Source organism: Hyalella azteca, unplaced genomic scaffold (genome assembly GCF_000764305.2).
Source record: "Hyalella azteca isolate HAZT.00-mixed unplaced genomic scaffold, Hazt_2.0.2 contig9610, whole genome shotgun sequence".
NCBI classification, from domain to species: Eukaryota; Metazoa; Arthropoda; class Malacostraca; order Amphipoda; family Hyalellidae; genus Hyalella; species Hyalella azteca.
This window is the reverse complement of record NW_025939678.1, coordinates 764-144942: the sequence shown is the minus strand read 5'-3', so window position 1 is coordinate 144942 and position 144179 is coordinate 764. Positions and strand designations below refer to the sequence as shown.

The 144179-nt window shown below is 37.9% G+C and overlaps 3 protein-coding genes and 1 long non-coding RNA gene across 8 annotated transcripts; 1 reads left to right on the top strand and 3 right to left on the bottom strand.

The window, feature by feature from the left end:
• Positions 1 to 5638: 5638 nt before the first annotated feature.
• LOC125178410 lies at positions 5639 to 9089 on the bottom strand. Its single transcript, XM_047882082.1, has 3 exons — positions 9030 to 9089; positions 7532 to 8041; positions 5639 to 6693 (listed from the first exon to the last, which is right to left on the bottom strand). Exons 1-3 carry the CDS (start codon positions 9087 to 9089, stop codon positions 5848 to 5850), a joined length of 1416 nt encoding a protein of 471 aa, XP_047738038.1. The 3' UTR covers positions 5639 to 5847.
• Positions 9090 to 60477: 51388 nt separating this feature from the next.
• On the bottom strand, positions 60478 to 102861 carry LOC108681895 (doublesex- and mab-3-related transcription factor A2). 4 transcript variants are annotated; one of them, XM_047882083.1, is made up of 7 exons: positions 67573 to 67881; positions 65752 to 65885; positions 65286 to 65454; positions 63578 to 63742; positions 62619 to 62998; positions 62294 to 62534; positions 60478 to 61770 (listed from the first exon to the last, which is right to left on the bottom strand). In XM_047882083.1, the coding sequence occupies exons 1-7, from the start codon at positions 67678 to 67680 to the stop codon at positions 60925 to 60927; spliced, it is 2043 nt and encodes a 680-aa protein (XP_047738039.1). In that variant the 5' UTR covers positions 67681 to 67881; the 3' UTR covers positions 60478 to 60924. The 4 variants fall into 4 exon arrangements, with proteins under 4 accessions (XP_047738039.1, XP_018026467.1, XP_018026466.1 ...); XM_018170978.2 differs by lacking the exon at positions 67573 to 67881 and adding an exon at positions 102514 to 102861 and having other exon boundaries at positions 62294 to 62998; XM_018170977.2 differs by having other exon boundaries at positions 62294 to 62998.
• A 1698-nt stretch (positions 102862 to 104559) lies between these two features.
• LOC125178411 lies at positions 104560 to 119411 on the top strand. Its single transcript, XR_007156884.1, has 4 exons — positions 104560 to 105397; positions 117794 to 117888; positions 119060 to 119221; positions 119327 to 119411. It is a non-coding gene; the product is annotated as an uncharacterized LOC125178411 (long non-coding RNA).
• Positions 119412 to 121370: 1959 nt separating this feature from the next.
• On the bottom strand, positions 121371 to 136510 carry LOC108681894 (luciferin sulfotransferase). Of its 2 annotated transcripts, XM_018170976.2 has the most exons (9): positions 136350 to 136510; positions 135838 to 135930; positions 134083 to 134273; positions 125854 to 125950; positions 124678 to 124855; positions 123928 to 124048; positions 123267 to 123361; positions 122605 to 122790; positions 121371 to 121756 (listed from the first exon to the last, which is right to left on the bottom strand). In XM_018170976.2, exons 2-9 carry the CDS (start codon positions 135867 to 135869, stop codon positions 121652 to 121654), a joined length of 1005 nt encoding a protein of 334 aa, XP_018026465.1. In that variant the 5' UTR covers positions 135870 to 135930; positions 136350 to 136510; the 3' UTR covers positions 121371 to 121651. The 2 variants fall into 2 exon arrangements, with proteins under 2 accessions (XP_018026465.1, XP_018026464.1); XM_018170975.2 differs by lacking the exon at positions 136350 to 136510 and having other exon boundaries at positions 135838 to 135994.
• Positions 136511 to 144179: the final 7669 nt, after the last annotated feature.

Sequence of the window (144179 nt, the reverse complement as noted above, 5' to 3'; positions counted from 1 at the left end):
AAACAACAAGAAGTAAAGTTAAAGAGAAGTGTTGTAAAAAAGCCACGCAAACTGAAACTAAAATCTTTATTTACTTCAAAAATTCGCTTCAGAGTACAAATTTGCTTTGTATTTGGCCTTATAATCTGGTGTATAGTCACAAACCGAGAACACATTTTTTCGAGCCTGTCTCATTGTCAAAATTGCAGTTTGTCACACTCATCTGCACTGTCCTAAGTACAATCTTCGATCACCTCGCTCGATACGTTGCTTTGACAAAAACTAGATGTGTGATGAACGAAACTGAATTCCTCCAACAAATCTTTTTCGTAACTTTCAAGTTACAAATTGTTATTTCACTCCGCCTTTGAAATTTATCATTGAGACACATTGCAGTGCCGAACTGCGGCCAATTTCTTACAAAGTTCTCGGAATTTAAAATGTTTACGTTCCCAACTGTTCCAGCGAATGCTCTCGTGTCAAATATCGTTAATACAATGATTTTGTAATATCACTGATGCAATCGTATAGCACTTCAACTAATACAAGTGATGATTGAGAAAAAAATCTCGCTGTCACCATTCACTAAAGAGGCGACTACAAAATATGACTGATGCGTTGAAGAGATGAACAAAAGTGAGCAAATTCGGACCGGTATTCAATAAAAGAACTATAAAGAATGATTTATGAATGCGTCCTGTTGCACAACAAAATTTATAACTGAACCTTTGTAAATATACCGCCGACGACTTTTAGCCACTCCTTACAGATAAAGAGCAACAAACGGGTCGAGATTTGTCAACAATAGCTCAACACACATTGAATGTTTGAACAATGAATGCTGTTAACAGCTATTTTAAGCGACCCCATATGTTCGGATCTCAACAAAATTAATGTGCGTATAGTTAAAAAATTAGGACCATACAATACAACAATAATAATATGTCTTTGCCCCTACTCCTGAACAATACCTTACTCGGAACAAACCCCTACTCTATAAATCACAGCCTCAATCAGAGCCTTCGTTACGCTAATGTTTCAATTCAATTAAAAATAACACAATTTCACAAAAGCATCACAGCCTCACAACAATTTATTATATCAAGACTTATAGCGAAAGGCTGCCATTGAGTATAGAGGAGCTATTTTCTACGAGTAGAACTACAGCAGCACGCATCACACCAAGCTAAGCTCTTGCATAATAATGGGGCTGAGAAATCTGGTAACAATTTCAATCATGCATTTTTCTGAGGAATTTAGAGCAAACGACGTAAACAGTATTGTAAGTTCAAATGCAAAAAGCACGACAATCATGAATGAGAAGACTACGTAAGCTGCTATGCTTGAACAAGGTGCGTATATATACATTCAAGCTAGTGAACAATACATCTGCAAAATTTGCGATTTAAAATAATTAGTCACACGTCATTCTACAATGTACATTTGAAACATAGTCATCATGCGTTGAAATGTTTTCTATGAAAAGAAGGGGTTGTTCACGACACTCAAAGCTTTACTATTACTACAATACATTAGACGCCACTAACTATAGTTTATTACGTACCATTCAAACAGATAAGTTCCTTCATATATGTTGAATTGATTCCCTAGTTATGTTGACTGTTAATTCACATAGACCGCGCTGCTCATAAACAAGTATTTGGGTTTTAATAGTTAATGCAACACGAAATTTGAAGTCACACTGTTTAATTGACCATAAGAGATGTATTCTTGTGTTCAATACTAAGATCTTAATACATCAACCTACTTATACTTTTCTACTCCACTGAAATTAAGTCATGATCAAAAGCGAGCAGTCCTGTGCAATTATCATAATCACTAGCTCGATTTAAGAAGTCTCAAGAAACCGCTTTTTCCTAAATTACAAGAGAGTACAAGTTAAAGTAAAGAATTAATTTCCTCGTAGTCGGTTATGCCTCCTGCTTGGAGCTATCGGGAGACGAGTTTCCGCGAGGCTCGAACACAAACCCTGGTAACCAAAATAATTAGGCGAATGTGTTGCAAAAGTTTCAACCTATCTGGCAGTATCTGCCCACAAGTTCAGAGACTAGGATGACTTGTAAGTAGTGAGAACATAATTAGTAGTAGTTTATACTTGAAAAGTGTGGGAAACATGAGGGTTTCATCCGGGACTCGTGTGCTCCTAGTTTGGTGACCGCTGTAGTAACTCTAGAGCTCCAGTAGCAAGGTATTTGTTCTTGTTGTTTATTTGTTTATTGAGGATGTGGGGTTATCCCCCATGTCCCTCACGGCTCAATTGCAAGGTATTTCATTCGTGTATTTCAGAAGGACAAGAAATGCTCCCCACATACCCTAAAATTTGGTTACCAGGGAAAGTCAATACGTCTTTGACCACCTCAAAACAAATAACTACTCTATAAATCACAGCCTCAATCAGAGCCGTCGTTTTGCTTACGTTTTAATTGAATTTACTATAACATAATTTATTTTTTAAAAGCATCACAGCCTATAATGCATCAGTGAGGGAGAATACAAACCTGGCAAGCAGAAAAAATTAACAGACAAAATATCACAATAATTTCGATTACCTGCTACACAGAAAAAATGTGGTGTTTGAATTATGACTTGGTTAAATAATAACACAACTACAACTAGCATTACGAAACAAATGTTATCATTTAATATATTTAATTAATTGTATTGAAAAATTGGCAACTAAATAGGTGGGGTTTAGTTGAAAAACTGACATTTTTCTTCGAATCATCATCCGAATGCAATGATGTCGTCATATGCTTGAACAATGCCATTTGTAAATAAATAAAAAAACACTTTAGCCAAAAATTCATTGTCAGCTTTTTTGACGCCCGAATAAATGCAAATACTATAATACTAATCTTAGACCGAGGAAAATTACATAGGTTTACTCGGTCACGAACACCAAACCATCTCAAGTACTTGTCACTGTAGCAGCTCTATCGTCCAGAGGTAAGAAATGAGAACGAAATCACAAACCATTACGAAACATAAAAAATGAGAAAATAGAAGATAAATAACGCATGAGGAAACTCTAGGTTTATGGTGTTTTTAGGAGTAACGCTCCGCTGGCGGGCTGCCCGTACATACGGCAGCATGTCCACAGGCTGAGGTCTGTCGACCAGTCACACGGTTATAGATCCCAAAGAAAGGAAAGCCATAGCCCTCAGAAACTAAATCTTACCTCGCTAACTTCCCAACACTCCTACTCACATTCTCCAAAAAATCAATATCCCATTTGCAGAAAATCCAAAACAAGGCCATAAAATTCATCATCAGAAACACGAACTGGTCAGATTTCATACCTTTGCAAACACCAGACGACCAATGCGACATACTCGCAATAAACAAATTCCCCCACCAACAAGCGCGTAAAATATGGCCCACCAATAAAACATAAAAATAAACATTCAAAAGCTCCGAAATACTTGCAAGAGCCCCCCCCCCCCTCACAACACTGTTCACGTAGCCACTAACCCTAAAAAGCCCTTGCCAATCACACCTTAGGCCATTTACAGTTTACACTCAGTTGCCAGTTATCGAAAGATCGTGACCAAGAGTAGTGGCCCAAACTACGACTACGGACAGACAACAATTCATCGAGAGCTACTACAAGTAGAAGCTCACCACCTTCAACATCACCATTAAATCACCCTTAAAATAAAAAAGTAAAAAAAGTAAAAAAATACAATAAAAGAAAAAAAATAACGAAAAAAATATAATGCTAAGTAAAACATATGTACATAGAAAATCACTAACATCTCCATCTCATTAAAACCTCAACCGTAAATATCAAACTGCAAATTCACCCCCACTCCTCATAAAAATCAATAAAAGCCCTCACGAGTTCCCTATCATCCCGCACCCAACCCAAGCCGAACCCAATAAACAACCTAATTATGCGCAAAGCAGTGCGTCCTGGCTAGGTGGGAAATAATGGAAAGGGAAATCATGTTCAGTCTTTGCTAATCTCCTTTCTCTCTCTTATCTTCTATAATTTCGTAAAATTTCAGGACAAAATTTCGCACATCAGTACAAATTATATACAATTTTCGGGAATGCGACAAATTATTACACAGTATACACTGGTTTTTAACGAACTTCGTAGGAAAAAAATAGCGAAGTGGATCACCTAGTTTTTATCTCAAGTAAATGGGACGGTATCAACAGGATACAAAACTCATAGGAGCTTACGTGAATGCTGAGCCGGTAATGAATTCGTGAGTTATCAGGCGGAAAACTTAATCCTAATTTCCTGTCAACAAAAATAAAGAATTTATTTTACATTGGAGAACTATTGATTAAGTACGATAGAGAATGAACAAGAAATTTATACGAAAATGATCAACGATGTAAGCATCAACGATGACAGAATCAACGGTATTTAGAAGCAACAGTGATTAAATCAACAGCGACAGAGTCATCGGTGCCTGAATCAACAACGACAGAGTCAATGGTAGATCCGAAACCGAGTCACAGGTGTTGCCGTGTGACTGGAGCAGAAAACGCGCACATCAGCCAGCTCAGGCCAGAGGCTGTCGTCTTTCTCCTTATATCCCTGTGACGTAACTCGTTCTGGGATTTAGCTTAGGACTATTCTTATCGAGGCAGGGCGTTGGAATAGAGGGTGTCTAACAGTGTGTTAATGCCAGACTTATGATGCCTATTACAATAATTGGACATTGTACGTCACCCTACAGCTTAAAATACCTCCGGCTTTAGTCACAGCATCACTCCATTCACTCCAGAGAAACTCTTCGATTATGATTCGTTTCTGATTACCTAATCAGACTCTTTACTTCGCATTGCTATTAAAACTGTGATGCAACAAAAGAAAAAAAACTATTTTCCTTATTTAAAAAGTGCAACAAAATGTAAACAAACTATTTTCCTTTGGAAAATTTTGCTTTCATATTTAGCTGCAGTAAAATAACAGAATTTGTGTTTAAAAATTACTTTGTAAAAAACAACACTTCTAAAGAATCCACTGTCGCTGATGTTACACATGTACAATAAATTTCACATTTTTTTTTCAAATATTAAGAAAAATCATTTTAATTTTTTTAATATTTAAAAAAATTTATACAAATTTTTCTTTAATTTTCAAAATTATTTATTCTGTCAATAATTGATTTATGCATTGTCTCTTTAATCAAGTGTGCAAAATTTAAGATCGATTGGACCGGTAGAAGTAAGTTAAATATCGATTACAATATTTGGAGCAGATAAACAAACAACAAAAAGTGAAGTTAAATAGGGCTCACTATACAATATATACATCATAAACCGCAAACACCACATCACAAAAAATTATAATGAAAGAGATATGAAACATACCTAAGACATAAAGTCCTACACGTACATATTTATCATCATCGCGAGTTCTTGTAGGTGCTTCAACACAAAATAGGAAGCACATTTTAAACAATGACTTAAATAAATAGAAACTCGAGGCAAAAACCAAGAGAGCATCCATGGCTGTCACGTCAAAGAAATAGAACAAGTAGGGTGCGCGGCATTTTTTTATTGGCTGTTAGGGCCAATGAAATATAATTTCACATTTTCTAACAATTATTTATCATCTAAGAAAATTTCTCATGCTAGACATAGAATGAAATAAAATCAAACCAAATCGATCGTCGATCGATTCAGATTCGAAGAGCAACTCTCTCCGATAAGTACCAATTCCTACCAGCAGAAAATCTATACACGATTACGTATTTAGAAATTGAAAGTTGGATAAATAGGCAGGTATATCTGAATCGCGAGGCAGCGTGATGTCAACTAAGCTACAAAAATCGTGATGTCAGCTAAGTATTTCACTCCTCGTTGACAGAAAATTCGTATAAGCCGCTAAGGTAAATTCCGGTTAGAGCGAGGAAAGCGCATCGGATTATATGATAGGAGCGGGTCTTGATACATCAATGATATGGGATTCGGGTAACGCAAGAAGTCCAGTGGCCACCTCAGCTCCGGTGGCAACAGTCGCACAGGGCAAGGCTGGATGGGAATATGCAGCGTAGAATCCATGCCAGGCTGAGAACCAACCAGAGGAGCAGACAAAGGAGGATGATGTCTTGCTGGCGGGTGAGCAGGATAAGTTTGCTCTGCAATCCTTGCGAAATGTTCAGGAAATTGCCTTTGGAATTGCATTTTGGCGAAGTAGTCAAGCCCTTCAACAGCGTTGGAAGAAGCAGTCTCAGTTACATATATGCTGTCTCGCACAGTTATACGTTCTCCGGGGAGGCCGATAACTCCGCGGGAAAACAGTTTCTCGTACATGAACTCATCACGATCAACGACGCCACTGTCGTTCTCATAGTGGTGGTAGCCCTCACGCATGTCCCTAATGCTGCGATTTTTGTACGAGTCGAATGCTTTCGATATGGAACTGTAATCCGACTGCGGCGACTTTTTAAACATGAACGAGCGCGCACTGCTGAACATCGGAGGCATATTACCTCGAGGAGGCGAGAACATCTGTGGCGTGGCACAGGCTTCGTCTGCTTGTGACACCAACGGATAAAATGGTGGCATGCGGTTCAGGTACGTCGAGTGCGAAGGAGGAAGCAACATTGGGGCTCCTGTATGAGGCGGCAGTGCAGGCGGGAAATGAGGGTGGATGAGGCTTGGCTCTGTGGCGGGTACATTTGGCCAGCCATCTTCGTCTTTGATCTCCTGTTTCATGGGTGCGGTGGCCTGCAAGTATAGCTACAACTTTCAATACTTTACATGGGAGCTGTCGAAAATAAAAGAGCATGTACTAGGAGTGAATGATACGACTAGGGTTTAAAAAATTACTTATCTCAAAATAATCACACTATAAACAGAGAAACTACGGGTATTAACTGCATCATCTTAACAATCATATTCCGGTAACATATATATATGATCAAATTTTGCATGCGCATAATAATTTTCAAAATGATGAAATGTTCCAATCTGCGCGTAAGAATTTATTGTAAGAAGCGTTTCTCAAACGTGAGAAAACTTTGGCTTCAAATTTTGCCATTTGAAATTCACATAAATAATGGTGATGGTTGCTATGACGATGATGATCTAATTTTTTAATAGAATAGAAGTGTCGGCACTGAAGAAATAGGCCCATGGCCTGCTGCCGGTTCTTGTACTTTTGTGACTTGATTCACAAGGAATCCGGCCTTTGGAACCCGATCTTTCCATAACTGACGATTGATTGAGACTAGTGTATATATAATGATCATAAGTTACTATGATGATAAAAACAGGCATGATGAAAATTGTCAAACGTATAATAATTTCAGAGTGATTTACGACAACAATCACCGTGAAACTTCCAATCTATAGTAAGGACCATACTGCTAACGCTCACTAAATCTATGGTTTCAAATTATGAAAGTTAAGATAGACTTAATGATGATGATTGAAATGACAATGATGATCTGATTGTATGTGTGCGATTGCCTGGACCTATTTTAAAGCGAATTAAGTTGTAATGAATATGTTATGCAGTAATTTCTTCGAATCTCCTCACAGTAATAAATCAAAACTCATTCACCTCGTAGATGGCAGGTGTCGCCTGGCTAGACGTGGGCGTTTGAGGGGAATACTTGGCGATGGGATAAGAAGCCACGGAAACAGGTGGAGACAGCCTGCTGTCAGGTTTCTCCCAAGAATTAGGGACGAGGTCGGGGTATTGTTGAACGTTGTAGTTCGTCATGACGGGCGGCGGCAACGTTTGGGTGGCCCGAAACTGCACCAAAGGTGACTGGGCATCGGCTTGAAGGACCTCCCTAGGGGGAGTACACTCTCTTTTCAGAGGGGCTCGATTAACTGCAGAGCTTCTATTCGTGCGTGACACGACGCCTGTTGGAGAAATCGGTTCAAAATGTTTGGGTAAAGCTTCTATGGCAAGAGTGGCCGCTTTTATAGCCCCAGCAATAGCTTGTTCACTGCTTTCCTCATCGTTGATGTCCCCTTCTAAGGCCTCAGCACCATCGTTCTGATGAGCTCCTTCGTGGCTCTCGCTTTTACTGTCTTCGTCGTCATCTTTTTCACTTGAGATAAGCTGTGGACGTAACGATTCATGTACAGTGTAAAGAAGTGAAGACGGACAGCAAACTAAAAATGTTCAAAAACAGCCGAAGGTTATATTAAGCACATTAGGGAACATAGGAAGATCACATTAATTCGCTTGTGAACTTGGAAAATAAGAATCGACTTAAAAAATTGAACGTAGCATAGTTCCCTGTACACAAGTCCGAGACATTGGCAGCAACGCCGTGTGCTGTTCAACAATGGAGATAAGAATGGCGCAAAACGATAGGAAATCGAGTGGCTTTCATCATCATGAACAAGAACTACGCCGTATAAATCCCATCTCAACACTGTAAAGGACCACGGAGAGCATTAACTTACTTCTCTCAATGGCAGTGCATCTCTTAATGTTCGGTAATACCCTACTTATCGCGGGTGCTGTGTGTTACATACCCGGACGCGAAATGTGAAATCCGCGATGGAGAATTTATCGAATTACCTTAATTAAAAACAAGCAATCATATGTAATTTATTATCTCATGTAGGCGAGTGGCGTCACTGTCAGGCGATGAAGCTCCAAATTTCTGAGTATAAAAATGTACGTAAAGTATATTTAATTCGAATTCTTACTTTTTATTATTTATAGCTGAGCTTTATCTGTAATATTTATAATTTATTTTAAATTATTTTTTTTTTCTTACAATTGTAGGCATATTTGTTTTGTAAAACATGCCGATCGAGTTCCGGGGGCTGTTTTCATCTGCCAAGCGACTTTCTCAGAAAATCGCGAATAAGTGAAGATCCTCAAACAATTTTCCTCATTAATATTTCTTAAAAACCCGCGATCACCCGATTCTAACAAGACACGAGTAACATAGTTACTTTATCTTCGCGAGGGTTGTTTCGTACTGGTTGTGCTATCAAAACAAAATTATTAATAATTAAATCCTTGTATGCAGAAAGGTTCGATATTAAAATGAACAGACTATCACGTTCATATTAACGTGCCAAAAGCTTACCTTGGCCGTCACATTCGCCCGTCGCACTCTCTGCTGATGCTTCATGATAAGCCGACGCATGTCGGTCAGGTGACAGTATGCACATTTGCAATTCTCAAACTGGCATTTTCCTTTGTGACCACGCTTTTTGGAGAACTTTATGTGGTTGCGGCACTTGTCGCACAACTGAAAATAATATTGTTACATTAAAAACTGCAATTAACAAAAACCTTAAAGCACCGTCCACACGCCCAAACTTATCGTCAGTCTTGCATGTCATGTCAGGTTTAACGACAAGACGGAGCGTGTGGTCGCTCAAAGTTTGAAGTCTTGCATGACGGGTGGGCGGAGTTTGAGGTTTGTCAAACCCTGGAAAAGACGGACGGGCGAGACCTTTGGGTTCATGCAAGACTGACGATAAGTTTGAGCCTGTGGACGGGCAACCGACTAATTGGTCAAACTTTTACTGTATCTCAGTCTATATTGATGATGAGAGCTGTGACATTGTTCCTCGCTAGCTCTAGTTTTTCATATCCCAGGATATCTGACACTGGTTTCACGAATTCTTTTGGTGAGTTTAGCGAGTTAGATCGTACTTTCCCATGTTTATGGTAAATTAAATCAAAAAGCTACAGTCACAAGAACAAGATAGCACTGGCCTATGCGGCACTGATTGCTAAGTGCAAAGAAGTTAATCATACAGCCAACAAAGACTTTGTAAGGAAATAAACTCTTTATCGAAAAGAATGTGCCACAATGAAGTCGTCAATGCTGTCTGGTGCAGATAAGGATGATGTCTATCAACCCTCATTGTGGTATTATTTTAAACCATTTTCGGGACCACCGCGCACGTTCGCATCGCTATAACCTAATTTTGGTGGCACAAACTGCGATCACTGCAGCGAGCAGCACTGCCTCCGGCCGGCAGCCATTGTCGCGAACGCACCAAAAACTGCCGATAAGTTTGAGCGTGTGGACGGGGTTTTACAGAGATAATAACTACTCGACAGTATTTCAAATTTTCGTGCGATCAGACGTAATCAACTCAGTTCACTGTGAATCTAAGTAATATTTTTTTGATATTCTGGCTCGCTCTGACTTTTGTACCACTTGTTAAATATTGATAAGTCCGTTAGATTATTTAATATATTTTTACACTGCTTCTTTTGCTCCAGCCCACTGATATTTTGAATTTTCGAATTTAATAATTTTCATGAAAATTCCTTGCACATACCTGCCTACTGGTGAGCCCATGTTGAGGAAAGATGTTATTCTTTGCCATCTCACGCGCCTGGTGGCGCCATAACGCCTGTTGGTATCGCATCACAACCTGTGTCTTCGTCGTGAGCTGGCACAGCCAGCAGTGGCAGTCCTTATGCGTGCATACGTGCCCACTCTTCCTACTGAATACGTTAATGATTGATTAGTTTGCGTTAAATTTTTATATGATTCAAAATTAAACACTTAAACACAAACTACAAAGGCTCGACTAGAGACAATACCACCCTAATACTAGCTAAATAGCATTTGGTTTCAAATTTTGGCTACAACAGGGGAAGTTTAAATTGATGATCATTGTAAGACTTTCAACAAGCATACATTATTAGGAGAATCTGGCAGTTTGAAAGCCAGGCACAATATAATCTGACGAAAATTATTCAAGAACATTCTTCCAGAGCGTAATCTGAAACCGTCCAAATAACTGGTAATTAATTCCAAAATTATTTTCACAAGACTCAATAGAGCCGTAATGATTCTAACAAAATTGTTTGAAAAATAAAAATTATTATAATTTAATCTGAATTTTAGTACGTCAATTTAAGTTGCTATGTTTACAAAAATTAATAAGTTAAGTTGGAATAGTATAAAGAATATTGTTCATTCGCCAAAAACATAAAATGAAATTTTCGTGATAGTTATGCATCTGGAAAATAAATCAAACACCTAATTTTGAAGCCACTGTTCCATTTGTAATAAAAATGTCGAGGCAAGGTTCTCAGCTAAACAACTATCCTGGTTTTACAAGAACCAAGCAGCCACCTGATGTCGCAATCAATCACTAAATGTCGCAAGCATCTGATTACGCAAGCACGCACCTAATGACGCCGTGATTTTTGCAGAAAGTGCAATGTTGCATTCGTTTCTTGGTGCGTTGCTCTCCAGGGGTGTACATGGTGTTATTCGTGCTGGTACTCGTTTCCCTGCTTCGCTGTTCTGAACAAGAAAAATTATTCAGTATAGAATTACTCATATTAGTATCGACTGCAAGGTAGGTCTCTGGGCCTGGTCTCCGAAATATGCAGTCTTAGCAAAAGTCTTCAGGTCCCGAAAACTAAAAATTGCCAAGGGCCCGAAAGAACTACACTTCAAAGCAGGTTTGATTGAAGATCAGAGAGTTAGTTTAATTATAAATTTTCTTCACATTTTTTTCGATATCTCAAACAAAAGTTTCGTTTGCATTGGTACAGTAAATGAAAAATAAGGTTACCAAAAGGCATTTTCAATCAGCCCTGAATAGAACGCCTAGAATATTTCCATAAGGCCACCAATCAGCCGCGTATTAATCCAGCCGCCAGAAATCAGCCCATGACAACATCTTCTTTTAAATATCAAGAGCTTTACGCCTCCATATTCAGAAGCAAATAGCCCAGAGAATAACGATCGTCCACCACTGAGCGTTGCATCGAACCATCACTTCATACCCTGACTTTAGCTCGAACTAAAACTAGCGGACAACGGACAGCGATCAATCAGCCCAGCTCGCCAGAGGAACTGCATGAATCCTGCCGTGCACCACCAGACGGTTACTTTTAGCTCACGGCAAAGGATGAATACGGACGGTTTAGTGGCGGTCCACAAATTTACTGCAAGGCTCCGACGCGTGTTGTCCGAGTGGTGTTGAATTTTTTCGCGCACTGGCAGCCGATTTGGGTCAAACTTTTGCAAGCTGTTTTCCTGAAGGCTGATCGATCTACTTCAATGGATTTGATCTGTCTGGTGGCTTGCGGCTGACGGTGTTACAGTCCCGACTATCCATCTATTTCCTCTACAATGCGGCTGAACAGGGTTGCAATTATTGCCCTTTCATGGCCAAGTAAATCGTAACATAATGAAACTTCAGCATCAATTCAAGTTATCAGACCAATTTAAGTTATTCCTAATGAATATTATTGAATTGCATTGAACGGTAGAGTTGCCTGATGATGTTTTTGATGATTTTGCCTACGTCACTGGCGCTCTTAGACGCGCAGGAAAGCTCGACGTGCCGCCAGAATGTGGCGTGAGATTTGAACGACTTCTAAAAGGAGATTCTTGAGGCAAAATAATATCAATTTAATTGTCAATAACAACATATATTTTTCATTGAAGAATTTGGATAACAGCCAGAAACATTGATAGCGACTGGGGGTCGATTAAACATTAAGTTTACTTATAAAAATACTGCTAATTACATTATTTATTATATTTCTTACATATAATTTATTATATTTTTTACAAATAATTTATTATATTTCTTACACATAATATATAACAACAAAAACTTTCAACAAACCTCTCCTATCGGGACAAGTCATTATAAAGTTAGATTTACATGCAACCCTTCCATTAAAACGTACAACTCGTGTCTTTTTACAAGATATAAAGTCGCATGAGAACCTATTTCGAAGTCACCTATCTTGGACAGTCGTTCAAGTGACCTCTTCCCTTCTTGATGTTCATCGCATAAAATAAAAAGATTTACTACAGAAGCAAGTGTTAGAGCCACGATTTATTAGACTCACACATATGCATGGCCTTGATATCAAAGTTAGCTCAGTCCAGATGGAGTTAGTTCATTATATACTTCAGATGAACACACCTGACAATCGATTCGAATGAACGATCACACAACTGCTGCACCAAAAACCAATAAAATGTCACTACTTATCGAGCGTGCAAGATACGTTGCTTGTTACTGGAGAAGTAAATGGATATCATGTGATATATTCAAACGCAGTTCCAGGGACAATTGATGATTTGAATAAAATAAAAATTTTGTAAACTAGAAAAGGAAATGTCGAACGTTGTCAAAACTACTTGGAGAATTATTTTACAACATATAAATCAACTTGGTCTATTTTCTTAATCTAAGGATATACCAAAGTTTACGATACTACAAAATTGATCATTATTTATTAGTTAAATAGTTGATACCCTCAATTTACCTGTGCTGTTCATGCTGTAGCGAACATCTCTTTGTCGGATCATCATAAGAATCGTTTTTACCAAGTTGCTTGCTGTACACTAGAAATTTCTCTGGTGTTGTTTCTAATATAAGGTGGAAATTGTGTTTGTAATTATAATATCTTATTGTTAAGAACAATGAAAATTATTTTCACACACTGGACCACAGTCTAGAAAATTCTGCTCAGATGCGAATGGAGCTCGGATACAACGCACGGAGCTCTCTATCAGAAACACAGAAATTGGATCACTGCTGCAAATGTACTAGTGTCTAAAGAGTAACTAAATGAAAGATTTTTAGAATAAGGAAGGTCAATTTTACAGCACTGACAAATGATATTAAAGGTGACAAACTTTCGCTGACGATTTTTAACTTCATACTGTGAAAGCACGAGTTAAGTATTTGAACTCATTTTCGAGAAAGAAGGTTTTTTTTTTAATCAGCACATCACAACTCAATCAGTTGCATTTAATTTATCAACGATTTATAGAAAATTTAACGCAACATTCTATTTTCGACAATTTATCTTTTATTATTACAACACTTCTCTTTAACTTCACTTCTTGTTGTTTGTTTGTCTGTCTGTCCTGTCTGTCAGTCTGTCTATCTGCTACAAATATTATAATCGAAATTTAACACACTTCTACTTATCCTATCGATCTGAAATTTTGCACACTTGTGTAAAGTTGGAGACAATGCATGAATCAAATGATAAAATAAATTTTTTTAAAAATTAAAATTTTTTTCCAATATTAAAAAATTTGAATAATTAATTTTGTCAGCTACAAATCTTATAACTGATATTTGACACACTTTTACCTGTCCAATTGATCTGAAATTTTGCACATTTTTGTTAAGTCGGAGGCAATGCATGAATAAATTGACAGAATAAATAATTTTGGAGAACATTTTTTATATATTAAAAAAATGGAAAAATTACTTTTTTTAATATTCGAAAATAAAATGAGAAATTCATTGTACATCTGTAACATTGGAGACACTGGATTCTTTTGAAGTGTTGTCTTTAAAAAGTAATTTTTAAACGTATATTATTTTCAAGTTACAAGTAAGAGCCCACATAAAAATTACTATGAACATCACTCAAATAAACAGCAGCAACTCAAATGAAGGAAACGCCTAACGTTTCTAGATTTTTGAATATGTCACACACAATAAAAACCTGACATATTACAATGTTTTTTTCTCTCTATTAATGCAGTTCATTGATATTATATGATTTTATTTTTATTTTTAAAAAATTGTCTGGCTATAACCTTATAAAAATGACAAACCACTCTGACTTTCACAGAGGCAAAATTGTTGATGCTCGTATGGCAGATGCTAGTGTAACAGAAACTTCCCGACTGGTTGATGTTTCATGCGATACTTTCTCAGAAGTTATAATTGATTTTGAAGAAGAAGAAAACGTCCTCAGCAAAGCATAGATTTGGTCGAAAGTATAAGTTGTCTGAGAGGGGCTATCAGTCTCCTAATCAAATTGTTAACACTGGTCATATATTTTCTCTTGCTCTGAGTAGGGCGACCAGTGGCCTAGGGCTTTGTACGGCTGGCGGCTGACTCAGAACTGTCATTGACTCTGGGAATCCGACTGTCTAATTAAAACAAAGCGTCGCGACGGCCCCTGTTGGGTGTTGACGCGACGTGATTTCTGCCCAGTTTAAGGAAAATCGAAAGACGACGGCTCTTATAATTACAGCAGACATCAGAAACCAATTTACATAAAAACTGTTCGTCAGGAGCTGTACAAATCTGGATTCTATTACAGAGCTGCAATTATGAAACGTCTGGTCTCCGATACAAATGCTTCAAAGCGTTTAGAGTGGTGTAAAAACCTTCAGAATTGATCCCTCGAGTAGTGGAAAACGTCATTTTTTTGCCAAATCATCGTTCACCTTATTTCAGATCTGTGGTCAAGTTCAAGTTAAGAGAGGGTTAAAACTAAAAATAAGGCCGAAAGAGGGTTAAACTGGGGTTTAGCTGAAAACAGGTTTCGGGGAATTCGATTGAAGAATGATCAAAATTCTTTGAAAATAATTCAGAATTTGTATGAATCAATATCTCGGAGAATTGAAAGTTAATGCAGTTTCAATACCACCATACTAAATTATATTTTGTAGAAACAAGAAAAATTCCATAAAAATTCATACTGTCTCTATAGAAAATTTTTCGGAGTCCAGCTCCATGGTCAGTTCGAAAATTCTAACAGAGATAAATAAATAATTTACAATCAAGATTACAAAAAAAACCTTCACATAAAACCTATCTATTTACAATTTCAAGTATATAAGAGCTAAAAGCTGAACTTAAACTAGGCCTCCATTTAAAAATATAGGGCAACATGGGGCAGCGCGCCCCCCCCTTTTTTTAAACTAAATTTTTGATGAAGTTTTAATTGATACGAGGTGGTTCTTTGTTTTGTTTAAAGGTGCAACTAATGAGGAATGTATGATGTGAATTAGACGCCTATAGAGTTATTTAATTTTTAATGAAACACTATTTTGTAAAAAGTGTCAAAATGGCCCCATTGCCCCACCCCTGGGGCAAAAGGCCCATGGGCTTGGGGCAAGGCGCCCACCCTCGGTCCCTTTACCGCAATTGCATAATTTTCGTTTAAAAATGATAAAACAACACTTTACAGTTAAAAATAGGAAAAATGTATTAAAAAATATGACATTCATTCATTTATTAACAACTCAAAAAATCATATCCTTAACATGAAAAAATATACCCTTGGCTTTAAAAATCTATCACTGACGTGAAGAAAAATATTTCATTGACTTAAAAATATATATCCTTGACTTGAAAAATATATCCTTGCGATAAAAAATTCGTCCTGACATGAAAAAATGTATTCATGACTAAAAAAAATATATTTAGTTGATCAGAAAAAAACTTCGTTCCAGTTTTGCCCATAATCCAGATATTATGTGCAGAGAATTCGTACCTAATCGTGATTTCAGCTATAACACCATAAAAACTCATCAACTTTTGGCTCATTGGTGTTGACTGAAATCAACTTTTGGCAAGGCAAGAGTCTATAACTCGATAAGGGGTCATAAATACGCATAACTATAAACTAAACCTGCTGCCTTGAGGCGGCAAATCGAAAAATTATGCACTATGAAGTGTGATTGGTAATTCAAAAGCTAGTCATAGTTTTGAAAAGGTCATTGAGACAAATCTAATGATGTATAACACAAGACTTCCCATGGGCGCTTTGCCCCGTGACACGCGTGGGCCCGTTGCCCCCACTAGGTATCCTTTCAATTTATATCGTGTCAGCATTTTATTTTAAAAGCAAATAGTCTAAACTTGATCTCAAAATTATCCCTATAGATATTACTTTCAAAATATAATTCACAATAATTTCAAAAGCTTCATCTACAGTATTCGATAACAGTTTTATTTAGCAGCAAAAAAACCTTTATCTGGGCTGAAACAGTTATTCACAAATATCTTAATAACGCAAACACTTAGCAAAACGTAAATCCGTACACTTCATCCCAGTGAAACTGTCGACCGGCGGTAGAGAACACGGACCAATATCTGCCATATTTAGCGAGAAATCCGCTATGGGCCCATGACCCGCAGTGGGCTCGCTGCCCCATGTTACCCTACAATGATTCTACAATGCGCAAATCGGAAACACCGGAAGTTGAAGCTAAAACCTTGAAGTCACTATCAGAAATTGGAACATCGCACAGCCGAATGAGGGGAGCGCGATAGGAAGTGACCAGTTCTACATCGCCTCCCCCTATGTTCTGCGACCCTCTAGATCTAGAATAAAGATTGCGAGATGTCATCCCGACGTACGCAGATGCACATCGTGCATAACTTTATTTTTAAACTAGGGACGCTCGCATATGCATAGGGAAGGTATTTTTGTACCTAAAAAAGAAGCGACTGTAAAAATGTTCACCAAAAAAACGCGCTACTTCCCGAACGCGTTAAAAAAGCACGTTCGGGAAGTACTTTGAGAACAAAAGTTTTAGCTCTCTTGACATAGTTTCGGATGCAGGGCCGAAATATGGAAGAGAGCAATAAACAACAGTTTCAGGAACAACCTCATCAACAGTTTCAACAGTTCAGGAACAACCTCATTGTACTGCTTGGACATGAATTTCTTTGTAGGGGGGAAACACCCGATTAGTCGGAAATCCATTAAGCGAGATGATATTGCGTAAAAATTCGAATTCAACGTGCAGAGCATGGTGACAAGAACAAATCCGAAAGCTCCATTAAAAAGTGTTTGAGGCCACTAATTTTAAATTGAAACGAGCATAAGCTAAAAAAAACTCGTACTGGAAAAGTCGATTTTCGGAATCGGATTTGATTTCGGATTTGCGTAAAAGTCGATTTTCGAAACACAGAAGTTTGAAAACGGCCATTGGCTATAGTAATATTGCAATTGAGGAAGGGCAGACTGACTATTGTTAGATTCAAGCTCCATAGTAAATTTGATGGATTTATGTTGCGAATTTAGGTAATCGAAGAAGAGTTCGACGTGAAATGTTGTTGTGAAGTGTTGTTTGTAATGGAATCTGTTGTGAGGGATAGGATTATCAATCACTTGACTGTTCACCATCTCCTATCAGATTGTCAACATGGCTTTATTGCCGGTAGATACTGCAACACTAACTTATTGTCTACGTTGAACGATTGGACTCGCATTCTGGACGAAAGGGAGCCAGTGGATGCATTGTACCTCGATTTTGCCAAAGCATTTGACAGTGTTCCGCATGAGCGGCTGTTACGTAAAGTGAAGTCTTTGGGAATTGAGGGAAACGTACTCCAATGGATCAGAGATTTTCTAGTAGGTAGACAACAACGTGTCAGTATTAACGGAACCGTGTCAGACTGGGCATCAGTGCGCAGCGGCGTGCCACAAGGAAGCGTCCTGGGGCCTATTTTGTTCGTTGCATTTATAAATGATCTGCCAGAAGTAGTGTTCAGCGTGTGCTCCATGTATGCCGATGACACAAAAGTTTATAATACAGTGAAGGATGCGTCAAATAAAGTGCAATTGCAAGATGATCTTGACAGTTTAGTTAACTGGGCTGAGACGTAGCCGCTGCGGTTTAATGCTGACAAGTGTAACGTAATTCACCTCGGAAAGAACAATGAACAGCAAGCTTACAGTATGAGAAGACGTGGTTACAACGAGAGAGTAATGCTTGAAAAGTCTAGAGTGGAAAAAGGTCTTGGAGTTTATGTCGACAAGGAGCTGAAATTTTCTAAACATGTTGAGACGAAAGCTAATACATCCAACAAACTTCTTGGTCTAATCAGACGCTCTTACGAGTTCCTAGATGCAGAAGCGATGAAGCAGTTGTTTGTAGCTGTCGTGCGCCCGAATCTAGAGTTTGGAAACGTTGTTCGGTCACCGAGATTTGAAAAGTACAAAAATTTAATAGAGAATGTTCAAAGACGTGCAACATGGATAATTCCAGGCTTGAAGGGCAAGTCCTATGAAGAAAGATTAAAGACTGTGAAGCTTCCAAGCCTCAGTTATCGACGTCTGCGTGGGGAGCTCTTCGAAGTATACATGTATACTCATTTTTATACAAGGTCCCCGAAGGATTGCTAGATTTTAAAACAAGAACCAACACCAGGGCCCACGGCTATAAACTAAAAAAACTGCGCTGCAACTTCTCCACGCGACAACATTTATCCTCGCTTCGAATCACCGACATGTGAAACAGCCTCCCTGATTACATCGTTGGCGCTCCGAGTATGAACGCGTTCAAGAACAGACTAGATAAAGCTATGGAAAATATATGTTCAGATTTGAAATGCCCGGTATCGAACCCGGTGGAAGTCTAGTAGCTATTTCAATCTATCGTCAGTCTTTAAAATATCCGGTCAAATGACAAGATTTTAGATCTTCTATGAACAAGTCAAGAAAAGTTCAAGATTCGGCGACAGGCCACATCAGGCCTACTCTTTAGTGCCGACATCACTATGTTATGTTATGTTGTGAGAGGGATGTGTTCCAGATGCACGTTGATGCGCCTAAAGGGTAGAGAAGGGTTCGTTGACTACGTTTGTGAGGGATAAGTAAGACACCATTTGTCTAGAGAACTTTTCTTCATACAGAGTGGCAATACATGAGTGATATGCGATACACTACCACTGTTCTATGCTATCAGATTGCACTAAAAAAATTCTCTTGCTAAACTAGCATCGAATTTGCCGCATGCCGGAGGATGAAGAGTATTTCACTTGTGCCAGGTGCCGATTCGCTGGTCCAAAAAACTTATAATCTTGTCAAACAATAGCCTTGTCAATAATAGTCTTAAAAAATATAACTCAGTACTCACTGCAGTGAGTGACAGAGAGCGCATTTTCTCGTCGAAGAAAAAGTGAAGTCACGGACGGACAGACGGACGGACGGACATGGCGAGCACAATAGCGCCTTTTTCCATAAATGAGAAAATGCACTTAAAAGGAACAAGTGGTTGAAACATTAATACAGAGCCTAATCGAGCATTAAAGTGGATACAGGTATAGGCTACGGCGTCGACCGTTAGGTCAGAGAACTCAAACGCGAGTTATATCGCAGCGCGTTCGTTAGCTACTGCGCCGGCCTTACTATATAAGGCTCCCAGCCCTTTTATATAGAATCACGACTATCGCGTGATCTATCATGTGATGTCGTCTAGACGCTTACTAAGGTCTAGTAATTTTCCGTCAATCTCTATCACGTCAAGTGAATATTACGTCTCAATTACATATGATCTAATCATATAATATAATTATTATTAATATAATGAGACGCCAGATTCACACCGGATGTAGACGCAGCTTTTACGCAAAGCACGTAGCTTTTGTTTGTAGTTTATTATTCCCTTATTGCGACACATGTAAGTCTTATTCTTAGCCTAGACGCCGTGGCTGTTGTGGTTGGCGTGAGACGCAGTACTTTAGGCTAGTTTTTTGATGTAGCTATATTGTTGAATTTCATGTAATACTGTTCCGTTAAATTTCAGGCCTATGAAAATAATTTCAACCGCTGTAATCAGACACTGTATATAGTTTAGCATCCGATATCCTGTTAATTGTGTTTTTTCATGTTATTAATTAAAATTTGCTCCATCTACAAAGTTTGATTACTGATGTGAATTACTCTCCTGGTCAGTTTAAACGTCAAGACCATTGCTAGAATGGTAAGTAACCACCGTAGGCTGCCCGTCAGCGGTTACAGCGGACACCTCCCCTCTTTCTAGAAGATCGTCCTCGATCGTATATGGACACAAAATCAAGAAAATCTCTGGTTCAAACCTCCGGTCTAACTCGTATCTCACACCTTAAGTATTCAGTAATGAAGGTTGTAACAGTAATTGAATAATATATAAGGATACATTTCTTTCACTAAACAGTATGAAAAACCGGAGTATGGCACTTTTGAAAGAGAAGTCCATCGTTTTATATATATTGCGTTAGAGAGCCCATCTCTAACGCAATATGGAAGAAATCCCAACAAGGAATCTTGAAACACCTTGTGGTATTTAACGCTATACGTTCTTAGGCGATATGTCAAAAATGTTATGAATTATTAAATTCATATGTCATCCATGCAATCAGTGGTTAGTTATGATTTTAAATTCCTCCTATCTTGATCATTCATTCCCTCTCTATCTAGAGAAAATTGTCCCTACAATTTCCATCATAAAAATTGCACACTTAATACATCATGTTACGGGGAATGCTATTAGAATACATATCTTCGAATATCAACATAATGAGAACATAAATATTGAATTAAGATTAAAGCACAAAATAATAAGGGTTATAGCGTTCGCAGAGTACCTAATGTAAGACAAATAAATAATTGAATCTTCATCTCTAGAGAAATATTTTAAAAATTGACAATGAAAATCAGATCCACATAATAGGATTGATCCAATCGCTATAACACCGAGTCATTTTAATTAGATACATTAACTTTGAATGTATATGTCAATCACATGAATTATCGGTGAGCTTTCGGTGAATTATCGGTGAATTGCTTGTACAAAATTCTGCATGTTTCTCTGAATCATAAAATAATAATGATATGAACGCATCGTAATTGTCAAACAAGAAAATCAATATTGGCATCTGTCTGTTTCATTAATTTTATTACATTGCTACTGCTCATTTATTCGGAATGCTATTTGATTGATATGTTTAAAGCGAATCAATCATCACTTTTAAATTGAAATGCAATTCAAATCTTAAAGTGCAAAACATGAATCATCATTTAGCGTGTAAACGTTGCATAATTCGCTAAGAAATCATTTACGGTTTAATACAGTAAGAATAAAACGTTAAAAAAAAACATTCTGCGTTCAGATAACCAATGACATCAACATGATAATTTCAGACGTGTGAAAAATTACATTTGAGTGGTAAACACAGGAATTGTATCAAACCATTTATCATTCGCAGCGCTTAATTCATATACAATGTAATATTTGAACATAACATCTCATAAATATTCAAACATCGTTTGACTTATTGGCAGAATATAGATACACACATGAGCAATTAGTAGCCTTTATAGTAAAGTTATCAAATTTTAACTTCGGTTATACACACTTGATCTCAATGACATAGGATTGAATAATCACATCTGTCATGATAATATTTCAATAATCAATATCTTGCATTAGCAAGTCTCATCAAGAATGGACTCCACGAACCTCATGAATTATATCGCTTGTCTCATTAAAGATTTCGTTAACTGCCATCGCTGAGCGTGTAGCGTGGAATTTTGCGTACAAAGCGATTTTCGGGAACACGTTGCGCAAGCTTAGCAAACATTGCTTGTATCTCACTGAATCGCGGTCGAATACTTCAATTGAATTATGAGATCATTAGTCGGCATTAATTATGGGCAATATGAAGTTTTCTGACTAATAAAATATCGCACGACATGATCAAGCGTTAGAAAAGTTAATTTATAACATAACGCATAATGATCACAGATACATGTTTTTATTCAAGTCAAAATATTCACCTTCTCCATACTAAAATGCACATAATTTATTTTTAAAATACACTTTATAGTGGTGCAATTATTGCAACAAAATAATAATAGCAATCTAACTATAAATACATTACATCCTCATAAAAACATTACGAACTCAATACAATGTAATGGCATCGTTGCATGTAATGAAGGTTGCTTTATTTCTCGTCCGCTCAGAGGGAAAAAATAATCTTACTGGCCTCCGTCTATCAAGTGTCAGCATTTTTCGGACGTTGAACTCTTCGAAATGCATGTAATCTATCAGTCTTTGGATCTACTCGTGACTGGCAATGTTACAGTTTAATCTACTTTTAAAGAGTAAGTCTACTATTTTGAAATCATTTGGACATCTCAAATTATCAAGTCATTACTTTGAAAATTAATGCAATCGAGAAGCTGATATACGTTATCTTCGTTGATCTGACAGCGCGTGCCCGCGTACATTCGTTGATCAACCAACGGCGTCAATATCGACCCTGGTTGCGTAGGGCGCTACACTTTCAGCTATGCAAACTGTGTTCGCTGTTAGTGCAATGTTCATTACGCAATGTCCGTTGAGATTTCGAGTGATATATTTCATGTTTCTACTCTATATTTTTCTATCACTTTATAGATGAATAGGATATTGTTGCAAAAACATTAACGGAAATTAATTATTTAGTGTTAACTAGATATTAGAAAAACACAGTGATATAGAAATATTTTACTGCCTATATCAATGTTCGTTACGTTTTCACAACTCCTCGTGAGTTGTGAGTTGCTTTCGACTTGCTTTGTTATTATTATACATTCATGAGAACTATAGTTACATAGAAAGGGCATTTAGGTGAGTTTTAGATCCTCAAATCTTTCAATCTCTTAATTATTAGAATTAAACAGAATATTTTAGCCCAATTTACCTCGTATAGAATGTTAAAGGTTGCAGGTTGAATTGCAGTAATTATTCATGCATGAAATAAATATCACCTATCGTGATGAAATGACGTATTTATCAAGTCTCAAACCAATATGATAACATAGGAAATCATTATGCAAGATGAATCGCTCATTAGACGTCAAATGTAAAATATATTTTACTCGATTGTACGTAATACTTCAGTTAGCCTACACATTGTAGCGGCGATGAGTACATTTATGTATAGATATAATGGCTGAATATAATACGAGCTCATATAATCTCTCATTAAAATTTATCCTCACACTAACTTTATATGACGTTATAACAGTACACATCATTAAGACGTCTGGTTCATCATTAGTTTTAGCATTCATCAATGTACGCTAAAGCTAATGATAATGATATAATGTAAATATTGATTAATTATTAATAATAATAATTATTGAATTTTTTATAAAATGATTAATGTTATAATAAATCTATTGATAAACGCACACATTTATCAATAGATTCATTCGTCAATGCAGGTACCGTCATTTCACGTAAAGTTTCATGCACTTATCCGTCAATGCCATTAATTGAACCCATCTTTCGAATACGCTATTGATTTTTCACAGACTTCACATGTAGGATCACGTACTGCTCGATGTACTTTTAAAACACTATTCTTTATAATATAGTCGTTATAATATATAGCGTTTTAGAATTAGATGTCGGTCTGCGACATCTTTGATACTCAAAACAAAATTCAATTTAAATAGTACGGGTATTTAATAAAATTGGTCTGAATTATTTTTAGAATTCTACCTCCCGATCCGCTAATCGTTATGCTACAATGGAACATTACTTTAATGAACATTATTTATTTATGACTACGGATTCGGATTTTATCCGAATCTTGAAACACATTTAAGTTCACAGTACATTGTAAAACTTAGAGACTCATCGCATTATTCGACTTTTGCTGATTTACATACTGACTTTCTTAGTGCGTTTTTCTAGCTGATCCATCTGCTGATGAACTGACTTAGTAAGTCAGTTTCTTCTTGCTGATTCCTTTGCTGACTGTCACCGACAGTCGCTGCCACATCGCTGCCATAGAATCATGACACCGCTGACTGATAGACCGCTCATAGTTGCTCTCAGCTGATGGACAGAACTTTTCGCTTGTAGTCGCTCGAGGTCGATCGTAGTCACTCGTAGTTACCCTCAGCTCTCTGTATGTTCGTACCGGATTCCAAAGAGCGCAAAAAATGACTGGACGCTTCAAATTTCTCTGAGTCAGTCGTAGGCTCAATAAGAAAGTCTTGACGGTGCAGGTAAAATACGCTCCAGTCAAACTTAAATGACGCTCCAGTCAAACTTGACGCTCCAGCCAAAACTTAAATACTCTCAGTTTTCGGATGCTGAAACAGTGTAAATAGTAGATGAAGGTCTTCTTGGATTATCCGTTGATCAGACATTTAATTAAGCGAGTTTAACATCACTGAAACAATCGTTGAGAAGCTTGACAGCACGAAAAACACTAGGCGACATTGTTGCTATAATCACAAACACTTTAAAAGTCTTTCACTTCACCCCCGTATTTAAAGTCTCACAATTATAGTCAAGTAGTCGAGTTTTAATTATAAGTAAACACGGCTGTTATCACATAGTTCAGGTGTCAATGTCCCGGATGCACGTTAATGCGCCTACAGGGTAGAGAACGGTTCGTTGACTAAGTTTGTGAGGGATAAGTAAGAAATCATCTGTCTAGAGAACTTTTCTTGATACGGGGTGGCAATACATGAGTGCATATTCGATACAAGTATATGCTATGGCGCCGAACCAACGGTCGGTGTCCCTGTATCTGTCAGTCCCTGTTTCTCGCATCGCCGCGATGCGAGATACATAGCTGCGTGTTCGTTAGCTACTGCGGGGGCCTTACTAAGGCTCCCAGCCCTTTTACAGAGTCACGGCTATCGCGTGATCTATCACGTGGTGTCGTTTAGACGCTGACTATGGTCTAGTAATTTTCATCAATCTCTATCACGTCAAGTGAATATTACGTCTCAATTACATATGATCTAATCATATACCTAATATAATTATAATGAATATAATGAGACGCCAGATTGACACCGGACAGATGTCTAAAAATTAAAAAAAAGTGTCATCAACGTATCTTTTTTAGAATATTGGCTTAAAATCAAGAGGGCAATTAGACAACCAAGAAAGCTTGTGCAAACACATAAAAATATTCGCAGAGGTTGGGCCGAGCGGGAGACCCATGCCCAAACCGTCAATCTGTCAGTAAAACTTGCCAACAAATATGAAAAAAGAGTTTGGAACAGATAATTCCAAAAAGAGATTTAAAAAACTACGTGTTAAACCGATAATGAGGTCTCCCGCTCGACCCAACCTTTGCGGATATTTTTATGAGTTTTCACGAGGTTTCCTGGTTGTCCAATTGCCCTCTTGATATTAGGCCAATATTTTACAACATATATAGGGTGGGGCAGAACCAATTGAGCAGTTTTGAGGCAAAATAAAAGAGTAATGGAGGTACATAAAGAATAAAGTTTATTTTCCTCGAGGTTTGCATAACATACCATTTAGAATACTTATGTTTTGAAAATAATATCAGGAAGATGGTGGCCGTCAGCAGCAACACACTGTTCGAGTCGTTATCGGAAGTTTCCTACAGCACGTTCACACATATGGCGAGTTATGGCCATAACCTCTGCAATAATCCGTTCACTTAGCTGTGGTAGGGTGTGAGAGCGACTTCTGAACACCCTTTCTTTAGATATACCCAAAGAAAGAATTCGCAAATGCTCAAATCAGGTGACCTCACAGGCCACTGTAAATCGCCCCTCAGAGACACCAGACGTCCGGGAAACATGCATCTCAAAACATTGAGTGACATTCGGGCTGTGTGAGCTGTAGCCCCACTCTGCTGGAACCACACGTCTCCCAATGCTTCATTTTCAACAATGTTTTCCACCCTGGGCTGCAAGAAAATTTTGCAACATTGCAGCATAGCGTTCGGAATTCATTGTCACGGTTACTCCCGCCTCCTCAAAGAAGTATGGGCCTATCACACCAAATTGTGAGATGTCACACCAGACCGTTAGTTTGGGAGAATGTAGTGGTCTTTGATGGATAATTTGTGGGTTATCTACAGCCCAGTAACGGAAATTTTGCTTATTTACAGTCCCACAGAGGTGAAAATGCGCCTCAACACTGCTGAAGACCGCTGCGTCGGGAGCAATCTGTTCAAGCATGTTCTCACACAGGTTTCGGCGGCTGGCAAAGTCTGCTTCGTTCAAATGTTCGGCCATCATTATTTTGTAGGGATGGAAATGCAAATCCCTATGCAGAATCCTCCTCAAACTGCGTGAGGAGATTTCCAAAGCAACGGCATGCCTTCGTGCGGAACGTCTTGGCGATTGGATGACTGCAGCTCTCACCCTCTCGACATTTTCGGGTGTTCTGATGAACTTGCGTCGGCCATGTGTATCTCTTCTTGGTGTGCTACCAGTTGCCTCCAACTGCATAACCCAGGACCGAATTGTGTTCGCCTGAGGAAGAGCATCATTGCGTGGAATATTGAACTGCCGCCGAAAAGCTCTTTGCGTTGCAATCACGGATTGATTGTTCCCGAAATATGCGCGCACAGCAAAGCCACGATGTTCTAATGACCAGACCATGTTAGCTACTGAAATGGGAATAGCGGAGGAGCTGGAAAAAAACAATCCGCACGCCCATCCCCTTCTTTTCCTGCGAGCACTAACTGCTCTAAACTGCTCAATCGGTTCTGCACCACCCTGTACGTAGATGACACGTTTTTAATTTTTTAAGCATCCCACTCACGTCAAACTATTCTTCAATTACCTAAATTCGTAACATAAATCCTAGAGCTTGAACTATGGAGCTTGAATTTAACAATCCTCTGTCCTTCCTCGATTGCAATATTACTAAATCTAATGGCCGTTTTCAAACTTCTGTGTTCCGAAAATCGACTTTCACAGGTCTCAGAACCAGCTTATTTAGCTTTTGCTCGATTTAAGATTAATTGGCTTCAAATACTTTTTTGACGGGGCTTCCGTATTTGTTCTACTTGTCATGCTCTGCACGCTGAATTCGAGTTTTTACGCAATATCTTCTCGCTCAATGGATTTCTTACTAATTTGGTGCTTACGCAAATAAAGAAATTCATGTCCAAGCGGTACAAGGAGGTTGCTCCTGAGCACGACAGTAAGAATGTTGTTTATTGCTCACTTCCACACTTCGGCCCTGTATCCGAAACTATGCCAAGGGAGCTAAAACTTTTTTTCTCATAGTAGTAACAAATGTAAATCTTTTTGTTTTATTGTTGAACAATTCTACAATCGCATCTTTTTTAGGTACAAATATACCCTTCCCATGCATATGCGAGCGTCCCTAGTATATATAGTTGTGCACGATGTGCATCTGCTCCCGTCGGGATGACGTCTCGTAATCTATATTCTAGAGTTGCAGAACACCGGGGGAGGAGTTGTAGAACTGGGCACTTACTGTTGCGCCCCATAACGGCTGTGAGCACTCACGCCGATCAGTGCGATGTTCCAATTTCTGATACCTGTAGTTACTTCAAGGTTTTAGCTTTCTCCGGTGTTTCCGTTTTGCATTTTAGAATCATTGTATATTTTTAACAGAGGCCTAGTTTAAATTTAGCTCCTGCCCACTTTAAATTGTAAATAGATATATTTTACTGTGTAGGTTTTTTTGTAATCTTGACTAATTCCTGATTTATCTGTGTTCTTGAATTTGCGAACTGACGATGGAGCTAGACTCCGAAACGTTTTCTATAAAGATAGTACAAATTTTTGTAGAGTTTTCCTTGTTTTTAAGTTTTTGCTGAATTTGCGATTCAAGCGAGCGAGTGACATTATTACTTCTGTGCTGCGGATTTTTAAGGGATTGATTTTAATTAATCTATCCCCTGTATAACCATAGATGTTTTTAAATCAAAATATGGTTTCAATTTCTTTTTATCTACACTTCTATTTCGTGCTACGGCTGTTATTAAGTGATGCTATACCGTACTATACTTCTACGCCATATTATATAATAAACTACCGTATATTTTCAAAAACTATACTTAAAGAACATAATTACAAAACAGTGACCTATTAGCCTTTTTCTGACGTTAAATTTTCGCTCACCATTTTGTTTTAACCCCTTAAACTTTAAAGCATTGAAAGCGGTTAAACCCCTTAAAGCATAGAAACCCCTTAAAGCGGCTACAGAGCTTCAGACATTAATTCCCGTTCGGTTATTGTTAAAAAACAGAAGCAATATTGATGAAGATGCACTACGATGATATCTCAAGTTTAAAAAAAAAGTCACCGAAAAAAGTATAACGTCTCAATCATAAAAAATTCAGTTTACAAAATATCATTCTTCCCACACATAGGCAGGAGGATCTTCAAATGATCAGCGATAAAAATTGCGACGAAAAAGCAGCGTTAACATCTCATAGACGGAGAATTTACAGGAGAAAAGAAACTAAAACCAGAAAACGCTTACACTACTTTGCTTACAAGAGACATCATCCACTTTCGTGGGAGTGTCAGAGAAGGGGAGTGCGCGGTATCCTGGCTACGCTGAACTGAACCATACAACTGAGACCCGCAGACAAGTGCCGCGGTGCATCGGCGCTCATGAACAAAACCTTTGACAACTCGAAATACCTTGTGACCTCTGACAAGCAGTGGTTACGCGACAAAAGGTATAACATTAATGTAATTAATGAATTTATATCTCGCACTGCCTCTTATTGTGAATTTCGTAATTAATTTTATTAAACCTTCCAAATTCATGGTGTACTGCTGGTAAAATTAATCTTTTGACCTTTAGCTGATGATGCCCTTGAAATTTGTATTCGAAACTGTAACAACAGATAGATATCGTAAACTTTGATGAAACACACAGACACAGTGAACTATCATTACAGCCAAAAACAAGGAATTTGGAAATGAATAAAATAATTAGCTTGAACCATGGAAAGGTTTTCAATTTTGCTTGAGAGAAACAAGTCATTTTGCTCGTAAACTTCCTGCATTTAATTTTATACCTATGGGTAGTCAGAATTCTCTGAAAAACAATCGTTACCGATCAAACATTGCAGCCCAATAAATTCGATGCGAAAAAATGTCAAAATATCAAATTGTGGGAGATTATATTATATATAAAGTATGACTTGGAATGCTACACCCAACACTCCTAATTTTCCAGTAACACCAGAGCATAACACATCCACTCTCTGAGGCGAAATATACGAAGATTATCATGTGGCGAACATATTCAATTCATTAGTATTGGACGTTTAGTTCATGGAAATTACAATTCAGATAAATTATTATTATTGAGAATATAATTAAAAATTATTTTAATAAGTAAAGTATTGAGAGAAACATGGGGGTATTAGAAATTCAGAGCAGAGTCACGAGAGAACATGAGTGAGAGTCAACACATACTACCACCATTGACGCTCAGCGAGCAACTGAGCCGAGCAATGCAGTCACTTGCAGTGTGCATGTTGTATACTGCAGCTGAGATTTGGCTTTGCTAGTGTGGCTGAGCTTGCCGAGGTTTGTCTGACTGTACGTATTGACTGGCAGTCCTGTGCGATAGGAACGCACAGACGCAGCTAAGTCACGAAATGCTTCTTGTTCTAGAGAATGAATTGTAAATCATTGAAGATAACTTGCATCATGAAGCAACAGCAATTGCCAATTATCAGTTCTTGTGATCGCCCAAATTTCAAGATTAATGAGATAAGCGTAGAGTTTCATAGCCCCTGTCGTATTCCCGAAGTCTGATTGCTATTAATGCTTCGATAAAATTCCTCTACTCTGTATATATATCACGAAGCAAATTGAAGAATTCGATATTCTATAGGGCGAATCAACTCTCACCTAACCTGTTGATTTTTTTACACACGTCGATGAAATCAACTTCAAACTTTGCAAGCCCTTATTACAGTGGTCTGATTACAAATTAGGCTGTGTTTTCATCGGACTAATACCGATACTTGGTTGGGTAGACCCTGCAACACACGCTGCAAACGCTCATTCTATGATTATTTATCGTAAATAGTTTACAATAATTACAATTATCGATTAATTTCAAAGCTTTGGAGTTCTAGAAATAAGATTCATGGATACAGATCGCTCATAGAAGTATAATATAATATCATCCGGCCCGCGGCATGAAATCGTGAAATGAATTAATAATTATTGTACGAATGGTATCGCAGAATTATTCAAAGCTGGGGCCTGCTGACTGGTGGCACTCAGCGCGAGTCAGTTTTCCTCTCTCTCTCGATAGTGTGACGTACAGATACTATAATACTGGTAGGTATGTGTTGTGCATTACAACCAATCAGTTGTGTATAACTATATATTGTGGGGGATGAAGGCCGAGTGGGGCTTTGCAGCTTCCGTTTCAGAGAGTACAGCACTGTACAATATTCTTTTCTCTGTACTTTGACAATACCTGTATCTTATTTATGCAAAATAGCAATGAATAATACTATTATAGCCAAAAATATTGCACGTTTAAAATAGCTAAAATGGTAACCATTAAGTTTATCAACGCAAGCTGTTGCCATAATATATACCACTTTTTATTACAACACTTCTCTTTAACTTCACTTCTTGTTTGTCTGTCTGTCTGTCTGTCTGCTACAAATCTTATAATCGAAATTTGACACACCTCTACTTATCCTATCGATCTGAAATTTTTGTACACTTGCGTGAAGTGGGGGAAAATGCAAGAATCAAATGACAAAATAAATTATGTTAAAATTTAATTTTTTTTTTCAATATTAAAAAAATTGAAAAAATAATTTTGTCAGCTACAAATTTTATAACTGATATTTGACACACTTTTACCTGTCCAATTTATCTGAAATTTTGCACACTTGTGTGAAGTCGGAGGCAATGCATGAATCAATTGACAGAATAGATAATTTTGTAAATAATATATATAATAAAAAATGGAAAAATTGATTTTTTTAGTATTCGAAAATAAAATGAGAAATTCATTGAACATCTTTAACATTGGAGACACTGGATTCTTTAGAAGTGTTGTTTTTAAAAAGTAATTTTTAAACGTATATTATTAATAATATGCTATGCTTTTTGACACCACATACAAGTCTTTTTTTTCTTGTAGAATTTATTTCATTTGTTTTACCCATATGTTTTCAGAGATGGAAAAGGTAAAGAAAAGAAAAGTAAAAAGTACATGGAAAAGTCCATGTTTATTCTTTTTCATTTGAGTAAATAAAATTATTGGCACTGATTTTTTTGTTATTTTTTATTACTTCGGCCCGCATAAATATGGGAAATATATAATGTGGCCCGCACGTTGAAAAGTTTGGAGACCCCTGCCGTAGACTAAGCGGCGAATGTGATGCGTCGAAAGCTAACGCTGAAAGATGCATCGCCCTCTATAAAGCATGTACGCATAGGGCGCGGTATCCAGCCGAGAAGCAGACGTCGAGCATTAATTGATTGGTCAGAGAAGTTTATCTGTGTGAAAGGGAGCGTCAAAAGAAGACCTCTTAAATTGGAATAGAATACGATGAAAAATGTGCTGATGAATCATCCAAGATGGTTTGGACATCGTCCATCCACAACGTCGCTTGAATTAGCAGTGAGCAAGGAAGCCCTTAATACTCCAAATTGCTGGAAAGATGAAGTATTTTACAAACTTATCAGACACTGTTTGTAATTTGTGACATTGAAATTTGTAAAAATTAATTTTTTTTTCTCAACCTATAATTTGCAATAATTAATCAATAAATCAGGTGAAACACGTGTTGGTCAATGATGGTACCGAGCTTCTAGATGAATTAGTTACTAATATTGTGTGTCATGGATTGATTTTTAACCAATTTCAAATCAGGAATATTAAATGATACTGTACTTTACCGCAACGAATCTGATCGGTTCTTGTCGTTTATTGTATAGTTGCCAGAATTTAAAACTCACACTATCGTTTTGAGTGAACGCCTCAATTATTATATTATATATGCAAGGTTGATTGAAGACCACAGCATGCTTTTTATTAACAATCTTCTTGTTCGTCTTTTCAATGAGTCGAACCAAATTTCTAGCTGGAGCCGGGAGATCGAATCTAGAAATTCGAGGATCTATTCCGAATGACATTTTAATAGATTGCGACGTCTCGAAAATACAATTTTCATTATCAAGCTGGTGAAGGTTTTACAACACTTGAAATTAAATTTCGGGAATGACAGAAGTACAAATGAATGGTATAGTGGATACAATTTTAAAATATTAGCTTAAAATTAATCCGAAAATAATTTCAGCGTCCGGACGAATCCTGTAGTTTGGATGTTGATGGCTGGAGACTCGCTCTTGATAATGAGGGCCTCAGCTATCGCTAGTCTCGATGGGTCGGGGCACCGCATAACTATGCTGGTGCAGGCCTCCAATGTCGCTCGGGTGATGGTCTCATTGTGAGCCTCCCGCATGTGGTTCTTAGGTCCTCCAAATTGTAGATAGCATGTTAGTCGGCAGCCTAAGGTCGTGCTATTAAGACCAATGTAGTTCATATTTTGAAGGTCTGCAACCTTCTATATTACTAGAAAGTATATATGAACAACATAAGTTTTTGAAGCAGTCCAGATTTTTTACAGGGATTATAGTTCATAGCAAGGTTTTTAATTTTCTTATTTTTGTAGTAGATTTTCTTATTTTTGCTGGTGCAGGCCTCCAATGTCGCTCGGGTGATGGTCTCATTGTGAGCCTCCCGCATGTGGTTCTTAGGTCCTCCAGATTGTAGATGGCATGTGAGTCGTCGGCTCAAGGTCGTGCTTGTAAGGCCAATGTAGTTCATGTCTACAACCTTCTTATTACACGAAAATTTATAAACTACATTAGTTTCTTGAAGCAGACCAGTTTTTTTACAGGGATTATTATTCATTACAAGGTTTTTAATTTTCTTATTTGTGTAGTAGATCATAAGTTTTATATTTTCGTTATCCGTTGTGCTCTTGATATTATTATGGATGATTGACTGTAGGACTCGTTCATCCACTTTGTAGCCTCTATTCATCTGGTTTTGGGTAGAAAACTGTTGTGGGGGTTCCATTAGATATTGGCATTGCTTCATTGTTGGTTCGGTTTTCTCTCGATCAGTAATTTGATATTTCAGTGATATTCAGTGTCAACCGTTCTATTTGAAAACCCATTATTCACTAGAATTTGTTTACACGATCTGAGTTCAGTTTTCAAATCACTCTCAGATGTGCATGCAGGTCTTGAATGCTCTATGTACGAGAGCGCGCACTGTGCTGGTTTCATAGCGCTGAGGGCATTCACTTCCTTCATTAAGCACTTTCCCGACATCGGTAGGTTTTCGGTAAACAATATGAAATCTTTAAATATCCTTGATAGGATATGAAAAGATTGCTCCCGACAAAGGAATTATCTTCAATTCGCACTAATAGTATAGCTAGGAATGACAATTTGTGATTTTGTCCAATTTCACGGGTAAACTTCAAGACTGATTCATGTTCCAAAGCTCTTCGTAGTTCGATCAAGCGCTCTACGTCTCGAATGACAACAAAAATGTCATCTACGTATCTGCAGTAAAGCTCAGGCTTGATCTGTGTATTGAGCAACACTCGATTTTCCAGTTCACACATATAGAATTCTGCAAAAGTTGGTTCCAGAGGGCATCACATGGCAACGCCGTTAATTTGTCGGTAAATTTTGTTATCAGGAATCCGAAAGGGAGATTTATTTATCAGGATTACACAATTTATTTTCGATCCCCTTAATTTTTTCAATGTAAATTTGCCAATCTGACACAGAAATGCCAGTCTTTTCTCCGTATAGCCGTATAACTCACGAACGAAGGTAAATTCGAAAAAATATTCACGACCTAAACATCATTGTTGGGTGATTAGGAATGTATATTAAAAGTTTCGTTCTAATCTGTACAATACACTTTATTGTACAGATTATATGCTCCCACCAAATATGATGCTCTCAATGCATTCTCATTTATTGCTGTGGTGGCCTTCATAAATTGCTTTTGTCCTTCGTATTTCTGTTTCATTCTTTCAAATACGCCAGTGGCTTGTCTTTCAATCCAGAGTGCTTGGAATTCAAGTGGTAGCATACACTAGACTTTTGACATCGATGACGTGATTAAATACGATTTGTATTATTTAAGTTACGGCAAGACCGCCTTCGGAGTCAAGGAGCGACCAGTATGACAAAAAACGACTCCGCATTCGGCGCACATTATGGCAGTGTGGTGTTGTTTTACTTAGAAGGTATTATACAACACCAAAGTTACCATCTATCTACATTGTAGATAGATGGTAACTTAGCGTGAATGGGTTTTTAACGGAATAATTATTTTAAGCTATATAATTGACGATTTAAAAAATATATTATGATTTTTAAGCAGGCGGCGCGGCCCACTACCATTTGGTCCACGGCCCAGTACCGCGCCGCGGACCATGGGTTGGGGACCACGGCAATACAGGATATATCAGGCTCGTGCGAATTTTGGACCGTATGACCGAATAACTCGAAAACGAAGGCGAAATAAAAAAAATATCACGACTTTAACATCGCCGTTAGTTGATGCATAGTTTTATCGAGTTGCATCCATTACATTAGAAGAAATTTTAGGCTCACTGAAACTTCGAGATCTACCGCGAGTCCAGGCGAAGAAGTGTCCGAGAGGTAACAGTGTGTCACTTTCTATAAGCCTTCACGTTCAGCTATATGCGATATCACGCTGAATAGAGGAGCTATATGCGATATCACGCTGAATAGAGGAACGTGACAATATGTCTTAAGAGCTATTTCAAGACACTCAATACCACTTTCAGTGGTTCAAATTTAAGTATTTTGAAATTACTGCATATTTTTTACACGATTAATTTGTCTTAATAACGCGTACTGTAATTATCATCTCGAAATCGTAAATCGATGTTTTATGTTCTGCTGTCAGTTTTTCGCTACTAAGTTTTTAATTTTTTTTCGTGTATGTGAAGGGGAGCTCACTTATCATTAGGATTTCTCGCTGAGTTGGCATGCTACGTCACCAATTACCTAGCCTCATTACTTGCTGAGTTCTGGAGTCGCGTGCAGCCGTACGCTCTGCATATTTCCCATTCGGAGCGGCTTAGCAGTACTGCTGTTTGTATAGAGGGAAGTTGCTTTGTGATTTTTTTCCTTTTTTGGCAATTTTCGATTTTTTGTCCTTATTTCAATAATTGTACTGTTGTGTCGACATTTACGCTCATATTCCTTTGATCGGATTGGGGAACTGCGAAATTATATATATTACCACATTAATTTAAGTGGTCAAATTTCTATCATGAAATGCAATGGGCATATTTAACAAATTAAATCGTTATACCTATTAATTTTTATTGATTAATTCATACTTTAATCGTTGTATTTGCGATTGAAATGCACAAAATATATACATGCGGCCTTCCAATTTTAAAGTTTCCATTGAAATCTCACGCAGAAAAAATTGCCAAACCTGGCGTAGGGTAATGTAAATTTTTTTGTTCAAGAGTTTAAAGTTTGCATTTAAAATGCACCAACGCACGATTCGAAACCAATGTTTTTCTAACAGCCTTGCTCAATGAATTTGGAATTTGAAATGAAGTAAACAAATTGACAGCATTCGAACAGTTTATCGACTGCAACAAAACAATAGCATTCGTATATCAACGAAAAGTCAGTATCAAATGCGAGACCCATTAAACAATTAAATTCAAAATACTGGAACCAACCAAAAATTATTACTCGCCACTTGAAAATGAATCCGAATGAGTTAGATTCTGAGTTACTTTAGAGTGAGTGAATCATCAACTAACCTAAAAGTCAAATTTCAGGAGAATAAATTTAAAATCGTCAATTGAAATTTGTTTTAACCATATGATTCTGCAGTCAGGCTATCGAGAGGCAATATTTTTCCTTTAAACATCCGAAAAAGAGGCTCATATTTAGTCGTGTATAAAAATCGGTCACAGCCGTAGATATCGTCAATTATCATTCACTAATGCATGAAACAATGTCTCGAAATTTTGTTTGACAAAATTATTATATCATGATCATTTAAACTGAACCAGACATGCATGGTTCAGCTCTGACGTCAGTCATTAATATCTTTGTGAATCTTGGACGTGATGAGCAGGAGAACAAGGGATTCAGCACTAATAGGAGGTATCACACTTGATTCTAAAAATTAATGAGTCTCAGCAGTAATTTTTTCCAGCAGGTGTGTGCGCATATGTGTAATATCGTGGCAGTGACTATGTCGCTCTGGGCCATTTGATAAGCATACAAGTGCAGCTGGAATTGTATGATATGTTTGATTCTGCATACGAAAATTTAAGAATCTTTAACATTTTCAGGTTATGTTTCAGATCACAATTTTGTACAATTTCATGGTGACTGAAGAAAATCCCTTTAATTTTTTTATGAAGCCATACCACCACTAAACCTATGACACACTAATAATCAGAATGGAAATAGTTGTCAAATCAGTGAAGACAAACGGGACACATCGATATGACTTTGAATCAGATGCAACGATTTCGTTTATTTTACCACGCCTTCATTTGTATACATATTGAATATGATGCGGTATTAAAAAAACATCATGCCAGTGAAATTGTATTTAATTAAGTGCATACTTAATGCAGTAACGAGAAGGTCTCATCAGGACAATACACGAGAAGATAAAAGTAACGCGAATGTATTCATCAAATGATATTCTGAAGTCTGGAACAACATTCAATGAAAGTTTTCATATATTGTCGACTAAAATCTGCAGCGCGATAATTAATGCAATAACACGAGAGGAAAAAAAGACAAAGGAACTTGCACCAGATTGTGTGCTTCACTGAGAATAACAAGGCGAAACAGAGACGCGGGTTTGTGAAGTCAACACACGTACCCACAAAAATGTAAGAAAATACGAATTTCTAACCCTGGTATCAGGAATTTAGAGATGAATGAATCGCACTGAGAATCATGAAATGATCGCACGACTATAAAATGATAGCACGATTCATTGTGAAATGATTTTTTTTACATCACAAAAAAAATTCTGGCCCAATCCCAAGTCATTAATGCGCCGTAGAGCGCTGAAGAAGATTTATGGGTGCAGTTCCAAATTGGGCGGTGCCTAATACGCAGTTCAAATGCAAAACCTATATTGCACCAGTATGTTGCTGCGTATCGACTCCGTGGTGATACGCAGCAACATACTTACATACACACTTGCCTGTACAGTGATGAGGCCGCCGTGTGCAGGCAAGTGCGCATCGTCGGAGACAGGAGAGGTAGTAGTAAAAATGTACCACACAATTGGGAGCGTAGCCGTTGGCCACAAATTTAGCTCTTAACACTTTAAATGCGGTTACCTAAACTGCCGACTGCTCGCTGGTGCAATTCGGATTGGGTTCTAATTGAACCTTCCAATTTAAAATAATATGTTTTTCTGTTATTCAAATACAATGGTTAAACACATTTTCTATTATTTCGAACTTTTACATTCTATTATAAACACCAAATGCTAAAAATTGCAATAATACCAACTTTGGGGATCTTTTATCTATTCCGCTTATTTTAATAAGCAGATCAGCAACGAGCCCACCAGTGGGAAATCAGGAACGACCCACCAGTCGGTCGTATCGCATTCAACGTGTTAAACTAGCCTTGGGTCCAACTCTCAACGTAACCAGGCAAACAACTGAATTTCGAAATTGCTTAAAGATTTAGCGCCGTAAATCCGGCAGCTACCGCCTACCACCAAGTCAGAACATTCTTCATTGAAGCTACCTCCCAGCAAGCCTCAACCTTCAGCCGTAAGTGTGGAGGCAGCGGCATACTGGGGTGTAGCCTCTCAAGTCACAATACTCTCATGAGCAGAGGCTGCAGACTTAAGACACCTGTGTCTCTGGACACTTGACTTCACAGGCTACTCTGCATTATCTTTTTTCGTAATCCGCGTCCGACTCGCTGATTGTTTCACTTTAAAATATTCGATTAACGAAATTAATAAGATATATAACGGTTTAATTCGAAGACAATTCATTCAAAATAATACTAATTTTACTTTTTCATTTATTTTCTCCTATTTCATGCCAAGTGCCTGACATGAATCTCATCAGTAGAAAACTCCAAACCTAGGGTTACTTAGTAAAACCGAGGTCAACTTATTCTTTTAGGATTGCTGTAACTTAACTTAACTACAAAAAAATTCTGCTCGCACTAAAATTGGAAAAAATTGCGCTGTTAACTCAATGTATTAAATTTTTGGGCCTATGTGAGTTTCACAATCGAAATTTTCTGTGAATCATTTCTTTTTGACTTGCGTACATCAAAATAAGAATTTAATTCAAGGATTAAATTCGCAACTAGGCTGTTCAGCTATAGCCTTCACAATTGATAAAAATCAACTTTCTCCAGTCGAGCGATAGAGGCCTAAATGCTAAATACTCAGACAGCTACTAAATGGCAGACATCAGAAAGATTTCAGCGCTTGATGCTAGAACACTTGTCTGCTTAAGCACACCTGCCGCGCTCTTCAGCTTACATCAGGCTCTTTCTTGCTCATGCTCTTGCTCAATCATGCTCTTTCTGGGAGCGCAGCCGTGGGTAACAAAATTGACTCATAAACAGGCCCTGGACCCAACGCCAACCATCAGCATGCAATATCTACACATAGCCTCAGATCAATGAGCTGTGGGTAACTCCGGCTAACAGTAAATCCGCTTTGCACAACACAGCCACTGCTTCACAGCGCCAGAGCACAACTGGCCGGAGCGCAACAGGCCCTACCGCAACAGAGGCGCAGCCTCGCAGGTTAGGTTCGGTTCGGTAGGGCCTGTTGAGCTCCGGCCTGTGACTGAACTGCGCTGTTGTGGTGGGCGCTTTGTGTCAAAAGCCGTGAAGATGCCCGGCTGCGTTACGCTCGGAAAGGTATATGAATCGCACAGTGGATTTGGGCTATGCTTACCTTTAGCTATCCACCCCTCTTTCTTTATGATTAGGAGCGCCAGTTCGGCTAATTTAAATCTTGGAGCTTAACCCTCTACCGCCTGACATGAGTAACCGGAGCAATATTGTCATTTGTCACAAGCCTACTTCCCAAAAGGATACGTTGCTAGTGAGCGTAAAATGACTTGCACTGACGGTTGCCGCCACGAACAAAAACTTTAAAATGTTCTCTGTTGCGTACTAACGTCCTTAGCTTGCTACAGTTCATAGCTTACGAATAATTAAGTTGTGTTCCCGGATAAGTTATGTTCCCGGAGAGTGACATACGGCGGTAGAAATGAAAAAAAAAATTGAAACAATCGTGTGTAAAATTCATGCCACTAGCAAGAATACAATTGAACTTCCAATTAAAAAGATTCATAAACACTATAGAACGAAAATTGAACATCGTGAACATAATAAACTCATTTCCAAATTGGTTTAGATCTTATCTATGCAAATACTTGCATTGCCACTATATGGCTCCATATCAAGTGCAAAATATCAAGTGCAAAGATATCAATTTCCCAAGCCGTGATTTGATTTTTGGCGCCATAAAGTTATTCAATTTTGTGGCAATGGAAGTGAACATTTTCAAAGCGATGGGTTATATTTTGAGCCATGTATAAATAATCCAAGTCATGGGAAACAATTTATTATTGGCAAGCTTATTTGCTTTCTGTACGTATTTTGGGTCGATGAGGGAAAATCTTTGGAAAATCTTTGATCAAATCCTTGATCAATTGCTTCGGCAGCGCAGGGCCTGGCTTACGCTGTCTTGTACACAGAGACTTGTCGACTTGTCGTTACTAATATCGTCTGATCACCAAACAGCAAATACAAACTTGCAATAATGTATCCATGGCAAACTGAGCGTCTTCATTAGAAGAGATACTAACGATGCATGCAGATGTTCTTGAGTAAAATTGAGGTGCAAAATAAACCTAGAAATCTTAACGATTTACATTAGACAAGCGAGGTACATCATCCGTACATGCAAGCATCATTCACACTTGGATAAACAAGGCTTGCATTAGAGTGATCATCAACTGTGCTGGGCATCAAGCAATAATGATCAATATCATTACAACAACCATTGTAGTGGGAGCATCAACATTTTTGGGAACTTCAACGATATTCTTGGGTCTGGTTGAAAAACCTAGTATGTTAGAGGAGAAACCTAGTAGAAAAACCTAGTAGTACAATTATCAACGCTAAAATGCATCAAAACATGTTTCTTATTTTGCAAGATTATTCTACGAAGAGATAATTACGAGTAAATGATGCCTGTCATGAGGACTGGAAGATTCGTTTTTAAGCATTTGTAATGCTTCCGTATAGAAATAATCTATACAATAGATAGACAGAAGTAATCATAACCGTTGCATTTCAAGGGCTTCATGTATTCCAACCAAAAAGTGAAAATAATTCATCGATAATTTTTGACAACTTTTTGATAACAGAAATATAGTAAAATAAATCTCAGCGTTTTCATGTATGAGGGACAGCACGACTATGTGTCGAAATAGAGGCCCTGCCTAGTCTTGAAGACTCCAAACCGTTATCACTATATACTCAATTCTACTAATTATTCTGAACTTTGACATTATTTTTGTTCCACATATTAATTATCTATTTTAGTAGTTCTGGCTCTGCCAAGTGTTTTTTAATCCAAATAAACTCAACACATACTTCAATCATTATCAGCCTAATTAATCTTAAACTGGTTAGTTAAAGTGTTATGAGTTAATCCAAAGCATGGGAACGAAGAAAGAAACTTGTCAGTTCTAGCACCTTACTTCTGAAGTATTTTGATTCTCGTAAATTATAACGTATTTGAAATAATTGCAATCTCATGTAGCAATACCTCACTTGAAATTCTTTTTTTAATTTTGTTGAAACATAATCTTGGTATAAATTACCAAGTTCTCATGAAATAGTACTTTTTATTAAATATTCGAGATATTATGAACTGTTACCAGTTTCTTTTCCGTGCACTGTTTCTTGAAAATTATTTCTCAGCTACGGTATGTGAGTTGTAATGCACCCGATGCTACTTCATTTCTTGGTGTTACATGGACGCGTTTACAAAGCTCCCTCAAAACACCAACTAGAAGAAGTAGAACGCGAAAATTTGTGATCAATGGCTTAGTCTTTACTTGGTTAAATTGTTGGTTAAAGTTTGATTTTTCAGAAACACTGGCTCTCTCCCTCTGAAGTTTAACAGTGTGCCTTGATCAAATGTTTTTTTTTACGGATTTTGCTCCCTTGACACTTTCGCAAACAAATTTTCATGACTAGATAGTTACTTATCATGTACAATGTACATGAACCCTCTTCCCAGAGAAAGTCAGTTGCGTTTGCGTCGAAACCACGCGAGTTAATTACACTGCATAAAATATCCTGTAACTAGATATAATAGATGTGATATTTTAAAAAAACAAAATATTTCCAATCCTGGTTGCAAGTATTGTGGCAGACGAGAGTTTTTTATTGACCTCCCTGTGGAGGTGTCAGAACCCGGTATCCACTCACATAGTATATTGAACAAAGTTTTGAGCCATATCATGCAATTAGAAATAAACTGCATCTGAAGAATCCCTTTTTTGTCTGCTATGGTTGGAAGTTTTATGCATGCCAGAATGGCATAGTAGGAGCTTTATCATATTCATATCATACAATATCATAGTGATGTCGGCACTGAAGAATAGGCCTGACGTGGCCTGTCGCCGATTCTTGCACTTTTTGTGACTTGTCCACAGGAGATCTATAAACAGGTCCTTCGACCGGATTTTTTCCGAACTGACGATGGTTAAAAATAGCTACCATACACCGTGAAACGGTGAATGCGGCGAATATTTCGGACTGTATTAAGGACATGAGTGTGGCTGATTCATAGTCGTTTCTCAAAGACACGGTAATGTCTGCAATTGATGCCTGTGTAGCCAACATTACGATTGGAGGAGTCAAAAAGTCCCAGTGGATGAACAGTGCAGTTAAGACTCAGCTAAAGACCAAGAAAGAAGCATAGAAGCGTTATTTACGAACTTGCAGCGAGTCTGATTATAACCTGTATGCCAGAGCTCGAAATTAAGCTAAAAAGTTTGTCGCACTGCAGTAAAGAACTTCGAAAAAAATGTTGCTAAAAATACAAAAAATAATCCGAAAGCCTTCTTTTTGTGCGCTAGTTCGAAGTGCAAGTCAAAGGACGGTATATCTGATTTGAAAGTAGACCAACGAAAGATTTCCTTTGATGAGGGCAAGGCTAACGTTCTTAATCAGTTCTTCAGCAGTGTGTTCACAGATGAGGATTTGAACAGTATTCCAGATATTGAGGAGCGCCCAGTCGGCTCGAAGCTAACATGTTTTAAAAAACACGAAGAGGTTCTCAAGCGCCTGGTAGCTCTAAATCCCAACAAGTCATGTGGACCAGGCGGCTTCCATCCCAGATTGCTCAAAGAATTAGCAACCGTTCTGACCGGCCCATTGACAGTATTCTTTCAAAAAACCTTGAACGAAGGAACTTTGCCGTCCGACTGGAAAGAAGCTACCTCGGGAAGAACAATGAACAGCAAGATTACAGTATGAGAAGACATGGTTGCAACGAGAGAGTAATGATTGAAAAGTCTAGTGTGGAAAAAGATCTCGGAGTTTATGTAGACAAGGAGCTGAAATTTTTTAAGCATGTTGAAACGCAAGCTAACACATCCAACAAACTTCTTGGACTAATCAGACGCTCATACGAGTTCCTAGATGCAGAAGCGATGAAGCAGTTGTTTGTTGCTGTCGTGCTCCCGAATCTAGAGTTTGGAATTGTTGTGTGGTCACCGAGATTTGAAAAGGACAGAAATTTAATTGAGAATGTTCAAAGACGAGCAACAAGGATAATTCCAGGCTTGAAGGGCAAGTCCTGTGAAGAAAGATTGAAAATTATGAAGCTTCCAAGCCTCAGTTATCGACGTCTGCGTGGGGACCACATTGAAGTATACAAGTATACTCATGGTTTATACAAGGTCCCCGAAGGATTACTAGAATTTGAAACAAGAACCAATACCAGGGGCCACGGCTATAAAATAAAAAACTGCGCTGCAACTTCTCCACGCGACAAAATTTCTTCTCGCTTTGAATCACCGACATGTGGAACAGCCTTCCCAATGACATCGTTGGCGCTCCAAGTATGAACGCGTTCAAGAACAGACTAGATAAAGCTATGGAAAAATATATGTTCAGATTTGAAATGCCTAGCACCATATCAAACCCGGTGGAAGTCTAGTAGCTACTTGAAACTATCGTCAGTCATGAAAAGATCCGGTCAAATGAAACGATATTAGATCTTCTGTGAGCAAGGCACGAAAAGGAAAAGAATCGGCGACAGGCCACATCAGGCCTACACTTCAGCGCCGAGATCAATATGTTATATGTTCAGTCTTAAAATGCCTAGCAAATTACGGACCAGGCAATAAGTCAAGCAGCTATCTCATTCAATCGTCAGTTATGGAAAGATCGGATTCCAAACCCGGATCCCTTGTGAATCAAGTCACGAAAAATTCAAGAATCGGCAACAGGCCATGGGCCTATTTCTTCAGTGCCGACACTTCTATTCTATTTTATTCTATATATTTTCCTTAGCTTTATCTAGTCTGTTCTTGAACACGTTTATACTCTGAACGTCAACGATTCAATCGGGGAGGCTGTTCCACATGTCGGTGATTCGAAGCGAGAAGAAATGTCGCGTGGATGAGTTACAACGAAGTTTTTTTTAGTTTAAGACACCTGTGGCTTCTGGTGTTGGTTCGTGTTTCAAATTCTTGTAATCCTTCTGGGACCAGAGCTGGGCAGCACTACTTTGAAATGTAGCGGCGCTACCGCTACTGCTACATGCTCTAAATGTAGCGGGCGCTACCGCTACCGCCACCGCTACAGTAAAATTTAGCGCCCTTACATTAGCCGCTACAATGGCCAAAATTAGCGGAAATCTCTAAATATTTATTGTTCTGCTATTGGGATTTACTCATAAACATTTAATGAAAATAAAACATTTTCAAAACATATCAATGCAACTTTATTGCAATTAACCTAACCGAACTTGTACGGGTTAGATACAGTAAATAAAAGTTACACTTATTTTTATGTTTTACCTTCCCTGCATGGATGTCTACTTTAATCTACCAATCTCAAAATTTATCCACATATACATATAAAAAATCAGTCTTTTGTTTGTATATATGTGGATTATTTGTGAGATTTGTAGATTAAAGTAGACATCCATGTAGGGAATGTGAAACATAAAAATAACTGTAAGCAAACTGAAACTTGAAAAAATACCTGTAAGTGGTAACTGGTAACAACTTAACAAGTAATAAGATGTTGACACTAGTAACAGGCTGAGGTTGACAACATTACACCGAAATCTTTTATACAGTTTTATTCTGTAATTTATATTATATATGTATCATGCTGGTTTTTAAATAATATTTAATACCATTAAGTAAAATCTAAACTTTCTAAAGGCTTTATTTATAAATGTAGCGGTAGCGCTGTAGCGGCAAAACCTAGTATCGCTACTTAAATATGTAGCCGGTGCTACCGCTACATTGCCTTAAAAGAAGTGCCGCTACCGCAACTGAAAATGTAGCGGCCGCTACGTAGCGCGCTACTGCCCACCTCTGTGTGGGACCTTCTATAAACCTTGGGTATACTTGTATGCTTCAATGAGGTCACCATGCAGACGTCGATAACAGAGGATTGGAAGCTTCATAATCTATAATCTTTCTTCATAGGACTCGCCCTTCAAGCCTGGAATTATCCTTAATGCACGTGTATAAACACTACTAAATTTTTGTCCTCTTCAAGTAATGGTGACCACACGGCGTTCCCAAGCCCTAGGTTGGGGCGCACGACAGCAACAAACAACAGCTTCATCGCTTCTGCATATAGGAACTCGTAAGAGCGTCTGATCAGCACAAGAAGTTTGTAGGATTTATTAACTTGTGTTTCAATATGCTTAGAAAATTTCAGCTCCTTGTCGACATTAACTCCCAAATCTTTTTCCACGGTAGACTTTTCAATCATTACAATCTCCTTGCTACCAGTCTTCTCATACTGTAATCTTACTGTTCATTGTTCTTCCCAAGAAGTACTCTACACTTGTGAGCATTAAAACGCAGCTGCCACGTACCAGTCTAGTTAACTAAACTGTTAAGATCATCTTATAAGTGCACTTTATTTGACGCATCCTTCACTGTATTATAAACTTTGGTGTCATCGGCATACATGGAGCACACGTTTGACACTACTTCAGGCAGATCGTTTGTAAAAACACCGAAAAAACAGGGCCAAGAACGCTTCCTTGTGGCACGCCACTGCACACTGATATCCATTCTGACATAGTTCCGTTAATACTGACACGTTGCCATGTACCTACTAGAAAATCCCCGATCCATTGGAGCACGTTTCCCTCTATTACCAAAGACTTCACTTTACGCAACAGCCGCTCATGCGGAACTGCGTCAAATGCTTTGGCAAAATCGAGGTACAATGCATCCACTGGCTCCTTTTCGCCCAGCAGGTGAGTCCAATCGTTCAGCGTAGACAAGAGGTTAGTGGTGCAGGATATACCGGCAATAAAGCCATGTTGACAGTCTGATAGAAGATGGTGAACAGTCAAGTGATCGATAATCCTATCCCTCACAACAGATTCATTACCTTACAAAATCACTTGTCAGACTTACAGGGCGATAGTTACCAGGGCTACTTTTGTCACCATTTTTGTGCAATGGTGTTACTTGAGCTTCTTTCCAGTCAGCCAGCAAAGTTACTTTGTTTGAGGTTTTTTGAAAGAACACTGTCAATGGGCCGGCCAGGACGGTTGCTGATTCTTAGAGCAATCTAGCTAGTGTGGAAACCGTCTGGTCCACATGACTTGTTGGGATTTAGAGCGACCAGGCGCTTGAGAACCTCTTCGTGTATTTCAAAACCTGTTAACTTTGAGCCGACTGGGAGCTCCTCAACAGCTGGAATACTGTTCAAGTCCTCATCTGTGAACACACTGCTAAAGAACTGATTAAGAACGTTAGCCTTGCCCTCATCAGAGGAAAACTTTCGTTGTTCTACTTTCAAATCAGAAATACAGTCGTCTGTCTTACACTTCGAAATAGCGTACAAAAAAAGGCTTTCGGATTCTTTTTTGCATTTTTGACATTTTTTTGAAGTTTTTTATTGCGGTGCGACAGATTTTTAGCTTGATTTCGAGATCTTGCATGCAGGTTATAATCGGCATCACTGCGAGTTCGTAAATAATGAGTTTAATGCGAATTCATAATTTTGAGGCACTATTAGGTTGAAATCGCATTCGAATCACAACTGGATGCTAATCTGCCTCACCACCAAGGCTCTCACCTGGTCCCTTCTGTCATCAATCTCTGCATTTTCAACCAACAATCTGAGAGTAAAAAGGAAGGCGTCAGGAGGCTTTTACCTGCAACAGGCATCTACGTATCTCCTTTTTAGACACAAGAGCCATCCTATCATTTTTTAAGCAATGATATTCCTGTTAGATGAATTATCTCCTATGTAACTGCTAAAATAGTTGTAATATTAAGTCACAAAATTTCAGTAATCAGTTGCAATTTTCCAATAATGCAAAAAGGGGTTGTGCAATGAGGATTTCACATTCACACTCAAGATTTCTCTACCATCTGAGCTAAAGTGAACATATTATTATCCAATAGCATGGTCCGGGGTCAATCAGGCATCTCATTCTATTCAGTATAATTAAGACGTAATATTCACTAAACGCGATAGAGATTGATGGAAAAATACCAGACCTGAGTCAGCATGGATAACATCAAGTGATAGATCACGCGATCGAGACCTAAGTATAGTAGGCGCAAGCCGTGATCTATCAAGTGATGTAATCCGTGCTGACTCAGCTCTAGTATTCTCCCATCAACCTCTATCACGTCTAGTGAATATTGCGTCCCAATTACAGTAAATAGAATGAGATTGACATAGGACAGCATTGTAGCTTCCCCAATAGCAATACCATCTTCCTTCGTTTCAAGCGCAAGAGCCTGAGAGGTCGGCCAAATCCAGAGCTGGTGAGGCAACTGGAAATGTCCCATGTCAAACCAACGCCAGCTTGTCGAGTCGAAGGAAACAAAAACAGAGGAAACAAATTTAGCAAGCAGACTAACAAATCTTTGAGGAAAACCAATTGAGTTTATGAAAAATCAAATTTAAGATTATAATTATTCGAGTGGCACATCGAGTGCTACTCGAGACATCGAGTGCTATTCGAGACATCGAGTGCTACTTGAGACATCGAGTGCTACTCGAAACATCGAGTGCTACAGTTGGCTACTCCACGTTATTTTTGTACGATAAACGATAAGAACTTATATTATCAGTCTGCTCATATCGCGAGTTCACATGGAATTTAAAAGCAAAGAAAACACCAAGCAAATTCACCATATCGATATTGAAAACGTTTCGAAGTCCAGCTCCATCATCAGTTCGAAAAACTAAAAATTGATAAAGTCATATTATCATATCAGAATTCTAAGATAGACATAAAACCTAAACAAGACCTAACATTATATCAAAGTTGTTCCAATCGAGTCCTGTTTTTCCGATATAATGTTAGGTCTTGTTTAGGTTTTATGTCTGTCTTAGAATTTTGATATAATAATATGATTTTATTCATTTTTAGTTTTTCGAACTGATGATGGAGCTGGGCTCCGAAACGTTTTCAATATCGATATGGTGAATTTGCTTAGTGTTTTCTTTGCTTTTAAATTCTTTGTAAACGATAAGAACAAATTCGATACGTTTATGATCGCTTGAGTGTAGTGTACGGCGAGTAATCGTTAAAATATTCTAAAACTGTACGACTATAAGAAATTTGTGTATCTGTTAATGGTCTTGTTGATCTCAAGGAAGAGAGACTAAAGCGTCTGAATGAAGTGATCTGAAAATTTACAGCTAGCATAAACTTCGCTATAATTGGCTCCTACTACTACATTTTACGAGGTCGCGCGTCGCCTTGTAATAGTCATTGTCTCAGAATTCATTTCGCGGCGATAGGGTAACATGGGGCAGCGTGCCCCTCCCCCCCCCCTTTTTTTAAACTAAAATTTTTGATTAAGTTTTAATTGATACGAGGTGGTTCTTTGTTTTGTTTAAAGGTGCAACTAATGAGGAATGTATGATGTGAATTAGACGCCTATAGAGTTATTCAATTTTTAATGCAACACTATTTTGTAAAAAGTGTTTGGGGCCCTTGCCCCAAGCCCATGGGCTTGGGGCAAGGCGCCCACCCAGGGTCTCTTTACCACAATTGCACATTTTTCGTTTAAAAATGATACAACATTTTACAGTCAAAAATAAGAGAAATGTAATAAAAAATACGATATTCATTCATTTATTAACAACTTAAAAAATCATATCCTTAACTTGAAAAAAATATACTCTTGGCTTAAATAATCTATCACTGACGTGAAGAAAAATATTTCATTGATAAAAAATATATATATCCTTGATTTGAAAAATATATAATTGCGATAAAAAATTCATCCTTGACATAAAAAAATGTATCCTCGACTAGAAAAAATATTTTTAGTTAATCAGAAAAAAACTTCGTTCCAGTTTCGTCCATAATCCAGATAATATGTGCAGAGAATTCGTACCTAATCGTGATTTCAGCCAACACCATAAAAACTCATCAACTTTTGGCTCATTGGTGTTGACTGAAATCAACTTTGGGCAAGGCAAGAGTCAATAACTCGTTAAGGGATCAAATACGCATAACTAGAAACTATAACTTGCTGCCTTGAGGCGCAAATAAAAAAATCATGCAATGTGAAGTGTAATTTGTAATTCAAAAAGCTAATTCAAAAGCTCATTGAGACAAACCTAATGATGTATCACACAAGACTTCACCGAGGGGTATTGAGCCCACCATGGGCGCTTTGCCCCGTGACACGTGTGGGCCCGTTGTCCCACTAGGTATCATTTCAATTTGTATCGTGTCAACATTTTCAAAAGCTTCATCTACAGTTATCGAAAACAGTTTTATTTAGCAGCAAAAATACTTTTATTTGGGCTAAAACAGTTATTTATACATAACTTAACAACGCAAACTCTTAGCAAAACGTAAATCCGTACACTTCATCCCAGTGAAACTGTCGACCGGCGGTAGAGAGCACGGACCAATATCTGCCATACTTTACGAGAAACTCGCTATGGGCTCATGACCCGCAGTGGTCCGTTTGCCCCATGTTACCCGAATTGAGCCATTGAGACCTTAAGCCTCTTTACGTTAAGGAAATACATTCGCTTGAATGATTCTGGAATTTAATTTCGGGAAAAACTATAATTACATCTCGAGGGGAAAATGTTGCTTCATAAAAGATTAATGCCGAAGCTATCTTTTCAAATTTTTTATCAATTACGCCAATACCATTAAAATTTTAAAACTCATTTCATCGTAACTTAACGAAAATTATGGTAGAAAAATTAAACGCTCAGAACACGAAAAGAGTTCATTGCATTGACCGTCCATGAGGAGGTTGATCAAATATAATGTTGCGTGAATTCCGCCAGTTTTCGTTCAATGCGGGGCCAAATGAACAATGATTTCGCTAATGACCATCTTGCGAATAACAAATTGGAAAGGCTGGAGCAGTGGTTCCCAAAGTGGGCGATATCGCCCCCCTGGGGGCGGTGGAAAGATCTGGAGGGGCGGCGAGGAAGAAAGGGGCGATGAGGGCGGGGCAGTCAGCGAAGTCGAAGTCAGAAGTTCGTACGTTTGTTCGACGATTTGTACACACTACGTGCAGAACATGACTGCGAATCGAATAAATTTTCACGAGCTAAAAATCACCGTTTGGTAGTTATGAATTTATATTTAAAATTTCGTTCGAATCTGTTCGGTAGTTTGGAAGAAATTCTTTGATCACTGCGAATTTTGGCCCATATCGCCATATAACTCTTGAATGAAGGGGAAACTTGAAAAAAATGTTCACTAGCTAAACATCACCGTTAGGTCCTAATGAATACGTGTTCCAAGTTTTATCCAGCTGCGTTCTTCAGTTTGGGAGATATTCCTTGGGCACTGAATTTGGAGATTGGCCGTGAGACCGGCTGCTAGACCTGCCACGAGTGCGGCCGTAAATTTATCCAAGCCGTATTGCATTTCTAGCGCTGCAACACTTGAAACTGTAAAAAATATATTGGTTTACTAAATGGGGTTCTATTTGTGAAATAAACATTTGTGTTTAACCTTTCTCTTTTGAAATTGCAGCGTACTAAATATCAAGAAAGAGGCGTTTGTTTTTATATGTGTCAGTCGGGGGGGGGGGGGCGCTAGGGATTCAGTGGGGCGCCAGCCTGAAAAAGTTTGGGAACCACTGGTCTAGAGGAACTTCGTCCTCACGCTCCTGAACGGCCCTCTGTTAAGTTGCGTGTATACAGGGCCTGTTGTGGCCGCCACTCTACTTGGTTACTGACGTACTAACCGTCACTACTTATCGGGGCTGTGGCCTCGTGTACAGGATTACTGCCTGCTTCAGGGGTTAATATCAAATAGCGACCAGTAGCTGCCAGTTGTGAGACTACTTTCATCCAATAAGTCTTTAAGAAGACGACGGGACCTTGTTAAGAATAGGCACACCAGTATGACTTTGCGAAGAATAAGCACCCCATAGGCTATAGTCCTTATTTTTAAAACGCATCCCAGTTTAAACCTTTAGAGAATAATTTAGTTAATCCTTCCTTTCAAGAATGGTTCACAGCGTATTCCAAGAAATTGTTCGGATCTTGTTAAGTATTCTTCTTGCGTATTCTTAACAACGTCCGCTGAATCTTGTGAATCTTACGTATTCTTAACAAGATTCAGCGGACGACTGTCATTTGAACAGTTTGCTTCTTTTTACCAATCTTCGGTCGCGGGTGGTGTGTTCGCTTTTAGGCTGAGACTAATTACTCGCATCTGCGGTAGCCTACAACTGGTGATGTCGGAAGATGCCCTCTATAATGTTCTGCTGAGGTGTGAAATTCAGCATTGATTAACCGACATCGTAATTTATGACTTAATTATCTATTTACAATTCTGATCGGCGGCCAGCCCATTAAAATTTAACGAAGCCTCATCTTCATTGCAAGTGTTCTAAAGTTCATCTACTTCTTCATCTTTTTGACCGGCTCTATGTTTCTTCAGCTCTTTGAACTCCGTGTTGGCGTGCAGCAGGTGCACGTGTGTGCGCACGCCAGATGTCACAGCGGTGTGTTACCATCTTTGACCTTGTAAATATAGTCGCGTAGTTCACGCAGTCTATTGGCCTGCTGGGTCTATACGCCGATCATCCTTGACCGTTATTTTGCTACTCAGATAAATGCCGGATACTTCCATTGATTCGTAGCAGCTTTCAGTGCGTGAGAGTAGTCTTCCACTTATCCTGAACTACTGACTAATAGACTGCCGCGATGATGTCAATACGCACCTGAACTCGTACGATTCTTGTCAGGCGCGATTAAACACTTAGCAGCAATATTCAAATGCTCATCAAATTATATATGCCTGCCTATCAAATTAACTGGCAAATAATTTATCAGCCAAACGTCGCCCATGACCGGCAACTGCGTATTAACAATCAAGGGTTAACGTGTTATTCGTTGTTCTGAGAGTTCGGAATCTCTCGTTCTGTATTCTTATCGTTCTAATGCACCTTATTTTATCACAACTATTTAAGACACAACTCGTTTCGTTACGTCTCTTTTTACATCTATCTGTCTCGTATCGTTTCATGATTTCAGTGACAGGACGTTTTTATTCTTTGTAACGTTATTTGCTTTCTGTTAAATTTCTAGTCTCGAAAAAATTTTCCCAGAGACGCAAGAGTCTAGTTACCATGAACGAAGTCTCAGTGCAGAAGACGTAACCACGGGTGTCAGAGCAGTCCGAGCTACAGTACCTAGAAAGCGATGGGTACGCAGCCGTGCACCACTAAATTTGTGCACCAATCAGCCTTGAAAGGAACGCCTAGCATATTTCCGGATGACCACCAATCAGCCGCGGATTAAGCCATCCGTCGGTAACCAGCCCGTGACATCATCTTGCTTTAAATATTAGGAGCTTTACGCCACCACATTCTGAAGCAAATAGCCAAGAGAGTAATGGGTATGCACCACTGAACGTTGCATCGAATCATCACTTCATACCCTGACATTAGCTCGAACTGTAATTTGCGGACAACGAACTGCGACCAACCAGCCCAGGTCGCTAGTGGAACTGCATGCATACTGCCGTGCACCACCAGACCGTCACTTTTAGCTCACAACATCCAGGGTTAGGTTCAGAAAGCATAGTTCTGTTCCAAAATCTCTCGTCCTTCGACGAGCGACTTCCGCAGCTTCGCTAAATTACGTAACTTTTAGCTCACAGCATCTGGGGTTAGGTTCCAGATAGCATAGTTCTGTTCCAAAATTTATCGTCGTACGACGAGTGACCGTTCGACCGTGGGTTGATCCGACACACGGGACAGATACGGACGGCTCCGGCGCGTTCCGTCCGGGTGGTGTAAAAAATTTTCGCGTTTATGCAGACGACGCTGGGCCATACGACGCCAGGCTTATTTTCCTGTGGGCTGATTGATCTATTCTAATTCAATGGATGTGATCTGTATGGTGGCGTGCGGCTGATAACGTTACAGTCAAGCTGCCAGATCTTTTAACAATCCAAGCCGCAAGCGAACAGGAGAAAATGAAGGTTCGGTGATTATGCTTAACAGCACCTGGGGGCAACCGGGTTACAAGAGAGCATCAACGGCTGGGCGCAACCGTAAGGCACAAATGTAACTCTTGATTAAGGTGCTTATACACAAGGCTAATATTAGCTGTAGTTTTCGCACTCTAAATATTGTGATGATTCATTCTTGAGATGCAAGTAGTTGCTGTAAAAGCGTCCGAAGCAGTTCAGGCTGTTTAATGTGCCGTCAAGTATCAGAGTTGCCAACTGGTATACTTCCATACCAGATTTCACAAATCTTGTATTTTCAGACGGTGTATGGTATGAATATTCTAGCTCTGGTATATTTACCTAAATCTGGTATTTTTCGGGCATTTTCCGACTTACTGCAGTAGTTCCCCCTCTAAAGTTTGAACTTCCCCAGGGTAGGCGTGGATTATATAGATTACCTACCTTTAGAGCGGCGCGACTAGAGCCTTCCCGCCATTTTTGGAACCATAGGATTACCTACCGCTTGATAAAATAACCCCAATCTAATTGTTAAGATTAAACAATAGTGTTTAGTGCAGTATAAGCACGTGAGTGACGATTATTGATCAATTACTCCGCGATGAAATGGCCTATGACGAGTGATGTTGTCGAACCGATCTCTGGAACGCAAGCTCCACTGTTTTTTGTTTGGTGGTTTTGAATTCCATGGAGTGTCACTTATTAGAGTCACTACAATTCTGAGGTGCCATTCAATATTTCACTGATCTTGAAAGACGTCATCCATTCATGGAACTGACTGACTACTGCATCACTTGTCTACTTTTACCAGTCACCAGTGCATTCTTGGAGCGAGTGTTTCACAAGTCACCTATGTGAAAAATAAGCAACGAAATAGAATTTCAACTAAGGTACTGCAGTCTGCTATTTGGATCAAAAGCTATGTGCTCAGCCGTAACAAGTGTTGCCGCAATTGTGTGATCACACTCGAAATGTTAGATTAATGTACTATACAAGTATGTACGAAAATACGAGAAGAAGATGACCTGTTTCCGTGGCTTGCTCATCTTGAGTGAAGAGGAAGAAGTGTCACACTGTGATGAGTGATGAAAAGAGGGAGAATGTGTCAATGTAATCAAACTCAAGAAAAGTGTAAAAATGTTTCAAACAGAGGAAAAAAGAATGACGTGTTCAATTAGGTTAATTATTTTTCAAGCTAGATAAATGCACAGTAAAAAGATAAAATATTTACTTTTTTCTAATCAACATTTCTGACACATAGTTTCATCCAATCTGCAGGTATTAGTCAGCTTTTGAACAATAGAATTTCTGGTATTTTGAGCTTCATCCAATTTGCAGGTATTAGTCAGCTTTTAAACAATAGAATTTCTGGTATTTTGAGCTAGGCAATCTGGTATTCTCGCCGAGAAAAAAGTTTGCAACACTGTCAAATCAGTGCTGCCAGCGCTAGGTTTTTAAACTCAGATCTAGGTTTTTGAGGTTCCAGCTAAGTTTCTATGTTTTTAATTCACAAACTGAGCTAAATCTAAGTTTTTTTTAGAATGATGCACTGAAAGCAAAAATCAATTAATATTTATTGCCAAGAAAGCTGAAATTCTACTTGTTATAATTTCTAATACATGTTCGTACAAATTCGTACAGAACTCGTACAGTTCGCGGGCAAGTCTGTTAATTAAAATTAAGACGTTCAGTTCACTACCCAGTCGAGAGAGCATGTAATTTCAGTTGTATTGGAGCAGTGATATACTTTGATTCTTTGCTTTGAATCGCAGACAAAAACTGATCAATTTTATGGAGATCGTAAAATTTATGATTTATTAATTAGTCGCGACACGAAACATATATGCTATGTTTTGTTCAATATGTTTTGAAGAAAGTTAATGCACTCAAATTGGAATGCCAATCTGAACATTTTAGGTTGCTTGTCCTTCACTCGATGGTATATGCTGAATGTAAAATATATAAAGCTATTTCATTAATGAAGAATGCTTGACAAAATAAAAATTATATGATGTAGATCCAAGTTATAGCAAACCATTCAAACCTCTTGAAGATATATCTCTTAGTGGTAGAATAATGGCAGTGTTGGAGCAAGAGCCCCTGTCTAATGATGACATTCTCGGAAAATTTAGAAAAGACTGTTTGAACTTCTTGGTAGCATTGTGTATACAAATTAAACACAGATTTCCATTGATGATAGAAGCATTATTGCAAAACTTAACATTTTAGACCCAAAAGCTTTGTCTGCAATTATTTACCTTTTTCCATTGCAACATTTGCGGCACAGTTCAAAAACCAGGAGCCTAAAGATAAATTAAATGATCTTGACGATGAATACCGAAGCTTCAAAGTAACCAAGCAAGGACTTACACCTCACAGAGAACAGCATAACTGTCAGCATTCCACAATTTTGGCATAGCCTTAGATCTGTAAAAGATAGTCTTGGCCAACCAAAATTTGAAATTTTATCAAAATTTATTACAAATTTGTCAGTTATTCCGCATTCATCAGCCTGCGTCGAGAGAATTTTCTCTCAAGTTAATAACGTGAAGACTTCAAAAACCAACTTTTAAAGCCACAATTACCCGAGACCGAATCGTCGCTAAACAAACGTGGACGAAACGTGGTCAGTTGCAAGAGCCATTTACAGGAGACACGAAAGTAGATTAGTGAATGCAAGACATGCTGAAAAAGCTGTTGTTTACGAAGGGGATGAGGATGAATGATAATTGTAATATATTAAATAACTGATAAAAAATTGTAAACATGTTAAATTGTATTTGTGTTTATTCCTATAAATCCATACTCATTCCTATGTGAACAACAATTATTTATTACTATGAATTACATGTTAGGAGAAATCTACATTTTTTCATTCAATTCTAGGTTTTTTCGGAGGTATAATCTAGGTTTTTCAAAAAATAGTAGCTGGCAGCACTGTGTCAAATATCGGCAGTAGGGCTGCGGCAGCCGTAATGTTTGTATCTGGGCTGCTCTCTGTTCGCTTGGTGCAAGTGATTTTAGTGTTACGAACTATGTTTGTCCCTTCGACGATGGTTCCAAGAACGTTAAGAGTTGTTCAGATGATATTGTATGTTCTTAGAGTAATACCAAAAGTACGATCTACTGTGGAATGTACGTCAAGATGAACGTTCCTACAAAAATTAATAAATTAGTGTTAAAAATTTAAATGAGACGTCATTAGGTCTCTCACCCTCAGTATACCCTGATCTACAAAGTTGTTTCACCTCCACAGCAAGAGTGGCAACTATGCCACCAACTGCTTCATAAAACTCGTCATTACCGATTACGTTCCATATCCCACCATGTCTAAGAGACCTCGCTGGGCGGCTTTCAAAGTCTCAAAGACGCACCGGCACTTGGCGAAAATACTGTTTACCAAATACTTTCCTCGTGTGTAAGCTTTCAGCCGGCAAAACTGGCAGTGTGGAAACTTGTAGCGCATACACGCAGCTAATACTAGCCTCCTGTACAGGCGCCTTTACCCTGAAGCCAACGTCCAGCCACAGCAACAGCATACGCCATAGCATACTGCGCTGAAGAGGGAGATGGAGACCGAGGATCGTCAGTTAGGAACGCATCAAACTTGGGTCCATACAATATGAACGCGGCATCAAATCGAACATTTCAAATTTCGTATTCTATACCGTCATTGCAATGCGGTTCGTAAAAGCGGCTACAGTTCAAATACAGGAAAAATTTGCCAGCATATTTCAAGCGAAAGTTATGTCTATTTCAATTACTAAGATAAGTGATGCTATCAAGCAAATCAGTACGAGATGCGTCCGCAATACAACTTTAAAAAATTCTGAGAAGTGTTACAGGAATGAAATTAATTAATATAACGTTCAAACTTGAACATTGGGATCCGAACCATCATGTAAGCTAAGACCTTTAAAAATATCATGGTATAAAAATATATCTATAAATTACAATAAAAAAATTGTTAGTAATGCAAATGAAAACATAAGCTAAAACAGAGCTGTACAGTCAATATGCGAAATAAGTCCAAAATTTACGCGAAATGAAACGAAATTATTCATTTACTTATTCAAAATTCCCTTTAGGATATGCACTTGCGTTGTCGTTGACTTTATAATCTGGTGTGTATAGCTACCTGGTGTTTATAACTACTACCGTAGATTAACTTTTTTCGAGCCTGTCTCGATGTTTAAGTAGTAGGTTGTGTCAGGCATCCGAACAAAACGAAAAACCAAATTCACCTAATTCTCATTTGGTGCCGCTAAAAAACGCGATGTCATGATGCGCGATGAATGAAACTAAATTCCTCTCACGGATCTTCTTCGTCAAGTTACAAATTTTTACTACATTATTTAAATCTATCTTTTTAATTTACAGTTCAGACACATTGCAGTGCCAAAATGCGGGCAATTTGTATCAAACTTCTTTGCAGTTTAAGAGGTGTACGCTCCCTACTGTTCAGCGAATGCTCTCGTGTCAAATATCGTTAAATACGATGATTTTGTAATATCACCGATGTAATCGTATTGCACTTAAACTAATACAAGTGATGATTGAGAAAAAAATCTCGCTGACACCATTCACTAAAGAGGCGACTACAAAATATGACTGATGCGTTGAAGAGATGATGCGTTGAAATAATGTACGTAGAGTTTGAAAATTAAGGTCATACAATACAACAATAATAATATGTCTTGATCTTACTCATGAACAATGCGCGCTACAAACCCCTACTCTATAAATCACAGCCTCAATCAAAGCCTTCGTTACGCTAATGTTTCAATTCAATTAAAAATAACACTATTTTCCCACAAGCATCACAGCCTCACAACAATTTATTATATCAAGACTTATAGCGAAAGGCTGCCATTGAGTATAGAGGAGCTATTTTCTACGAGTAGAACTACAGCAGCACGCATCACACCAAGCTAAGCTCTTGCATAATTATGGGGCTGAGAAATCTTGTAACAATTTCAATCATGCATTTTTCTGAGGAATTTAGAGCAAACGACGTAAACAGTATTGTAAGTTCAAATGTAAAAAGCACGACAATCATGAATGAGAAGACTACGTAAGCTGCTATGCCATTCAAGCTAGTGAACAATACATCTTAAAAATTTGCGATTTAAAATAATTATTCACATGTATTTCTACAATGTACACTTGAAACATAGTCATCATGCGTTGAAATGTTTTCTATGAAAAGAAGGGGTTGTTCACGACACTCAAAGCTTTACTATTACAACAATGCATTTCACGTCACTAACCTAATTTATTACGTATTCAAACAGATGAGATAAGTTCCATTATATGTGTTGAATTGATTCCCTAATTATGTTGACTGTTAATTCACATTGTCTGCGCTGCTCATAAACAAAAATTTTGGTTTCAATAGTTAATGCAACACGAACACAAAATTTGAAGTCACACAGTTTAATTGACCATAAAAGATGTATTCTTATTTTCAATATATCTTAATACATTAATAAAATTAGATTGATATATTCAATACGAGAGTGAATATATTATCAGAGCTTGCACATTTATGAGTACAGACAATAATCAAATCAAGCTTTAAAAATACAGAGGATGTTATGCGCACCGGAGCAGAAGGATTTACAACGGTTTTCTCTTGTAGGTTGTCTTGTAATCAATTGGCTGGGCACTATTATAAAAACGGCAATATTTTACACGAGTTTGATACCAGACATGCAAAAACTTACACAGAATTATAGGTAGCCAACTTTTTTCAATGCGACACTTTTGTTCTCTGAGGGTGTGAGGTAGGTTACTCTACAAGACTAAAAATAATATAATATAGGATACTGACTTGTTTCGTATGCGCCAATGAGTGCAATTAACAAAGTAAAACTTATCTACTTTACTGAAACTGAGTCATGTTCAAAAGCGAGCAGCCCTATGCAATCATCATAATCACTAACTCGCTTTAAGAAGCCTCAAGAAACCGCTTCTCCCTAAACTACAAGAGATTACAAGTTAAAGTAAAGAATTAATTTCCTCGTAGTCGGTTATGCCTCCTGCTTAGAGCTATCGGGAGACGAGTTTCCGCGAGCCTCGAACACAAACCCTGGTAACCAAAATAATTAGGCAAATGTGGCGCAAAAACTTCAACCATTCTACCCACAAGTTTTGAGACTAAGTTGGTGTAAATTGCTGATGCACTCGTAACACCTGAACTGGAGACTCGTTATAGTGACATTCGTGTATTTCAGAAGGAGATGGAATGCTCCCCACATTCCCTAAAATTTGGTTACCAGGGAAAGAAACGGACGACTCTAATGCACCAGTGAGGGAGAATACAAACATGGCCAGTAGAAAATGACTAATAAAATATCACACTAATTTCTAGAATGGCGGGTGCAAATACTGCACAGATTAATTTGAGTGTTGAATTAGCAGTGATTAGATTATAACACAACTACAACTAGCATTAAAAAGTAATGTTATCGTTGAATGCCTTAAATTCATTGGATTGAACAAAAAAATTGGCAATTAAATCTGTAGGAATTAGTTGTAAAAATATGCTTCCTGCAATATTAATTTTTTATGGTGTATGAAATGTTGCTTTTTATTTGCACCAAATTTTCAAGCTATCTATATCTATCACAAACATCGTAAGCAATTTGCGATGAAAGCAAAATTTTTGCGTGGTAAAGAAATAAATTTCATGGTCAACATCCGTTTGAAATCGTTCCTGAACTAAAACAATGATGTCACCACAAGCTAAAGCAATGCCATTTGTAATAAAAAAACGTTCAAGTCAAAAAGTCACTGCCACCTTAAATCTTTGACTCGTGAATTAATAGATTCCGTAAATTTTATTGATCTCATTTTTAGATCGAGGAAAATTGCATAGGTTTGCTCGGTCGTGAGCACCATCTCAAATATTCGTCAGTATTGCAGCTCTCTCGTCCAGGGATTTGAAACGAGAACGAAATCACAAACCATTAAAGAGACATCATTAAAAAAACCACTCAGAGGAGCCCATTACAATAAACGGACATTGGACGTCAAACTCAAGACTGAAATACCCCCAGGTTCTAGTCACAGCATCACCCCATCCACTCAGGTTATGCTTTCATTATGTTGTAGAGGGCTCGTTGCCACTATACGCACGAAAATGTTTATTTTCTGAGCAACTAATCAGACCCTACATTTCACATTTCTAAGAACTGCGATAAACAAGGGAAACAAAAATCTTAAAAACTATTTTTTTTCCTTTGGAAAATTTTGATTTGACGGTTAACTACAGTAAAAAACTATAAAATAAACTATAAAACTAAAACTATAAATAAAAACTCGCTATATATACATTACAAACCACGAACACCACATCATAAACAATTATAATAAAAGAGATATAAAACACACATCAGAAATAAAGTCTTAGATATAGGTACATATTTATCATCATCGTGAGTTATTGTAGGAGCTTCAACACAAAATAGGAAGCACATTTAAAGCAATGACTGAAATAAATAGAAACTCGAGGCAAAAACCAAAAAAGCATCCATGGCTGTCACGTCACAGAAATGGAATATGCAGGATGCGCAGCAGATTTTTCATTGGCTCATGAAACCAATGTAATAAAACTTTACAGTAATTACTTCCTAGCAATTATTTCTTTTACAGCAACTGTTTCTTAGCGGGGAAAACTTTCCAGACGGGACAAAGAATTAAACATAAACACACCTAAACGATCGTCGAGCGTTGCACGTTTGAAGTGCAACGCTCTCAAATAAGTACCTTCACAGCAGCATAAAATCCATGCAGCAGCCTAAGAGAATTGAAAGTTGAAGAAATATGCTGATAATTCTGAACCAAGGGGGATTAAAAAAGCGTGATGTCATGCAGCAAATTATTTCATTCCTTGTGGACAGATTATTCGAATAAGCCGCTAGGGTGAATTCCGGTTGGAGCGAGGAAAGAACATCGGATTATATGACAGGAGCGGGTCTTGATACATCAATGATATGGGATTCGGGTAACGCAAGAAGTCCAGTGGCCACCTCAGCTCCGGTGGCAACAGTCGCACAGGGCAAGGCTGGATGGGATTGTGCAGCGCCGCATCCATGCCAGGCTGAGAACCAACCAGAGGAGCAGACAAAGGAGGATGATGTCTTGCTGGCGGGTGAGCAGGATAAGTTTGTTCTGCAATCCTTGCAAAATGTTCAGGAAATTGCCTTTGGAGCTGCATTTTGGCGAAGTAATCAAGCCCTTCAAGAGCGTTGGAAGGAGCAGTCTGAGTTACAGATATGCTGTCTCGCACAGTTATACGTTCTCGGGGGTGGCCGATTACTCCGCGAGAAAACAGTTTCTCGTACATGAACTCATCACGATCAACGACGCCACTGTCGTTCTCATAGTTGTGGCAGCCCTCACGCATGTCCCTAATGCTGCGATTTTTGCACGAGTCGAATGCTTTCGACATGGAACTGTAGTCCGATTGCGGCGACTTTTTAAACAAGAACGAGCGCGCACTGCTGAACATCGGAGGCATATTACCTCGAGGAGGCGAGAACATCTGTGGCGTGGCACAGGCTTCGTCTGCTTGTGACACCAACGGGTAAAATGGTGGCATGCGGTTCAGGTACGTCGAGTGTGAAGGAGGAAGCAACATTGGGGCTCCTGTATGAGGCGGCAGTGCAGTCGGGAAATGAGAGTGGATGAGGCTTGGCTCTGTGACGGGTGCATTTGGCCAGCCATCTTCGTCTTTGATCTCCTGTTTGATGGGTGCGGTTGCCTGCAAGAGAAATCGTATTTTATTTTCACTCCTTTCTATTGACATTTAAAAAAACAAGCGTGGATAAGGAGCGAATGGCACGACTACTTATAAAGTAATTAGTTATCTAAAATTAATCAAACTAAAGGCAAAGATACTACGGGATTCAGCCAAATTATTTTAGAAATTATATTCCGGTAACATACGTGATAAAATAACATACGTGATAAAATTTTCATACGCATAATAAATTTTTAAGTGATTTACGACTGCGATCTGCGAGTTATTATTGCAAGGAGCAATGATAACTTACACACACTAAATCTTTGGCTTCAAATTATGTCAGGTGAGATTGACATAAATAAATAGTCAGGTGATGATTATTACGACTATGCTGACTTTATTCTTCATCTGAGATTGACTGGACCTATTTTGAAGCCGGATTCTTTTGTAATGGATATGTTATGTTGTAACTAATATCATAGAATAATAATATGTAATATCCTCACAGTAATACATGGTTCGAAAACCAAAACTCACTCACCTCGAAGAGGGGAGGTGTTGACTGGCTAGGCATGGGCGTTTGAGGGGAATACTTGGGCATTTGAGGGGAATACTTGGGCGTTTGAGGAGAATATTTGGGCGTTTGAGGGGAATACTTGGGCGTTTGAGGGGAATACTTGGGGGTTTGAGGGGAATACTTGGCGATGGAATAAGAAGCGACCGAAGCAGGTGGAGACATCCTGCTGTCAGGTGGAGAGGTCCTGCTGTCAGGTGGAGACATCCTGCTGTCAGGTGGAGAGGTCCTGCTGTCAGGTGGAGACATCCTGCTGTCACGTGGAGAGGTCCTGCTGTCAGGTGGAGACATCCTGTTGTCAGGTTTTAGCCAAGAATTAGGGCCGAGCTCGAGGTATTGTTGAACGTTACATTTTGTCGTGACGGGCGGCTGTAATGTTTCGCTTTGGTTGACTTTTCTTGGGAGAGTAAACTCTGTTTTCAAGATTCTATGCTTGAGACAGGCCCGATTGACTGCAGAGCTTTTATTTGTGCGTGAAACGACGCCTGAGGGAGAAAACGGTCCAAAATGTTTGGGTAAAGCTTCAATTGCTAGCGTGACCGCTTTTACAGCCCCAGCAATAGCTTCTTCACTGCTTCCCTCATCGTACCCTTCTAAGGCCTCAGCACCATCGTTCTGTTGAGCTCCTTCGTGGCTCTCACTGTTACTGTCTTCGTCGTCACTTGAGATCACCTGTAGACGTAACAACTTTTGTACAGTGAAACGAAGGACGTTAAGCAATTAAGCACGATAGCGGCTGAAAATAATACACTTCAGTCCAATAATCGCTAACTTAAAGAATAAATGCACTGTGAAAATATGAGAAATATAAGATAAATGCAAGGTGATATACATATAATATGCAGATATATACATGTAACTTGCGTATACATATAACCTTTTAGAAATACAAGGTTACATGGATATAAAATCGTATGAAGGAATCTTGAATGATTATGCCGTGTTACTGTTATTTAATTGTGAACTTAGAAATAAAGAATTTATCTAGCACCATAAATTTAGCACCATACTGTTCACTGTACGCGCACCATCAAGCTTATTAACTTGATTTTCTAAATTGCTGTGCATCTTAATATAATGCGATTCTCACACGACACTCGTAACATATATGAACAACTTTATTTTCATAAGGGCAAAGTATTGGTGAGAGCCATCAAAATAAAATTATTGATAATCAAATCCTTGTTTCCAAAAGGTTCGAAAATAATATAACCAGACTATCATGTTCATATTAACGTGCCAAAAGCTTACCTTGGCCGTCACATTCGCCCGTCGCACTCGCTGCTGATGCTTCATGACAAGCCGACGCTTGTCTGTCAATTGACAGAGTGGACAATCGCACTTCTCGAACTTGCAGTCGCTTTTGTGGCCACGCTTCTTGAAGAACTCCCCGTGGTTGCGGCATTTATCGCACAACTGAAAATCATTTTGTTACATTGATAAACTGCAATCACTTGACCTGCTGGAAATTATGGTAACTTGACAATTTTTCAAAATTTTTGTTCGACCAGACACGAACAAATTCATTTCACTGTGAATCTAAATATTATTTTCGGCTATTCTGGCACGCTTTGACTTTTTACAACACTTCTCTTTAACTTCACTTCTTGTTGTTTGTTCGTTTGTCTGTTTGCTACAAATCTTATAATCGATATTTAACACACTTCTACCTCTCCAATCGATCTGAAATTTTGCACACTTGCGTAAAGTTGGAGACAATGCAAGAATCAAATGACAAAATAAATGATTTTAAAAATTAAAAAAATTCAATATTAAAAAAATTGAAAAAATAATTTTGTCTGAGCTCTACAAATCTTATAATTGATATTTGACACACTTTTACCTGTCCAATTGACCTGAAATTTTGCACACTTGTGTAAAGTCGGAGGCAATGCATGAATCAATTGACAGAATAAATAATTTTGAAAAAAAGTTTATTCATTAAAATAAATTTAAAAAAATGATTTTTTTAATATACAAAAATAAAATTAGAAATTCATTGTACATCTGTAACATTGGAAAAACTGGATTCTTTAGAAGTGTTGTCTTTAAAAAGTAATTTTTAAACGTATATTATTTATTATTACAACACTTCTCTTTAATTTCACTTCTTGTTGTTTGTTCGTTTGTCTGTTTGCTACAAATCTTATAATCGATATTTAACACACTTATACCTGTCCAAACAATCTGAAATTTTTTAATTTTTTTAATAATGAAAAAAATTTTTTTTTTAATTTATACAATTATTTATTCCGTCAATTAAATCATGCATTGTCTCCAACTTCACGCAAGTATGCAAAATTTCAAACTGATTGCACAGGTAAGAGTGTGTTAAATAGCGTTTTTAAGATATGTAGCAGACAAAATTATTTTTTCAAATTTTTTTTACGTTAAAAATAAAATTTGAGAAATTTTCAAAATTATTTATTCTGTCAATTGATTCATGCATTGCCTCCAACTTTACACAAGAGTGCCAAATTTCAGATCGATTGGAGAGGTAGAAGTGGGTTAAATATCGATTATAAGATTGGTAGCGGACAGACAAGCAAACAACATGAAGTGAAGTTAAAGAGAAGTGTTTTAAAAAGTAATTTTTAAACGTATATTATATACATTGCACATGCTAAATATTGTTTAGTCCGTTTGATTGTTTAATGTATTTTTGCATTCTTTCTTCTGCTCCAGCCCACTGCTTTTCTAAATTTTATTTAATTAATTTAACAATTTATTTATGGAAACTACCTGCACATTAATTCACCAGGGCCGGTCATACCTGTCTGTTGGTGAGCCCATGCTGAGGAAAGTTTTTATTCTTGGCCATCTCACGCCCCTGGTGACGCCACAACGCCTGTTGGTGACGCATCGCCACCCTCGCNTGCTTTTCTAAATTTTATTTAATTAATTTAACAATTTATTTATGGAAACTACCTGCACATTAATTCACCAGGGCCGGTCATACCTGTCTGTTGGTGAGCCCATGCTGAGGAAAGTTTTTATTCTTGGCCATCTCACGCCCCTGGTGACGCCACAACGCCTGTTGGTGACGCATCGCCACCTGCGCCTTCGTCGTGAGCTGGCAGAGGAGGCACTCACAGTCCTTGTGCTTGCATACGTGCCCATTCTTCCTACTGAATACGTTAATAATTTATTAGTTAATTTAGTTTACGTTAAATTTTCATCTATATGAAAATTGAACACCTAGACACAAGTACAGAGGCTTTAATATTGACTAGGGGCAATACCGCCATTCTATATACGGGCTCAATAAAAAAACAATGGTTCAAATTTTAGCTACATATACATATGTCTAAATTAATCGATCTTTATAAGACTAAGCTCATGTTTACAAGACTAAGCAAGTACCACCTGATGTCGCAATCAATCACTAAATGTCGCAAGCATCTTCTGATTACGCAAGCACGCACCTAATGATGCCATGGTTTTTGCAGAAAGTGCAGTGTTGCTTTCGTTTCTTGACGGGTTGCTCCCCAGAGACGCGCATGTTCTTGTTCGTGCTGGGACTCGCTCCCCCGCCTCGCTGTCTCGGCATGCAGACGTTCTGAACAAGGAACATCGGGTATAATTCTTCAACATATTTAAATATTTAGTCTTAGCGAAGTGTCGTCAAATCCCGATGATTGGAAATTGTCATGGATCCCAAAAGATCTATTCTTGCACATCGGGTCCCAGTATAGTATATACATGTATCTTCAAATCTATTAATCCTTATATATCTGTTCTTCAAAGCTTATGCCAAATTCTCAATTTGAATTCGGATTTACTCAGTGAAAATTTTTGAAAAATCGTTGCGCAGTGACTATAAATTGTGGTTTTTAACATTCTACCAAATTGTATCAAATAGAACATTACATTATTTAATTAGAGAAATAATACGAAATTGTGAAAAAAGAGAATAACAAAAATCAATAAACGCACCACATGTCAAGGGAAATCAAAAGAGTATTTGTGGTAAACAAGAATAAACGCATGTCAGGTTTAATTTATTGAAACGATACCAAAAATTATTGCCTGCTATTTTTAAATCGCTACCATTCATGATGAACATTTAGTTTACTCCATCACGCACCAAAATGCATTAGGGACGAACATAAAACTCCCCAAGAGCTATAACTTTTTATGCTTTGAAATGAGAACAACTCGATCTCATTTAAAAAAATTATCATCAGACAGGAACCGGCATCTATGCTATGTAACATTAGTAATATAAACTTCATGAGGTAAATTCGAAGATGCTTGGGCTCACGACTGCACGAACGACACTCGCATAAATTCGTTTGCTGTAAATGAGTTGATTCTAACACCAATTTACAGATCACAAGGGTTTGAAATTTACAGAAATGAGGCATATGAAGATACACTGTTAAAAAAATTACCGTTAACGGTATTACCGGCGTTTCAGTGGCCGGTCGGCACGTGAAAAGAAACACCGTGTCACAGTTTTTATTCAAATTTAACACTAGAACTACGTGAAACATCTGATAAAAACGGCGAAACAGTTTATTTTCACAGGGCGACCGGCCACTAGAATGCCAGTGGGACCGTTTTTTCACCGTTTTTTCTAACAGTGTACGGTCAAATAGTCCACTTAAATATATCAGAAATGAATAAATCAGATGAATGTATTGAAAAATTTTTGAACGAAATTTTGGATTATGGTAGCTGAAAATGACTGCAATTAGTGCCCTTATAAGACAAATAGTTTCGCAACATAACGCAACTTCCGCAAAATTAGAGTTATCAGACCAATCTAATTTATTCCTAATGAATATTATTGGAATTCATTAAACCGCAGAGTTGCCTGATGTTGCTTTTAACGATTTTATCGACGTCACTGGCGCTCTCAGACGCGCGCGCAGGAAATATAAAGCTCGACGTGCCGCCAGAAAGTTGCGTGAGGATTTGAACGACTTCTAAAAAGTGATCCGCGAAGTAAAATAATATCAGCTTAATTTGTCAATTACAACACATATCTTTCATTGAAGATTGCAGGTAACAGCCTGAAAAACTTAGCGACAGTAGATCGATTCAACTTCAGTTTTGTATGATTAATTATTTACAATAGTTTCTTGCACTTAGTTAATTAATATAAATACCATCAGTAAATTTCTCCTAAATCGGAACAAGTCATTATAAAGTTAGATTTACAGGAAAAGCTTTTATTAAAACGTACAACTCGTATCATTCTATAAGATAGTAAGTAGCTTGAAAATTTATTTTACACTCACCAATATCAGAGACTCGTTCATATGACCTCTTTCCATCTTGCTGTTTATCACACGATGAACAAAGAACTCAGAGAAGCAGGTGTTAGAGCCACGATTTATTAGAATCATTCATGTGCTTGTCCTTCATCTAAAAGTTCGCTCTGATCAAATGGAGTTAGTTCAGTATACTTCAGATGCAAACACCGGACAAGTGATGCGTTCGAACGATCATACAACAGCTGCACCTCAAGCGACTAAGAGTAAAGTTCGTTCGTGCTTATCAAGCATCAAAATAATTAATGATCTTGATTGTAGCTGGAAGTATAATTGCGTGATATATCAAACGTAGTGCCAGGTACAAATGAGTATAATTTTTTTTATAAAATTGAAGGTAAAATGATTTCAAAACTATCGAAAGATTTCAGTTTAACTTCTATGAAGAATATCATCTTAACTAATTAAACAAGTAACTTTGGAATAAATATGTCTGCAGGAACTCACGTAGAATGTTCACTATCGATTATTGGTACCCTCCAAACTAGTAACAGCAGGTTTTATAAAAGTCAGAAAGCGTTTTCATAAAAATCCCGAGATTTTACTGGACCGGTCTCGACTAATATTATAGAACGACTATTTTCGATACATACCACACCTGCTTGTCAGCTACAGCAATTTTCTCATCATTTGATTTAAATTTTCCCTAATGCACCGATGCACGTCGTAAAAAACATTTTTAAGCAAATGCAAACCAGAGTTTGCTATTTCAGCATCGTTTGATGTTGTTACTGATATCAAGGGACATTCGTGTTCGTAATTATAGAATCAAAAATTGTTGTTAGGAGTAATGAAAGTGATTGCCATGAAAGTACATTGGACAACAGTCGTACAAATTGTGGTCGCATGCGATTGGCGTCAAATAGAACGCACGGAGCTCTCTATCTGAAGTAGAGAATCAGATCGCTTCGACATAAGATTGTTAGGAAGGGAAATACTTTTACAGCCAAGAGTGTCTGTTTTACGGTACTCGAAGTGAAAAATACATATTTTTTCAAGTTTAAACCGTTTGAAATAAGAGTAAATTTTAATGCGTTTTTGCGAAACAGGTTGAATAGGTTCTCGAATCGAAACATCGATTAGCAACAGATTTTAAAACAAAAATTATAGTATTTGTTAACATCAGACATCTATGTCAAACTTACCCTAGAATTTCATTTTCAATAAGAAAATCTTTCATTTCTTTAGACGTAATTAATTGCCTGCATTAAAAAACATTTTTGTTGAATACTCGCTATTTCAACGAAAATAAACATTTAAAAAATCAAATACGCATTTCTACGTGCATTATATTATACCTACACTAACAATATAGCTCCTATACCCACATTAATATTTTTAAATTAGAATATTTGTATTTGGTTTCAATCAATTTTTAGCTGCATTCAACTGCGTGTCGCGAAACCCATTAAAAACTGCTACATAGATATGACTGTAAGGCAACCTTAGCTTTTGTAATAAACATAGTACGTATATCAAAATACTTCAAAAAATATCCTTTAAATAATGACCATCTCTTTTTCAATCGACTTTGCAAAACTAGCTTGAATATGTTAAATTTTCGCGCACTACTGTGGAGTAGCCTCCTGAAGCGCTAAACTTGCTAACACCATTTAGATACTCCATAAAATTAATATAAAATGCATTATTGAATGCTAATTAATTAGCCCCTGACATTCCGTTTGGATGTTGTTGCAGACCTAGAAGTAGCATAAAATATAAATCACCTAAAAAATATCTAAAATCCTGGAAGAATTCACAGGATAAGAGAAACTAAAACGAGGAACCGCTAATACCACGTCGCTAGCACGAGACTTCCTCTCCACCCTCACGCGAGAGACAGAGAAGAAGAGTGCAGGGTATCCTGCCTACGCTGCCTCATACCTGAGACCCGCAGGCAAATGGCGCGAGATCTGCGGTGAGGCGCCTTGCTGCACTGAGCTGGGATTATTCTAACACACGAATGCCAGAAATCAACTGCAGTTTTGCTACCTGGCTTGACCGCTAGCGACAGCGTCAATTTCCGTAGAGTTTCGTGGAACGTTTCTCCCATTAAAGGCGCAGTAGCCGCTTTGATGAAACCCATCAATACTTGATTGCTAATCCAGATCTCATTCACTATCAATCGGGAATTTTAAGACAATTTAAACCTGTTCTTAGATAAATCCTTGCCAATTCAAACAACTACTGATGCCTTTTTGCCACGGTTCGGGTCGTCCTGGCCCAGTTTGATCTTGCAAAAGAGCGTTTTTTCTAGGTTGTTTTTTTGCTAGGTTTTATACACATTTATTATATATATTTTATATATATTAATATATTTATAGCTAGGTTTTTCTAGGTTGGAAGCCTGTAGCAACGCGAAATACCATACGACCTCAGACAGGCAGTAGTGATAGAATAGAGTAGAAGTGTCGGCACTGAAGAAATAGGCCAATATATGGCCTGTTGCCGATTTTTGTGCTTTTCGTGACTTAATTAACAAGGGATCCGGCCTTTGGAACCCGATCTTTCCATAACTGACGATTGATTGAGATAGCTGCTGGACTTAGTGCCTGGTCCGTAATTTGCTAGGCGATGTGACAGAAGGTATAAAATTAAAATAACTACCGTACTATCCAAGATGAGTTGTGCATAGAAGTAATTTTTGTAACTTTAGCTAAAGATAAACTTGCTTTTTTATAAACTTGCTGAAGGTAAAATGCTTTTGGAACTGTGAAATGTTTTTGAAACAATTATAATTAACTTTTATGAAACGAACAGTGAACTAGCACCAAGCCAAGGACAAAGCATTAATGAAAAAATAAAAAAAGCATGAACCTTACTGCAAGGGTTTTTAATTTTTCTGATTACGTTTAAAATTGGGAGAGGATGATATTCATATCGATGTTTCTCTTTAGAGGAAGTCGAATGATTTAGTTGTTAGGTTTTCCGGCCCTAGTGGTTGTAATGGCAAGTGATGGTTCTCGATCCGTCAATAACGAAGTTAACAAGGAGGAAGAATATAAACACATGGAAAGATGCAACACGACCTACATTGTAAAAACCCGAAACAGGCCTAAGTACAGAAATTGAGCGGAGTTATCGTCAATGCACGAAATAACACTGAAATAATAAATCAGACACAGACCAGAAATTGGAGACAGTCAGTGTCAATAGCTATGTACAACTCTGACACAAACTGGCCACTCTCTGCTAAAATACCCGCCTCTCCTAAAATAAAAGAACTGTCTAATTTTCAAGTTTCCATAAACTGGTACTCCGGAGTCATCCGGGAACGGAGACACCGGACACAGTGCCGGTCGACTTCGCCGTCACTTGCTCCACGTATATACTACCGTAATCTCCGCGCTTAGCTTGACGTTTCACGGCCGGTCGACAGTAGAATTGATATGACGACCGTACCTAGGAGTAGTGGCGTTGTCTTCATCTGCGATGGTGTTACTCCAAGCTTGTCGCCGTGCTAATACTGCTGATGATCAAGGTGACCGTACTGCTGCTGGTTAGGATGAAACGCCTCATCGATGTTCTTGATACGGCGATGCTCGTACAGACTCCCGATCATCGGTGAAGTCAATCCCGGTTGACCGGGTCCGTACCCCTCTAAGTAGACTAACTCGAGTCGTTTTAATTCGGTCACTGTTGTCTCTTCGTAATCTTCTTTAGAGCGTATCTAGGCATTCGCGGGTGTTTTCGGAATCCTGTAGGTATCCGTTGCAGTTCTGTTGACTATTACGACTGCGTAGACACTAATTCACGCACACATTGCGATTGCGGCCGTATTTGCACCAACAATACCGTCGTTGCACCTCTACAGTCTACCCGACTATTGACACCAACACGACTAAACCCCGCGGCCGCTCAGTTGTTGGCGTTGGACTCATTGCCTGACTCTAGATTACTTGACGAATGCCCAGCTTCTTTCATATTCCGCAACCCCCCAGGTAGCGTCGCTTAAATTCTAACCTGAACAACCCCGACTTTTCCCCCATATGAACAGAAACAACCACTTCTCTCTATATCTTGCTATTCGCATTCTCCCCCAAATCACACCCTAATCAACCTTCGTACTTTCTACTCTAATCAGCTCTACATAGACACGAGAGATTTTACTCCGGAGCTTCACATAATTAATTAAAAACTTTTCTGTTAATTATGTTAATTAAAATAATCTCAAACACTTGCTAAGTCATATAGAATAACACAAACTAAGCCATATAGATTAACGGAACAAATTCAAAGTGAAAAAATTCTAAGGGATCAAATACTGCCAGACCTGGTAAAATGTGACGTTGAATCCCACATCAAACACTCCTAATATTCCCGTAGCACGAGAGTACAACGCATCCACTGACACTCTCTGAGAACAACATGCAGTTAGGTTGGCTAAGAAAAACTTAGGTGAAGCACCATTGTAAAGCGCGTTAAGTGGTTAAGATTTCGGTTGAAATCCCGCAGACCCGCACTTTTGTACAGCAAAGTTAAACTGCCTTCCCAATTTAAGTAATGGAAGAGATCAACGTACCAATGTAATTCTATTGTGAATTATTAATGTAGGCCTAGTCAAATTCATGAATCGGAATCGTGGTACGAGTTATGGGATTGATTAATTTGATAAAGGCGAAGGTATTTGATAAAGGCGAAGAAAAAAAAGACAATATTACCCACAAGCTTTTCAACACATTTTTCATAAAAATTGTAAGCATGATCTCTTTGCGTCTTGCTGGTAAATTAGTCTAAGGTAGACTCGGTAACAAAATTAAGGCAGGAACTGACGAATCAAGGAAGTTTGTAATTCAAGTTTAATTGTGCAATACATTCAATAATATGTGCTCGTTCACTTCAAAAAATCATAATCTATATCAATTTCTTTATGAAATTCTGGAGAAAAACACGCGGTCAGAAGAAATTCAGAGTGGCAGTCACAAGGAAGAGGAGAGAGAGCGCACACACACCACAACCATTGACGCTCGGCGAGCAACTGAGCCGACCAATGCAGTGCACGTTGTTGCCGCCGCTATATATGATCCGATGCACTGCAGTTGAGCAGCCAGCGTTGGCTGCATGCGCCGCGAGGCTTGCCTGACTGTAGGTGTTCAAGTCTGGCAGTCGTCTGGCTGACTGTACGTACTAGTTAGTATCTGGCAGTCGTGTGAGAGAAAAACGCGCAGCCAGTTGATCTCGAACATCAGCCACCGGCAGTAAGCAAGGACGCACGTGTCCATTTTGGTAGTTAAAAATAGCCAGCAAGATGGAAGCTGAATTTAATTTTATTGTAAAGTATACAGAACATACAGATAGAAAAATTTACACTTCAAGAAATTATATCAAATACACTCATCTTTTTTTTATCTAAATGCATTATCTAACTTTTTCCATACAGCTTCTTTTTACAGGTGAGAAAGCAGTATATATAAAAGTCGAAACTCACTTCACAGGAAACTATAAATAACTACGACAATACAATATCCTTTTTGAAAAACTAAGTGTATTCAAATGAGACCAGGCAATCAAACCTCTGCGATCAGACACTCAAAGATAAAAATATCGGAAACTCAATAGCCAATCAAAATGTAGGTTGTAATGCCAGCTCCAGACGTAGGATCTAATTTTCAGAGGTAAAAATTTAGGCTCACCGTTAAAATTCATGTGTAATTTGTTATTCGAGAATCAAGTCAATCATAATCATATGATATTGAGATGATCGAAAAAATGGTCCTAGGTGTGCCGTATGTAACAGGCTTTTAGATACGAATAATATTGACGGAGGTCAATACATCTGTAGGAATTGAATTAACTAAATGCTTATTACCAAAACAAAGATTTGCTCATACAAATGTGTGCTGCCGAATGGCTGCCGTCATTGTTTGATTTGCAACGATAGTTATCAGTTCAATTCGACCATTTAATATTTGGCCAAAGATATGAAAAATACCATAATTATATTTATGTGACAAAATGTGAAAAAAATAAGCGGGTCTGGCGGCGAAAATGTTATCTCTCGCTGATATGTTAATTACTCGGATGATACAATAACTATCAGCGGCTCCAGCGAAACGCTTTGGACAAACATACATTTTTCACATAGAACATACATCGATACATGTATATGTATATACAGGAAGTCCAGCGAAGACTTTAAAGATGCTGGTGCGTCACTTCTATTAGAAATTTGCTGAAATTATGGCCTTTTGGGGATTTTGCTGCAGCCAGTGGTAGGCGGGCGCTTCGATAGCCTGATTCTCAGTGATCTCCATAAACCCGCCCGTTGGTTACTTTCACGGCAGCAAAGTACTTCTGTAAATTCACCACGTACTAACAACTAACACGGCATCCGCGGGATGGTAATTGCCTAATTCTATAGTCATACAGGACGAACTCGCTGTGAGGGTAAATGGACGTTCAATTCTTGTACCAATAAAATAAATAAATTCCTAGAGAACGATTGCGACTCTTGTGTTACATTATAAAAGGAGCGTGGCAAATATAGATATTTGATGGAACTTTGAGAAAATATGCATTCTTACGTCAATTAAAAGATTACAAACTCACAATTGTAATGAATAAAGTAATGGCCAAGTGTCTAATGGAAGTGAAATTTACAGGGTCCGCCATATTTATGGCATCGCACGTTTTTCTTACTTCTCAAAGAAACAAACAGGTGAATTAATTATTTTATTTAATGAGCTAATGGTCAAGGCCTACATAAACAATTCTTGTACATTTTTATTCAATATTTTTCACGACGGCCTCCAACTTACGCTGGAAAGATTTACGGAAGACACGCAGCGTTTCTTAAGGGATTAGCCCCATTCTCATTTCAATTTAGACTTCAAACTATCCAAAGAATCATGAGGTGTTCTGCAGACCCTAATCTCTTAAATGAGAAAAGAAAAATCAATGGATTGAAATCTTGGCTTCTTTTGCTAATGAACGCTGGGATGTGACCCTGAATCCAGTTTTGGGTCATGTTTGAACCATATGATGGGGCAGAGTCTTGTCGAAAACTCCATGATGAGCCGTTGTTGAAGTGTTTACGACCCCAAGGTAACAACTCAGCTTCCAAAATGTCCGAAATGTATCGTTGACTGTTTAATTTCACTCCTGAGGGGACAAAAACGAGTGGAGACCTCCTAGTGGCTGTTACCGCGGCCCAAACCATCACGGACATGGGATTTTGACGTCGTGTTGTTGTTCTGGTTGCCACAGATCCATCCCGACTCCAAACTCTGTCATTTTGATGGTTAACGCTTTGTTCACAGTCAAAATTTTTCTCGTCACTGAACACCAAGGTGGGCTGCGTGACATCCTCAATGAGATCCAGAATGTGCTGGCATCTTTCGAGCCTCATTCGTGGCAGTCATTGAAAATAGGGGTGGTCATATTGAATAAATACGTTTGAGAATTATTTAAGCAGTTCTTGTCCATTAGCTCATCCAATGCTAAATTAATTCAACTGTTTTTTCATTGAGAAATAAGAAATATGGCGGACCCTGTAATACATAGCCCATTTTGAGTTTCCGTCGCAAAAAAATAATTTCAAACATTTTAAATCAAGATGCAAAATATACGTATTCATTAATGCGATAAAAGAAGCGTTCATTACAGAAAAATTGACAGCAGAACTTGCTCACATAGCTTCTACTGAACAAAATTCTTCATCACAGATATAGAAGGCTTAACTTGAATATAATAAATCCTTTATAAATAAATTAAAAAGATTTAACTACACTCTAGTACACACCACGATCAAATTTGTCCAAGATTTCATTTCGCGTTTCATTAAATTGGCGTGAATCACGACGCCAATGGCTAATCTCAAAACAAAGCTTGCAACAGAAAAGACATGATCATATTTCACGTTCAAATAAGAATTACCTACTTAATTTCACAAGAAACCCGGGATTGTGAATTCGACATATTTTTCAGAAAACGCAGTTCAGTTTTCAAGCGGTCAGAGACACCAAATTAGGCACAGCTGCTCCACGAACAGTTTAACACTGCCTGTCGAAATTGCTTCAACATCTGCACATATGAATTCGGCGAAAAGCCAAGATTCGAGTGACAGATATACTGTAAGCGGGTAATTAAAATGAGCACAACAATTAGAAGTGGAAAGTTCGCTTAATTCCCGAAAAGCAACTCTTCGTTCAGACGCGCCATGAGAACTGTCACTTCAATTTCAATCGACAATTCACGCACGATTTGCTCACTGGGTCTCAATTACCCACGATTTGTGTAAAATTAGTTTCTGAAATGCAAAGCGCTTCTCAATCATCAGAACGGCACTCTGAATTGAATGCTTCGTGACTTATAGAGAATGATTTATACGAGTACGAAAACAATAAACATCACGAAGTGACAGTAATTTTAAGTTTTATTCTCTCACTGAATTCTATATTATGAGATTAGCGTTGAATTCGATGGTCATTTGAGGTATTTTGGAAGTTTGATTACTATTGATGCTTTGAATAAATTTACTTCCGCTGCAGGTATTGCATGAATGTTCATATTTGAAATGCCTAGCACCATATCGAACCCGGTAGGAGTCTAGTAGCTATTTCAAACTATCGTCAGTATTGAAAATATCCGGTAAAATTACAAGATTTAGATCTTCTATAATGAACAAGTCACGAAAAATTCAAGATTCGGCGACAGGTCACATCAGGCCTACTCTTTAGCGCCGACATCACTATGTTATGTTATGAAGACAGTAGGCAAATTCGATATTCTAATGGGCGAACCAACTCGCACGGGATGTATTGTAGTAATTTTTCACACATACAGATAAGATTAGCTTTAAACTTTGTAAAACTCTAAGTAGTAATCTCATGAAAAATGAAGCAGCTTTTACAAATGATCAATTCCAATAGTTGGTTGAGTGCTGATCGAGTAGCTCTTGTATCAGTATATATTCTGGGACACACTCTGCAAATGCACTTTACATTGCCATTTATTTGGTAATCGAACAAAATAATTACAATTATTGATCGAAATTAAAGCTTAGAGTTCTAGAAATTATATTCATGGATAAAGATAGTCAATAGTACTATGAATTCGAACTATGGCTAGATTTCTGGAGAACGACGACCGGTCGGTCACATCACGCACAGGTAAAGTGGCGTTGTGGTCCCGTAGACTAAGCGGCGAATGTGATCCGTCGAAAGCTAACGCTGAAAGATGCATCGCCCTCTATAAATCATGTACGCTTAGGGCGCGGTATCCAGCCGAGAAGCAGACGTCGAGCATTAATTTGCTGGTCAGGGAAGTTTATCTGTGCGAAAGGAAGCGTCAAAAGAAGACCTCTTATACTGCAATCGAATACAATGAAAAATGTGCTGATGAATCATCCATGATGGTTCGGACCATACACACCGTCGCTTGAATTCGCAGTAAGCAAAGAAACCATTACTACTCCAAATTGCTTGTAAGACAAAGTATTTTACAAACTTAATAGACACTGCTTGGTAATTTTGTAATATTGATGTTTGTAAAAATTACGATAAAATTATAATTCAACCGATATTTTTCCTGGAAGTATTCAATAAATCAATAGGTAAGAATTGGTAACAATAGGAACAGGCCTATTGGTCAATAAAAGTTATGAAAGAGTCAATTAAAGAATGAAAGTCAATTAATCAACACAGATTGTACTCGAATACTGATCATAGTTTTTAATGGATTTATTAATTTTCAGTTAAAGATCAGGTCTAGGAAATTATACCCACATGATGGGTGCTAATTGATTACACAGCTAATTCATATCTCCTCTATATGATAGATTTGGAACGTACCTCAATTAATAAACGAACGTATTAAAATTGCGAGATTATTTATTTTTGGCATAAGCTTTAGCGTTGTAAATGAGCGATTATTCTAATTTTGTAATATAGCCATTGTAATTATTTTTGTAATGTAAAGATTGGCAGAAGCTGGGCGCCATATAAAGAAAATGTTAGCACTATTACCCGCCATGTGCATCATTAGAAATGATAAGTGCAACTTTGATGCAGCTTGTTCCAAAATCACGATGGAAATATTTAATTGGAAGGATGCATTGCTTTTAAATCAAATTCACACAATGTTCATATCCTGACACGCGATGAGATAAAATAACAATCAATTTACCGGGCATGTTAATGAGACTAAATTTTACAAAAAAAAATATAGAGTGAATAGATTTTCAAAATTACAGGAATTCAAACTCGTTTGACTGCTGACAAAATTAGTATAATCCCATGACCGAGTGGCACAATAACAACAGAATTTGAATAAATAATCTCACAGGCAATAATAATTATAACATTTGTACAATGATAATAACATGTTCGATAAAGTTCCACAAGTCGGATCCTTCGACACAGAAGAAAATTTGACACATTTTTTGAAATCGCACTTACAACAATAACGAGTGCGTATGCAATTTCAGAGACACAGAGATGAATTTGAAATGATATCAAAGACCGTACTTACCTCAAAGAGGAATACTACTATTGCAGGGATCGCACCTACCACTATATAACTAATTTGGACACAATTCCTTAAGCCCGGTCCACACGCTCAGTTTTACACAACGATTTGTCTGCGCAGTTCTAATCGTTGCAGATAAAACGTTGCGTGTGGACAGGAAAACTGCGCAGTTTTGGAGCCGGCGGGAAAACTGCACAGTTCCATCGAAATCTGAGCTCCAGAGCATAGATTTCGATGAACTGCGCAGACAAGTCGGAGCGTGTGGACGGTAGCACAGTTTTCCGATTCAATTTGTACTCAGTTTCAACGATTCTGGCGACAATGGCGGACCTTCGGTAATGTTCTCGGGTATTTATTGCTCTTCTATACGAAAGTTTTTCTTGCATTTGGCGAGTAAAATTCAAGGATTATGGTAACAGGACAAAAAGGTGGAGACATACGAGGGCTTAGTAGAAAAATTCAAAGAAATCGATGAAAGCGCAAACAGAGAAACAGCTGTAAAATGAGTTGAGCATTTGCCGTAAATAATTGGGAATAAATAAAAAAATCGATTCCATCTGGAACTGTAGAAAAAGACATCTACAAGCCTTGTATTTTAATTCCTCGCATTCCGTAAATGATCCAATCTCTTTTTTGACAAGTCATAATGCCAAAATTTATCAAAATACTGCCTTCTCCATGGCACGTCACGGACAAATTTACGGCCGGACTCGAGGCCGGTCTCCCCAAATTCGATGGGCATGGAATATCTCCCAAAGTAATGAACGTAGCTCGATAAAACTTGGTACACGTATTCATTAAGACTTAACGGTAATGTTTAGCCGTGACAATTTTTTTCGATTTTGCCTTCGTTTGCGAGTTCTACGGCTTTATCTAATCTAAAAAATTGTCACGAGCTAAACATAGCCGTTGGGAGGTTAGGTTCATATATTCAAAGTTTCGTTCAAATCTGTACAGTAGTTATGAAGAAATGTCATGCTCACTGCAAATTTCGGCACGTTTCGTCATATAACTCACGAATGAAGGTGAAATTTTAAAAATGGCCACGAGCTAAACATCACCGTTAAGTCCTAATGAATACGTGTACCAAGTTTTATCGAGCTACGATCATTACTTTGGGAGATATTCCATGCTCACCGAATTTGGGGAGACCGGCCGTAAATTTGTCCGAGACGTCTCCATGGCGAGATCGCGCAAAACTGAGCAAACTACTCAGACAAGTCTGCACCGTGTGGACGCTCTAAAAATTGTAACGATTTCATTCCGACTTAAAACCGCGCAGACAAATCGTTGTGAAAACTGAGCGTGTGGACCGGGCTTTAGACCTATACGGCCCATAACGACGAATTCTGAAACGACTTCATTCATCAACCGTACTTCCCAGTGAGAGGAATTCTGATGCAATTCCTTAGACCACATCTGTAACAATGATGAATTAGCATGCAATTCCAGAGACCGCATCTCACAAAAATTCTGATTCGATTTCAGAGACTAAACCACCAACTAAGACGACTTCGTATATGATTCCTGAGACTGTATATTCCTTACCCTAAGACGAATTGGGACATAATTTCAAAGACAGCTCCGCCCTCCAGGGTGGAATTCTAGGAACGGAGGTTCATATATTCAATATCAATCCAGCTGGGTTCCTTGTTCGATCCAAAAATATCTCCTGAGACATAAAGAAAAGGCCACCGTCTAACATATATAAAATAGAACATAGTAAGAACATAATATATATATTCTTACATATTTTATTCATTGGAGATTCTACCCTTTCTAGATGAAAAATAAATCTGATGACGGTACAACGAGTATTAAGAACATTTGCTAGCATGTATATTGAAGCGATTTCAACATAAGAATACACAAAAAATACTTTATTTTAATATAAAATTTTTTGGACGTTTGCCAGTTTGGGCAATCACAGCGAGAGTAAAATTACAACAGCGAAATTGACATTTAAATAAGATTAGTCAATTTGATCTACTAATAAAAATACTAACCACGCTTCTAATCGTGAGCTGATTATGTCATTTAAAATAGATATTCATTCAATAAAAGAAATTTCACGGCCCCAAATGACACAATTTATTCAGAATTCATTCACGCAATGACGATGTCGAAACAATAATAAAAGTTGTGCATCACGATGTCGAAACAATCCTGTAAGATGTCCATGTCATTTGATCAATATTAAAATTGAGTTGCGCAAATCTAGAAGAATTCCATCAATTTCATCATTGCGTACGGTACCTACAAATTTTAAGGGTAAATCAAAATCGTCATTGTGAGGGCACAGTTCATGGGATTGTAAGGTTCCCCTCCAAGTTATGCGTCACACAACTACAACATTGCCACGGGGGAGGAGCAACAGGCGTTGCTGACTCAGCTCGACCCGCGCGCTCTGCTTGTTGCTGCGCCGCTGCTGCGCCTGACAACAGCAACCGAGTTGTCCGAGAGTCTACGCAGCCGAGCGAGCGATCCAGCCACGCCGCTCGGGGGAGGGGTGAGTTATACTTCAATATCCTTCATTGGTGACTGCAACAGTGCTGTTACAAACACTAAGCTCGCACTCAAGGTTAATGGGGATTTATTCAGAAACTATCAACAGCACGTCTACAGTGAGATTATACCAACATTTTAATTGTTGGCGACTGAATCAGTCTAGTTACCAGTGTTGAACATCTATCACGGAACCGATGTTGAATAAATCTAGCAAAAAATCCATTAAAAGTCCCCTGGTCACTGAATCATCACTGTTGCCAAAACCAAGCAACGCTCACACGTATGATTAATAATAATCGTTTTATAAACATTTTTATTTTACAGTTAGCATACCACAAGCAACCAAGTGTACCAACGTTCGTCAGTCGTCAGGTATAACGCACAACGTTCAAGCAATCCTCAATATCGCATAAAACAACGACCTTATCATTCAACGTAGGTACTACGGCTCCCCCATTAGCCTCGCTCTCCGTACCAGTGAGCGTTTGGTACGCAGCCAAAATAAATATATAATAATAATCCATAAACAGGCCCCAGCTGAAACCATCATTGTCACCGCAAGCAGGCATCGACCGGCGTCAATGTTGAATGAATCAGTATCATCATTAACAGTTTATTGGTGAATAAATTAGCTAAACACCGGTATGTCCTACAGGAGATATTTTATTGTTAATCAGTTTTTTTTCTAAGTTTATAAGCGCGCACAACTTGTGCGGGATTTCAATAAGTGGAATTGTGATACTGAGGTTTGATTTAAATTTGCATTTTCTAAGGTTTGTTTAGAGTGTATAATAAAATAGTTTAATATTACAAAATTCATCCATGACGTTGATCTAATTCAACGTATGCGCGCTAAGCTCGAAATCGAATGGTTTACAATAAGACGAATTTTTTTGACATGTATTCTTCGACTGAATACGTCGCACATCAATTAAAATGACTTGCATCGGCACATCCCGGTTTTCAAAGTTATTTTTTCCTTGAAACACAAATGAAAGAAATTATTGGCACTCGACAACTTCCCGTAAAAGGTCTCCAAGCAGCTGCATAGTAACCAGGGCTTTCCTCAGCGTTTTTTTTTCAAGTGTATGCACTCGCACTCGCTTTCATCTAAAAAAACGAATGAAAGCCAAATTGTGCGCCACTGCAGACAATAACCAATTAAACCAAGGGACATCAGTTTATATTCTCGGTGCTCAAAGATTTTCTGCTCAGAAGAAATATTACTGAAGTGTTTGGCAAGGTATTCAATTATGCAACTTTTACGCCAAAGTTGCAAGAAATTCCGGTCTCATAAGCGACAGTTGTTGGGAGCTGCGTAATGGATTTTGGGTCCGCGTTCAAGTCGTAGACGACTGAACGTGTCTAAGTGATTCACTGCAAGGGACGACAAAAGCTGGGGAAGAAGCCTTCCCACCTCGATTTTGAGGGTTCGAGGAGGTGGAGGAGGAGCTACAATGCGAGTTAGCAACAGCGGCTCAATCGACGCCAGGGCGTTTGACTGAAGCGAGAGAATATTGCATGAGAAATCCCTTGCAAATTTGCGAAACGCGCAATTCTCGCTATTGTGGAGGCAGTCACTACAGCGATGGCCCTCGACGACTCATGGGAAGTCTATTAATTCTCAAATGTTAATGGTTTGTATACGATGGACATGATGAATGCAACTCATGTAGGAAAGTTTTGACTGCTTTCAAACTTTTTATTAAAGTAATTGATTTCAATTTTTAATAAAATGCTTACCCAAAAAAATTTAAAGTTTGACATTTATTCCGCAGTTGCATTAAAAAGCACTGCTAAATATGCTAGAATTAATAATGCAGACGTAGACTATACAGTGCATGAACGCCGACGTTGGCTTGATATTGGTAACAGACATGATAAGTTGTTTGGTTAGCTACACTGAATATCGGGAAAAATAAAGAACGAAAAACCCAAACCCAGTGGAAATTCAAAAATCTAATAAACACAAAATCAATCTCAAATAGCTTTAAAAGAAATAGCCCGATACATCAGAATATATAGCACAACCATCCATGAGACCATGACTGACGTAATGTGAGATCAGATAAAACAGAACAGTTCTTACACTTAGAAAAATAATGGGTTATTATGTCCAAAAAAGACACCTTCGTCCCACAGCCTAAGAAGAGAGCGGCAAATCTCGGATACGCCTTTTTGTAACCCACACAAGAACAAAAGGTACATCGCTATTAGGACAATAAGCCACTCAATCCTCTGAGTGTAGAACCTGACTGACTTGCGAACAGGCGAACCGTTTGCAATGAATGGAATACGGTCCGTACTTTCTACTCATAAAATTGAATTGGTTATAGAGTTCAAATATTAAAAAACGTTTTGTAACAAAAATAAACTGATGTAGTTTTTGTCTGAGATGTAGATTCTTGTTTGAAAATCTGATGAAGTTTGGCCGAGTTTTGTAACAAAACTCGGCCATTTTTGCCGAGCCTAAATGAGTAAGGAATACCCACACAATTGCAAGAAGTTGATCGCCATTTCGACAAATCTCATTAATTTCTCAAGTGTACGGTCTATATATACACTGGTGGCAGTGCCCACGCCTGGACCGAGTCTGCCCAGCAACGCGCAACAATCACCGCACCAACACCGTGAAATGCACGCATAAATGCCCTCAAATTATAGCCTACGCGGAGAATGGATAATGGTTGCATGGAGAACTTTTGAATAATAACATTTGCTGAAAATGGACATAAATTACGTTATGCAAAAATATTGCTGAATATCATCAAACATTTGGAGTTAAGCTGTGCACTACTTGCCTAAATTCAATAAATATTATTTAGTTTTTGAATTGAAGCATAGGAATGTTGATCAATGTTGGTCAATGATCATCGTGACATTTTTTCGCGCATGATTGTTCGCCAGCCACTGTAGTTAAGTCGGAATAAATTACAACTATCGATTTGAAACATTCACAACATGCACACGATGAGTCGATGTACAGAACATTCACAACATGCACGCGATGGGTCGATGTGCAGAACATTCACATTGTACACGCGATGAGTCGATGTGCAGAACATTCACAACATGCGCGCGATGAGTCGATGTACAGAACATTGCTGGGAACATCACATGCAAATTTATTCGCCGTTTATTTAGTTCACAAAAAAATATAATTCATCAAAATGCCTTTAACTAATCGCAAGCAAACGAAAACAGCATAAAGGTTCGAGTTGAGTAGTTTATTCGAAAAATTAAAAACTGAAACAACGGAAACCATGGCAACGAAGTAACTCGTCACTGAAATTCTGTATATACGTACCCATTTTAAGCAAAAATTAGCAAACTAAAAATAGTGTCAGATCCGTGCAAAGAACTTCAGCATTGTAAATTAATTAAACATAGTAAATTAATTTTCTGGTAGCATTCAGCATTGAAAATTTTCTGGAATTTCAAGCTTGCGCTCAGCCATAAATTAACGGAACGTCGAGAACGCGTTAACTTCTGGCGTTGCGAATAGTTTGCTACTGAAGGAAGCTATAGAAACTTGAAAATACTATAGAAACTACTCGTGTACTCCGTCATCGTATTGAGTATATGTACTCGATCGTATAAGAGGTGTAGCACTTCAAGGCGTATGTACTCGTGAAATTATACTCATGCATGGACCAAAGGAGATTTGCAACGGAATAACCATGTATATACATACCCGCAAACGCACCATATACTTTTATTATTAATTTCAGTAAACACAGGAAGACAATGGAAAAATATTCATGAGCCCCTCTTAAAAGTTGCGCAGTCATTGTTATTTTCTCCCCAAAATATTAGACTGAATAATAAATAATGCAAAAGTGGATATTTAACACTAAAAATTATTACAGCATTTCCCCCGGGAAATAACACAGCTTTCTGGTATAAATTCATAAGTTTGTTTGTAATAGCGCTGGTCGACGTTTTCGCTATAGAGAAGCAACCTGGCAAAACTCTGGCTCTCGGGCTATGCAACAATTTACACGCAGTTGTCGAAACGAATTTCAAATAATCTTTCAATTCCATTTCATAGAGATCTATTAAGTGCATATTTATCATTTGGCTTAAGTTAACTACGTACAAAATAAACCGGGATTTCAGTATATCGAGTATCCGTTCATTTATCCGTATATCCTTGCCATTGTATCAACATTAATCTTTCGCGATGCATTCATACAATTTTTAATACATAGACTTACGTTTTTATAGTTTTTTAGCTCTTTTTATTACCGTCAGTTTAATAAGGCTCTAAAAATTCCTATGGAAAATGCACGCAATAATCGAATAAATTAAGAAACTTGTTCTGTTCAGAAAGTATTTACTCGCATAAAACTGAACATTTCACAATCCAGCGCACAGTTAAAGCATTAAGAAAGCTGATAAATCTCAAATAAATTTAGCACATAATTTACAGAAAGAAAAACAATGGCTAAAACTCATTTAAGCATGAAAAATATATAATATATAATTTATATAATATAATATAAAAATATAATAGTTAAAATACTTAACCGATTACTGTACATGATGTATTATATTTTAAGACGATATAATACCTTAAGAATGCAAATGAGTACGAATAAAACAGGTATGAAGAAAGAGCAAATACTCAGGAGACAGGTGATGATAAATGAATACATCTAACGGCTCATAGGAATAATGCTGAAACAAAACAGATTATTCAGCAGGAAGACAGATCTAGCCATGCATGGAATAAGGCAGTAGCAATACTTAAGCATAAGTACAAATGTTGCAGACGTAATAAAGATAATGCAGATAGAGGAGGAAAGTTACTGTAGTTGGAAGAGAGACGCAACAACAGGAATTTTGTTCATTCTCTAGAATAACTTCTCACTAATCGCTCTTGTAGAGAACTTTTCTAGTTATGGCCTCTAACGTTACGCACAAAATTGCATTCTTTGATAATTATAATTCGTGCAGAACAAATTTGTTTACTAAAACCCCTTTAGGCCAAAATTTGACTACATGTACATGGACGCACAGCTATTACAACGAGCATGGTGAATTTCAATCATGATTTCTAATTACTTTCACAGGAAATGACGAATGATTTTCGAATCAAAAATAAACTGCAACGACAACGAACGTATGATGGTAAAAAAATCTAATTTCTTTTTAATTGCAACGGATTTACCAAATTTGGAACTGTAGCTTCATAACTCTTTAATTCTCGTACGTTTTCATCGCCATCATAATAGATAAGAACATGCTAAGTTCGGCACCATTCTGCGATGGAAGAAGCAACGAAGCCACTCGATCGGGTGATTTCGGGTGCATAGGGTGATTTGGTATAGGCTGTGAATGAGGTCAACTCCGGCATGATATGATGAATTAGTGAGTCGATTCTCAGCCTATAGTTACACAGTCATTAATCTGCCTTTAGTTTCAAAATTTTTGCATCGCAAGAAAAAAAAATTGCAGCAACCAAGTTGTTGGAAATCAGTCCATTATTGTATTTTATACAGTCTAAGAACCAAATCAAAACAGATACGGGTTATAATACTTAAAAAAACAATCCGTATACCATTTACACATGCGCCAGCCACGCTCCCAAAACCAAAACCTGAAAAAAAACATTTCTTGTAAGGAAAACAACGCATGCACGCGCAGGATATCCCAAGGGCCTAGGAAAATTGAGCAGTAAAGTGGCCGCTTCATCTTCCCTATCAGCAAAAATTAGCGCAGGAAACAAAGCCTGGCGACTTTCATGCTTGAAGAACGATAAAAAAGGCGCATGTAAGAGTTATGAATGTTTATCAGTTGTCTATCAAGAAAAGCAACTATTCATTTCGGGTTCGAAGAAGCACCTGGGATTGAATTTAAAGCAAATTAACCGATATTATCAAGATAAGAAATAAAATTAATCTTTGAAATGATTCAGAGAAAGTACGCAGGTAAAATTGGTAGCATTAAAAGCTGTGAGAATTCGGAATAATGAATTGAACAACTACATAAAATTTTCCGAAAAGATCAACAGGTGGCGTGTCTCAGTATATTATGGGGCTCGTATGGATGTTCACGCATCGATTTATACTTTCCTTTGTTTGAAATTTTCACCTTATGTTCCAAGTTTGTTCTCACTGTATTATTTGCACCAATGGTTATTTAATTAGTTTTAAAGGCCTCAATAACTAAAATGACCGGTTCTAAAAACTTACCGCTATCAGTTAGAATTGTGAAATGATTCTCACAATTTTTACATGGCCAAGTTATAATAATCAAAATGACAATAAGATGAAATAGGATTGTGCAAAAAATTACTTAGTTATGCACGAGGTTATTCATGCATTTATATTTTCTTACGTCGAAAATTGCAATGTACACGAAATGCGGAAGCCGGCAATGAAAAAGTTTGCCCAACCCTGACGTAGGTAGGTCGATGCTAAACAAATTTCATTTTAAAAGTGCACCAGTGACTATAAGCCTTTATTTCTCGCCTTTATTATAAAACTTTTGAACTAATTTAGCCAACATTTGAATTTATTACATTTTTTAAATTTTGAACGAAGGATTTAAAATGATATTGGAAACGCCTGTCTACATAAAGGTATATATTCGGGATTTGAATTTACTCTGGTTGACTCAGCTTTCCTCGAGTCATTTGAAAGTAAGTGAATAATGAACACACAAGACAAATTTTAAAAGAACTCATTTGAAATGGTAAGTTGAAATTTGTTTTTACCATTTGACTCTAAAGTCAGTCAGTCGGGAGGCGATATGTGTCTCTAACAACTCCGAAAATGCGGCTCATATTCATTTTTAGAGGTAACAAAATCGGTCCCATTATTAGTTTTAGCTAATTATCGTGCATTATTATACGAAATAATTAGGCGAAATTTAATTTTATAAATGATCATATCATTATCATTTAATTTGAACCAGACATGAAGTCAGTCGTTGTTATCGAGGCACAATCGTTCACGTAGTAACAAAAGAGGCAGCGCTAATAGGAGGCAGTCACACTTGATTCTAAAAATTGACGAGTCTTAACAGAATATATTTTTCGAGCAGGTGTGCGTGCGTAAAATTCATTTGATGAACAGACAAGTGCAGCCGGAATTTCGTTAGATATTTGATTGTTCAAACGAAAATTAACGAGTCTTCTACATTTTCAGGTTCTGTTTCAGAGCACAATTTCGTATATTTCACCGTAGACTTCCTACCAGTCGTTTGAAAATATGACACTATTTAAATTATAACTAAATATACACTATTGAAAACTATTCAAAGTATAACGTCTGAAAGTTATGACACAAACTACAAATTGGTGTAAAAATACTAGCCTAATCACTGAAGACAAACGAAACACTAAGTCAAGACTATGAAACAAATGTTTCGGCTATTTTACTACGCTGTTATTTGTGTACCTAATTTCAATGGCACAAGTTCATATAACCCAGCATGCGAGGGCAATTATATTAAATGGAAGAAATACTCCGATGCTGAATTTGTAACTAGAATGGTTTGTCGTTGCGCCACTTAAGAAAATAAAATGAAGAAGAATGACGCATCAAATGGTCTTCTAAAATCCGAAGCAATATTCAATGAAAGTTTTCAAACTTTGCGGACAAAAATTTGTCCCGGTATAATGAATGCATTAACACGTAACGAAAAATGGACTCAACAGACTGGCAGCAGATTGTGAGCTTCACTGAGAACAACAACGCGCAACAAAGACGTTGGTTTGTGAAGTCAACTCACGTACCCGACAAGAGACAAGAGAAAATACGAATTTCGACCCCTGTTATCAGTAATTTAAGTGGGAATGAATCGCACTGGGGATCCTGAAGTGATCGCACGACTGTTGCATCACAAAAAGATAATTTTGGCCAAATCCCAAGTCACAAATACGCCGTGGAGAGCTGAAGAAGATTTATGACCGCCGTACCAAATGGGGCGGTGCCTAATTCGTGGTTCAAATGCAACCCTAAATTGCACCTCAAGACCGTTGCTGCGTCTCGCCACAGTGGCGCTGCGATCGTGTGCGGCGCTGCGAGCAAGTGTGCCGCGTCGATGACAGGAGATGCTGGGGTGAAAATGTGTCACTCGAGTACAATTTAAATCAAACCGCATGAGCCCTTGAATGATTCCAGTTGTGCCGCTAGAAGCGCAGCACCAAAACCTGGACAATTCTTTTCCAAACATACAGTCACACAGAATCTATTCTCAGCAGCGTTCTACATAAAAAAGGTCCATCTTTTGAGAGATCTTTTCGGCAAGAGAATATAGTGTCTATTTAACACCAGTAATAATCTGTATGCAGTTGATAATAATCGACAATTATTGGAATTCGACTTTAGTATCTTAAAAACCTCCAAAATCGTTACAAATAACATTAAACTTCTCAAAAACCAAGGCATCTCACAGAGCCCAGCGGATCTTCATAGCGTCGAATAAAATACACGTGTTAACTAATCAGCTGTGGCATCAGTGATACGCACTTGCCTCAGTTAAGGTATTGGAGACTTATATCAAAAATTCAATTAACTTCGAAGGCTCTGAAACGCCGAATTTAAATACCTTATTATTCAGATTTTCACAACTTTTAAAAATAATCAATCGTTATTATACATCTTTCCATATGCATATTAAAATAGAAGTCGTGACATGTACATAGTTAGTATAGTATGGCTAACTGAAGGTTGATGACAATGTTCCCTTGTACAGACAATAAATATTTTTATCATTTTCAATGACTGGCCGATTGCTTCACTTTAAAATATTCGATCAACAGAACTATGACAATAAACCGTTTTATTAGATTTCTCTATATGGTTAAATTTTTCTCTATACGGTTATTTACTTCATTTATGTCATGTGTTTGACATGCATCTCATCTGCAGAAAGCGCATGTTTAAAATTAGTAAAATCTTCTGCCCTTTTATTGCTGTAACTTGAAAATAATTTAATACCCCCAATGTATTGAATTTTTCTCAGCATCATATCTCAGCCAACAAGCATTCATTGGGATTTGAATTCGAATATTACATGCGCAACGAGTTCATTGATCCATTGAAACTCAACTGATTAAATTCCTTAGTCATCGAAAATAGAAAATTTAATCATTTGCGAGCCAACGACAGAAGAGCTGCTTAGGCAGACACGAGTATTAGAATAGCAGACATCAGATTATTTTATGGCGTGCTACTAGAACACTTGTATTCTCTTGCACACCTGTAACGCTCTTCAGCATGCATTTGAATCATACTACTTGTTAATGATGGCGAGCGTTACATGCACAGGCGAATTCGAATTTGACGCTATGAAATAATTTGAAACAAACGAATACAAAATTTATGTAACAAGAAATGTCCTACTAAGGTCCTGTGGTAAATCCTGCATGCATTAACTAAACCTAGTTGCGTGACATACGAGTTTGTTGATTAGTCAATACAAGAAAAATCTTGACATCGTATGAGTAAATTTTAAATGAAAATGCTCACTTCTCTTCCTTTGTTTGCATTATTGAGAAGATGCAAAAATTGCTTCGAATTATCCATCTCTTTCTGTACGTGCTAAGAAAAGAAATAAGTAATTGTTTCGAAGAATCGAGAGAAACATGCGCCAGCCTCCTCAGACCGGGCAAAGGCTGTCGGTGTGAACTTAAATTCTTGCACGCAATCACTTTTTGCGAGCCATGGACCTTGCACCGGTAGGAAGTTCATGACCCGTCCACACAAAGATTATGTATTAACAAATCTAACGGAAGACGCAGTATGGAATAGAAATCAAAAATAAAAAAAAATGGAACTCCTTGCCATTTTGAGCCGCACGTGTCAAAAATATCTAGTACAAAATTTCGATGATTATTTTACTACACTTCTCTTAACTTGCTTTCTTGCTGTCTGTCTGCTCCAAGTCTTATAATCGATATTTGCCACATTTATACTTGTCCAATCGATCTTAAATTTTGCACACTTGCGTAGTCGGAGACAACGCATGAATCAATTGGCACAAAAAAAAAATAATTTTTATATAAAATAACTAAAAAATATAATTTTTTAAATATTTAAAAAAAAAAAAAAGATATTCATTGTACATGTGTAACATCCGAGACCCCGGCCTCTTTAGAAGTGTAGTCTTTTAAAAGTTCTTTTTAAACGCATATTATTTAATATTATTGCGCTGATATAAGCAAGCTGATAACTTTACTGATTAGCATTCCTGCGGATTGCACACGCATATGCTACGGTCCTTCAAGACCAATATTTTATGGCTGCAATTAAGAAACCTATACAGCCGTTAAATTTATTCAATGCTAAATATCGTTAGAGCATTTTTTCGATATCCGTTCGAAACACATTGATCATGGTTTTCAAAATCTTACGAAAAATCTTTGTTCGTCAAAATTAACTTCCAACGTGCAAAGTCCTTCAAAATCGAGTTATTTGCTTTAATAGCAAATCTTGAGTCGCTGCCGACAGCATGGCCAAGATGCGTCTCTAGTCGCGTTAAATTTTCTCACCAAATTAAGGACCTCTGACTTTTTTAGCATTAATCTGACCTACATAGTATTAATTATCAAATCTTTACAAATTTATAGCAAACGTAGCTCACAAGTAATTGCAACGTATAAATTGTCTTTAGTGTAATCACTAATTAATATTTTTTTGGAATATTTATTTCCATTTCCAGAACACATTGACAATCTCAAAACTAAACATATGAGGTCTTTGTATGTATTGATATGGAAATTTCAAGCTCGTCTCTGTTTTGCAAGAGCTTGTACAATTATTCGAGAACATTTGAACTGTGCTTCAACGAGAAACATCATTTGCCAAACACAATGCAACTAATGTGACACACTGAGCTGAGGTTTTTCGTTAGGTAGACATAATATTACTCCAACAGATAACATATTATTACTGCAACAGATAACCTAAAAACGCAGAGTAAGTTTAAAAAAATCGTCTAAAAGCCACTTCCCGCGAGCTACCATTGCAAAAACTGGCTTTGAGAGCTCGACCACATGCCGCCAACAGGAACTTCAGCGCTTCAGTTATGGTTTGGTTTTGGCTGCAAGCAATAGCACGTCTTTCAAGCAGACACTCGTGATGTTGTACAATTAGATATCTTATTGGTCGATTATGTATCGATCAACTTTGATGAATGGATTGATTTGATTTATAGGGCTGACGGACGCTGCAAACGTACAAGACTAGCGTGGAGCACGGGATTTCATAACTCATGTAGACTTCTATATTGCATAATAATTTAGAGGCAACAGTGATGAAGGATGATCGAGTTCGTCATAATAACAAGCTTGTTTGTTTATGAGACGTAACGCTTCTCGCTAGTGTAAAGTAACATGACAGAAGAACGACTCTAATCTTCCTTCTGATCCGCTGCATGATAAAGCGACGAAATAAAATCCATTTCTTAAGAAAGCAAGCCTTCTGTCGTGTAATAAATTTCAATTAAAATAAAACGCAAATAAGCTAAACACTAAATTTCAAAGACAAACAACTCTCCCAGAATAATATTAAAATCCAAACAAGTCATTATATGTAAAATTGCATTCAAAACATTGAGACTTTTTCGAGTCTAGCTAGGTACCGAACTGATGAAAAAGATTTAAGTACACGCAACACCTGCTCTGAAAATATTTTTCAATTGCAAACTTAGATTCAATCAAATAACTGCATAATTAAAGGAATATCGCACATAAATAAGTTGAGACATGGCAGTATCATGTCTCAGAAATATATGTCATGGTCTCGTGTACATGCCAGGATAACATACCAAGTTTTGGCTGCAGCACAAACAGCTCATTGAGGCGAAGGGATTTAAGTAACTAGACACTCACGCACCTCTAAAAGGTTGAATTGACTTGACCGACGTCTTATGTGACAAGTAAGGCGAACAAACAGCACATTAAACCCATGCAATGCAATTGAACCCACCATACTGAAGAAGCGTGACAGTCGACCACTTCACCAGTAAAAAAAACGCACCAGCAAAAGAATGAGACAGTAAGTCATCAGTTTAAGAGTGAGGCAGTAAGTCAATCACAAGATCGCACCAGCGAAAGAGTGAACCAGCAAGTCAAACGTTTCAGCAAAAGAGTGACTCAGTAGGTCACGCGTACAAGCATAAGTAAGCTATAGTATATATAAATCATACGCACCAGCAAAAGACTGAGACAGTAAGTCGTCCGCACCAGCAAAAGAGTGAGACAGTAAGTCATCCGCACCAGCAAAAGAGCGAGACAGTAAGTCATCCGCACCAGCAAAAGAGTGAGACAGTAAGTCATCCGCACCAGCAAATGAGTGAGACAATAAGTCATCCGCACCAGCAAAAGAGCGAGACAGTAAATCATCCGCACCAGCAAAAGAGTGAGACAGTAAGTCGTCCGCACCAGCAAATGAGTGAAGCAGCACAATTAACGAATGCACCAACGAAGAGTGAGTTCACCTGACAAATGTAGCAGAAAAGACTGAGCCTGCACGATAAATTAATCAGAAAAGATTTAAATCGCACGGCAAATGCACCCGTACAAAATAGCAACCACAGTGTTCTTTTATTTTGAGCAATGAAGTAGCACCACTAGCACAATAGCTAAATTAAAACTAAACTCATAAATAAGCGAGCCATGGACTTCAGCATTCTAAACACATTCCGTTGCCAATACAATTCGTAATTCAAGTTATCGTTTTGCATGCGATGAATGGTGGAGCTTCCTAAATGTCAACACTGCTTCCACAATCCATATTAAAAAGAAAAAATAGCTACAAATTCCAGCGAAGCTTGTTTGCAAACGACGCAATTAGAGCAAACATGGGCCGACTCGCCTGAGGTTGTTAGAGGAAATTAGAGAACTGCTAGGCATATCAAGCCACTGCCAGACATGTCTGGCGATTGATAGGAGCAGTGGAAAATGCTTTACCAAATAGTTTAGTTAAAAAAATTGTTAGGCAAATCAAGCCACTGCCAGACATGTCTGGCGATTAATAAAAGCAATACAAAATGCTTAACTACATAGTTTAGAAAAATAACGACATATGATAGAAACAGACTTGATATCGTGCGAGAAAAACCCAGCAAAATATTCAGAGGAAAATTTATATTACTGAATTGGATAAACGTATAGAATTTGAGCTAACGGCTGGAACCACACAACACGCAATGGAAGATTCGGGAATAAACGTTTCCGCTCGTCACATTTTTTATAAAATTTTTGCGCGATTGTAAAATTACAAATGAATATGTGTGGAATAAATCACACAGCAGAGGTCGGATAATTCCAAATATTGGTTCAAAAATTGCTTCTAGAAATTCTGATTGATTATCAAGCTACGAATATAATGGATTGAACTTTGATGAATGATCGATGAGCGGCGGGAATATCCTATAGTCATGGCAGTTTAGTGAATGATGAGCAAAAATGCGGAGCAGTTTAACAAGTCGCGTCAAAATTCATATTCCTGACATTGACGCGCTAACATTCATATCCGAGTCAAGAAAAAGTAAATAAGAAACATGCGGAGGAAATAAATACTATGAAATTATTGTAACTTCAAAACCATTCAACTCCTAATAATAAAATAATGTTATCTATCGGGAGTAACGGTAAGTTTACTCGCTACTCAATTAAGCCTTATATAATTTGAGAATAAGGAAGTTAGGCATTATGAAAATAATTAGAGTTTTTATCATTCTAACGAAATTATTGAATCTGTACTTTTTGAACAAGCACGCCATAAAAAGAAATATCGTGCAGTGAGACCCGCGTGGAACACTTCTGGGTTCTACTTATGCACTTTTCACTGCAGTTCAAACTTAACATAAACTAACGCAGAGCCATCCATCATGAGTCGCATTCGTTCAGGTGTTTGTGAGTAAATAATCACATGTTATTGGAAACTCTAAAAATATAAGCTTCACCATGGAGGTGTCTAGCATTAGCATGAAGGTTTGTACCGCAACTATTATAGCTTAGTGGAGTTCTGCGAGCAAAGGGAGAGAAGAGATTGCAATGTCGAGAATATCTTTAGGTTTCCTCGACCCAAGTCCGTCCATAGTAAAGAGACTATAGATAAGTCAAGGTTCAGTAATTGGCAGATACATTCTAAAGGTAAAGTCAGGTACAACACAAAAAAAAATCTAAGGTCCAATAATAAATATGGCCTGAATGAGTAACGACAATGTACACGCATGAATTAAAACAAGATATTATAGATAGAACAACATAGTAAACACCAATAAAAGAGAAACAAAGCGCGACACACGCGAATTTCGAAGCCAATGAGAAGCCATCAATTAGGCAGTGGGCCATAAGTCAGGAGCGTAAGGCCAGTAATAAGTCAAGGAACAGGCAAGAAGAACCTGTTCCTGGCTTCATCTCGAGGCACAGTCTCACCGCAGTCCACATGCACGCAGCCAAATTATTAAGCTCGGCAGCAGCTGCAAAATATTACCTGGCCCTCATAAACAAGGTGAGGATGATCAACGACCAGACGAGGGTATCTAAAGCAAGCCCATGCAAGCAGCAGGGGCCGCCCCATCGCATACGAGAGCCATACGAACCTGTGGCGAATTTCATAGGGTGAGACCCTGGGATGGCGGTGTGATTGCATTGCCGGTCAGAAACAGGCGCCATATCGGAGGCCACCAACCGTCGGGTAGAGCCGGCCCGTGCAAAAGCAAACGATATTTCGCAGTAGAGTGACAGCGCGGTCACGCAGATTACTGCATTATATTGAGTAGCGATAAAGATATTGCAATGAAGATAAGAACATCAATGGGTTAGGCATAAGATGTTGGCTTTCGTCCACATGGCAGCGGCACGAAGAAATGAGCCGAAGCACTCAAATAGAAATTAAAGAAATTACAGTCGGTAAAATTACTACGCGCGCAGATTAAATTGACCTAAAAATAAAATCTTACAGCTAATATAATTTCAAAAAAAAATTCTGAAACGTGTTTGGGCTAAAGTAAACGATCCAAAGCGTAGCTTGTAAAACTTAAAAGTTAACTATGGCATAAGCCAAAGATATGGTGGCTTAGGGCAACAGCAATTGAAGAATGGTTTACGCGAAATATATCTCAAACCTTGAGCAAATGTGTTAAGTAATTTATCAGGAGTATTGATTGGGGTTAATTACTTTAACTTGTCTGGTGTAAAAAATTTCATTTCTAATCGTTGCGAATTTATTGATGTGCTAAAACTTTCAAATTGAACCATATCGTCAAATGGATAAATTTCGCATGAATAATTGCATAAACATTAATTAGAAGCTGATCAACATGAATTATTTCACCTTAGTAAATAATTTCATGACAACTAAAGATAGTTCAGCCAGGAGAGCGTTGTATCAAGTGTACAGCATAGCGGTCACAGCTCTGCTGCGAGTCATAATTAAGTGTCGATATTATATGCACTCTCTTTCCATGGAAATGTAGGGCCAAAAATCAAGCAATTTTCATGCCTCCTGTTATATAATTCAGTAGCACGCAACCTGCTTCCTGTAACGACAAATTCTTGGTTACGATTTAAAACTCAAGTTAATAGCGTGATAGCATGGCGGGACATCCGCAATAGCACCTCGACCCGTGGTTTGCATGATATAAAAGTGTCTCATAATTGTGCTTTGCCGGCTCACTAGGATGAGGTTCTCAAGGTTCATGAATATCATTGGTGAAAGTCTAAGAAACTTCACGAAGACGAAGCCCTACGCCTGTGTGTATGAAGGAGCATACGAGTTAATATTTAAATACTGTCGTTTGAATCAAATTTCTCGTCAAAAAACTCACAAGCTTAAGACATATTTATGTTTGTAAAATACGAGCTCAAGGCTACCCCGATTTGTATGATCTCACGCTCATCAAGACAAAACCTATTACGGTAGACAAAACGACATTAGGAACAGTGTACGTTCTTATATTCTTCGTACAATATAAAGTAAATAATTCGGATTTTACGTGTTTTAAAAAAAGGTCCACAATGCAACTGTTTCTGAAATTACCTAGTATATATTAACAAACATGATTGTATAGGGTAGAATTTATTAAGCCAGAGTAGAGCTCAAATGAATCACGAACGATAGGAATAATAGTGGATTTTTCGATCAATAAATTCAATTCATTAGACTAATTAAGAACAAAGAAATTATAATCTTCATCCAACAGCTTTCAATAATGTACAGGGTCATTCTTAATGATGGACCCAATGTAATAAATTTGTAATTTATTCAAGTTTACAATCAAAATGAATAATTTATACAACAATGCAAAGATAAAGATTATATGTTTTTACATATTTATAAATGTTCAATAAGTCCCCCTTGAGCTGCACGGCAAACATCAGCAGTAGAAGCGGGACGTAAACAGAGTTGCTGGTAGAGGCGGGACGTAAACAGAGTTGCTGGTAGANCGATAGATCGGCCAAGATTTTTGATAAAAAATCGCGCTTGTATCAGCGCGCTTATCGGCGCCGCAGGGACCGCAGCAAATCAGCGGCACTGAGCTTGATTTATGGCGTTGTTCGTAGCTAATTTTCCTTGCTTTCCAGATTGATGCATCGAGTGCACGTGCGACTGAAAATGAACAATTTAGCGCAAATGATACCTAATATATTTTCATTATGATAGAATCTTTGAATAAATGCGTGTTGCTAGCTTGACGTCTCACATGTTGAGCGAGTGAGTCGATAGCAACACGTTCATTAGCCCTCAGTGCACGAAACATGAACGCTCTAACTTTAAGCTTTTTCGCCCGCCAATAACAGAGCATAGCAACTAATGCCTTTGTGACTCATGTTTTCATAAACAAAATATGCTGACGCTTGCACACCCAGTGCATAACGTAGTCAACGCTGAACTGCTTACCAAGTGCTGGGTTTCCAATTGCAAACTATGCTAAACAGCGAGGGTTTTTACAGCAGCGTACAATCCGTTTTCTGACGCATAAAACCCATTCAATATAACAGAAACAAATTTTCTGTTCTATTACGTCAAGCGACCCATACAATGTAAATTGTTACCAATTGTATATTACACTAAATATGATAAAATGTCACTTGGACCAGAAGAGTAGGCATGTAATCTAGAAAATATTATTTAGCTACATATACTCTAGAATTTGAACAAATGATAATAAAAATACAAGGTCTGTAGTAAAGCTCACAAAAAATCTGCCCTTCAACAGTTTGCCAACTGTACGAGTGTATAAGCAATCCTGCACGAGCACATGAGAAAGTTCATGAATTAAGCCGTTAATCTAGATTGAGAAGCAAAGACAGTTTAAATAGACGCCTTGCCTTACAGATTATCGAAGTTTAAAAGGTGATAAATAACCAGTGTGAATTTGGTATGCAATGTACTTCGTAAAGCATACGAAGGCGCCAGCCAGAGTATACACTTGGTCGAGTACACCGAGCGCTAAGTCCGACCGGTTATGTAGCGTCTGCGGCCGCTAGAGTCAAGGACTAGGGGAGTCGCGTTCAAAAAGTGTGATGTATCGCAAATGCTAATGAGCAACCATACGCGACTTGCATGTACGTGCCTTTCTTAAAAGAACATCTCGACTTGCAGTTCCCTGGCACAAGTAATGCAAGCTGGCTTCAATAGACTGCCTTACAAGCCAATGCGTCTGAGGAAGCGAACAAGATATTGCCGCTTGGTGTAGGGAACCTCGACGACAACGCAGGACCGCGGTACTGAGCTTGTTGATAACAACATACATACAAACTGTAATGCAATACGCTCAGGCATGCATTCATTCCTCGATGGGACAAAAATATTCAACTGTAAGTTTAATATGCAATGGCTCGCTAGAACAAACGTAACAAGCAAGTTATGTCGACGCTCACAATGAACATGTAAGTACCGAAAAATTCCAGTAAAGCTTGCTATGAGAACGGAATACAAACAATTATCTTCCATGTGTGCACTCTGCAACTAAGTGTTGGGAATCAGTATATTGTGTTATTAAAGCTTCAGTCAAACACAAAGCGGCGTATACCAGTACACACACATGCCTGCGTTGTAATGTACTGTCATCACAATTTAATACTGCAGATGAAATATTATAATCCATCATTGGATGAATGAGAAATGCTTCACACGTTCTTGAATTGAATTCAAACACCGCGTCAAACGACGTAGCAAATTGACTAGACCTCGACAATGGCTCCTTAGATATTTGTGGCATTACCTCGTACAGTGCAATTAAGCCAGTTCTGTTGTCTTTATTACATACAATCTATGAAGAAGCTTCATTCAGGAGGTTGCAATGGTAAATGAGGCCTCAAACAAGCTGTGTGATATTTAAGCGAAGCACACATAACAACCTCTGATCTCTTACACTTGCGCTTGAACTTGTTGCGAGGTTATCATTTTTATTCGACACTGTCTACTTATCATCTAATAAATGATCATCTTCCGGATCGTGTGGATTCGTGTGAAGCTACAAAGTCGGACTATCAATGCTTACAGCCTCAATCTTGTATAGGAAAACTGCGTTCTAAATAAGTAAATAAATTCACGTTCCCTTTTCTATCGTAGCATGGGAACGAGCAGGCTGTGAAAAATCTAACTTTGTATTATTCGGTCGGCAACAGTAAAACATTGTTTTTATCTTTACAGTAGATTAATCATACATGTTTCTCGTGGCTTCTTCATCAATATTCTTCACAATTCTGTTGCATTTCTAAGATGTTCACAAACTTGCACTCAAGCTACGTTTAATTTTTAAGAAACACACACACGTTCTGCATACTTTTTAAATGTGCTCGTAGTTCAGATTCTATCAGTTCAAAAACGCCATAGGTTGCATGTTCTGAACGAAAGACATAAAATCGATTTCAATTACAATTCATAAAAACATATGCATGTGGTTTAATAAAACAAGCACGAATTTAACTATAAGTCAATATCTGAGGTTTCAACTATTTAACATCCTCATCGACATGGGAGCTATACTTAATTAAGTAGCAGCAAATCAAAACTAGGTTTTGGCCCGAACATTTCAATCAGATGAGTTAAGTAGCTATAAAATATGAACATGCACATTGTCTTCAACGAGGATGTTTTTACAACATCATCAATAATAATGATGCGATTGATTGCATTAACTCGAAACATTTTTTGAGAGTTAATAACAATGAATTGAACAGCAATTCCATTGAAAACCGAAATTAGAACTCCGCTTCAATTTCAACATAAGAAATAGTTAGGGCGGTTTAATCTGTTGATTCGACTTATACGACTCACGTAATTAATTTAATATAATTTAAATTTCCGACGGCAGCGGTAACTTCAAAAACTAGAAGTCACCAAGCATCACTAATAGAACATGATACTCGCGTAAAAAAATACATGATAATCACGTAAAAAATACATAACTTAAATCACATACGGTACTAAATTACTTCCAGGATGTACACTCACCATTTTAAATACAATAGCTTATTTATGGACAATTGATATTCCACAGAATTTAAAACAATTACATTACTAACGTTAGATACTCCTCATTTAACAGCAGATAATAGCTAATATTACCATTAAATTCTCGCTAGTTATTAATACTAGCAGTAGATAATCATTATAATTAACTAAAATACTCATTACAACTGGTAGTTCACCTTTTTATTAAAAGTACTCAATGTTTTTAATTTTTGTCATCATTAATAACTGTACGGGTATGTAGATAATTAATCTTACCAATAGATACTCATAATCCAGGTACGGAGCTCTGTAGGAAGAAGCTACATATCACAAGCACAAGTGCAACGAACTATTTTAACCATTCAAATTAGTTTCGATTTTAAACAACAAGACAATAGCAATTCCTACAATCGAGTGCTTAGTCTAATAAGAGGTTATCGCGCAATGAACAAAACACAAAGCCAGAACGATGTTAATTACGGCCGTGTTCAGAGGTGAAGTTCACCTTTGAATACTAACTACATTTCATAATAACTTCTGAACATTTTTCATCGCTACTAATATCCACTGAAAAGTCTAGGCTTTACAAAGCTTTAATCAACCGCATTGAAAGATATTAACAAAAGTCTATTGGATGAGAGTTTGTAAATTGACGATTGCATTGTATTTATTTATTCATTTTAATGTTACAAACAAGTAAAGGCAAATATTAAAAACACATTAAAATTATAAAAATAATCCACATTATATTATACACATTAAAAATTATAGCTGCCCAAAACTAGCAAGCTTGCTTGTTTGTGAAGAAGAGCGCTTGCACGCATACGTGCGCAGATATCAAGCTAGACATCTTGGCCTTGGCAAGCACAGAACGTGAGAGCGAGAAGCATAACTCTGACACTCTATACACAGCGTCTAACGGTCACCAGCCATTTCTAACTCAGCTATTGCATACTTCATCTGGTTATTTATTTCCTTTTGAATAAAATAAACAGAAAATATCCTTTGAATAAAGTTTAAGTAGAAGATACGTGGATACCAAGTTATCCCTATAATGGTCGATATTGACATCCTGAGGGACAAGGATAGAACTCGAGAAGTCGACAAATGTTTAAGGTAAGGACTTGATATCCTCTATACTTCAGTAAACTTCCATTCATTTCTAGTAACTTCATATTAGTAAAAAGCTGTCGCTTCATCTCAATACATTTCTTCTAACATTGTTTAGGATACAGAACCAAATGTCTTTGGTTTGAAACATTTCCACTTTTTCGTCATCAAAAATCCTAATAAAGTTTTACTATTTTTCACATATTTTTATGTGTATATGTATGGAGTAGACAATGCATGTACAAACATCTTCTGAAGAGGTGCACAGGTAGAAAATTTTGCATCAAGATTTCCTTCAATTTTAGTATGTGTAGAAAATGATAACTTTTCGTATTAAAAAATCCCTAAGAAATTATTATTATAAATTCTAATAATTATGCTAATGATACATTACTTACAAAATCAATGGTATGAATTATGATTAAATAACGAAAAATGTATTCAAAGATTTGAAAAAGGAAAATTCCACTTGATATCTAATTTTTCTCCCGTAGGTAACAAATATAAATGGCAGCTACAGAAGTGCAAATTGTAGTAATTGTCATCGTTGCTACGCTGCCTTTGTTTGCTGACAGGCCTCGACAGGATTCTATTTCTTCATCTCCTTCCACAAATTAAAAATATAACTGAACAAATCAAGAGACGCATAATGTTCTTGCCTTCAGTAGGCTTTCACTAGAGTGTATTTATTCAGCGGAGTCTCAGAGATAGTATATACAAGGACATAGATAAGGTCGACATAAGCATTTACTGGTGCTTGCAATCGCGTAAGTATAGAGCAGTCACAACTGTGCCTTGAGGTGTCAGCGTGAAGGTCGTATCTAGCTTCGTATGCTTGAATGTAAGCATAATCAATACCCTCCAGCGAGGACGAAGAAGATAGGGAAGAGTACGTAGTCATCAAGCACATGATGTGCTTGCAAGAGGGGTCAAAATTCATTCTGATGGAAAGACAACAAAATCTTGCACCTATAATATCGATGCGGTGACAGACGCGCGACATTATGTTACAATGCAATACTTGCAAGTATATTCTAATCAACTTTCAAGCTGAAAACTCCTTAAATGTTTTGGGCTTAAAGTCGCCCATTTCGCTAACGTTATCAACATTTTGAGGAAGGTTAATGTGATGCAAGCATGACTCAAAATTTATTAAACAAACAGAGGTATGAACGTATGTCAGGCGTTTGCCTAAACGAATGTTCGTTTGCAGATGATAGTCAGTCGAACAGACTGGTTAATATTAGATGCCGTGGGAGCTGCTTGCAGTCGGGCACACCGCGCCTGTTGCCAGGGCTCATTGCTTGCCACGGCGTGCAGATTTACGAGTGGCCCCAACGGCCGGCGCTGGCACGACTAAACGAACATCGTACTAAAATCTATGGTATATACTCACCAAGTTCAACAGCAAGCATTGCTGGAACTTCCGTCTTAGAATTTTGATTGTGAACTCGTTGACGTATTTTATATTGTTAAATTAGACAACATACGATTAAACTGAAAGTTCGCAGGGATACCTTGTTGCTAAGGGAGTAAAGGGATCTTGTGTTTCTAGGCAAGCTTGTTAGCCTAGTTTCCGGGCTAGAAAAATAGTTGCCAAATAAGGGGAACTACAAATTAAACGTAACAACGTCAATGAACTCGTCTAGCCCAACTCAACACAGAACTGAGCCCCAAAATCTATACTCAATTTGCAAAGAGGACTAGCTAGAGCGCAAAAGACGTACAAGCCAGCGCGGACGACAGCTATGAGACAACTGACATCAAAGCAGAAGGCAGCTGCAGGGTTGCCAGATGGAGCCGAGAGAAAAAGGCCAATTTAGCTTACAAAAAAGGCCACAAAGGCCCATTGTAAGTCTATAATACATTTTTAAATTTGATGTAATTTTAACCATTTGCAGTGCATACATTTACTCTCAAGACTTTTAGACAGCAAAAATACACTAATTTCAGCAAGTGTACGAGCTGAATTACTGCCAATGCTACATAATGCCGCCAGGTTCCAGCATGCAGCGAATTACATGTTACTCGCCGACCGTAAATAAAACCGTATATAATACCGGTCCAGAACTATGATATTTAGGATTCGATTGCCACCTAACAACTATAAAGCTTTTCGATCGCGTTTGATAGTTTTGGCTCAGTTTGCTTACAAAATAGATGGTGAAGTGGCCGGCGACATTAGTGATGTGGCGAAGTTTTTTGGTATTGATGGTAGAATATTTATATACGCAGAAATGAAAATAAATGTAAACTCATTTCTGCGGTATAAAGATGATGTGGTCCTTGCAAGACTAAGGGATATATTAGTAGTCAATCCTATAAATTTATCACAACTTTTGAATGCGTAGGAAAAAATATTGCCAATCATGATCCGGAGAGGAGTAATTATATTTATTAAAAGTAAAATTTTGCAGTGACTCACACCAGAAGGCTGAATGTATGGAGAAACAGCGCTCTAACCTCAAAAATTAGTGCTCTTTAGAAGTGAAAACTACCAGTCGATTATCCGAGCTCTCAGCTCTGCCATCCATGGTTATTCATGCGAGTCGGCAACTGGATATAGTCCCATGGTTCAACCAAAGTGTTGCCCGAATTAGGCTGCACTCGCCAGTGTTGTCACATAAACCGAAGTGTTGACACAGTTACGTGTTGAAATTTGAGTCTACTCGTCTTGGGCAAAACTAAATTTGGGTGTATACGTCTTGGACAAAATTGAAGGACCAAATTATCACCAAAAAAATCGAGAATTACATTTTCCATTAAAAAAGGCCCAAACGGACAAAAAGGCCAAATTAATTTTTGTCAGGCCAATGCATTACAAAAGAGGCCACATTTGCGAAATTGTGCCTGAAAAGGCCCATCTGGCAACACTGATTAGCAGCAGGCAGCCGCAGCTCACAGTAGCTGTTGAGTAGCTGAATGAGTCCACATGGCTGAACTGATGGCTGCTGTTTGCAGCAGATGTAGAGCCAGATCGAATGCAGTGGCGCTGCAACGTAATGTAAGTTATAGCAATGCTGCACGTGATTAAAATGTACGTACGTCGTACCATTCGAACAACAGGACTCTTTCTACGGGGCATTCTCAAAAATGCTCTTACCGAGGTGCGTCGGTGTGAATTGTCGCCTTTTAACTTTTTGGACCAGTTATATGCGTCAGGTTACACCTTTACAGAAACATATTTGTCGAAGCATGGTTGAAACTAATTATCATGACGGACTTTGAAAATTCTACGTAGCACAAACCAGTTTTGTGTAGTAATAGAGCATTTTTATTATCGTGCCCTGTAATATCTGATGGCCTATTTTCATCAATTTAAACTCCCAATTCTTTTCAGCTGAAAACATACAGCGCCAATAAGGATCTTTTCGAGTTGCGCGATTCAATGCAGAAACTGCATCTGTGTGAACTGGTACTGTCTGTCTGCCTGAAGTGAATGCACTAACTAAGCTCGCAAGCTTTAGAAACGTGTTGGGGAATCAGATATCAAGCTAACCTAAATATAGACATTGCTCAGTATTTTTTTCAATGCTGTGCTTCTACTGGAAGAGGTTTAGAGGCAGACCTTGATTAGGTAAAATTCAAATGTTTGAACTTTGAAATATGATGCAGTTCGTATATCAACTAATGTACAAAAATGCAAATTTAAAATAATTTGGGGCATTATACGAGAAAAACTATTACAGTTGAAAGCGTGTTTTCTAACTGATAAAGATAATTATAACAGCAAAGTTTTGATAATGCTGGTCAAGTTTCGTATCATTGTTATAAGATTAAGGGCAAAATTTTAACGTTCACTTTCTGAAAAATTGGTTAACGGATTTATGGAGCCGTCGAAAGCCGTCTCGGGTTGAAACTATACCGTAGTGGTGCTAATTCATGTCTGGGATAATAACCGGCCTCTGGAACCTGCTTCTTCTACAACTTCCAACTCGGCTGTGATCTTCAGTTCCAAACACAGGTTAATTCGTTCATCTATGTGCAAGAGATTGGAATATCTGTTCTAAACGCAATAGAATTTTCTTCATTCGAACATGCGGTCATAATTACAGTATAGATATCTTTAAAAGTTCATAGATATCTGCCAAAGGGTCAGCAATCTTGGGAGCACAAAGGCAAACGAAAAATTTTGAGTCTAGTAGATAAAGGAAAGCGCGAACGAGCTTTATAAATCAATCAAGTATGCCGAAAGAAAATTTTTTACTGGTACAAATGCCAGTAAAAAATTCTATCATGATCGCCAAAAGAGCAAGTGAATACGAAATATTTCCTGTAAGGTAAGCATAAAGTCTGTTTAATAGTTGATGAAGTCTTTTCGACATAAATATATGCTGCACTAACTTTTAGTCCGACATAAATATATGCTGGAATATATCTATGAAATCTATTACAATTAAAATTCATTTAATTGTGACTGAACGACTCAGTTCTAAATTATTTGCTGAGTTTCCATCGACCAGAACAAGCTCGAATTTCTTATGGTGATGAATGTTTAGAGGAATGTGAAGGTATTGCCGGAGACCTTCGTTGGAGTTGCCGTGTTCTAGATAGGGACAAAAAATACCTCTAATAAGAACTAGAGGAAGTCCAAGCACATACACCGACGCATGATCAGAAGGTTCCACATGGCACGCAACAGAGGCTTCGACTCTGGATGCTATCAGAACTAATGGCAAAGAGGAGGCAATAAATCAAACGCTGCGTGATTATTTCTCCATAAATTCATAGATTGCGTCTGACCTGAAATGACCCTTTGCCTTCTCAAAAACGCAAACCAATTAAAACGAATAATATTGCCTACATGGTGCGGGTAAGAGGTGTTCTTGTTACATAATTCATTATTCCAACACGCTGTACATGATAAGTCTGAGTTTCAACATCAAAGAACAGCTAATTGAACAAGAAGACATGCAAGATGAACAAATATAATATGTCATCGTCCCCTGTATTCTATACTGATGGACGGCAATGAACTCTTGGTCCAACATTTCATATATTTGGGAGAAATGCTTTCTGCGAACCGTGCACAAGACCAGACTGCTTGCCGTAGTTTTCAATTATTATAATTTTTTGTTTTAATTTCGATAAACAACATTTTCCTTGATTTACGAGTGCATAACCCCAACTAGCTGCACGTTGTTACGAAACGTTTCGGTTCCGTCACAGCAGTCGTCGTCTGCGTTGTTCACCGTAAGCGGCTCGGTGCCGACCGCTGCGCTCAGCGTTGGCAGTTCGCCACTGCACTGCATGCAACGTGGCTTTCGCAGCAACAGTGGCTGTCAAAATTTCTATAATTACTGGCCCATGGAACATCTATCACTTCGTGCGGCTAATTCCACAAACTCAAATGCTAGCCTGCTTTTCTCAGCTCCTCTGCTTGAATGCACGACAGGAAAAAAACGCGAATGATGGTGCCGTCGAGTGAGCAATTGGGTACGGTCCGTACGGCGTCACATGGGGCGTAGCTGTCGAGGATTTGTACAACTGGTGAGCGTGTCGCGTAGTTAAGTAAAATGACTCTTTTTTAGTGGCTAATCATAGGCAACCTTTCAGCTTTTCACCTAGTTTTTTTGTCCGACCTGAATAAGTTCTTCACTATTAATATCTATAAACAGAGAAGTGAATTTCATATTATATATCAATGCATATGATTACATTAATGTACACTGTACATCTCACAGAGAATACTCCGTTCCATGGTTTTAGATATTGTTGTAATGTTATTAATATCGTGTCATATCAAGCCAGAGATGTGCTCTCAGATGTGCAAATTTTACCTTGAAACTAAATTAGTCTTACGTTAGCTAGGTGCATTTCTCATCATGAATGAATGACGTAGAATATATTAATGTTTTCCTATAAAAACCATTTTCCTCTAACGTTACTCGTTCAAATATTCAATAATTATTCATTATTGTGGAACAATTGTCCATGTTGTCGTTTAATTTCAAGTATTTCTATCAAAAATTACAATTTGTTGCATGTGGCGACTGACTTCATTGTTCAAACTACGATAAATCTTACTGGTGAAATCCGTATTGCTGAAACATAAGTTTATGCCGAATTACTCTTATGAAAAGAAGTTCATTGCCACTCACATTCATCATAAAAGTTCGACACGTATTTTCGGTTACTCATAAATCTTTAAATTGAGAAAAATCTGCTTCCTGCGAGAGCACGAGAAAAAATTCTCACGTGCTTGACGGTTCATGAGTGCAGCGGAAAATAAGAGCCTAGACAACGCTGCTCAATTTAGATCAAATGCGTCGAGCTTGAATTTCTTGATTGCCTCTGCCAGCTGAAATTCAACAAGCGCTTCATAACGTTCACAGTGAGAAAATTATTTGATGTGCCTCAATTTTGCTAGTAAAACGAGCTTGTCTAGTTTTTTTGATTGTCTAGTTTGGCATTTTTGATTGACTATTTTGGCATTTTGTACAAGCATAAATGTTGCCAATTGATAGCTTGTGAGATTCTGCCTATGTTATACCTCTTCGATAATATTGTTTATAATACCTCCAGTTTTCAATAGCAATAAAGAAGCCAACTATATATGCCTTCTCTTTGGCAATTTCGTAAAGCCTTTTCGATGAATCTTTCAAAACTTACATATTGGATCTAATTCACTTACCATCTTTGCAGTGAAAACCCAGCCTTTTATTAATTTTATGCTCACTACGAGTGCTTTCAAAATCATCTGAGCTCATTTCACACAATGCTTTTTACGGCGTGTCCATATAACTGGGCATCCTATGTTAAGATCAAGGATAGCCACATAAAAAAATTTAACGTTAATTTTCTAGAGCTCTTTATATTGTATAGTTATCTTCCTTTGCTTACTTATGGAGTCAGCTAGTGCGCTCATGACGAACAGGGATGCCATATTTATACAGGGTGCGCCATATTAATGGCAACGGATATTTGCATTTAAAATTGATTTATTTCTAGGAGACTTTTCTTTTATTATGAAGCATAATGTCATCTATTGATTCCTCTATTTTATATTGCAGAAATATAAGGTGTCTAAATTTCGTATTACAAATGGCAGTAAATAGAAATGCGACTGTTACATTTCACAGAAAGGGCAAGAATAATTCAGTCATTGCAAAAAAACTCCAAATTTGTCGTGAAACTGTGTGGTAAAAAAATTCAAGGAGACTGGCGAAACATGCAATCGACCTGGTCAAGGAAGGAAACGAAGTGTACGAACAAAGCAATCGGTTAAAAACACGAGGGAGAAGTTGAGGAGAAACCCTCGTCGCTCAGCTGCAAAATTGGCTGCAGAAGCAGGAGTCAGTCGGACATCAATGCGTTGAGTCCTTAAAGATGACCTCAGAACCTCCCCTTACAAGATGCAAACGAACAAGGCATGAACTATAGTAGTCCGCCATGAAAGAATGAGATTCGAAAGATGCCAGAACATTTTGAATTTCATTGAGGATGGCATGCTGCCTAATTTGGTGCTCAGTGCCGAGAAGAAATTTGACATTGAACAAAGCGTTAACTGTCAAAATGCCACAGTTTGGAGTCGGGATGGATCTGTGGCAACCAGAACAGTAACGCGACGTCAAAATCACATGTCCGTGATGGTTTAGGACGCGGTAACAGAATGTGATCCTGGGACTTGATCCTTCAAGAAGCTTGGAGACCGTCATTAAAAACATGGGTGGTCATATCGAATAAATATGTTTGAGAATTGTTTAGGTAGTACTTGGCTATTAGCTCATCCAATAAAAATTAAATTCACCTGTTTTTTTCATTGAGAAATAAGAAAAACATGCGTTAGAATAAATATGGCGGACCCTTTAGTCATCTTCCTTTGCTTACTTATTGAGCCACAGCGCTCATGACGATCATGGATTTTCATAAAAGCCGACGTGACGCAGTTACATGGCGCTATAGTAAATAAATAATAATAATCAAGTTTTTAACACAAAAGGGAATAAACTTTCCGCCAAATTACCCTATATAGTGGGAGTTCGTACATTCAACTTATTTGTAGAAATTTATTACATCAGGGAACCACCTGAAAGCGACTATTTATTAAGTGATAAATAAATCACCCGTACACAAGATTTGATGCCTCCTAATCAATTTCAGAAAAAAATAACGCAAGGTGTTTGTACAAACAACAAAAAAATATAAACGGACCAGATTTCAGTTCAACATCAAGTACATCGATGCTTTATTTGAAATAAGGTTTTGAAAACTTTTAATAATGATTCCAAAAATTTCGGTATAACGCCTTGTACTCAGCTATTGTTGAGTTTTTGTACCGTTTTTTCGTCAATATTGCGAAGTTAGCATGTATGTTTTCCAGCCGATGAAATATTTATAAAACATTTAACATTTATTTATAAAACATGTTTTATAAACATTTATCTATAAAACATTAGTTTTTTATTTTATTTCGATTTAGTCTTTTTTGACTGCGAACGTTTCGTACATTTGTCTATTTGATAAATGCAGTATCGATCGACGCTAAAGAAGCTCAAGCAATCGCACAAGTGCCGTACTGTCAATTAAAGTACACGTAGCGTTCTAAGTACAAGTAGCGTTCTAAGAGCACGTAGCGTTCTAAGTACACGAAGCATTCTAAGTGCACGTAGCATTCTAAGTACACGTAGCATTCTAAGTAAACGTAGCGTTCTTAGTACACGTAGCGTTCTAAGTACAAGTAGCGTTCTAAGTACACGTAACGTTTTAAGTCCACGTAGCGTTCTATAAGTACACGTAGCGTTCTAAGTACACGTTAGAGTTCTAAGTAAACGTAGCGGCCAATAACACGCTTGTGATTGGTGGGTTTTGCTAGTAAAGCCGTCAGTGATTGGCTATCAGTGTTACAAACTGTTAACAATTTTTGACTGTGCGGCCCCTGATATCGTTCAATCGTAAATCCATTGAACACTTGTCTTGGCTATGCAAATGCATGTATTGATTTCTTGATAATTTCGTTCAGTTTTAGCTTGGTGCCTGTAAAAGCAAGTGTTTGTCAGTGGTATATAGAGTCCAGATATTATAAAGATTTCTTCGCTTGTTTTGATGAAGTCCAACTTGGAGGTACCAGCTTTATTGGAAATGTTCTTAAATTTTTTGTTTGAATGATCTCATTTTTGGTTGCTTGTCTTTGTATGAGAATATTTAACTTTAAAATATTGAGAATAGGCATAATGAATTCTATTTAAATTAAAATTGATTCAATGCAACACCGAAGTTTTATTTATAATTTTGATCTTATTTTACAAGTAAACGTCAGTAATTTCCATCGGAATGATCACTGTACGTTGCTTGAAGCTATATATTTATTTTTTTTAATTTTATGAAAGTGACTTGATTCTTGTGTTGCACGAATAATTGCATTCGCTCAGACAGTTCATGGGCATCAAGTCTGGTAGCACACTTGGTGGACAGCTGGCTGCCTGGGGTTCAGTTCTTATAATAAAATTATGTTCTGCAGGCATGCTTGAAGATCACGAAATCTGCAGTGCAATTGCTGACCTATGAGCGAACGCAATTTCTACGAAAACGCTGACAAAAAGTCGTCTTCGCTGTCGTAATTATTCATGTTTCTGATGAAATCGAAGCATTTAATCTGGCTGCAAGTGCTTGCACAGGCAAGGGCGGTCTTCAGCTCATGTCTATTGATGCTAATGATATCCTTGCCTTACAGTAAAATTGACCGGACTAGTTTTTGTTTTAAAAATAGAACGAAGTGTCTTCTAAATTCAGGACTAATGTTTCAACACCTGTTCTTACCACGCGGCTATACATGCTACAATATTTCCAATTACATTGAGAATACATTTGTTACGAAAGCCTCTAGCCGCGTCTATTACCCAAGTAAAAAATTTAATTTCGGCTGTTTCTTGCTCATTGTATCCATATTTATTTTACTTATGACTGTGAAGGTAATCGTACATGCAAAAATCCTTATCAGTTGATGACCGAGCTTGGAGATGAAAAAAATCAACTCTGCAAAAGCGTATCATAAATTCGAATCTACGTGCGCACGAAACCCTGTTTTGATAAAGAGAATAGTTGACACCCGCGTGCAATGCAAGCCTAAGGCCCCTTTCACACAGGGCAGTAAATACTGCCAGCGTCCGACAGTATTTACTGCCGAACCTTAGCGGACATACGAAATGTGCACTGCTGTTCTCACACGACTGCATTTACTGCGGCGTAGAACTTGATGCCTGACGCCAGCGTGTGTCGCGCTAAAACAGCGGCGGTAGATTTGTCGCGACAGTTTAGCTTGCAATGGTATTCAATGTAATCTTTCACACTGGGTGGTTTTTGACGCCACATCCTAGCAGACAGTGGTGCCGTATTTTAGGTTCATAATAAACAGCACTGCATGACATAGATTATAGCATAATATTATTACATAAATATCGGTACATAAATAATGTTACATAAACATAAAGATATACATTGATAAATATAGGGTAACATGGGGCAGCGAGCCCACTGCGGGTCATGGGCCCATAGCGGGTTTCTCGCTAAGTATGGCAGATATTGGTCCGTGTTCTCTACCGCCGGTCGACAGTTTCACTGGGATGATGTGTACGGATTTACGTTTTGCTAAGAGTTTGCGTTATTAAGTTCTTTGCGAATAACTGTTTTAGTCCAGATAAAAATTTTTTTGCCGCTAAATAAAGTTTTTTTCCATTACTATAGATGAATGTTTTGAAATTACTTTGAATTATTTTTTCAAAGTAATATTTATAGGGATAATTTTGAGACCAAGTTTAGACTATTAGCTTTTAAAATAAAATGTTGACACAGCCCATTTTGACACTTTTTACAAAATAGTGTTTCATTAAAAATTGAATAACTCTATAGGCGTCTAATTCACATCATACATTCCTCATTAGTTGCACCTTTAAACAAAACAAAAAACCATCTCGTATCAATTAAAACTTCATCAAAAATTTAGTTTGAAAAAAGTGGGGGGCGCGCTGCCCCATGTTGCCCTATATATCCTTGAAGTGATAGAGATATATTTCATATAAGATATATTTTCCATAAAATATATAGGTATTTCCATAGAGATGTCTTTACATTATTCTCACGTAGAGATAGATTTCCATATAGAAATATTGATACATAAACATAGAGGTGGACTGATGAAGCATAAAGCACAGCAAGACTGATAGATCCCTGCAGTAAAAAGCGCCTCGTGTGAAAGATTGCGATGTAAATACTGCCGCGGCATTTTTGATGCGCGCAGTATCTACTGCCCTGTGTGAAAGGGGCTTAAACTGCTGAATTTTTCGGCCAAGTGATAACCGCTAGATTAAAATTATCAACGAATCACTTCAAGCAGACATTTGGCACCCGCAAATCGGCGCTGACATATTTAAAAATTGGAAACGACTTAATCGATCAATTCACAATTGTACATACAAAACTTTAGTGCGACCTCCCTTTTCAGGGGAAGGAAAGTTTAATCAACAGCAATTAAAGATGGGAAAGAAACGTTAAAGATTAAAGTATTTATTATTTCTGAACAATGTTCATGGGAACATCAAAAAAATTGATCTTGCGAATAGTGAACTGGCCCGAGCTGCTGCCCGGTGGAAGTCCTCGGAAAATCGGGAGCAACAGCTTCACCTGGCCAGCGCATGCCAGCCCTGCTTTCGATCTCTTAACTTTTTTTGAAAGTATTGGCCCCCAATACTTTCAAAAAAAGTTAAGAGATCGTAATTTCATCAGCCAATCATTGACGGCCTTTCAAGCGAAATCCACCAATCATTGACAAGAAAATAGAGCGTAAGTACTTACGTTAACTTAGCGAGTTTTGAAAAGTATGGCCCCACTGGTATAGCACAGAGAAACTGACGCGCAAAGTTCCGTGCCGCCCATCCTGTCAAAACAAATGCCAACTGATCTCAATTAAACGAAAACAATTTATGTAATGAAAATTTAGCGCACGCTGAATATTAGGGCCCAAATATAAACAAATCCTTAAATTTACGGACCTAGCAGCTAGGCTCTTAAAATTGAAAAGTCATCTTAAAATAAGAGATTTATAGAACAAATTGGCTTTCTACAGTATTATTGTATTGTATAAGCCATGACTAGTATTAAATAAAAGGTAGGCTGATATGACCCAAAGCTGTGTATCGAATAACGATACAAGATTTATTATTTAGAAGTACTTATATCATTCGTCTGCTTATATCGCAAGTTCTCAAGGAATTTAAAAGCAAAGAAAAGGCCAAGAAAATTCACCATATCGACATTGAAAACGTTTCGGAGTCCAGCTCCATCATCAGTTCGACTAAACTAAAAATGAATAAAATCACTATATCACTAAAATCACATCAATAAAATCTTATATGTCTGTCTTTGAATTTTGGCTTTTAAAGTGATTTTATTCATTTTTAGTTTAGTCGAACTGATGATGGAGCTGGACTCCGAAACGTTTTCAATGTCGATATGGTGAATTTTCTTGGCCTTTTCTTTGCTTTTAAATTCCTTATTATTTAGAGAGATGAAAAACACGACTTTTTATCCCAAGTTGTCATTAAACCGGATGATACCACTTAAGTTCCCATATAGGGATCCTTTTTTAAAATTTGTGCATTGATTTTCCCCAACTTTGACACTCGCCTGGCTGCTTCTCTTGAAGCTCTCAAACGAATTTCCTGTCACCGCATTATGAAATTCGGAAATGCCAAAATAGGGTAGTGAATGGGATTCGCTTGAGGGAGTCACGTCAACTTCAGCGTTGCGTGAAGGTATACACTTTTGGTGTTCGGCTGTCATGTCTTCGCGCTGGTTGTTGCTGAGGTATACATCCTACGAACGTATATAAATTTGAAAGTACCTTTGTTACTATCAGATGTACGTTCATTCGCTGCCCTGGCCCTCATGCAGACTGTAAGTAAAATGCATGCAAATTGCCCTTTCTTCACGCTTACTCCGCTAACCTAAATTCGAGAAGACAATGAATTCCTTCAACTTCGTCTCTGTATTCCATCATGAAATGTTTTGGGCGACAGCTTGACAATGCGAAGTACCTCAAATTTGGTGCATTCTCACAGATGTGAAATTATTTAGTATCATGCTTGCGAGAAATCTCAAATATATTGTGATGCGAGGTTAACGTGTACTTTCTAGACCGTTGCAAACGCTTAATGCATGCAGATACGAATTGGCAAGAAATCTAATATTGAGAAAACCCGCCTGTACTAAATTATTTAGTAATATTTTAGAATTGTGCTGTAGAGCAACTTTTAAAATTATTGGAATGCCAATTGGTAGTTATAGGATGCATTCACATGGTTGAACATTACGATTATTCGTAGCTCCAGATTTTACAAACTAAATATTTAGGAAGGGTATACAACGAGAAAACACTTGCAATGCATTGCACGTACTTGGAGTGAGGCTATTGAAGGCACATCGCTTGGCTCATTACGAACTTTTTATTTCTCGAAGAAATTACAGGGCAGTTACATTCTGCGTGCTCATTTGCGAGTGCCACGACCGCAGTGACTTATGCGCTCTTTTGTATATTTTAAATATGAATTGACAGTGTTTTATAAGAATAGCGGTGGTAGGATCTTCAGTTAAAGTTAAGGTACAAGCATTCCTGTGGCCTAATACAGAAAATACCTCTAAGAACAATGTAAGTGTCCTTAGAAAACAGTGGGCTGTATCTACGTACAGACAATCCATGCAAGTAAGTACACCATGTTAGGTGGTTGAACGGCATGCGCAGCGAAAAGCTTCCAGCAGGTCTCGCAATTAACGAGCAGAACATGGTTCTAAATAAAAAATAGCACAATAAATAGGTGCCAGTTGATAGCGTTGCAGTCTAGACTCTGGAATTTGTTTGCGCTAGTCTATGGGTAAGGTAGTGAGAAAATAATTTATTACATTTACTGGCAGCATGACTTTGCCCCGGCAGCGCATGATATTTTATGATATAAAGAATGAATTTCATTGAGAAAAACGAAACACAGTTGCGTTACAAATCAGAAACATTATTTTGTCGATTGCAAAGCTAAATTTTCATTACTCTGATGTCTCTAAATGGATAAATCGAGTAGTTTAAGGTTTAGTTGTTAATGAATGTAATAGGCCATAGGGGATTGCGAAATTAATAATATTATTTATTATCCACAAAACAAAATTTCTTCAGAGGAAATCAGGAACGTCTAATATTGAACGCTCTGATCTCTGGCTAAACACAAGGTGCACCCGGTTGCGTGTGGCCAGTTGTGGCATCTGATTCTGGCCGCCACTAGTTTGCCCCCCAGAACACACGAGGTTAGTAATGGCTTCCAGTATTTTAGCGACTGTGGTCGCTAGTGAGTCTGTGGGGGTTTAATTTACCGGTCCACATTAACTGCGTTTAACTCCCAATGAATCAGAGAATTTGAACGGCCCAGGTAACTTGAATTATTCAATAAAGACAGACAGAAAGATAGTGAGCGGCAGGCCGAAACTGATCGGGATAATGAGGACACAATAAATTGACAGTGAATTTATTCTTTTACCTCACGTGACCTGCTCGATGTGCAGAGCTGGGCAGCGCTACATTGAAATGTAGCGGCGCTACCGCTACCGTTACATGCTCTAACTGTAGCGGGCGCTACCGCTACCGCTACAGTAAAATGTAGCGCCGCTACATTAGCCGCTACAATGGCCAAAATTATTGGAAATCTCTAAATATTTATTGTTCTGCTATTGGGATTTACTCATAAACATTTAATGATAATAAAACATTTTCAAAACATATCAATGCAATTTTATTGCAGTTAACCTAACTGAACTAGTACAGGTTAGACACAGTAAATAAAAGTTACAGTTATTTTTATGTTTTACCTTCCCTACATGGCTGTGTACTTTAATCTGCCAATCTAAAAAATTATCCACATATGAATATAAAAAATCAGTCTTTTATTTGTATATATATGTGGATTATTTTTGAGATTGGTAGATTTAAGTAGACATCCATGTAGGGAAGGTGAAAGATAAAAATAACTGTGTATAAATAACTAAGCAAACTGAAACATGAAAAAATACCTGTAAAGGCCGGTCCACACGCTCAGTTTTCACAACGATCTGTCTGCGCAGTTTTAAGTCGGAATGAAATCGTTGCAATTTTTAGAGCGTTCACACGGTGCCGACTTATAAAAGTTTTAACTCATGATCATGGTTTTGTGATAAATGTTCTAACTCATGATCAAGGTTTTTGAGAAATGTTCTAAATCATGAGCATAATCTTACGATAAAGGTTCTAACTCGTGATCATGGTTTTATGGTTAAAGTTCTAATTCATGATCATGGTTTTATGATATAATGATAAAGGTTCTAACTCATAATCATGGTTTTATGACAAAAGTTTTTACTCATGATCATGATTTTATGACAAAAGTTCTAACTCATGATCATGGTTTATGACAAAAATTATAACTCATGATCATGGTTTTATGATAGAAGTTCTCACTCACGGTCATGGTTTTATGACAAAAGTTCTCACTCATGATGATGGTATATGACAAAAATTCTAACTCATGATCATGGTTTTATGATAAAAATTTTCACTCAAAATCATGGATTTATGACTTAATTTCTCACTTATGATTATGGTTTTATGATAAAAGTTCTTACTTATGATGATGGTTGATGACGAAAGTTCTCACTCATCATTTTTTCATGACAAAAGTTTACATGCGCTTATGGCAAAGGCTTTCATATCCTCATGTCCGAAGTACCCATTTCCCGTTGCCTAATAGTCCTTTCAATGCTCTAATGACAAAAATACCAATGCCCCGATATCCAACGTACTGATCTGTTACCACAACAGATATTGTACGTGTGTCACTACTCCCGTGACTTTCACTCTCCTCCCACGACAGATCGTGTACGTGTGTCGTGACCCCCGTGACCTTTTCTCTTCTCCCACGGCAGTGGGAAATTGGGGTCCAGTGGGCCATGAATACAGGAGGAAATTGGGGTCCAGTGGGCCATGGGATACAGTGGGAAATTGGTGTCCACAGTGGGCCATGTGATGCAGTGGGAAATTGGGGTCGACAGTGGGCCATGGGATACAGTGGGAAATTGGGGTCCAGTGGGTCATGGGAAACAGTGGGAAATTGGGGTCCAGTGGGCCATGGGATACAGTGGGAAATTGGTGTCCACAGTGGGCCATGTGATGCAGTGGGAAATTGGGGTCGACAGTGGGCCATGGGATACAGTGGGAAATTGGGGTCCAGTGGGTCATGGGAAACAGTGGGAAATTGGGGTCCAGTGGGCCATGGGATACAGTGGGAAATTGGGGTCCAGTGGGCCATGGGATACAGTGGGAAATTGGGGTCCAGTAGGCCATGGGATACAGTGGGAAATTGGGGTCGACAGTGGGCCATGGGATACAGTGGGAAATTGGGGTCCAGTAGGCCATGGGATACAGTGGGAAATTGGGGTCCAGTGGGCCATGGGAAACAGTGGGAAATTGGGGTCCAGTGGGCCATGGGAAACAGTGGGAAATTGGGGTCCAGTGGGCCATGGGAAACAGTGGGAAATGTCACTTTTTGACAATTGAAACACCTCTCAGTGCTGCGCGGTAAATGACTGGCTTTTGTGACATTACTACCATTTAATATACAATATAGTTGATGTATCCCACTTTCCCCTAAGCTTTTTTTTCTATTCAGTGCCTTGGGGTCCGTTCTGGGGCAACGTGCTGAGCTACTGGCAGCGCAGGCCCTATCTGAACGTTTTCTTCTTCACATTCGAACAACTCAAAAAGGTTTGTACCCTTCAGAGTTGTAATGACTCGGCAGCACTTCATAAAATATTACAGCTCTATAACTTCCCCTGCACCAATTAGTTCAGTAATAGGAATTGCTATTTGTATGTTTAAATTACGTTGCTTCCTGTTAAACTCCTTGCCAGGGTTGTTGCTACGAAATCACAAAGCTCATACACTCAGAAAATTCAGTTAAACATTGTCCAAATAGCGACCTATTTTTTGCCATTAATTGTGCGGGTCATCCGGACCACATAAGGCTAGCAGAAAGGCGTGTCAGTGTTATCTGTAGAAAGAATGTCACAATATGGACAATATATTACCCATTGATTTATTCAGTGATATAGGATCCAATTAAACGTTGGTCTCGGTTGTGTGATTAAGTGTTATGTTGGTAAGGTTCCTATGCCAACCTAAACTTCTTTTTCGACTCTCCAGAAAGCGTGTGGCTTGACGTATCCGAAAATACATATGTTTTACAAATGAGTTTGCTTCTGTTAATGTTGCACTGATTTCCGTTTTCTTGTCTCCTGCTGTGCAACTATCCTGATTTTTTTTTAAACTGGTTGTTCACCTTTTATTTTCCTTCTTCACACATCCACAACTCTAATACTGCTTTATTCTGCCAGCTTTTGACCCTTTGGTAATTTAATTAAGTCATATTAATTTTTTAATCTTTATGAATTTCTAAAGCCGTAGTGAAATTTAGGGCGTCTCTGCTGTGACTCTCCACAGGAAATGATGATGGAGTTGTTAACTTGCAAAATTTCCTTTCCTCTATACTTCAGTTAACTTTTCTCTAATTAATCCATAGCACACCTTTTTCTTTCACTATCATTGAAGTTATAAAATATAGCAGTATATAAAGTTGGTCAAGTGCTACTAAAATTACAAAAATACACTTGCTTTCGTTCTGTAAAAGAAATGGCAATTTTCCATTGGATTTAACAGTGGAACGCAATATCGAGTGGATAGCGTAAAGTCAACAAGTTGCTAATAAAATATTTTGTTTGCTCGTATAAAAAAGTATATAATATTTTTGTCAATTCATTTTATATATTATTTCATCTTATTTCATATTTTACCATGTATTTTATTTTCTTTTATTTCAATATATTATTCGTTATTACTCTACTTCATCATTTGGATTGTATATAAGCACACGCTGCAGGACTTGCCCGGCACTCTGTTCTGAGTTGCTGAGTTTCTGGGCATCAAGCGAGGAGGACCAGAGGGCGCCATATATGGGCTTCAGAGCTCACAGAGCACCCCTCCTTCAGTGGCATGAGCACCAACCCCCGGGGGCCATACTTTCAAAACTTGCTAAGTGAATGTAAGTATTTACGCTCTATTTCCTTGTCTATGATTGGTGGATTTTGCTTGCAAGGCCGTCAATGATTGGCTGATGAACTTACGATCTCTTAACTTTTTTTGAAAGTATGGGCCCTGCCACCAACAACGAGGTGCTCGCTGCAGCTGCTGTCAACCCAACCACCGAAGGGCAGGTCAAGTTTATGAGACAATTAAGGCAAGTTAAGATGTTCTTAGAAGGCTTTGAAAAGGTAAATTAGTAATTACGTTACAAAGGAATAAAGAAGTTAGAACCCAGGTATGATATTACATGATGTTACTTTATAGAGTAAATCCTTTTCAATATCGATGATGTCTACATTTCAACCTAGTACCTAGACATTGGACAGCCTTCTCAGCAGCCTCTTTGAGAAGAGTAATTTAGACATGGTTTGGGATCAGCTCCCTCTCGTATAGCAGCAGCGTGAGAGGAATAGTCAATACGTACTTCTGAGGTAATGTAGGTTAGGAGACACCATATCTTAGGGAAAAAAGTCAATTGAATTATCCAGAAAAATTTTGTATTTTTTTACGGAAGGATTCTATGGTGCCTAGTCATATTGATCTTCTGGATGACTTGAATTTATATATCCTTGCGCATCATTTTTCGGTGATCCATGAATGTAGCTACACCTGGTAATGTAGCCATGAATTGACTGAAATTCATGTCTAACCCATAGGTATGGCGACTATTCTACAGCTGTGTAAATCGGTGAAAGGTTTAATTTTGGCATATTCAACACAACTATTGCTATTGTTCAACTAGTAACCAATGATATATATTCTTATGTATCTTGTAAGCTTTATTTCATTTAGATACATCTTATTTTAAATGATCAAAATGGCAATTTGAGTTAACTATAGTTTTTCTTGCCTCTAAATTCCTAAGATAATTTTGTTTTGCCAGGAATGAGTTTTATAGCTCTATTTGAAACGCGTGGCCAAAAAATGTGCCATATATTTAACCTTTAAGAAAAAAATACGTTTATTATTATTCTGTCCGTGAATTGAAATAATGGGAAAATCATCGAATTTATATGGTTTAATTTCTCTTATTCATAATATGAAAATAAATTTTCCCATCCGTCGACATTTATTCACAACAATCCGTATTTTTCTACAGAAATCTTGGTGACTCGAATTTAAGTGGAGTGAATTTTGAAGTAAACTCGCCGGAAATTAAACTTGAGTTTGAATTGCGTTTATTTTTACAGGTTGCAGATTTGAATATTATTGCAAATGAAGACTCACATTTTTAACAAACATAATTTTGAATTTCTAACAAGTGTAGATTTACATTTCAAGGAAATTCAGATTACATACTTAAATAATATTGAATGTATTGTGCTCCAGGTTGGCGACCACACAAGCCACTTGAGCGCCCAACAGCTCCAGCAGTTCAAGAAGTGGACGGAGGAGGCGTTGAAAGCTCCAGACTTCCCATACTATCGCAATTACGAGTAACGTTTACTGAATAATTCAATTTTAACCTTATCAATGTTAACGAATTTTCTTTTAGTGCCACCACTGTTGAATTTAACCGTATTGTCGTGTGTGGGATGTGACTAACTTTGCGATGCTTTCTCTTACTCATGCTCATTAATTGTTGGGTTCGTTGCTACTATAAAGGTATATTTAAATTAACTTCTGATAAGGTAAAAGTATATTTGAATTCATCTTATTACTATCAAATTTTAACTAAAGAACTATACAATTTTTTATATAATTACTGCGATAATAAAAGTATATTTGAATTAATGATTTATTAATAGCTTGGCACAAATGTGACTAAAAAGCTCATCCAATATCATCGTTGGTATTTCTTATAATGGAAACTATCAGCGAGTTTAGGTTCGTTTTAAAATCTAACTATGTATTAATATAGAGATAGTAATGTGACAAACAAGACTCGACACTTCACACCGATTTGTAACTTTTGACACAAATCGGCATTCTACTGTTACTAAGTACAAATTTGTTACTTATTCACTCAGTGAGAAAATTTCGTAATAATTTATAATAATAAGAGCATTTCTATAATTAACGAAAATATCGAATTATTCTTTGTCTCAGAATTGCCTCTCTTATTCATTTTTTAGCATTAATATGCTAACTTTAGCTATCATTATATTATATAGTCTTATTATTACGTTATAAATCATTACAATATAAGGTATTACATTATAACGTGCTGCCCTTAATATGTTATGCATAGTATTATATAGTGTCATTATTACGTTATAAGTCATTATGATATAGCTCATAACATTATAACGCGCTGCCTTAATATGTTATGCGCTGATATCATATAGTATTATTATTACGTTATAAATCATTACAATACAACGTATTACATTATAACGTGCTGCCCTTAATATGTTATACGCTGATATCAGTTCAGCCGCCCGACGCTTCAGTCTCTGTAGTACGGGAAGTCAGAATCCTTTAGGCAAGTCTGCGTCCACACCTGGAACCTCTTGAGCTGGTCTACGGACAACACGTTCTTGTGATCCCCTACCTGTTAAAACCATCGATTAATTATCATTATCGAGTATTGGATTAAGAGAGAATCATTTAAATGAAAACTTATGCATTACAGTATGTTACAAATAGGATCAATAAAGCGTGTTTTTCTGTAAATACTTATACATTATAAATTGTTCCAACTGTAAGTCAATAAGGGTTCAATGCATCACTACAATGGTCAATGTATCACTACGATGAAAATAACCCGATATACACTATTTTGCAAAAAGTTTGATGAAGATATTCTAACTATATAATAAGGATATTCTCATCGTCGTTGTCAGCAAAATGTGGATGCCTATCCAGGCCTATTTATTTAATGCCGAAGATACTATACTATACTATATACAGTGTATGCTTCGGAGTACCGCTCCACGAGATCGCATTGCTGATCGTTTCCCGGTAAAGTAGGGAAGTCGAATAGCGATTAGAGACTTTGAAATTCGAAATGGTTCATCCAATTCTTCAATTAAGAGTTTAAGTTCATGTTTACGTATGGTTAAATGTCGTGTTCTGAAGTTATTTACATGTTTTTTGTTCATGTGATTTTTTCGCATTATGTGTTTTGATTTTCCCCAGTTCAATTTTAAAGTAAAAGTGTATCATTTTGAGCCTCATTTACTCATTTGTCGCGATCAATTTCTAGAAAACCTTTGGCAAAAACGCGCCTTATTGACGGTCTTGTCCTTATTAATCAATGATACGATAGCGAATAAACAATTGATCTAACGCACCCGAAGTGTAGAAAAAATTCCGATTACAAATAAATATAAAATTATAACAAAAACAACGCTTCTATACAGGAAAGGGATTTAAATTTTCGTCTCATTTTCAACTTACAATTCCTTTCCTCATGAACTTGACCCCTGTATTCTCGACCAGTCCATCCATGGTGCTCTCGTTGTTGGTGGCAGGATTATCCTTCATATTTCTAAAAGAAAGATGCTCCACAATCTCCGGTAGCTGGTTCTCTGGTATTGGTACCTCTAGGTACTTGGCCACTCGTACCATTTCGCCAACCAAGTCCTGAATCATGTTATTTATTTGAAGTTTAAATCAATCGTGAGATGCCCTAATATAATCATACATCAGTTGCAATAATTGTAATAAAATATCAATTGATCTACGCATAGCTATGAGAAAGTAACTGTTATTTTGTCAACTAAGAGATTCCCTTTTCCTTTTGCAGACAGCAAAAACGAGACAAATTTTTATGCTACTGGAGAACTTATTGAAGTAAACGAAGTAACTTAGTATGCAGAATCTTGGATTGTTTTGGCCAAATAAGATGGCAGTGAGAATTTTTCAAGTGGATGGATATTTTATATATATTAAATTAATAATATCACATTCAGAAAAGAACAAAAATGTCTCGTTTCAGGGGATTTATTAATCTCCTAGAAAACGCGAACATATTTTGCAAACCAAATATGCAGGAAAATTTCTATATGCTTCCAACACCCTCCACTCTACGCCACATTATTCAACATAAACCTACGTACCGCATGCATGTCTTCGTATTTCAACACAAGTATGTTGTCGCTTTTTCTTTTATTCCAGAAGCTCAACACGTTGCTCCAGTATGGCCCGAATTCATCTGCATCAATAGATTGTTATTCAATCGTAAAATATTTTCAGCTACTCTCTGTAGGTTAAATACTGTACACGTCCTGTCACTACTGTGAATCTGCTATAGCTCGTTATTGTTTTCTCTACATAGTTCGAGAAAATCATTTTAGTATGATTACATAATAGGAAATCTTTGTCACAAAACATGACATCAACGTTTTTCATTATTCATGTGCACTCGCACTTTTCCATGGAATTTTTAGTGCTTAATAAAATGTACTACATTTATTCGTCGCCGATTGATATTTAGAACAATTCAACAACGATCTGTTCTAAGATACTTATGCTAACCAGGCTTGATCTTTTGCCAACTGGAGTTTTTACTTTTTATGTATTAAATCCGTAGGTCTAAGATTTTTGCTGCCGCTTTCATTGTATCAACTTTTATAAGCAATGATGCTCGCGTGCGTTCGTCTTTTTATTTTCGCAGTAAACAATAGCCTGGTCCTAGCGTGTAATGCTCACGTTAAACAAAACGAAACACATTGATAAATACGCCTTGTTATTCTAATAATTTCATTGATCCAGACTCACATCTGGCGCTGAGAAACATGTCGACGAAATGATCGAAGTCTCCGGTGTAGCCGAGAAATTTGATGGTGTGGTGGAACAGCGACACGCATACGTCTCGTGGATCGCGTACCACGTATATTATCTGCATAGAGTGATCAGCGTATTAATTTTAGGTGACGTATAGTTAATGCTCAACGAGTATCAACGTATTCAACTATATTCCACCCCAAAAATCATCTCTATGTAGTTTTTCTGCATAAGATTTTTCTCGTCGACTAATTCAAGCCCTCTCTCTAGAAGATGTTAAAAAAATAATTCATTCATATTCGGACACGTACGTCATTTGAATTAGCTTTTCATCGTAAATAACAATTCATATAAATTTGTTGGATTGTATATAAAACAAAGATGAAAATGGAAAACTATACCATTTGATATGCAGTAAAATATCACGGTTGCACACTTATTTTGAATACCCTGTACACGCTGACATCTGACGTAAAAATAACGTACATTAAACGATTTTTCGAGGAAATTGACGTAGTTCTAGCGTCATTTGCCTGTAAGGGAAGGGCATACTGTACAAGCCCGAGATCCTACGAATCGATGGTCTACTTTCATTTATCCTCAGCGCAACATTCGCGTCCATATTAAATACAGAAACTAGCAGCATGTGAATTATATCCCGATTTTATTAAGAGTCATAGTAGAATGCGTTTAACTATTAATGTCTGTCTAGTTAAGATGTTGCAAGATTTCTGGCTACAATACCTTAGACTTGGAGCTTCTGACGCCACGGGGCATCAGCTCCCGGTGGAGGTGGGTCTTGATCAGACGTGGGTCGTCTCCACGCTCCAGGATCCTCCATTGCGCTCCAGGTTTCTCCACGTTGTCGTCTGGCATCGATTCCAGAGCCTGGACGAGTTCTGGAGTCATGAGAGAGTCCCACCTATGAAAAAAATAAATAATAAATTGAATTTATTTTTATAAAATATGTTTATTCTTCAACATGTACAAATGCTAAATTTTTGCCATGAGGCATAAATGAAATGTTTGCTCTTGGCCCAAGAAATTCAAGCAATGGATACCATCATGCATGTGCAAGTCCACTGCTCTTGTTATCAAGATAATAATATCAGTAGAGAGGTTTGCAAAGTTATATTGCGTTATAACCTAGATTTCAGTAAGCTTAGTTACTTTGAAAGTCTTGGTTACTTTACCGTGCTGTTTAACCTGGTACAGCGGATAACCTGCTAAGCCGAACAAGCTGGTACGATGGTTAACCTAATAAGTCGTATAAACTGCTAAGCTGTATAACAACTAAACCGCGTTACCTGACATGGCGATAACAAAGCCGGATAACCTGATAAGCCATAAAACCTGATAGGCTATACCTAGCAAAGCCGGATAATTAGATAAGATGATCCGGATACCTTGATAAGTTGATAAGATGATCCGTATACCTTGATAAGTTGATAAGATGATCCGGATACCTTGATAAGTTGATTAGATGATCCGGATACCTTGATAAGTTGATTAGATGATCCGGATACCTTGATAAGTTGATAAGATGATACGGTGGATAACCCGATAATTCAGATGATCCGGGAAACCTGTCATGCTGAGATAACTAACCTGCTAAGTAACCTACCATATTACACTCAACATCCTAAACAAAGCCGAATTAAGAAAATTGTTAATTTTATGAAAGATTTAAGGTGATACCTGTTGCTCGTTTAGTAGAAAAGGCTCAGAATTCCTCGGGGGGATTAATTTACTTCGAGAAAAAATATAATTCAGTACTCACTGCAGTGAGTGGCAGAGAGCGCATTTTCTCGTCTGTCTGTCAGAGATGGACAGACAGACGGGTGGACAGACGGACATGGCGAGCACAATAGCGCCTTTTTTCCATAAATGAGAAAATGCGCTAAAAATCCTCAGACGTACTCGAAAAAAGGGAAGCGGTTCATGAGGGGCTTGCTGCTGAGGCTGTGGTCGAGACCTCGCACTAGACACCACACCAGCTCCTGCGTCCATGTCGTGCCTGCCAAGGAACAATAAATAAATAATAATTATAGCGATTTCAGCGTTTATTAGGCCGTAGGCCTGTCGCCGATTCTTAACATCGCAGAACATTCACAGCTCGTTGCGGTCTCGAACTCGCAACTCCATGCTACAATTCTGCTGTTCTTAACCGCCCGGCCTCCTCGCTGATTCCGACCAGAAACTGGCGCACAGAGCTGGGATAGAACCCGCACCTCGATATATCTCTGCGCCAATCTTGGTACTCTGAACTTTAACCAATGGGCCACAAGTGTTTCTCTAAAGTATTTCTTAGTTATTTATATATTTCTATATCATTTATTTCTTATTACTTATGTATATCTATATATTCACATTGATTCTACAATTTACTTTACTTCATTGGTAGTAAATGTTCTACCATGCAATGCTAAAGTGCAATTATTCACATTTGAGTTATAAGAATACCATATAATCTATTAACTCAAGGAGATAGGAATGAATCATCTACGCGAGTATATATATACTTCAATTAAAATGCTTGAATTAAAATTCTTACCATAGAACAAAAAATTATATATCAGTCACATCAAGTAATAAAATTATTAACCATTTTTGTCAAATACGATATTAATTAATTAAAATAAAACGTTATATCGTTAAAAAATAATACGTAATTACAATGAAAATATTACATTCTTCGTTTTTATACTTCTATTATAATTCGATTAGAATAAAATAGATTACGATATAAACTCATGAACATGTTACCACTACAACTGCAAAAATGAATGTACAATCTCCAAGGCATAAAACCATCGAGATCTGAAACATACCATTTGAAATAATCGGAAACAAAATAACAAACAAATAATTTTATACGATGTTTAAACCAAACATCTTACACTCATTAATGATTAGTGAGTCATACTGCCTAAATAGTGATATTAGTATAGGTTGGCAGAATTTCTTCTTTCAAGCAGGTTTCATTGAAGACCAGAGAATTTGTTTTATTCGCAATTTTCTTATTAGTTTTTTCAATATATCGAACAATATTTTTAGTTTGAACTGGCAAATCGAAAATCATTTTTTTAGCTTGATTTCGAGCTCTTGCATACAGGTTATACTCAGCATCGCTACGAGTTCGTAAATAACGCTTGAATAAGATTATTCTGGGAGGCAGAATAATAAGTCTGCCTCCCAGGATAACCGGGCAGACGAACCCAATCTGGTCGTAGACTGAGTTAGTAACGGACAGCATTCCGCGTCTCGTGAAAGGTCTCTCAGGAAGACTCACCTTGAGCGTGAAGCAGTCGTCTCTAACGTTCCAGATTATGCCTGGAGTACTGTGCATGGCGCATTGAAAAACTCAACCTCATACCCAGCAGCTCTCTCGCTGGATGGGAATGCAGACAATACTTCCGAAGAGCTGGATACGATCTTGTGTAAACGTATCTGATACCGCGCCAGAATACTCTTGGCCACTGAGAGGACTCCGATGGCATCCGAGGGATTCGACGCCGTACCTAAGCCATCATCGCAGTAGAAGTTGGAGATGATGTACGACTGCGCATCCCGAAAATGCGGGCGATCTTTCAAGTCTTCCGTTTTACCTCCGATGCACTCCACTGCCTTTCTTAAGGCCCGTTTACACTAGGGGCAACGACATGGGCGGTGAGGCGCTTGCTGCAGCGCCTCACCGCCCACAACCGTTCACATTAATTTTTGTACACGGTAGCTCGAGACCGCGCGCTTTGAAGATTGTATACCAGTTAATAAGACGTCAGTGGAGATGGATATAGCCGAAATACTAGACTGCCGGTGGACTTGTTTGACAGTCTGCTAAAGAAAATAATGTCACTCACCCAGAAGCAGGATGATGGAATTGAGATGGAATTCACATACAATGGAATTCATTTGCAATGAAACCAAATTTCACTATTCAATGCTTCTCTTAACTTGAAAATGAATGTTGCTACATTCGAAACGTCGTTAATATATTATTATTTGCTAAATCTGCCTTTTGATCTACCAACGTCATCTAAGAATTGTTCAACTCCTTGAAAATTCAAATGCACTCTCTGGTCATAAATTGTACGCATATAAATAGTGATATCTGTACGTAGGCCTGATACTCTTTTTTTTCGGATCCAGTTGAGGCAAGAAAGTAGGTAAATTTGGACAAAAGTTCATTGCAAATTGGAATATGCCGCACTCATTTCTGTCAGTGTAATTTTACTAGGGAGATCCATCATTGAACTCTGCATCCAACTTGAAAATCTGAAGGTTATCGCAACTCCTTGAGATAAGATTATGAGATCGGTAACAACAATCTAATTATCTAAAGATTGTTATTCAATTAAATATTGTGTATTATTATTTGTTACTAGCTGGCAAATAGATTAGGCATATTTGGATTTTTGACTAAAATTGCCGTCAATGGATAATAGGATAATATAACAGTAGGTTTTTGAATGCAGGTTACTAGCTTATACCCTGATTTGTTTCACTCAATGATAGGAAAGGCCTCGTGTACCAATTGAATTCCCATTCCAGCAATGAAAACTCAAAGTAACCTCAATCATTGCAGAAGATGAGCTAAAATTAAACTTGGTGGAGCCAAAAAAAACTCAGTGGATGAACAGCTAGTACAGTTCTAGCTAAGCTGAAAACAAAGAAGGAAGCCTACCAGCGTTATACACAGACTCGTACCCTGTCAAAATTTAGCCGCGGCAGACGGTCTGGTTTCGGTTGTCAGTCTCGGATTAGAGATGATTCAGATGTGAAATGGCCGCATCTCATAATTAGCCGCCCAGTAGGAGCTATTTTGGGTAGTTTCATGGGAAAAAATATAAGGGTCAAATGACACACGAAATCAGCGGCTGGCCAGGCCACCATTGGCTTACCCTGCTCAGTAGCTGGCCTGAGTTCTTATAGCGCGAGCGCGACTAGCCCCTGCCATTAGTTGTGGCGCTGCATGTGCATTGTGCATGGGTACGAACTTATCAACACGCTAGCGTTTCAACACTCTTGCATTGCGTGTACGTAGACATGCTTGCGTTGCGTTATCTACAACACGCTTGCATCGAGTGCGTGTTGCTCACACGAGAGTTGCGTGAGATTCAACACGCGTGCGATGCGTGTCTGTCAATGCGCTTGCTTTGCGTGCGCATAGAAAAACACATCGGCATTGTTATCTTCAACACGCTTACGTTACTTTCATGTCAATGGGGTTGCTACTAATGCTCGCCAACGCGCGTTTTCAGTAGCGCATGCGTGAACAGGGCTATCTTCAATACGCGATCTAACGCGGACATTTCGTTTCTGTTAACACGTATGCGATTTGCGAATATGTACAACAACACGCGTGCAGTACGTTTTCTTGAACACGCTTGTGTTACTTCTATGTCTACGTACATATGTGCGTCGCGTTCTAGCAACACGCACAAATTGCAATTACAAGCAAGGCTTCAAAACTCACGCATTCCAGGGAAGACTGATAAACAACCCCCAAAATACTCCCTATTCTCAGGTGGGGTTACCCGCACCCCCTACCCCCACTACCCCCGACGCTCTGCACCGGCTCTGGTGACTCAAACAGTCAGTAGCTAAGTGCATTTCGTGGTGTTAAGTGGTTATTGGCTAATTAGACATGCTTCTCGTTTCCATCGTGTATCCTTAGTGTGAACTGCGATGCAAGCTAATAGAAAATAATGAAGTTTCTAAAAGCTGAACATGCTAATTTAGGAATATTTAGAAACACAACTTCCTAAGTGTTTAATATCCAGTGCCTCCTAAAGTGAAGGTCTTTGACGGTTAGAACTTGGAAGTTGGAACGCACGACGACATTCAAGTACACACCGTCGAGCTTCGAGATTTTTGCTGAAATTTTTAACTTTGGGGTATAATGACACGAACGTGTTATTTCAGCTGTTCGTGTTATTATACTCGAGGTTATAATTTCTGATCCATCGGCCAAGACATCATCAGGATCGTTTGTGGACTACAGAACCGAAAGCTTAGATTCATAAGTCGGTTAACTTCGAGTTGAGTAGTGGCATCGGGCAACCTTACCAACTGGTCAGCGGAGAGCTTGTTGCTGAAGACGTGTTACAACAGGGTTTACAGAGCAAGCAAATTTGTAAGGTAACTAGCCTAAGTTGCACGGTTCCGTTATTGTGAACTCTATTCGAAGTGAAATCAAACTATTGGTATTTGCACGTGCGTATTTCGTGAGTTTTAGGTACACAGGATAGGGAAAAATTGCATTTCCGTGAATAATTTCACTAGAGATATTAGGTACTTCATACCTGGAAACATGAATTAGCTACCTATATTGAGAATTGAGTCTGCTATGTTGGAATAGTTCAAATTAAGCTCTGTAAATACAATAGGCTGTTTTTTGCTAATACTGTATTTTAGGATAATTTTAAGGACTGATTCAACTGATTATTGCGGGAGAATGCTTAACAGTACATGTGAATATTTGGTGCTCGCGAATATGAGAGAAGGTTCAATACTGGTTAAGGTGAGATAATATTTCGCTCAGCCGTACGTGGTAAATGTTTGGTATCGGCCCCTACTACCGCAACAGGTAGGAGTGTTTGGTACGGGTAAATGGGTTGAATGTTTCGTACATGGATGATGTGGGATAATATTGAGCAGTGTTGAATATTGGAGTATGTTGATATTTGAGTGATATCGCATACTGAAGAATGTTTTGTTTTGGGAAATGTGTGAGAATGCTGGCTGCTGGTGAATATTGAAAATTATTTTGCTCGGGCAATGTGCGAGGGTCTTTCAATTCTGGAAAATATTAGAGAATGTTATGGGTAATTTGGAAAGTCGGGGTTGAAAGTTTTATTAACTGATATTATTCCCGTTTCAAACTCGTGTTTACTTGTCACTTGCTTCATTGTGCCGCGATGATACATGTCTAGTCTGCTCACATATATATATAGCGTACATCGATTCAAATGACCCCCTCCCTTCCCCCCATAGAGGGGGGAAGGGAGGGGGCATTTTTTTAACGCATTTTTCAGATTCGGCCGTGTCTGTCCCGAACGTATCAGGTACCGAATACGCGCGCCCCACGATCGCCCCAAGTTCGACGGGTATTTCAAAAGATTCTCTTTCGGCGCTTATTTCGCTCCGGCTACCGGAACCTAAAGCGGACATAGAGCTTCTAATTTACACCGCAAAAAGAATTTGGGGCGACCCTGAGCCAGCGGCTGACAGGCATCCAAATTTTGATAGGGTAGCTATGCTGACTATAACCTATACGCAAGAGCTCGAAATCAAGCTAAAGAAAGCTGTCGCACCGCAGTAAAACTCTCGAAAAAATATTGCTAAAAATGCAAAAAGAACCCGAAAGCCTTCTTTTTGTATGCTAGCTCGAAGTGCAAGATGAAGGACAGTATTTCTGATTTGAAAGTAGATCAACGAAAGATATCCTCGGATGAGGACAAGGCTACCGTTCTTAATAAGTTTTTCAGTAGCGTATTCACAGAAGAGGACTCGAACAGTATTCCAGCAATTGAGGAGCACCCAATCGGCTCTAAATTAACAAGTTTTGAAATACAAAAAGAAGAGCGCCTCTCAAGCGCCTTATCGCTGTAAATCCAAACAAGTCATGTGGACCAGACGGCTTCCACCCCAGATTACTCAAAGAGTTAGTAACTGTCCTAGCCGGCTCTTTAACGTCATTTTTTCGGAAAACTTTGAACGAAGGAATCTTGCCGGCTGACTGGAAAGAAGCTCAAGTGACACCATTATTCAAAAAAGGTGACAAAAGCAGTCCGGGCAACTATCGCCCTGTCAGTTTGACAAGTGTCGTTTACAAGGTAATGGAATCTGCTGTGAGGGATCGATTGAAAGATCATTTGACTGCTAATAATCTCATATTAGACTGTCAACATGGCTTTATTGCCGGGAGATCCTGCACCACTAACCTGTTGTCTACTCTGAACGAATGGACCCGCCTGCTGGACGAAAGGGAGCCAGTAGATACAGTGTCCCTTGATTTTGCCGAGGCATTTGACAGTGTCCCCTATGAACGGCTGTTGCGGAAATTGCAGTCTTTGGGAATTGACAGCCATGTACTCAGATGGATAAGAGATTTTCTAGTAGGGAGACGACAACTTGTCAGTATTAATAGGTCCGTATGACTGGGCTTCAGTGCGCAGCGGCGTGCCACAAGGAAGCGTTCTCGGGCCTGTTTTATTCGTTGCGTTTATAAACAATCTGTCAGAAGCTGTGTCTAGCGTGTGCTCGATGTATGCTGACGACACAAAAATTCATAACACAGTGAAGAATACGTCGCAAAAAGTACAGTTGCAAGGAGATCTTGACAAGCTGGTTGACTGGGCTGATAAGTGGCAGCTGCGTTTTAACGCTGACAAATGTAAAGTAATCCGCCTTGGCATGAATAATGAACAGCAAGATTACAGTATGAGAAGACACGGTTGCAACGACAGAGCGATGATGTCGAAGTTGACAATGGAAAAAGATTCAGGAGTTAATATCATCAATGAGTTGAAATGTTTTAAGCATATTGAACGTCAAGTTAATAAAGCCATAAACGACTTGGACTGATCAGACGCTCTTTCGAGTTCCTAGATGCACAAGCAGTTGTTTGTTGCTGTCGTGCGCCCGAACCTAGAGATTGAAAACGTCGTGTGGTCACCGAAACTTGAAAAAGACAAAAATTTAATAGAGAGTGTTCAAAGACGTGCAACAATGATAATTCCGGGCTTAAGAGGCAAGTCCTACGTATGAGGAAAGATTAAAGATTATGAAGCTTCCAAGCCTCAGTTATCGACGTCTGCGTGGGGAACTCATTGAAGCATACAAGTGTACACATAACTTATACAAGGTCCCAGAAGGATTACTAGAATTTGAAACAAGAACCAACACCAGGGGCCACGGCTATAAACTAAAAAAACTGCGTTGTAACACATCCATGCGACAACATTTCTTTTCGCTTCGAGTCACCGACATTTGGAACAGCCTCCCTAATAGCATCGTTGACGCTCCCAGTATGAACGTCTTCAAGTACAGACTAGACGAAGTTATGCAGGAGCATATGTTCAGTCTTAAAATGCCTAGCAAATTACGGACCAGGATATGGAAAGATCGAGTTCCAAAGGCCGGATCCCTTGTGAATCAAGTCACGAAAAGTTCAAGAATCGGCAACAGGCCATGGGCCTATTTCTTCAACGCCGACACTTCTATTCTATTTAAAGCTTCATTCACAAGTATCATGACGTTGATGTCAGTCAATTGATCACTCAACTTCAACCTTAGTTTCCTTAATTAGTATTTGTTTGGGATGGAGCAGTCCCAGGCCACGATGGATCGCCGCTTCTGGTTATCGCCCTCATTTGGGCCACCTGATGCACGATGCTGTTGCTTGCTTCTCGCCGCTGGTAGTGGTGCAGGGGAGGTCAATCAGGGATTGCGCCCTTTCTCACCATGTGAGAAGCGACACAAATTTCTCCGGTGGTCATTGCTAGACTCGTTAAAGTTAACTCCGCCCTGCACTGAATATTCAATTAAAGTTTACAATAGAAGAAGGATAAACCAACAAAGTGATTCATACGCAGAATCTGCTGAAAGCAATCGAACATATTGCAGGATTCTCGGTCAAGTCATGCAATTAATGAATGCAAATGTTTTCATAAACTTTCGCTCCTCGCTTTGACACAAAATTTAAAAGCCTTTAAAAAACTCTTCAAAATGCCATATAAATTTTGCAAACAATTGTACTTAAATCAAGTTTATTACGTTTTTCCTTTATGCTCATGGTAAGATTTTTGGTAATGTTTTCGCGGTTTTGAAAATAAGTTAGATACCGCGATGAAGGAGGCCGTAGTATCCTTGACATTTTTCGTATCCTTTGTATCCTTAGTAAGTGTTTCGGACGTAGCAGTCCTACGCCTATCTAATATCTGCTACTTGCTCGTAATATTCCAAAAGCCTTGTGTCAAAATTAAATAAATATCTCCAAATGGGGATATTAAAATGGGGCGGCACCACCCTCGCCTCTGTAGACCGGGACCCGAAGAAAAGAATGTCGGGCTACTGACAGATCAGGCTCGGGATTACCTTAACACCAAGGAATCGAAGACGAACTACTTATACGACCCTACCTACCTGACTTAGGGTGCGACGCCACCCAGATATCCGAGCTCCTGCAGGGGAAGGAGCGATGGGCGGTATGGAAGTCCGCGTACTGTGGAAGGGCCGTGAAGGAATGCGGTACAACGTTCACAAGACTCGAGACCATGGGCAAGTACTTGTCAACATACTCTTGGTTTGGATGCACCAGCTCCTCTACGGATATTCTGTTGTAGAAAATAGAATAAGGGATTAGTTACTCAGAAGTAATAATATACGTTTAAAAATTGCTTTTTAAAGACAACACTTCTAAAGAATCCAGTGTTTCCAATGTTACAAATGTACAATGAATTTCTAATTTTATTTTCGGATATTAAAAAAATCAATTTTTTAATTTTTTAATATATAACATTTTTCAAAATTATTTATTCTGTCAATTGATTCACACATTGCCTCCAACTTCACACAAGTGTGCAAAATTTCATATCAATTGGAGGGGAAAAAGTGTGTCAAATATCAATTATAAGATTTGTAGCCGACAAAATTATATTTTCAGTTTTTTTAATATTGAAAAGAAAAAATTTATTCATAAAATTATTTATTTTGTCGTTTGATTCATGCATTGTCTCCAACTTTACGCAAGTGTGCAAAATTTCAGATCGATAGGATAAGAAGAAATGTATTAAATTTCGATTACAAGATTTGTAGCAGACAGACAAACAGACAAGAAGTGAAGTTAAAGAGAAGTGTTGTAAAAATAGTCAGGCTTCATGCTGACTGCTGAGTGAAATTTTCTACGGTGCTCTACATGCAAAATAACACTTTTTTCATTTCCACAATGAATAACATGCCTTCAAGTTGCATAATTTATTATATTGCATGAAAAATACATTTATTCCATGATTTGTCAATAATCTCTTATATGGACCAAAGACTTCGAAAGAAAAGAATTTACAAGGAGCGTCCTAGATTCTACTAAACCCATGGGATCTGACACAAGTTACACATAACGAGTTTATCTCGTTTTTATTCAATCATGATGGTATATATATATGGTGCCAGCAAATGCCCTGACCTCATAGAGTACACGTTCTATATATTTTTAATTTGGCCGCGCTCCAAGTATGAACGCGTTCAAGAACAGACTAGATAAAGCTATGGAAAAATATATATTCAGATTTGAAATGCCTAGCACCTTATCGAACCCGGTGGAAGTCTAGTAGCTACTTCAAACTATCGTCAGTCATGAAAAGATCCGGTCAAATGACATGATTTCAGATCTTCTATGAACAAGGCACGAAAAGGAAAAGAATCGGCGACAGGCCACATCAGGCCTACACTTCAGCGCCGAGATCACTATGTTATGATATGTTATAGTGCGACCTTTGATAACTCGAAGCCAACACCTGAGAGGCTGAGACTGCATATAAATCTACGGCAGCAGCCTACTTGCACGATTGTTACAACAGAAAGCGCATAACATAGTGATGTCGGCGCTGAAGTGTAGGCCTGATGTGGCCTGTCATGGTTCTTGCAATATAGCAGAGGTGATGTTACATGGTATTATCGCAAAATCAATATAAATTTTTCTAAATTGAAGCCAAATAAATTTCGGTATATTGTTAATTTAGTTGATCTTCCTTTGATTTGATTTATTTTTTTTACCCGTTAATAATCTCGTTCCATTATTGATGAAAAAAACATGCTTGCCTTACCCAGTAATTTTTATTAACACAAACGAAACACGAAACTGTTAGATGCCTCTAATAATTTTTCCTTGCTATTCCTTACCTTTCAGTTTCGTCTTCATGATTTTCAGACATCGCTTCTTGTCTTCAACAACGAAAGGCAACTGCTCGTGCTGTAAATATGATGATGGTAGGCCTGTAAAAATTTGTTATAATTGAAAAAAAATATTAAAAGTGTACTGATTCCGTATACATCAATTGCTTGATGTAAGAGTAGAACAGGCAATCTCGGACGAAAACTCTCTTTCATGCAAAGCTATAATGAACGATTTTCAAATTTCTCTAGTATTTTGCAAGCAATCTCGAACGAAACTTATGCTCGGTGAGCACCTCAGGCAATCACTTATATCATTAACTAGTATTTTTTATGACATGAAAACAGGTTCAGGACCAGCAACACTTTGAAGGCCCTTCTCTCATCCAGTTTTCTTAACCTACAACAGCTCGAGCGTTTTTTCGGGCATGCTCTTGTGAAGACAAATTAAAGTTATGTTTTCTATTGTATCAATGATCAAATTAGTAATTGTAGAATTTTGGTACCGGAATTAAACGTACTTGAATGTAATGAAAATGAATCGGTGATGGAAGTCTTGAGCCGAGCCCTTAGCTATCACATATGCAGCTTATATCTAACAGTGACCAGAAGAAAAATGATAGCTTTGGCCATTAACATTAAATTCTAATAAGAATATTGAGATACTTTGTCAAATCGTAACACAAATGAAATTAGATATTCTTCTTATACACGGTTGGTGACTTAGTCAAAAATAAAAGTCAAAAGTTTGGTGACTTAGCCATAAATTTAAGTCACAAGGTTGGTGACTTAGTCATAAATTTAAATCACAAGGTTGGTGACTTAGTCATAAATTTAAGTCACAAGGTTGGTGACTTAGTCATAAATTTAAGTCACAAGGTTGGTGACTTAGTACTAAATTTAAGTAATTTGAGTCACAAGTTTGGTGACTTAATACTAAATTTAAGTCACAAGGTTGGTGACTTAGTCATAAATTTAAGTCACAAGGTTGGTGACTTAGTCATAAATTTAAGTCATAAGTTTGATGATTTAGTACTAAATTAAAGTCACAAGCTTGGTGACTTAGTCATAAATTTAATCCACCGACATGCAAAAATGTACAACCAAGCAGCTGAGCTACTGTATGGTGCATATATGGGACCAACTGAATGCTTCTTGTCTCATTCAACTGACACACTGGGGCAATGATTGTCGGTCCACATAAGTATGAATATCATTACAATATTACTCCTATTCCTCCACGAAAATGTCGGCTACAAATTATATGAATAATAGATGTGATGAAATATACAAATATTGATAGTGAAAAATTTTATTGCTTAAGTATTCGACGAGTAGATGGCTGTTTACACATTGTTATTTGAATTATTCTTTTCAAACTGGATAATTAATCCAATTATTTTTTAGATAATTGCCATTATGAGAAAGATTTTGGTTTTCTTTTTTAAATACAGGGCACAATTGTAGACCGTGGCACTTGGGCTCTGAGCAACAGCAACCTAGCGATGTCATAAAATTCCGGGGAAAAGTATGTAAATTAATTTTCTACCTAAAAAAATTACTGCCCCAAAATTCTCTTTCAATGTTCAGATTTAAAAATTATTTATCACACTACTCGATCTTCAACGCCTAGGACCAGCCTGTCGACTCCGCAACCCTGCCCGCCGTACTAACAACTGCAGCAAGGGCAGTCCCTTATATAACCTGCGCAGATCTGTGCGACGCGGTGATAAGTACATAATGTTTCTTATCATTAATTTTGATTATGGGTAATCCTTGAAGCAGCATACAACATATGCTGTTGCATTTCATTCATGGGTGCATTATCCCAGTAAAATGCAATAGTTGCAACAAGCATCAGACACATATAAAAACTTTATTTAAATAAAACTTATCCAACAAAATAACATGAACAAACACTATTCTAATGTAAATGTATATGTAAAATACAAATGTCATATCAAAAATGAATATCATTAAATGCTGAAAAAGAATTGCAATTTTGTAAAAGTTAAGTTTCAAAGTAATAAAGTTTTTCCTTTGTGTCGGATACTTTGTGCACCCACTGTACGCACAATTATACGAGTATCATCATTCACGAAATACTGATAAACAATATTCTAATCTACCACCAGGTAATCATGGTGGAGGGGGATGCTTCTGAACTCGATAAGTTCACAGTTACTTACGAATAAATGTATTTAAATTTTCGGTTTTTAGTCGCGTTTGGTAACCAGAAGGAAGTTAGGATATTTTAATTTCAAGGTTTTTTAGAAGCAAAATCGTGAAAGTCTAAACAAATATACCGAAAAACTTGAAAGCTGTTTTAGTTTCTTTTGTAATGTTTTTATTTCTTACAATTGCATTCAGGACAACTGCAATGGAATCGCAAGACAGTGGCTGTAATTCGTAACCACTTGTTAATTATAATATTTACGTGGTTTTCACCGTAGCTCACTACAGGAAAGCGAAAAATGAATTATTCTTTTAACCAGTACATTATATACATTCATGTTCAAATTTTGACCCAAAACTTTGCATTAAGAATTAGTAGATGGAAGGAATTTATCGCTAAGTGACGAAAATTTTGTATCCCGACAACTATTGTGGTAGTAGATAGGAATAGCTAAAAATTTCTAGGCATACTGAAATGCAAGTTAATAAATCCAATAAACTGCTTGGGCTGATCAGATGCTCCTACGAGTACCTAGATGTAGAAATGATGAAGCTGTTGTTCACCTCTGTCGTGCGCCCAAACATAGAGTTTGGAAACGTTGTGTGGTCACCGAGACTTGAAAAGGACAAAAATTTAGTAGAGAGTGTTCAAAGACGTGCAACAAGGATAATTCCTGGCTTAAAGGGCAAGTCTTATGAAGAAAGATTAAAGATTATGAAGCTTCCCAGTCTCCGTTATCGTCGCCTTGCGTGCATGGGGACCTCATTGAAGTATACAAGTAAACTCAGGTTTATACAAGGTCCCCGAAGGATTACTAGAATTTGAAACAAGAACCAACACCAGGGGTCACGGCTATGAACTAAAAAAACTGCGGTGCAACTTCTCTACGCGACAAAATTTCTTCTCGCTTCGAGTCACCGACATGTGGAACAGCCTCCCTGATGAGGGAGGCTGTTGGCGCTCCGAGTATGAACGCCTTTGCTAGGAGCAGTAAGACTCGAATGCTCGTTTGGTGCTTGGTTGTCCATGGTGCGTGGTGGACCATATACTGCGTGGTGCTTGGTTGTCCGTGGTGCGTGGCGGCCCATATACTGCGTGGTGCTTGGTTGTCCATGGTGCGTGGTGGACCATATGCTGCGTGGTGCTTGGTTGTCNACACATCTAGATGTGTATAAGAGACAGCCCATATACTGTGTGGTGCTTGGTTGTCCGTGGTGCGTGGCGGCCCATATACTGTGTGGTGCTTGGTTGTCCATGGTGCGTGGCGGCGACGCGCTCGCATATAAGCCCTTTGAAGAGGAAGGCTTCCTTCGTGGGTACATTAGCATCATTTTTCAGAACAGAGTGTGCTGGAGTGTCCTAAAGAGATACTGTTAAAATACACCTTCAAGTTCGAGCGTGTTTTCTTTATCAACTTACATTAGCATTACAACCGTTAGTGAAGTTAGGCGACAGCGCCCTTGGCCCAAAAGCATTGCGTGATGCCGCAACATCATTGGTTGATTACAAGAGATGTATTTTTGTTTTAAAGTTTTCTACGGGGTTTAATGACCTTATGAAAATCCACGAGCTAAATTTGTTTTCAGTGATGATTTATCTTATTTAAAGTTATTCAAAGTCAAACCTTTTTATGCAACGGATTTTTTTATTCTTTTTTTACAGAGGCGACAGGCCTATGGCCTAATAAACGCTGAAACCGCTATTATTTCTTTATTATTACATTCGCTGGATGGGCTTCCATAAGTTCCACAAGTCTGCGTTATTAATACGTGCTGTGCACGAGGACGGCTTTGACGCTTATATAATTTTCAAGCTCTTGTTTGCTATGACTCTAAGAGTTTCCTATTAAAAGAAAATTCTTGAAGGTATAGTATGGTTATTATTTAGATTGTAAAAACTATAAAAACTTCAAAGAATTTTTTTCGTGGTTTGTTTTATCATGAAATCTTATTCAAAACGAAATCATTGCGCGTTGTTTTTGGAAGGGAATCCAGAATCGGTTAGTCTTATTCGAATGATCGAAAGCAAGGCTAATAAAAATTTAAACAACACAAAATGTTTACTTGCAGATTAAATTTCTGAAAAATTTACTTGAATACTGAAATAATCCTGGCAATTTATTTACTGTATGTTTTCATCCAGTTCCGACAGCACTAAATTTGCAAAGGAAAATTGGAGGCGTGCCTAAATAAAAATTGATAAATTTCATGAGTTGTCGATATTAATTTATACTGCGTTTAGATATTTTGGTCAATATAACTGAAAAGGTTTTTTTCAAAGGTTGAAAAGAACAAACTTTTCTTAGCCATTTTGAATTCAATCGGCAAGGAAATTCCATCAAATTAACATGCAGTTAATGCTGCCGTGATAATCATAAAGCATTGAATTTTACAATCCTCCATTGAATATTCTGAAGAAATAAAAGTTTCATTGGATTAAATTACGAGAATTTTTACCGCCAATGCGACACTGCTTCAACGAAAGATGAGACATAATTTTGACGTTAATATTAAAGGAGTTTTGCATTTATTGCGGGTAGCCAGGATACTGAGTGCTCATCGATATTTTAATGTGATTAACTTCTTACTAATTTCCCCGATAAAAATCGTTCTGATTTAACGGTTGATGTTCTTAGCTATAAAATAATATGAGTTTAAAAATTACTTTTTAAAGACAACACTTCTGAACAATCCAGTGCCTTGGATGCAGTAGTGGGCACAGCTAACCTAAAAGTTAGCTTCGATAACGCTAAACCGATAAATCACCGAAAAATGTAGCGGAATTTACCGCTAACCGCTAATCGCTAATTTTTAATATATAAATTTAGATTTGGCTTAATTTGGGGGGGGGGAACTCTGAAAAAAGGCCTATAGAGCTGAACTTCAAGCCTTGAAAAGGAGCTTCCCAAAAAGATGTAGCATGCCAAGATCAGGTGATGATCAAGATGTACGTAACATAAATAATTAAATAAACAAATGAAATTAGGCAGTAGTTGACATTCAACATACAGTTTATTAAACGAATAAGAAATATTAAGGTTACACCAGGGTTACACACTCTTGGTAGGACGTCTTGTGTTACTGCCAGTAACACAAGACGTGATTGGCTCACGAACATTTGATGATGTAGTCAGCCGTCAGTGTGGGCGTGGCACACGGTTTACGATACTTAGCATTAAATCAGAGATTTTAAAACATTTTTAGCGGACTGCCAGTTAGCGGAACTAAATTTAGCGGAAGCTAATGGGTCCGCTGAAGGTTTTCAAAGTTAGCTGAACAGCTAATCCGATAAAGAAAAAATTAGCTTCGCTAATTAGCGGTTAGCGGATTAGCGGAACTGTGCCCACCTCTGCTTGGATGTTACACATGTACAATGAACTTCTAATTTTATTTTCAAATAATGAAAAAAAATATTTTTCACAATTTTTTTATGATATCAAAATTTTATAAATTTTCAAAATTATTTATTCTGTCAATTGATTCATGCATTGTCTCTGACTTTATGCAATTGTGCAAAATTTCAGATCAATTGGACAGGTCAAATTGTGTCATCTATGGATTATAAGATTTGCAGCAGACGAAATTATATTTTATTTCTTTTATAATAAAAAATATTTTTTTAATTTATACAATTATTTATTCTGTCAATTGGTTCATGCATTGTCTCCAACATACGCAAGTGTGCCGAATTTCAGATCGATTGGACAGCTAGAAGTATGTTAAATATCGATTATAAGATTTGTAGCAGACAGACAGACAGACAGACAAACAGACAGACAGACAGACAGACAGACAGACAGACAGACAGACAAACAAACAAACAAGAACTGAAGTTAAAAAGAAGTGTTGTAATAAATACACATAATGGTTTTTTGAGTGACAATTTACACTTCATTAGGGACATTAAGAGGCCACGAATGTTAAAAAAGTTTCGTAAAGGGGAAAGCAAACAGTTAAGACGCTACTTGGAATTTTACAAATTTTAATTGTTGTGGATTTTACACATTTTCTCATCATATTTGGTTTATATTCCAGAAGAGAATGATAAGCTCTATTCATGTCATTATAGTCAATTCAGAATTAAACCTACTTGCACCTGTGCGTGTAGGAATATTTGAATTTTTGAAGTAGGCGTTGCAACACTTGTCGTACGTGGTGTCTTTCACTCGCATTCCATGTGGTTTTTGAAAATCAAAATCATGTAACGATGCAAATTGATGAAAACTTACGTGTTTATTTAACCTTATAAATATAAATAATATTTCAATCGTCCGACTTCACTAGCATTTGAAAAAAATGAAATTTTACTCTTATGCCCTTCTGGACGGTTTAAAAATGGAATAATAAATTACATAAATATCTAGAAATTGTACATAACGTTGAAATTAAAAAAAACGCTCCCACTTGTTGGAAGGATTTTTGTTGTGGTAGTAACGTGCGGTAATTAACGCGAGCTTCACTGCAGCGGACGAGATAACAACCGAGGCAGAGTTTCCTGGTTCCAAGTTACTTCCCGGAAAATTTTAATACTTTTTCAGCTTACGCTCGTGAGAAAAGTAATGGAATAAAGTTTGAATTAATTACCTTCATGATTGCGGTAATCAATTGCCATAATTCATCATCAGGTTTCCTATACTTTATGTGCAGCCGATACTGCGGATGCATATTTTTCGTATGATTTCAATAATTTATATAGATGAATATTTAAATTTAAGACGTGAAATTATTATTGGAATAATATTCATATCATAGGACAAATTTCACAGTAAATTATGTACCTCCATGACAGGCATAATTGATTACTCCACATTAACACATCTTGATAATTCTGATGTGAGTCAGACATAACCTTCATAACCTTAGCGACTAGTGATGGGAAAACTTCTAGCGCGTCTATCAGATTACCTAGCAAGGTCCACAACTGCAGCTCTTTTGCAAGAACTGCTCGCGTGAACAGCGTCTGTCGTGAGCTGTGCATACACAATCAGCTCTTTCAGACCATTGCTGAGGTGCTGTAATCAGACCATTTTGTCGGCTGAAGACATTGCTTCATCACACTGGGTATTCACTTTCCTGTTCAGGTCAAGTGCAACTCGCTAGGAAGTTTTACAGAGGGTATGGACGAAGGTATAGAGGGTTTAGACGAAGGTATAGAAGTATAGACAAAGGTATAGAGGTATAAATGTATAGAGGGTATAGATGAAGGTATAGAGGGTATAGACGAAGGTATGGAGGGAATAGAAGCTAAAGGGTGTTGTTGTGGGCTCAATCCTTACGCCAGCTAGACCCAAACATTCTTGCTCATTTATGGCTCGTGTCGTCCTTCAGACCCCTTTTCTCCCCTTGAGTCTAACTCGCGTATGACTCAAGTCATACGCGAGTTTCTTAATTAAAGGGTGTAATTCTTAAGTGTTGAACTCTCGAGTCTTGAGGCCTTCCTGAAATTACATCAATAACAAATCAACGAATGTAACCTAATGGACTCATAAATAAATACATAAACAATTGAATATCCTGATTTTAGACCAACCACAGAATATATTTCCACCATGGTTTACAGCCTAAGATCTTACGCCTATTTACACACATTTACATTCCAAGAGATTCTTAGCTACCCTGACTACACACGACACCCACCACCTTCACGGTTCCGCACAACAAAGACAAGCCGGGCATTCCTAACCCGTGCACGTAATGTACAGATTTCTCTAAACCTGAAAATACTTGTTGAATATAAAAATACTTGATGAATTAAAACATGCTCTATAAAACCCTAACATTAACCCCCCCTCAAGTGCAATGCACAGTATTGCACTTTAAACCCATCTCAGCAAATGATTCAAGAATTTACAAGCACACTTATGAGACCTAATTAACGTTACATTGGGTAACCTTAATATTAGACCGCTTACACTTAAGGAACTTTATTCAACTTATCGTCTAATAACACATTTAAAAATCACAAAACAATGTAAAATTCGCGTCCTACGAAATAATACAACGTATATTTGCAAATTCAACTGCCGCCACTAGTAAAATACAATGTTCATGAAAGCAAGATCTCACATCAAATGTACGCGAAATTACCTACTGCGATATTCAAGAGTTCTGGCTTGCACCCGTGGGTATTTTTCCGCAGGACCTTGTGATCTCGTCCATCTCTTATTTTCATCTCA

Excerpts from the sequence above, each read along its gene's own strand:
- LOC108681894 (XM_018170976.2), bottom strand. The coding sequence starts at position 135,869 with ATGTCTGAAAATCATGAAGACGAAACTGAAAG. Across the intron at positions 124,856-125,853 it reads AACCGCTTCCCTTTTTTCGA|GTGGGACTCTCTCATGACTC; the intron begins GTACGTCTGAGG and ends TTTTTTTCATAG. Across the intron at positions 121,757-122,604 it reads AGTTCATGAGGAAAGGAATT|GTAGGGGATCACAAGAACGT; the intron begins GTAAGTTGAAAA and ends TGGTTTTAACAG.
- LOC125178410 (XM_047882082.1), bottom strand. The coding sequence starts at position 9,089 with ATGCGTCGGCTTATCATGAAGCATCAGCAGAGAGTGCGACGGGCGAAT. Across the intron at positions 8,042-9,029 it reads GGGCGAATGTGACGGCCAAG|CTTATCTCAAGTGAAAAAGA; the intron begins GTAAGCTTTTGG and ends TTACGTCCACAG. Across the intron at positions 6,694-7,531 it reads CGACACCTGCCATCTACGAG|GCCACCGCACCCATGAAACA; the intron begins GTGAATGAGTTT and ends CTATACTTGCAG.
- LOC108681895 (XM_018170977.2), bottom strand. The coding sequence starts at position 67,680 with ATGATTCTAATAAATCGTGGCTCTAACACCTGCTTCTCTGAGTTCTTT. Across the intron at positions 65,455-65,751 it reads AAAAACCATGGCATCATTAG|TAGGAAGAATGGGCACGTAT; the intron begins GTGCGTGCTTGC and ends TAACGTATTCAG. Across the intron at positions 62,999-63,577 it reads GGGCGAATGTGACGGCCAAG|GTGATCTCAAGTGACGACGA; the intron begins GTAAGCTTTTGG and ends TTACGTCTACAG.